Source organism: Diabrotica undecimpunctata, chromosome 3 (genome assembly GCF_040954645.1).
Source record: "Diabrotica undecimpunctata isolate CICGRU chromosome 3, icDiaUnde3, whole genome shotgun sequence".
Classification (NCBI taxonomy): domain Eukaryota; kingdom Metazoa; phylum Arthropoda; class Insecta; order Coleoptera; family Chrysomelidae; genus Diabrotica; species Diabrotica undecimpunctata.
In genome coordinates this window covers 51,821,580-51,965,758 of record NC_092805.1, presented here as the reverse complement: position 1 = coordinate 51,965,758, position 144,179 = coordinate 51,821,580, and the positions used below count along the sequence as shown (strand labels likewise).

At 32.8% G+C, this 144,179-nt stretch overlaps 3 protein-coding genes across 3 annotated transcripts; 2 read left to right on the top strand and 1 right to left on the bottom strand.

The window, feature by feature from the left end:
- Window positions 1-26,567: 26,567 nt before the first annotated feature.
- On the top strand, window positions 26,568-26,921 carry LOC140435785 (uncharacterized). The gene has a single exon (XM_072524502.1). The coding sequence runs from the start codon at window positions 26,568-26,570 to the stop codon at window positions 26,919-26,921; it is 354 nt and encodes a 117-aa protein (XP_072380603.1).
- An 8,097-nt stretch (window positions 26,922-35,018) lies between these two features.
- On the top strand, window positions 35,019-135,673 carry LOC140436797 (proton-coupled amino acid transporter-like protein pathetic). Its single transcript, XM_072525889.1, has 9 exons — window positions 35,019-35,345; window positions 75,585-75,651; window positions 88,420-88,521; window positions 102,604-102,754; window positions 113,938-114,059; window positions 119,936-120,020; window positions 121,647-121,926; window positions 122,056-122,242; window positions 128,340-135,673. Exons 2-9 carry the CDS (start codon window positions 75,593-75,595, stop codon window positions 128,740-128,742), a joined length of 1,389 nt encoding a protein of 462 aa, XP_072381990.1. The 5' UTR covers window positions 35,019-35,345; window positions 75,585-75,592; the 3' UTR covers window positions 128,743-135,673.
- LOC140435784 (activity-regulated cytoskeleton associated protein 1-like) lies at window positions 132,976-133,440 on the bottom strand. Its single transcript, XM_072524501.1, has one exon. It carries the CDS (start codon window positions 133,438-133,440, stop codon window positions 132,976-132,978), a length of 465 nt encoding a protein of 154 aa, XP_072380602.1.
- Window positions 135,674-144,179: the final 8,506 nt, after the last annotated feature.

Below are 144,179 nucleotides of genomic sequence, written 5' to 3'. Positions count from 1 at the left end.
CATCTTTTTCGTTACCTTCAATGCCAACGTGGGATAGTATCTATATAAATCTGATTCGTCTAGAGTTTTCTTGAGCGTGCGTAAGTTTGAATTTTGTAAGAGGGTCTTTGGGATAAATCTGTTTAAGGGTTTAAAGGGCGCATAATTAGTGACTTAGAATAACTAAATTAGGAATGTCGGTATAATTTAAATACTGAGCAATCAGTGTCCCAGTATCTATTTGATAATGTTAAGTCTCTTACTACACGTTAACACTAACTGCCTAATGTGTTTTTTCTAAGTTTTGTTTTTGTTTTGTTTTATCAAACAACATATCGAAGAATTTTAAAAGAATAACACATAATTTTAAGGATAGCGATGTGTTAAAGAATTTAAAACTGGAATTGTTTGAAGGGTTCTTTTTAGAGAACACCTTTACAAAAAGAATTGAAAATCTATATAGCGAGACCACTTTTCAAGTTATTGTAAAAAAATGTTGAAGTTAAAATAATATACTTACATTTAACTATTATACAGTGTGTCCGTAAAGTATGGAATAAATTCGATATTTCCTAAATGAAAAGCCTTTTTAAAAAAATCTAAAGCACGTCGATTTTTAAATTTAATGTTCTACATTTTACAATAAAATTTCAATATACAAGGTGATACACATTACAGTGATGACGTCATCGGTTCTTTTTTTAAATGTAATACCCTGTATTTTAGAACACTTTTAGATCGATAAAAATGAGCTGATTTCAAAAAAGTATAATACTCGGGTCTAATGGATATAATTTGAAAGGTATGCGCTTAAAAAATAAATTATTTATTATCAATTGCAAAAAAGTACCCTACTTATTTTTAGTAACGTTCAATAACAATTAAGTAGTACAATAATTGTATTAATTCGTGAATATTCTGTATTATTGCTTAGAATTAATTTTAAGTAAAAATGAATTTGAGTGTAAAGCAAAGAATTGAAATACTCATGATGATTGGGTATGCAGACAAATCGTGAACTCAGATGGAAGTGTGTAATTTATTTAATGATAAATATCTAGAAATACCCATCACGCAGTCAACAGTAAGTAAGATTGAAAAGAAATTTCGAGAAACTGGTACGGTTGAAAATGCACGCAAATCAGGTCGTCCCTCTGTAAATTATGTTACAACATTAGATGTTCTACTTGCTGTTGAAGAAGATGCGCACACTTTTGTTCGTAAAGTTAGTAGTGATCTCGATGTTTGCAAAACAACGGTACACAAAGTACGTAAAAGTAAGTAAAGTAAGTAAAATGCACAGTTGTACAGAAATTAAACGAGGATGATCCAGATAAAAGAATACAATTTTGCGAAATAATGTTGGATAACAGTCACCGAAACCCTCTCTTGGTTTAAAATATTATTTTTTCTGATGAGACTACATTCAAATTAAATGACGAGGTCAACCATCAGAATTGTAGATACTGGGCAAAAGAAAACTCCAACTGGATGCGGGAACATCACACACAATACCCGCAAAAGGTAAATGTATGTGCTCTCATTGTAAGAAATAAAATCATTGGACCCTACTATTTCGAAGGTAATTTAAACGGGCCAGCATACCTTCAGTTTTTAAGTGGGTATCTCGTACCTACTTTAGTTAATTTATTCCCAGTACAATTAATCTTGGAGGTTTTGATAAAACTTTATGGTTTCAACAGGATGGTGCGCCTCCGCATTATGCTTTAGATGTTCGAAGGTACCTAAACGAAATTTTTCCGAACAGGTGGATTGGAAGACGTGGAATATTGAATGGCCAGCGAGGTCGCCAGACCTCAATCCTTTAAATTATTTTATGTGAGGTCATTTAAAGAATGTTGTTTATAAAACGAAACCTGCAAATATTGGAGACTTAAAAACAAGAATTCGTAAAGAAATAAACAATATTTCTCAAGAAAGCATAAACAATGTTCTACAAGAATTTGTACAACGTTTGGGTTACTGTCAAATCCAACAAGGGCCACAATTCGAACATTTAAGATTTATTCATGTATTAATTACTTGATTACTTTCAAGTTATTTATTATAATTTATTTATAATTGAATAATATTACAAATCAATAAAAATTAATTTTCTAAGCGCATATCTTTCAAATTATATCCGTTAGACTCTCAGTATTATACTTTTTTGGAATCAGCTCATTTTTATGATCTAAAAATGTCCTAAAATACTGAGTGTTACGTTTAAAAAAACAGCCGATGGCGTCATCACTGTAATGTGCATCACCTTGTGTAATGAAATTTTATTGTAAAATGTAGAACATTAAATTTAAAAATCGACGTGTTTTAGATTTTTTTAAACAGGCTTTTTATTTAGAAAATATCGAATTTATTCCATACTTTACGGACACACTGTATATTCTGTAAATATTAAAAATCAACGTGTTTTAGATTTTTTTTAAAAGGCTTTTCATTTAGGAAATATCAAATTACGGCCACACTGTATATTTTGTAAATAATAAATAAAAAAATGATTCAAAATGTTTTACTTTTGACGTTTCCGATCGTTAATAAATATGTTTATATCGACTAATTTTTCCAAGATGGAAGTCGAAATGTTAAAAATATTTCAAAATTCTTTATAAGAGGTATTTAATTAAAAATATTCTTTGGGGCTTCATCACAGAACGTTTTCGGACTAAAAAGTTGTAACGTTATAAACAGCACATCTTTATTAATTTATATTTAAATAATTATTTTATTTTAATTTGTTTATTTAACTTAAAAATTCCTTAACCTTCAGTTTCTTTTTTTACTATTTTTTCTTTAAAAAATAGTTGGCGCCCTCTCTCTTTTTGTCCGGTAGACTAAATATTCTGTTCTATTTTGACAGAAGAGCTAATACCATCATATACATATGTTCTATGGCATCTGTGCTATACTTCATTGTATTCACAGCTTTTGTCTCCAGTCCCCACTATTTCAGTCAATCAGCTTTTCTAACGTGGTGGGATATTTTTTTTGTGTGTGGTTGAAATTTATACAAGAAGGAAATATGAAATAAGCTTCATTTTATAGTCTGCAGAAATCTCTTTGGGGTGAGTACTTTCATTGTAACCTATATTTTATAATTCTGACAGTATTTTTAATATTCATAACTTCACTTCTTCCAAAGCCACGTTTTCGATTTTATGCATGTAGAAATCTTACAAAACTTAACTAACTTTAATAATAATTCTATTTCACTTTATCCTTGCCATCTGCTATTTGTTTAATTGTGATTTTGTAAAATAATTGGCAAGGAAGTTAACCCCCTTTGATGTCTCTCTAATACACCCTGTGTTATGTTCTAGTTTATGGGATAGTTTATTGAATAAAACTAATTTCTGCTTTTCTTTTCGGGACTAACCTCCTGAAAACATCGTCGACGATGGATTAACCACATACAAAACCAACCAACTAAAACTGCAGTTGTCTTCAAGACCACTCAAATGGCAAACACCTAAGACCTACCCACATAATCTGGAGGAAATAACATCCTATACAGAAGCAAGCAACCCATCGATGCCATAAGTATCATTTCATTTTATTGTAAAGCTATAGGCACGGTTTGCTTGTGCAAACTAAATATCATTATTTTGTTTTATGCTAAATAAATATGATTAGTTAATTCATTGTTTTATTTACCCAACGCCTATTTACAGGTTGAAGGATGCCATAGCGTTATACATTGGCGCCCATTCATGGTCTGAATTAGTTGTTTCCTTAAAGGAAACTTCTTTACCATATAACTATAAAAGAAATTTTTGGGAACAAATACGTTTCACAAAACAGTCTTTTAGACAACCGGTCTCTGCATATATTTCTTATATTGAGTATTTGATGCTCCGGTTTTCAAAATCAATTCCTGAATTTGAAGTTCCTGAGTGGATGAAATCATTAATGGTCTTCGTCCTAACTATGTCAAATCTCTTGTTTTCCAGGATGTGGAATCAGTTGCAGACCTTACAAAGTATTGTAAGAGATTTGAATCTGCTCTTACTATTTCGTCACGCAGCAGATTTTCTGTAGAGTCTCTTTCTTCGTCTGCTATATGTTGGAACTGCAACATGAATTTCAAGTGTGTAACCCCAGATTTTGATACTCATATCAAAACTCTGAACATGATAATTCAAACGTTTAAAAGATGCAAATCTCGCTGTTAATTTTAAGAAATGCCAGTTTTGCAGATCTTCACTGCAATTCCTTTTATTTGTAGTTGATGATCAAGGGTTAAAAACTGATCCTGGTAAGGTCCAGTCTATTTTGGAATACCCTGTACCCACAAATACAATCCAGATACGTCGGTTGATTAGCTTAATTGGTTATACCGTAAGTTCTTAAACAATTTTTCTACTATTTGCAGTCCCATTTCTGACTTGCTGAAAGGCAGAAAGAAATGTCAACCGATTACGTCGACTCCTAAAGCTGATGAAGCTTTTCATAAAATTAAACAGGTTCTAACAACAGCTCCTGTTCTTGCAAGTCCTGATTTTTCCAAGCTATCTTGCTTGTGATGCAAGTGACTCTGGTGTGGGTGGTGTTTTATTTCAAAAAGATGATGGATTAGAAAATGAAAATCCTATTGCTTACTTCAGCAAAACTTTAACAAGAACTCAGCGAAAGTAAACAACTACTGAGAAAAAATTGTTAGCAATTTTGTTATCAATTGAAAAAAAAATTTTGATGCTATATTGTAGGTAGTGATGATTTTGCTGTTATTACAGATCACTCCTCATCACAGTGGTTATATAGCATAAAGAATCCTTCTCCTAGAATTGCCAGGAGAAGTGAATAGGTCAATCTATTAATATCAACCTAATCCCAGTTTACGCAACCACAGCTGATAAATCTAAAACTAAAGCTTTAGACTTCTACAAAGATATAAATCAAAAATTTAAGATCACAAAGAAAAATGATATCAACATCAGAATGAGCAATTTTAACGCCAAAGTCGGTACGGGTAGATGTGAAGATGCGGTAGGTGATTTCGGACTGGTTATTAAAAATGAGTAAGGAGAGCTACTACTTGAATTTTGTGAAGAACTTGATTTGGTCATATCCAATACGTGGTATCAGCTCCCACCAAAAAAATTGTATACATGGCGAGCACCCGGGGACCGTCCAGGTCATAAGATATGCTTGATTACATATTGATAAACAAAAAATTCCGCAACACTATTCTTTGTCAAATCGTCACCACTTATCCCGAAAAGTATCTTGCACATTTAAATAAAAATAGACTTTTTACATTCCAATTCTAGAACTCAACAAGTTTTTTGGAAACGTTGGTCGGTGGATTACTTAAGTCGCCTTCAAAATCAGCCTAAAACGAGCTAAAAAAAATTCTTACCTCCAAGTAAATAATCTAGTCCAATGATGTGGCCGTTGGTGTGCATCACTGAAATATATCCTGGATGGGATGATGGGATGAAATATATTTTATAAAGGATGGTAGAGTCCGTGTGGTTAAGCTCCGTACGACTTTCGGAGAGTTTACCTATTCCATTTTAAAACTTTCCTTGTTACCAAATTAAATTGAACCTTAAAACATACAATATACTTCTTTTTAGTTCTGTTACATTTTTTTAAACTTTCCCTATTTTGTTCTTGTGTGTTTTACTTTTTCTGTTCCTTTTTCTGTGTGCTTTCACAGAAAGTGAATCAGTCCTTGCCCTCCGCAGATTCCAGGAGTTTCCTGACACGGGAAACTAGTAACTGCTTAGGGTCCCTTGTCTAGAGTCACGGATGAAGACCACAACGGTAGTCACGGCGGAGAAGAACATCTTCGGTACGGTGTGTATGGCGGAAGTGGCACCCCCGATTTTAGGGTTAGTATAAAATTAAATGTAGCGTCTGATCCAGAGTGGACAGCTACAAACAGCGTCTGACCCAGAATGGGCGGCTGATAACTAACTCACCAACCCGCCTGGCAAGCGTGGTGTTTTAACTGCCATTAACCCCCCCCCCACTTTTATCATGCGAATAATAAAACAAAAGGAAATGGTCCCCTGGTGGGTAAGAAAATTTCTGAATCCCTCAAAGGCCTGCGTCACGGTATCTGGGGGAGGCAATTCGCTTTTGATAGATAAAAACAAAAACCCACTAAGACGAGCACAATATAAATCAAAAAAATCCGTCAACCTGTCAATATACAATAGTAGATCAATGTCTACAGATGAAAAAGTACATGAACTGAAAGAAGAATTAACAAACATAAAATGGGATATCATAGGCCTATCAAAAACTTGACGAACAGAAGAAAACCGAATACAGCTAAAATCCGGTAATCTACTGTATTTTAAAGGAAATGAAAAGAATAGTAAATTTGGAGTAATAATTGGATAGATTAGATTAGTTGAAGCAGGGATGCTTTAACGCGGGGGAGAATGTTAGAACTTTATGAAATCATTTATTTTACATTGCTTTATCATGCACCTAAAAATTACATGTGAGATGCTTATGGTCTTCCATTGAAAAGACGTCGCAAAAATGACCATTATCGATAATAATATTGGTGCTGTTGGCACATTCCAGTTTAACACAATCTAGCATGAGGTAAAGTTCCATACCCCTAAAGGTGACTTCAAGGAGCTTCCTGAGTTTCCTATCTCTGTAGTCACCCACTACTCTTAGGGATGCCTCTCTGGTCCCTATAATCTCTGTCTTTCCTTCCTGACAGAATTGCCAGTAGTCTCTTGTCCCCGTTCATTTCCGTTTCCCCTTTTTTCACAGGGACCATGAAAATGGTCCCAAGAGGAGGGACGAATTATACTCTCCGGCGAGTCAATGCGCCCTTACCCACGCTTAGGCTTTAATTACAGCGGAGGTTCGCCAGTTATCCGAGGGCTCCGTTTGCATCTGTCTGACGCTACACCATTCACCAGTTAGGCACGGATCGCCTGATACCGTGTGGTTACGAATTTTTATCGAGGTTTACTCCTTTAAGCGGTGGTGTCGTTTTATGACACTGATACAGGGCAACGCCGCCCCCCGTTTTCGGACGCGGTATAGTGTAAAAGAAGACAGGACGATAGAAAAAGATTAAATATGTGATGGATTTGACCGTTAAGATTAAAGTCATTCCACCCAAGACAGGTTGAAGCAAAGTCAAATGTCAAGGACCCAAGTCATCAAAGGGCGATGAACTGAGAATAGGTGGATAGCCGGTAATGGGTCCGGGTGCGCAAAGTCCGGGCGCAGTTCCGCTCACCCTCCTTAGTATTCCCTCTCCTGCCTCGTCACGCTCAACCACATAAAAATTTGCGGCCTGCTGGCTAAGAGAACGACTGCCTACGCCTACTGCCTCTCTGTTTAATCGGCTTTGATGACATGAGGAGGTAGGAGATAGGAGGTAACTGTGAGGATATTCATCTAGAGATGTATTTTATATAAAACTAAACTCAATAATAAACCAAAAAAGCTCTAGAAATCGTTGAAAATAATTATCGTAGACATGATTGAAAACTATTGATTATAATAGACCATTCTCGAATTATAAACAACTTATATCACATGGTTAGAATGGGTATATTTAAAACCATTTTATCGATATTTTTGAAATGAAATGTTTTTAGTCAGTGCGCAGTTTCAACAAATACACTGGACGAAAAGCCTTTTCATCAATATCGATTAAAAAACTCATGAGTCATCCCAATACTAAGAAACTAAAATATAGAAACCCGAACATAAAGGCATGTATAAGGAAAAATAGCAAATACCAAAACAACTATAAAGTAAAAAAATAAACCAATGCATTGACACGTCGACTTTAAAGGTAGAGAAGGCGCACATTAGATTGTTATCTATTTACAGTAAGACCTTTGTTATTAGAAAAAGAAGGGGCGAACAGCATTTCGGATAATAAAATACAAATATTTTTATCATTTTTTGGGACCGTTTCACTTTAACTGTAAATTCAAAATCATTTACTACCATCCTAAAAAATTAAAACAATAACTTACTTGTACATGATTTTTTACAAACCAAGATATAAAGATTAAGCTCTAAAGCGTGATTTTAATTACTGAAATTTGTTAATAAAAAAGTAATAAAATATTCAAATAACATAAAACTAAGTTACGTTTAAAATTCAACGTTAAGTCGTTAAAAACATTATAAAGTTTGGTAATCCATTTTTCTTTACCTCTTTAAATCCCCGTTGATAATTATTGGCTTCACTGGATCACTGTCTTAAGATCTTGATATAATTAATATTGCTATTCATATCTTCTCATACCTATAACAGTCAGTTCTCGTATTTCTGAAGAACAAGATACTGGTACGTCACGAGTGAGAGGAGTAGGTAGATTAAGACACCAAGCTCGTACGGAACCATATCCCTCTTGATAATGGCTCCAAAATAAGTGCCGAAACGTCGAGTTATGAGGACACTAGAAGTAAAGGGGTATAAGTGAAATTTTTGTAACTATTGAGAAAACTGCATCACTGAACTGGAAATCTTTTATTCTATTTGGAGGTAAAGAGATTTAAGCGATAAGTCTAACAGGTGCTGCTTTCTAGCGGCAAAGTACTTAGCCTCCAAGCCAACTATGAGTAGGGCTTGTAGGAGAAGAAATACAAGTGCTGCGAATGTTCCAATAAGGGGACCACTTCTTCTTCTTCATGTGCCATCTCCTCTAAGAAGGTTGGCAACCATCATGGCAATTCGCACTTTCGATACCGCTGCTCTAAAGAGGTCAGCAGAAGTGCAGTTAAACCAAGCTCTCAAATTGTTTAACCAGGACATGCGTCTTCTTCCGCGACTCCTTCTATCCTGTATTCTTCCTTGCATTATTAATTGCAACAAGTTATAATGCTCGCCCCTCATGACATGTCCCAGATATTGCAGTTTTCTGACTCTAATTGTATTTAAAACCTCTTTATCTTTTCCCATTCTTCGCAACACCTCGACATTCGTGACTCTATCCACCCAACTTATTCTTAATATCCTTTTGTAGGCCCATAACTCGAAGGCTTCTAATCTGTACGAAACATCTTTCTTGATTGTTTAAGTTTCCAACCCATAAAATAATACAGAGAATACGTAGCATCTCAGAAGTCTTATCTTTAAAGAAATTGAAATATCCCTACTGCAGAGTACTTTTTTCAGTTTGTTGATGAAAGAATTTCTTGCCTGTCCTATTCTTGCCTTAATCTCTTCCAATGGAGCACTGCTTCAAGAAAAAGCAACACAGTTTTCGCAGTCGCTAGGTGGTGATGAGTGGGTGGATGAGCCGTTTTAAGGCCAGGTACGAAATTACGTTGGAAAAATTTGCGGTGAAGCGAAGAGTGTTTCCAAAGAAGTCACCGACAACTGATTGAAGTCATGGCCTACAATAAGACAAAATTATATTGTAATAATATTATCAATGCGACGAGCTTGGATTTTTTAAAACTTACTCCAGATAAGACCCTCAAAATGAACGTTGTATAGGTGGCAAGTTATCAAAAGAAAGGGTAACTGAACTCGCTTGTGCCAACATGTCCAGTTCCGAAAAAAAGAAATTAGTCGTCATTGGGAAACACCGAAAACCAAGATGTTTCAAAGGTGTGAATCAGCTTCCTGTCACATATAAATTTAATAAAAAATCGCGGATAACAGCTGAGATTTTTAGTGGAGAACTTTTGAAGTGGGACAGAGAGTTGGGACATCGAAAGATTCTTTTAATTTTTGACAGTTTTACACCCCATCCGAAAGTTAACGGTTTAAAAAACATTCAACTTTTTTTTTTTTCAAATTGCACATCTGTTTTAAACCGATGGTTCAGGGCATCATAAGGTCCCTTAAATTTCACTACAGAAAACTTTTAGTTAAGCGGATCCTGAATAATTTGGAAAACCGTAGTGAATCCCCTGTTACTTCATTAGATGCTATAAATTTCATCCACAAAGCATAGACACTAATAGATAAAAAAACATCAGAAATTGTTTCGGTCATGCACAGAGACTGAGGGAGAAAACAGTGAAATTATCGCGGAAGTAATAAATCCGCCGGCGGAGCGCGTTATCGTCAGTGACGAAAGTGATGAAGATGGAGAAGACAATCGCGGTGAATCTACGCAAGAAGGTCCTAATAGACAAGATGTGGAAAGTGCTTTAAACGTCGTAAGAATCTTTATCCAAAGACAAAACGCAAATGAAGAAGCATACAACTGTTTCACATCTTTAGAAAATATGATAGATATAATGATACTGGACAATTTAAAGCAGTCAAAAATGACAGACTTTTTCCAATTGCAGAAGCAATAGTTTATATTATCCTTGAAAATACGCTTTATACATTATGTAGTTGGAAAAAAGTTGGGAAAAGTGCAGATTTTTTATTTTAACGTATATCATTGACAATAAAAGTAAACAAATCTTTTTTGTTTTCATGTATTTCATTGACAATAAAAGTAACAATTTTTTTTAAAACGCTTTTCAAACAATATTTAGCATCTTAGATTGCTTTGAATAGCTTTACTATAGAAAGTTAATGTTTTAGAAAACTACATATTCATATATATATATATATATATATATATATATATATATATATATATATATATATATATATATATATATATATACACTCAAAAATGTTTTGCATATTATCTGTAACGCCACTGAACGTTTCTCATTTGAAATTTTTTGCACTGATTTTTTTTTGTCTACTAAAATAATGTACTTATTGCTTGTTTTTTGCCTTTATCAGTTTTCGAAAACCGATATTTGTAAAAATTGGTTCGCGTTTTATTCACTTTGTAGTGAACAATATGATTATACAAGTGATATCTGAGTTCAACAGAGTTAGAATCGTTACTTTGATTGAGGAAGGCCACACACAAGTCGACGTTTCTGTCCGGGTTGGAGTTAATCAGAGTGATGTGTCTCGGATTGTGAAAAAGTATCGAGAGACGAATTCTGTTAGCGATCGCCCAAAAAGCGGAAGACCCAGAATTACTACCAATGTCCAAGAACGCTTTTTAACGTTAACTGCCCGGAGAAACCCCTCTATAACTGCCTCAGCTATTAGAAGAGAACTCCAGCAAGCTCATAATATTGTAATTTGCGATCAGACTATTAGAAACAGGTTACATTCGGCGAATTTATTTACAAGAAGACCATTGTTTATACCAAAGCTTACGTTAGAGCAGAAAAGGACTCGACTGGAATGGGCCAATGAACATTTACAATGGCATAACAACAGATGGGGAAACGTGTTATTTTCTGATGAAACCAAAATTAGCCTTTTGTCGGATATGGCGGATAGTCGCCGAATTAGGATTTGGAGGAACCCAATTCGACAAGATAGACTTAACCAAGCTGTCCAAAGAGTCCCATATCAAGGTGGCTCCATAATGTTTTGGGGCGGCATCATGCTAAATAATAAAACTCCTTTAATTTCTATTGTTGATAACATGAATGAACAGATTTATATTGATACCATTCTTAGGCCTATTGTACGCTTGTGGCGAGGAGCTGTTGGTCCAGAATTTATTTTTATGGACGACAATGCGCCTCCCCATCGTACGAGACATGTGGCAGATTTTTTAGAGACAGAAGATATCGTCATATTACAATGGCCACCTTGCTCACCTGACCTCAATCCTAGTGAGCACGGATGGGATATGCTTAAAAGAAAAATTCAGTCCCGGCAGCCACCCCCAAGGACACTACAAGACCTTAGAATAGCAGCGATTGAAGAATGAGGCACCATGGACCAGAACTACATTAATACACTTATAGGAAGCATGGGACATCGCATTCAGTCTTGCATTGATGCAAGAGGTGGAAATACGGCATATTAAGTATTAGTTCCTATATCTGTACAAATTTAAAAAAATATATTTATAATACATATTATAAATAATAATAAAAAATTGTTAATCCTTTATTTATTTATTGTTTATTTTGTTTATTGTTTTTTTCAAAACATACAATTTTATATATATAATAAAGTATTTTGTTAAAAAAAAATAGATTTCACCAGATTTGGTGGATAATTTTAAAAATATTACATTATGCAAAACATTTTTGAATGTGTGTATATATATGTATCTATATATATATATATATATATATATATATATATATATATATATATATATATATATATATATATATATACATCCGATGTCTAATATAAAAACAGATCTATAGTTAATAACAAAAGAACAAATCAGGAATACTTACCTTCTCATGAAAAATCAGAAAAGAAATAAAACGAAAAATCAGATTGGCGCGAGTAGCAATTTATACTATTACTTATAATCTTCTTTTGGGAACGTTTATAAATAAAACATTTTTTTAAAAAATGATCCAAAAAGATCTATTTGGAGTAATTTTTAATTTGTTTTAGATGATAAAATTTTATTATACAAAACCTTGATTTGGAACGCATATTTGGAATGTCAAGTGTGCAAAATGACATTTATTGCTAATATTTCTTTAGACTCTGACCTAATAACCTCTTTTAAACCTGTATTGTTTTATATGGTAATATATATAATGTACCAGAGTGAGGCCAACAGATCAAACAATTACATAATAAATAAAATATATATTGAATAATCGCACAGGTATAAAGTGTAAATATATGGATATAATTCACTTTTAAACAAATTCTGTATTATTAGTCATAAAAAATTTACTTTATATTATCTCTTTTATTTACTCTAGTTTAACCATTGCCCCAACTTTTTATTTTTGTGTCTATTCCTGATATACCAATAAGAATTGGAATGCAATAAATGAAGGAATAAGAACGTTAGAACTTAAGAAAAACGACAGAGAGAAGTTGTTATTGTCAGCGTGTATGCACCTAACGATGACGCAGATGTAACAAGAAACCGCGAATTTTATGAAAAACTGACACAAGTCCTAACAAAAATAAAAAACAAAAAAAAAAAGCTCATTTTAGAATATCTTAAGAACCAGCCAACAAAGCCAACAAGAAGAGGTACTGGAAAATATGAAGAAGATACTAAAAATGATTGTGGTCAAAAATTGATAGTTTGTAAAATCTGAGACAAAAATTAGTGTTTCTTTATAGTGTTGAGTATTTCGTTATCTTTTTTCATTCTTCGTAGCGTTTCCGTATTTGTTATGGGTTGTGTCCAAGATATTTTCCACATTCTTTGATAACACCACATTTCAAAGTTAATGAGTTTTTTCTCTGTCGCCTCTGTAATTGTCCAGGCCTCAACTCCTTACAACAGGACAGAGAACACGTATTATCTCAATACTCTAGTTCTAATTTCGATGTTAAGTTTTCCATTGCATAATAAATATTGCTTTCATCTTATTAAAAGCACTTCTAGCTATTTCAATACGCTGTTTTATTTCCGTACTTCTATCCCATTCTTCAATTAGTTCGCAACCTAAGTACTGATATCTGTGCGCCCTGCCTAAAAGTTTTCCTTTAGCATAAACACTGTCTTCCTCAATCTTATTCTTGCTTAGTACCACGAGTTTTGTTTTATTTGTATTCAGTGCCATTCCTTACCTTTCACAGTATTGGGTAATGCGATCAACTAAGATCTGTAGTCCTTCTCTGCTGTCCGCAAGGAGTATTGTGTCATCTGCCTATCTAAGATTATTCAGAAGTGCTCCGTTAATAAATATGCCTTCATTTACGTCTTCTAATGCCTCTTTAAACAATTGTTCTAAATACATAATAAAAAAAAGGGGGAAAGCAGACATCCTTGTAATACTCCACGATTTATAGATATTTCTTTCGATTTTTGTGGGTCTATTCGTATTATGGCTTTCTGATATCGGTATAGATTGGCAATGATTCTCACGTCTTCGTCATCTAATTCTGTGTTCTGCAGTATTTTTGCCATTCTTCGGTGTTGTACTTTGTCGAAATGTTTTTCGAAGTCGACTAGACATATAAATACGTCGCAATTGACATCTCGACATCGTTCGATTAGTGTTTGTACAGTAAATAATGCTTCTCTGGTGCCAAAGCCTTTTCTGAATACCAAATGGTTTTCAGCTATTCTATCATCTAGCTTTTTATAGATACGTTTGTGTATCACTCGTAAGAACACTTTTAGAATATGGTTCATCAAGCTAATTGTCCTGTGCTCTTCACACTTCATTGCGTTTGATATGGGTATTGGAATAAATATTGATATTAACCAATCTTTCGGAATCTCTCCCGTATAATAAATGTCATTAAATAATTCTATTATTGTGCCCATATAATTTTTTGTTAATATTCTTAAGATTTCTGTAGGTATTTCATCTGGTCCCATGGCCTTCTCATTTTTTATACGTTTTAGCGCTTTCTCAATTTCGTCTTTGGTGATTGGTGGCTCATTTCTTCCTCTTGGTTCAATGACCTCAATTTTCTCGTCGTCTTCGAATAGCTCTTTTATGTATTCTTCCCATCTGTTTATTTTATCTGTACATTTCGTTATTATCTTGTTATTTTTATCCATGATATTTCCGATACCCTTCTTTTTGTATATGCCAGCTGTCTCTTCGATTTTCCGGTGTATGTTAAAACTGTCATGTTGTTTATCTAACCTTTCTATTTCTTTACACTTTTCTGATAGCCACAGCTCCTTAGCTTCTTTGATTTTCTGTTTGATTGTTTTATTAATTGTTTTGTACTGTGGTTCGTTTTTATTCTTGTGTGCCCTTCTTTCCGTCATCAGTTCTTTTATCTCTTGTGTGATCCATTTTTTATTTTTAGATGATGTGTCTTCTTGAAGTTTTTGTTTTGTGATATTTCTCAAGATCTCCTCTACTTTCCTCCATTTATCTGTTGTTGTCAATTGCTTTTGCCTTTCTTCTTCCTGAACTTCTTTGTGCACTTATTCTTTGATTTGTTGGTATATCTCAGTTTCTTTTAGTTTTCTCAGATTGATTCTCGGTGTTTTGGCAGTTGTTTTTAACTTTTTTAACTTGAATTTTATGTTTGCTGGAACTAGATTATGGTCACTTGTTATATCTGCTCCTGGGTACGCTTTAGCCGATATTATGGCATTTCGGAATCTTTGATTTATTATATGTAATCTATTTGGTTTCTTATTATAATTTCACCATCATCTCTAGGTGCTTTCCATGTATATATTTTTTGATTTGGGAGTTTAAACCACGTATTTTTGATAATGAGTTCGTTATCTTTGCAAAACTGAACTAGTCTTTCACCTCTTTCATTACGTGTTCCCAGTCCGTGTTCTCCTACTACTTCTCCATCTCTTCCTTTCCCTACCTTCAAGTTGAAGTCACCTAAAATCAAATTTACTTCTTCTTTTTTAGTTTCATTGTTTTGTTTAAGTCATTGTAGAAGTTGTTTACTTCTTGTTTAGATGTTTAGATGTTTATGTTGCACGGTATAGCGTTTAATTTCAATAGTGCCATTCTATCCATTATCGGTATGAACCCTGTGACTGATCTTTCGATTTCTTTGTTGATGAATACTCCATTGCGATTTTTTGTGTTGTTATCTACGGAATAGTAAAACACGTAGTTGTCTATGACACTTCTGCCGGTGTTAGGCCATGGGACTTCACTACATGCAAGGATATCTATCTTTAAGCGTCTCATTTCTTATGTTAGATTATGGGCTTTACCTTGTTGGTACAAACTCCGCACGTTCCAAGTGCCTATTTTTTTCGGTGTATTTAGTTGGATGGCTGGTATTCTAGATGCTTTCCTCAATACATCACTGGGATTTCGCTTGTTGACGACCTGAGAGGCCCTGTGATCTTTTGGGTTTGTTCCTCTCCTGTCGGATCTCGGCTTCCGATTTCCGTGATCAGTAATGTCTACTGGTTTTGTTACCATTGCGATCATTGCCATGATGATTTTTCTAGGGATATCCTTAAGGATCTTTAATATGGTAGTCATCCCGTGTCTTTCCACATCCTTATGCCGTTGGTTACCCTTTTGTAACTTCTCCGCCTTAGGGATCAATTTCTTAACCCCAGGACAAGAGAGTGCCCTGCCGCTTACTTACTCGTCCGCCCGAAGCCGTTGGTCAATAAGTGGATGATTGCTTATGCCGGCAATCGTTCGGTGGAATTTTTGCCATATCTGGCTACCCTCACTTAGTTTAGCCTACAGACCAATGCAGTTGCCCGGAGTGTGGCACGTGGAGCCATAAGTGAGAGTTAGTTGTCTTATGAGGACCAGTTATCAAGAACCATCTCCCGTCTATGACGCTCGATGTGGTCGTTCCGATAAAAGGTGCTACCTCTATGGCACAACTCTACACCCCGACTAGTAGTAGTTGAGTTTTATTGCATCACAAGTGCCACACGTATCGGTTTTCTGAAAGCATTTGCTAACAATTGTTTGATATTTGTTTGTTTTTTTTTTCAATATTTTTGTCTAAAAATGCCAAATGATGTTGATAAATTAATTGAGGATGTAGAAAAGAACATAAGGACATTGGAATACAGTGATAGAATTATCAAAAAAACAATGCTGGAAGGAAATTTGGGACATGTTTGCTTCTGAAGGCATCACGACATGAGTAAAATTAATAAAGTGCATGACTCATGAACTCAAAGAACAAATTATTAAAGTGCTTTTTATCTTTTTCTCCTTAAACAATTTTTTATTTCCATATCCTCCGAGTTTTCCTTCTTCTATTCCAATGATAGTACAGGAGGGTCAACATCAATACTTCTTCTCCTTCATCACTCATTTCAATAAATCACAATAATTTTGAAAGTAAAATCTTTCTATTTCTTTCTGAAATAACTAAAAACTTCCGTCTTGATTAAACAAACTGGTTAAACTAAGTGGAAAACAGCTTCGGTTTAATCGTTACGTGTGTCACTGGTCTAGAAAACCGCCTCGATAAACGCTTCGATCGTAAACGTAGTAGCGCCTACAGTCACCATATGGACCCAGCTGTAAAGGTATTGTTTAACACAATAAAATTATAATAAAACAGGCAACCAACATTACATTTACCGCATGTATACTTTATTTAGACTTGTTTGAACCTGCGTTGATGAATACTCTTCAGTGTTTTATTAGATTTCTCAAGCTAAGGAAGTTAGAAAATCGTGTTATAGTAAAAAGTGTTTGATAATGGACATCCGATTTATGTAAGTAAATTTTCAGTACCTTTTTTTGGGAATACTAGGATCAAATCAATTTTACTTATTTTAAAAGATCTTAAAATATAACGGTGCATATTTTTGTATCAAAATTACAAGGGGCAGTTAAAAATTCATGTAAATATTGCTGTACCCATATGGACCCACTAGGCGGTTATGTAGTCAAAACATATCTTTTATAATTTCAGTGGAATTACACTACAGGAAGCTTTAGATATCGCATATGAAGAAGATGATGTAACAGACATTTTTATTGAGCCGCCTGAATCAAATTTCCTTACGGATGAGGATTCAGGTGACGAAGACGAAGGTGGTGACCCGGATAACTTGAATCCTCGTCAACTTCGTGCAGGTGCTGAAGTTGTATTTGCAGATAGACCTAGAAGCAAGCTATGATAAGGATTTGCAGAACGTAAATAGTTCTTATGAAATAAAAACTAATACAAATCCCCGAATGGTAATTGATCTGCCAGAACCTACAACTTATATTGACGGAGACCTTCATTATACGCCGCGCAACTTTCCAAAAGGGGATTACAGTAAATATTCAGAGATGAGTTGTGTGCAACTGTTTGAATTATTTATTACTGATGAGTTGCTAGAAATGATAGTGTCTGAAACAACAAAATATGCTCTACTGATAAATCAACCAAACCCTAACGTGACAATTCCCGAATTGAAAGTATTTATGGCAATTCTCTTAGTAAGCGGATATAATAAGCTACCATCTAAAAGAAGCTACTGGGAGAGAAGCCCTGACATGCAAAATATTCTGGTGTCTGCTGCCATGAGACGTGACAGGTTTTTACAAATTTGTCGTTTACTTCATTTTGCAGACAATAATAATATAGATAAAAATGACAAAATGTACAAACTAAGATCACTTACAGATATGTTAAAAAAATCGTTCATAGAGCATTTTGTCCCAGAAGAAAATATAGTTTATGATGAATCGATGATACGCTACTTTGGGCATCATGGATGCAAACAGTTTATCAGAGGAAAGCCTGTAAGGTTTGGCTATAAGGTGTGGTGTATGAATACACCTAGCGGATATTTGATAAACTTTGAAGTTTATCAGGGAAAAAATCCTAGATCTAATGAAGAATATCAAAAATATTTCGGAAAAGCTGCAGCTCCCATGGTACAGATGATCGAAGAATTGGGTGACAAAGGATCTTTGAGATACAAGTTTTTGATTGATAATTTATTTACCAGTACAAACTTGTTAAGTACTCTAAAAGCTAATAGGCCATATCTTCTTTCGCAGTATAATAACAGCATGGGAGGAACTGATCTCATGGACAGTAATATATCTTGGTAAGAAATAAAGAGCAATATTTATATAAATGAAAATATATGGGTAATTTTTTTTTTCAGTTACCGAGCCGGCATACGTTCCAAAATATGGTACTGGCCAATATTTACGTACCTCATAGACGCAGCTCTTCAAAATGCTTGGACGATATGTAGGAAATCCGGGAAGAATATTAGTCTCTTAGAGTTTAGAAGAAGTATTTGTCAGGTAAAAGTATAAAACTCAGAAAATGTTTACGATTCATTCAATTTTTAGACCTACTTAACGACATATAAAGTCCCCGCTAAAAGAACTGGAAAAATAGGTAGAGCAGCAGGAAGTGATTTTCGAGTGTCTGACTGCGTCAGGTTTGACTGCAAGAATCATTGGATTATCTCTGTACCTGAGGGCAAAAGAAAGAGGTGTGCCATGCCAGTTTGCAGTTCAAAAGGGCGTACAATGTGTGAAAAATGCAACATTGGGCTTTGCATTTCATGTTTTAAACCATTTCATACAAATGGGACAAATTAATGAATTGTTTCAATATTTGATCTTGCCAAACGCCTAGTTTTCCAAAAAAAAAGATTTTTTTTTTATTTCGGCTTAAATTTAAACAAAAATAAGTTGTTTTTACGTAGTTTTAAATAAAATTATTGCATATAAAAAGAATTTTCTTTTCTCGGCACTAATGGTGAATGAAGTTAAGTTCTATAAGAGAAGCACTCACTCATAATTGTTTTTATATAGGTGCTGGTTTAGTTTTAATATGAAAATAAGTTATAGGTAAATTTATCAATTAATATAAATACTATGTGTGTATGCAATCAAATTACGGTACCTGTGATGTTGATGGATGCTTCTTCTTCTTCCTCAGTGCACTGATTCGGGAACAAAATCTTCTCACAATGTCACGTGGTCAGGGTACTAGTTACCCAAATACTGGAATGTTTAGCGCGACGATTTATACAGGACTATCTCTAAACTAAGATTGAAAAATATGCGTGTCGCCCGTAGCTTGCTCCCTTAAGACTAGGGGGGGCTGTACAGGTCCGTATTAATTTACGATGACAAGACACACACACGTTAAGTAAAGAATTAAAATATAAAAATAAAATAATAAAAATTATTAATAAAAACTGAGAATATGTGGAGGGACGTAACATTCCCACCCACCAAAATGCATATTTGCATTTTTAGTCAATATAAGGCAAAGGGCATAGCTTAACCAAAGGTCGCCTAAGTTCACCTTTCGCGGTTTGTACGATAGCTACGCGAGCAATATCATCTTGACCGAAAATTAAAGTTTTAATTCGACCCATTTGCCATTGTAAGGGAGGCTTGGTCTCATTACGTACTAGTACGAGTGTACCTATATTAGAATTACCCTCATTTTTATGCCACTTCGAGCGTTGATGAAGAGTATGTAAATATTCTCTGCTCCATCTTTGCCAAAAGTCTGCATGTAATCGTTGCAGCAATTGCCAACGACTTAGTCTATTTAAATTAACATCACTGTAATCCCGATCGGGAATGATCTTTAAAGGCTCTAGTGTAAGAAAATGACCAGGTGTTAACACTGAAAAATCATTTGGATCATTACTGACAGGACATAAGGGACGACTATTTAAGACAGCCTCTATTTGTATTAGTAATGTATTGAATTCTTCATAGGTTAAAACCTGTTCGCCTATGACTCTAGACACATGTGTTTTTACGCTTTTTATACCCGCTTCAAACAATCCACCAAAATGGGAAGCGGCCGGAGGATTTAAATGCCATGTAATGACGTCGTTTTTGTCAAAATGTGACTTAATGTCTTCTAAATAGGATTTTGCTCCTACAAAATTTGTTCCGCAATCAGAATAGACAACAGAGCAACGTCCTCGGCGTGCTATAAAACGTCTGAATGAGGCTAAAAATGCCTCGGTACTAAGTTCGGATACCAATTCTAAGTGCAAAGCCTTAGTGGCAAAGCATACAAATAGGCAAATATAGGCTTTCGTTCGTTTAGCATTTTTAAGCTTATTGGCTCGTATCAGAAAAGGACCGCCAAAGTCGACGCCAACGCAAGAAAATGGTTTGGCCTTGGATATCCGTAGGTCGGGAAGAGCCCCCATAGGTGGCTGATAATTTTGAGGTTTTAGTCTCCAACAGGAAAGACATTTTGAAAGAACACTACGAATAACACGTTTGGATGAAATTATCCAAAAGTTTTGTGACAAGGCGAAGTGCGTACCTTGAATGCCTGCATGTAGATGTACAATATGGATTTCCGAAATAAGTAATTTAATAAAATTACCTTTGGAAGGTAAAAGAAGAGGAAAGCGCTTGTCATACGCTAATTCTGACTGGCTAAGTCTTCCGCCCACTCTTAGGAGATCATGTGAATCAAAAAAGAGATTTAATTTTTTCAAATATTTGAATTTTATAGAATTACCTTTAACCTGTTCTATTTCCTCCTTCAAATATCTTTGTTGCACTAATCTAATTAGTTGATTAGTGGCGTTACTTTGTTCCTGAATAGAAAGCTTTCCAACTGTTCGTTGATTGACTGATTTTAGGTTACCAACAAATCTAAGAACATAGGAAAAGATACGTTTTAATTTTGAAAAGGAAGAAAATCGATTACAGAGATTATCGACAAATTCATCAGAGGGAAAAGACAAAAGACAACTTTTCTGTTTCAATTCTAAGTTATGTTCGATAGAATCGGTCAAAGAGAATGACCAGTTATCTTCAGTAGTGCGAAGAAACTCCGGACCCACCCACCAAGCAGGAGTATTTAAGAAATCCTCAGGGAAAAGTCCACGGGATCCGTGATCCGCACTATTTAATGAAGAAGGAATATATCGCCAGTGTTTTGAAGCTATCCTGTCTTGAATATAAGAAATTCTGTTACTGACGAAGGTTTTCCATTTATATGGCTGTGAATTAATCCAATGAAGAACAACAGTCGAATCTGACCATGCGTAAATTCTACTAAATTGTATAGTGAGAGTCTGCAGTATATAAGATAATAATTTACTAAGAATTACTGCTGCATTGAGCTCGAGACGAGGAATAGTTTGTACCCTGGTAGGAGATACCTTTGTTCGGGCTAAAAGAAAATAAGTTTTGATGACTCCTGTATCATAACACACACGAAGGTATGTAACAGCAGAAGATCCACGTAAAGAAGCGTCGCAAAAGCCATGAAGCTCACAGGAAATAATTGCATTTAAAGAAATATGACGAGGTATAGTAAACTTAGATAGTATAGGCAGTTCAATTTTAAATTATTCCCACCTTGAAATAATTTCCAAAGGTGGAGTTGCATCCCAATCTAAATTAAGTAGCCAAAGACGTTGAATAATAGTCTTCAGTATCAAAGTGACAGGATTAAGAATACCGTAAGGATCGAATATGCGAGCTATTTGGGATAAGAGATTTCGCTTTGTGCAGGAAGCTTGAAGAGGTAAAATTTTGTAAAAGAAATCATCAGATGATGGATTCCATCCAAGTCCTAATACCTTCAACGAAGACTGATCTAAGTCGAATGAAAAAGACTGTTGCAGAATATGATCCAAAGGAATATTAGCGAGAGAGAATAACTGAGGGGCATTACTTGCCCATTTTCGTAACTCAAATCCACCACGTTTCAATAAAGATATTAATTCTTTTATAGCAAGAACACTATTTTCTAAAGAATCCTTTCCTGTCACCACATCGTCTACGTAAGTATCTTTTAGGAGTATAGATGAGGCTACAGGTAAGTCCGGTTCGTCGAGTGCTAGCTGCTGTAGAGTACGAATTGCAAGATATGGTGAGCTAGACACACCGAAAGTAACCCGAGTAAGTTCGTATTTAGCAATAGATTCCTGTTCCGAAAAACGCCAAAGTATTCTTTGAAATCTTTGTTGCTCAGGAGCGATAAGAATCTGAGTAAACATGGATTTAATATCTGCAGTAAAGACATATTTATGAAACCTGAATTTAAGCAATAAATTTACAAGATCATTTTGTAATTTTGGACCTGAATATAACGTATCGTTTAAAGACGGAAAGTTAGGGGCGTGTGCGGAAGCATCAATCACAACGCGCAATTGAGTAGTACTGGACTCCTTGTAAATACAATGATGTGGTAGATAATAAGCATTATTTATTGCCGTACTTGGCTGAATAGGATTTAAATAATGATTATCTATGAAACTTTTGATAAAGCTTGAATATTGAATCTTAAGTGATTCATTTTTGGCAAATCTGCGCTCTCAAGAACTAAATCTTTGTAAGGCTAAACGTTTTGTGTCGCCAAAAGAAGGTATTTCGTTTTTGAAAGGCAGCTTTACTACAAATCTGCCCTCGGAATTTCTACAAGTGGTTTGAGTATACAGCTTCTCACAGAATGAGTCTTCCGGAGAATAAGATTTAACTTCTGGTACTTCCTCAATGGCCCAGAATTGTTTTAATGTCGCATTTAATTGCTCAGAATCATTAGCAGAAAATGACGTGAAAAAGGAATGAATATTTGTTATATTTGTAGGTGGGATATTTCCCATCAAAACATAACCGAAACTTGTTTCAAGAGTAAGGAAAGATATTTGCTCCTAATAGAACATCAACTTTACCTGGAATATTTGCCATTTTATCAGCCAACCTTAAATGTTGAAGATACGGCAAGTTGTCTAAAGAAATTGGAACAGTTGGCATATTTTGACAGATTTGAGGAAGAATTATTGCATCTATCTCGCAATGAAAGTTTATGTCATAAGACGAAGAAATATTCAATTTTACGCCTGATTTGGCTTGGGTGCACATTCTATCAAGACCTTGTATCGATAAAGCCGCATTGAATTTAGGGAGACTTAATTTGTCTGCACATTCTTTACTAATGAAGTTAGCTTGAGACGCACTGTCTATTAAGGCTCTAACTTCCAAGGCTTTACCAAAACGATCGAGAACATGGATTGTAGCCGTAGCTAGCAAGACATTATTTGTCAAAGTATTTGATAAGGCGGAAACAGAAGGCATAGGATCGTTAGATGAACTAGCAACCTCGTTGTGAGAAGAAGAAGAAGAAGAATCATTCGCATTGAGATTATCAAAGTGAAGAGAAGTATGATGTTTTTTATTACAATGTGTACATCTTTTGGATGAAGAGCATTTGATCGTAACATGAGTTTTAGACAAGCAGTTTATACAACATTTATTCTGTTTAGCAAAGTCAAAACGTTTTTGAGGTGATTCAGCAAGAAATTGATTGCATTTAAATAAAGCATGATCCGAATCACAAAATAGACACTTATTTTTGACAGAACTGGTCAAAAATGTAGAAGTTTGACGAGATGAATACCTTACGTTATTAGAAGTATCGGAATTAATAGATTTAACATTTTTGCTGACTTGTCTTTTATATGACTCCAATGAAGTGCAACGCTGCAATGCGAACTTATAAACTTCCTCATAGGAAGGTACATTTTTTGAAGCAAAGTGTAATTCGAAAGCCCTAACTGTTTCTACATCCAATTTGTCCATCAGTAAATTCATTAGAATAAAGTCCCATTGAGCGGGAGAAAAAAGTAATTTTTCTAAAGAGGCTAAGTTTTCATTGAAAATATCTAATAATTTTCTAAGTGAAACAGGATCATCAGTTTTAACCACACTGGCATTTTGAATATTTTTCCATAATGCTCTAGATAAGTCTCGTTTACCTTCATAGCGATCAATTAAGGTGTTGTAAGCAATTATATAATTAGAATCTTGGAGCTTAATGCTTTTAATTAAATTGTAAGGTACTCCCTTAAGTGATTGCAGAAGATAACTAAACTTTTCTATATTAGAAAGATCAGAATTATTATGTACAAGAGCATTATATAAGTCTATAAAAGTGGGGAAATCTGTAATCTCGCCCGCAAATATACTTAAATTTAGTTTAGGAAGATTTACGTTACGTTTTGATTTGATTTGTGGATCAGCGGACACATTTTGAGTTCCACTAGAAGTATTGTTTAATAAAGAATTATGTTTAAAATAAAGAGAAGCTATTTTATTAATACTATTGGCAAATTCAAACCTAATTATTTCTTCCGTATCCAAATTTGCGTCGTCCTCGACAGCAATTAAATTAATTAATTCAGTATGCTGATTATTGAAGCTAGTATTGATAGCTTCATAATCTTTTGCAGCAAAGAGAAACCCTGGAATTAATGAAGCATCAACCAACACTTCGTCTGCTAGCTTTTCCATTTGTTTAATCTTACAAATGTCAACGTTTCTCAATGCACGCAAACGAACAATTCTATTTGAACTTCTAGAAGACATTATTGTAGATATAGAAAAAGAAATTTATGTAACACAAAGAACCTTTAAAGAATGATCTCAATAAATTCAATATGTACTCGTATATGTAATATATGTAATACTTTTAAAGTTATGAAACTCAATAAGTATCAGTAAGAATAAATATTTATTATATATGAGTATGTATAATCGAGCAAACAAAAAAAAAACAACACTCCAAGTATTATTTAAACAAAATCAATATATATTTATTTAATTGTAACTAGAAATATACGCATAAAATATTTTTAAAACCAGTAGTGTTCAATTAATATTGCGTTTTTTTTTTTAATTTCCTAAGTTATATAAAATAAATATATAATCATATAAACCCCTTGTATTTAAAGAATTCTAAATTGTAGTATCTAGTAACAGAAATTGTGTTTTTGGAAACTTTCAACGGCTGTACTTCGATTTAACCATAAGTCAGGTAGAGACCCTGGTTGGGATTATCGCATCTGTTGCCAGATGTGTACCGCTGTGGAATTTTCAATGATTTTAAACGACCTTTGATAAGAAACTTTTGCCCAAATATTTAAAATTTTATATACTTTGATCACGTTTTTAATTGAATTAATTATTTAAACTAATTTTAATGCGGATAGAAGGACCAATGAATGAAGTTAAGTTCTATAAGAGAAGCACTCACTCATAATTGTTTTTATATAGGTGCTGGTTTAGTTTTAATATGAAAATAAGTTATAGGTAAATTTATCAATTAATATAAATACTATGTGTGTATGGAATCAAATTACGGTACCTGTGATGTTGATGGATGCTTCTTCTTCTTCCTCAGTGCACTGATTCGGGAACAAAATCTTCTCACAATGTCACGTGGTCAGGGTACTAGTTACCCAAATACTGGAGTGTTTAGCGCGACGATTTATACAGGACTATCTCTAAACTAAGATTGAAAAATATGCGTGTCGCCCGTAGCTTGCTCCCTTAAGACTAGGGGGGGGGGGCTGTACAGGTCCGTATTAATTTACGATGACAAGACACACACACGTTAAGTAAAGAATTAAAATATAAAAATAAAATAATAAAAATTATTAATAAAAACTGAGAATATGTGGAGGGACGTAACAAATGGGTTAAATATAAAACTAGCGTGACGCTTTCTTGGGGCTTAGTATGTATAATTCTGAGGTTTTAGATTAAAGCTTTTTCTTCTGTCTTTTTTCAGATATGATTGTATTTTTTTACAACTGTAATTTGTTAAGTTTTATAAATAGTCCTTATATGTTGATCTTGCTTGATTATATTGTACTATACCAAAATGACTTTGTTTTAAAAATGTTTCAAAAATTTTTCTCAGTATAGCATTATTATTCAGTACCGATCCACTGAATAAGTATAGAAAAAATTTGCTTGTCCTAAACGTACTTATTATGGTACTGTCTATAAAAAATTGATAAAAGTAATAAACTTTTTTAATGTAATATATAATTTGGTCGATAAAAATCAAAAATAGGCAAATTATTAATAAAAAGATTGTTGTTATTAAACTACTTAATCTTTTAATACTGTATTCACTTTTAAATTTAAAAAAATACTAAATATTATATCATGTACTTAATCAAAATTGTTTCTAATTTAACAGTTTTTTATAACTGTCATGTTGTTAATCACGAATATTAATTCTTTTTGATTATGTCATGTATTTAATTGTGAGTACAAGTACAAAATGTTACAGGCAATATTATTGAAAAAGGATTAGGGAAGTGAACTGGATAGAGACTAAGAAAAAGAGTAAAATACCGCATCGATTGACGTAAAATTTGGTATATATATAGAAAAATGAAGAACAAAAGTTAAATATTGCCGAAGTGTGCTTTTTCTTTGGAGATCAGGTCCTTGGTAGTAAAAACCTTGCTAAAACCATGGAAAGAAAGAATAGAGAAAGCAACTTAGAGGCTAGGGCGTTCCTCGTAAGCGACGCTCAGTTGCGGCCTCGCCTGACCCGTGCGAAAAGTGGGCTAGGGCTACCCCTTAGAAAACGGAAGGGGCCAAAGAAGTTACTCCTGAGAGTTGCAACTCTCAACGTCGGAAACATGTCAGGTAAAGGAAGAGAGCTCACCGATTTCATGCAGAGAAAGATTGGTGTACTTTGTCTGCAGGAAACTCGTTGGAAAGGTAAGAAGTCGAGAGATCTTGGAGATGGATGCACGTTAATATATAGTAGTTCGAACAGTCACGGCAGAAATGGAGTAGGTATTATTTTGAACAACGAATAGAAGGAATATCTTGTAAGAGTAACGAGAAGCAGTGATAGAGTAATGAGTGTCCAACTGAATAGAGGCAATACCAACGCGAACATCATATGTACCTACGCCTCACAGGTAGGGTGTGAAGAACAGGAAACGGAAGAATTTTGGAGAGCCCTTTTTTGCGAGATGCTCGAGATTCTTGTAGACGAAAAGTGTTTTATTGGAGGTGATTTGGATGGACATATTGGTACAGAAAGCGCGGAAATAGAAAGAGTTCATGAAGGTTTCAGGATAAGAATAAGAGATGATGAAGGAAATAGTGTGATCGACTTTAAACAATGATATCTCGGTCAGGGCAAAAATTGTATTCCCATATAGATTAAAGGACAGTGTCTCATCAAGCCAAGACGAACAACTTTTAGAAAGAATTGATCTTCCTCAATACAATCTGTCCAGTTTAATTCATGAGAGCACCCGCACACTATATAAGACTCGAATGGACTCCAAACTTGACGAAACACTAACAAATACCAAATGCATATATGAGAACATAATATCAAGTATTCATCAAACAGCACAGGAGGTCTTAGGAATCAAACAAAATAAAATTAGTAACAAGCTTTGGTGGAATGAAGACGTCGAAAATTCGGTAACAGAAAAGAAAAGATTATACCATAAGTGGTTGAATACAAAAGATGACGCAGACAAAGACCGATACAATGAAATGAAGAAGAAAACTAGAAAGATAATTATGACCTCCAAAAATGAGATATGGGATAGAAGGTGCAGAGAGATAGAATCTTATATTGGAGGACGACAATGCACTGAGGCGTGGAAGCTTATAAACTCTGTTAAGAAGCCGACTAACGAGAAAGTTATTCTAAATCCCATAAATCCCGAGGATTGGACACATTATTACAAACATCTATTAAATGAGAACAGAGACGAATTTAAAGAAGATATGAATTCATTAAGAATCGAAATTCTGGGAGAGCATATTACCATAGATATCAACATAGTTCAAAAGGCTATAGCAGGGATGAAGAATGGGAAAGCAAGTGGACCAGAGGGAGTAACTAGGGAATTAATAAAGCATGGCTCAGAGAAATTACATAGAATGATCACGGTGATATTTAACGAATATATTAATGGACATCCTCTGAGAAGAGAATATATAATACCCTGACAAGAAGTATCCTGACATATGGGTCCGAAAACTGGACAATAAACAGGAGAAATAGAGGTAGAATAAGAGCAGTAGAAATGGAGTTCCTGAGGAGAAGCTGTAGACTTACAAAAAGAGACAGAATTGAAAACGCAGAGATTAAGCGGAGAATGGGAGTGCAATCAGACATAATCGACTATATAGAGGAGAAGAGACTATCCTGGTACGGCCACGTCAGAAGAGCGGACAGAGGACGCTGGATAAACAAAATCACAGAATGGAGCCCGATTGGAAGAAGAAAGAGAGGAAGACCCCGAAGGTCATTCAGAGATGAAATCGACGAGGCTATGGAGAAAAGAACCCTGCGAGATGGAGACTGGAATGACAGGGAAAATTGGAGAAAACGGTTGAGTGAAGGAAGACAGTGAAAACTGTGGAAATCCTTAGTAGTAGTAGTATTAATGGACATCCAACACCAGATGAATGGAAAACATCATATATGACCCCAATATATAAAAAAGGTGACAGGAGAAATTGTAAAAACTATAGAGGGATATCGGTCACAAGTTCAATGAGTCGACTATACGGTCGAATACTACGGGACCTGATAGAGGAAGATTATCAATCGTCTGAAGACGAAGAACAAGGAGGATTTAGAGCAGGTCGTTCATGTACAGATAACATGTTCTGTCTTAAACAAATTATAGAAAAAGAAATTGTGACAAATAGAGAGTTACATATGACTTTTGTAGATCTTGAGAAGGCATATGACACAGTCCCGCTAAATAAACTATGGGAATACCTGGGCACATCAAACATACATCAAACATTGGTTAGTGCTCTCAAAGATCTATATTATGGTTCAAACTCCCAAATGAAATTCGGAAACCTCTTAGCTGAAAAATTTGCAGTTACTAAATGTCTCAGACAAGGATGTTGTATCTCTCCGACTCTATTTAAGATTTATATCTCTGCAGCTCTGAAACAATGGAAAAGGAAAGTCAAAGGAATGGGTATACAATTGAACGATCAGGATTACATATATACTTTACAGTTTGCAGATGATCAGGTGGTAATCTCAAATGACAAGGATGACATGGAATACATGCTTAGAAAACTAATTGAAGAATACCAGAAATGGGGATTAAATATCAATTTAGACAAGACAAAATACCTCTCAATTGGAGCTGAAGCAGAACAACTCGATATCGATGACAATCAAAAAATAAATCCATGCAACGAATATAAATACCTGGGCGTCATCTTCGACCGTAGTGGAAAAGACGAACGAGAAATAGAACATCGAATTGTACAAGCACGAAGAGCTATAGCATGTTTGAACGGAATTCTATGGAGTAAAGAAATATCAAAGAAAAGAAAATGGAACATCTATGAGACAATGGTTAAAACTAGCCTACTTTATGGAGCTGAGACATGGAGAATAACCGAAAAATATAAGAAAAAGGTCGAAGCCACGGAAATGGATGCTATCAGAAGATCGATGAGAATATCAAGAGCCGACAGAATACGGAATGAAGTGATAAAACAACAAATGGGTATAGAGGGCACTATAGTTGAGGATATTGAGAGAAAACAGCTCATATGGTATGGGCATGTGAGCCGAATGGGAGACGAAAGATTGCCTAAAAAAACGATGATGTGGCAACCCCCAGAGAAGAGGAAACGAGGAAGACCACCACAGAGCTGGACCCTGGGAGTTAGGAAAGCGATTAGCGCTCGAAATCTGGACGAAGACCTAACTCAAGACAGAATACAGTGGCGTTTGGGAGTCGGACAACGTCGTAAGACGTTATAAAAAACCGAATATATATATCTCGTATAATTTTTAGTCTATGGAACATCGAACCATTTTTTTGTTGTTCTCTTTTTATGTCCTAGTATTTTATCTGATACTCGTCTCAAAGTTTATATTATATTTTTCAAGTGAGAGTCTATGTTGTTATAATCCTCTGTCGGTGTTAGCGCTAGCTGTATAGTTTTTTGAAATTTCTGCTCCGTTTCATTATCCCTAGAACTTTGGTATTCCATAATGGTGGTGTATTATTGTGGATTTTTTAGGACGCTATTCTTGTTCTTATTTTCGTTTTTAGCCGAAAATGATCCGCGTCTCTTAGGCATCTGCCCCTATTAGGCTTATTACGTCTAAGCAGTTAAGTTAAGCAGTGCATGTAATGCACACAGTAATGCACTGATTAGTGATCAGTGTAGTAGTGTCTATGGGCTCGAGAGACTGTGACTTCGTAAGCCCTGAAGAAGACATCGAAAAAGGTGTCGAAAGCTCGGCGCAATGATAATCGACGCGGTTCAATACGCCACAAAGTTTAATGACAGAGAACATAAAAAATTACAAAAATTATTATTTCTACATGTAAAAAAATAAGAGAATGGAATTTATATTCATATATGGTTTTATTTGAGTTAGAAGTGAAAAGAACTTATTATTGACGTATGGTGAATTATGAAATTTAAAATATTAGGTAGAATTAAATGTAAAAATATGTATGAATACAAACTCTCTCGTCTCAAAATGCAGGGAAAAGCCGAGTGAGGTTTTTTTAACGATGGGGATTATAGAAAACAGAATTAATTGAAGAAATAAAATACAGAATCCAATCTGCAAAACGCTGTCTATTCGCAGTGGATAAGCTCATAAAATCAAAAAATCTTACAAGAAGTTCAAAGATCAAAATCTATAAATCCATGGTCAGACCTATAATAACATACAGATGCGAAACGTGGACCATGACCAAAGCAAACGAAGAAAAGCTCAGACGCTTTGAACAAAAAATACTTAGAAACATTTTCGGACCTCACCATGACATCACCACAAACCAGTATAAGATTAGAACCAATATGGAATTAAAAACACTCTACAATGACGCCGATATTGTCCAAAAAATTAAATCATAGCGACTAAGGAGGAGGAGGAGATTCCCACAGGCAAAAGACCACTCGGACGTCCCAGAATGCGATGGAAAGATAACATCTAAGCAGATCTCCGGAAAATGAACATTCCATTTGAACCTAGGTTGATGGAAGACCGAACAAATTGGAAAAAAGTTGTACAGTCAGCCAAGACCCACCCAGGGTTGTAGCGCTACGTGATGATGATTAACGGAATTAAGCTATTGTCTTTTGAATCGGGGGAAGTTTGAGAAAGTTAATTTATGCAAAGTCTTTTATCGAGGTATATCGAAAATTTGAAAATTATAAATTGGATAGATTTCTGAGAAATTGAGAATTCTACTAGTGTGTTTGAAATACTAAAATATGATTAGTTGGAAAGAGAGAATAGTAGGAGTAGTTGTATGTTTGATGGAATTTTGAAAGCGGAGAAAGTTCTATCTGTTTTTGTTAGTTGTGTTAATTAAAAAGTAATTTTTGTTTTCGAGAGTGTTTGAATAAGTGGTGGCTTTGGCGGTTCCATGTACGCTGATTGATAGCTGTGCAGTAGTTAATATTAACAGTATTTGTAAGTACCAATATATTTTACTTTATCTAATTTACTTACGTTGCACGTCATCCGCGTCATAGGCCGTGAGATCACATGATACCAACACGAAATATTTAGGCGGTAGGTGTGTTCTTTTTTAGAATCACTTTGCCGAGTACACTGGCATTACAGCCACTAGACATATTTTATTATATACGCGTAGAAATAATATTTAAAGATTTCTATTAATGTTAACTTAAAGAAATACACAATAATATGTTTCATTTAATTTGTATAAATGCATTATAAAGCGTTTTTATGAAGAATATTTGTTCGGAACACACTGTAACTGTAATCGAACGAAGGTGATATTTTGGCATAAATTGGTAACACTTATTTGACAGTTGTGGTGTTGACTAAGGTTAATAAGTAATGAAAAAGTATTGTTTTTGTTTAAGTATTCCATTTTACATCTTTATACGATGCATAGAAGCGGCTCAAATTGTTTTTAACAAGATTATTTTTTAACTCTTGTTTTGTTTCTATTTATTTACAATAAATATTAATTTCTTTTGTTGTATAATCCACTTTTGCAATAATTATGTAACCTTTTTGATTTAAAAAGGATTCAGGATTTTTTTATACTTTGGCAACAATGTCAACTTCGATCTCTGTCAATGATAATGACGTGCAATGGTAAGTAAATTAGATGGACTGTATAATTGCATCGGGAGAAGCTTAGGCTAGGAGAATTTAGTATCCAAAAGGAGATAGAAGATTTGGTTAGAACGTGAGATCGAGATTCCTTTTTGGGAGCAGATCCAAGGAGTGAGTCTAGCTAGACTAAAGGACTAGCTAACTAGTTGCCAGAGAGTATTGGAGTCAATTTTACGATTAAAAGAAATTGATATTTAATTGCTTTATTTAAATTTGAAAACAATACTACAGAGATATAAGGTTTTAAAACGGAACAGTAAATAATTAAATTTATAAAGTTTTTTTTTGTTTTGTAAAGTTTTGTAAAGTAGTACAAATAGGTCATTTAGTAAAGCGAATTTTGGTTGCGCAGTTTTTAATTGTCAGGATAGGAACGGAGCAATATTTATATTTGGTTTGTTTTATACGTGTGTACTTAACCGTATGTATGCTTTGCAAACTGGAATTGAGAAATTTGTACCATGTAGGTAACCTGCAAGAAATAAAATCGTTTTTTTTTTTGGCTTAGTATTCTAACAGGCTGTCTAAAATTTTCAAGACTGCGAATGTATTGGGACAAATCTTAAAAATTGATATTTTTCTAGACATTGAATCGTTTTTTCAAACTTCGCACCCACTTACATTGTGTTGACAATCTGGAACCCAGACAGAGGAACGACAAATTATGGAAAGTTCGACCAGTTTTTGAATCAATCCTGAAGAGATATAGAGAACTGCAGATAGAAACAAATCGTTGTATAGACGAACAAATCATGCCCTTCAAATGGAGATTGTCTATAAAGCAATACATCAAAAACAAACCCAATCCATGGGGAGTAAAACTGTATTTATTAGGTGGTGAAAGTGGATTTATTTACAATTTTTTTCTAATCTATTAAGGTAGTACCACAGAAATATAAACTTCTTATTTGAAATATGGATTTGAACCTAATAAGCATGTATTGTACTGTGACAATTTTTTTTCGAGCTATAACCTTTTACAAATTCTCAACCAAAAATCAATACTTGTTGCTGGTACTGCGAGGATTAATAAATTTTCTAAACCACCTCTAACTGATGTAAAATATTTTTCACAAAACGAGAGAGGATCAACTGAACAAATTATCTCTTGTGATGGAATTGTAGTAACCAGATGGTTAGATAACAAGCTAGTGATAATGGTATTCAACTTCGTTGGGGTTGGTACAGAAGATGTTGTAAAATGTTGGAATAAAAAACAAAATGTTTTATTGACGTAAATCGACCCGAAGTTATACAAAAGTATAATAAGTCCATGGGTGGCATAGATAAAACAGATGCTCTTATTGCGTTTTACAGAAAAAAAAATCTTTGCAGAAAGTGGACTGTTCGACTAATCTTTCATGCAGTTGACATGGCCCTAACAAACTCTTGGTTAGAGTATAAACGAGACATGCAGACTTTAGGAGTTCCACAAAAAGATATCATGGACCTTCTACACTTTAGGATGAAAGTTGGCGAAGCCCTCATAAAAGTCAACTCTTTTAATAACCGAAAACGGGGAAGACCTTCAAGCGATACATCTAGTCCAGTAGTAGATGAAAAACGACAAAACATTAGAATTAGACCTCTTATTGAGGTGCAATTTGATAATATTTGATATTTTCCAGGGTACCCACAGCTACCTTTACCTTTAAGACGCAAAAACCCTGGTTGTGCAGGAAAATCAAGATGGAAATGTCAGAAGTACAATGTCCATTTGTGCCTTCAAAAGGAAACAAATTACTTTTTTATGTTACATTTGCGCCAGTTTTTTAAATTTGTTAAGTACTTTTGGGTACAAATAAACCTATAATATTTTTTTAAAAATGATGTTTTTTTTAATTTCCAAAAAGTGTTATATGAACTGTTTTAAGTACATTTTTTCATGCAAATAGACTTTTTTGCAAATATTTCTTCGTTTGCTGAAAAAAAAGTGGTACTGAAAGTGTTAATAAAATTTTTCAATGTATTTTATCAATATATTTTAATTGTATCGACCATTTTGACATTTTGATATATTTTTTTAATGTCCAAAAAGTGTTACATAAGCTGTTTTAAGTACACTTTAGGCAAATAATATTTTTCAGTATGCTGAAAAAAAAAGTGGTACTGAAAGGGTTAATAAAATTTTTTAATGTAGTTTATCAATATATTTTAATTGTATCGACCATTTTGATATTTCTTTTATTTCCCTTTATTTCTGTTGTATGTTGAACGCTATTACGAGGTCAAGGAATTTCAAACAGTTACATAAACTGTTTTAAGTACACTTTAGGCAAATAATATTTTTCAGTTTGCTGAAAAAAACAATGGTACTGAAAGGGTTAATACATTTTTTAATGTATTTTATCAATATTTTTAATAGTATCGACCACTTTGACATTTCTTTTATTTCCGTTTATTTCTGTTGTATGTATTGAACACTATTACGAGGCAAAGATATTTCAGAACTCACAAAAGAACCCTGAGATTACATTTGAACGTCGGAGTTACAATTTGGCATCTGTAACTAAGATGATTGAGATATTTATTGAAAAAAAAAAATGATTAATTTATTTTTATTGTTTGCTTTGTCAATTTAATTGAAATTTATAAAATCAGTAACTGTGTTTAAATCTGAGTAAATTTCAACATCATAATATAAATATAAACAACTAGTATGTAAACAACTATAGAAAATCACAACTATTTTATCTCTCCGGTAAGCGCTAGACGTAAAAACCATCATTACACGATTGACAAATACGTAATTGCAAGAAAAATAATTATTTAAGAAAGTGTCTGATCCGAACCTTTATCAGTCTAATCGACTCCTTTGGTAGCGTAGTAAGCAGTTTAAGTACGCGGTGCAGCTTCGTTTTTGGTAGGTGGGAACACGGCGCCCAATTCAGATCTGACAGTCTTGCGAATTATCGTTAGCCCGCGAAATTACAATATTACTACTACACGGTGACTACACTACTTCTACTCAATCAGTTTCATTGTTTATACTGTGAACGATTGTTTATAAACCGACGCGGAAGCAAAAAGAAAGTGTAAAAAGTTGTTTTATGGGAAGTGTGAATATTTAGAAGTGGAAATTAGACATTTTTATACAAATTTTTTTTGTTATAAGGTGAGCTATTTTTATATATTTTTTACAAATTATACATATATATATATATATAATTATATCATTTATTTGGTAAGTTAACAAAAATTGTTTTTTCTTTTTAGTTCAACCTTGTATGTATTTTGTCTTTTTTAGCTCTTGATAATAATTGTAAACACAATTGAAAGCTCGAGATTAAAAAAATAGTTAACCAATAGCCCTATTATTGACTCCAACCCATCCAAAACAGTTATATATATATATATATATATATATATATATATATATATATATATATATATATATATATATATATATATATATAATATTTATATTCACACGTGCTAAACTATAATAATTGTAATATGTGCGGAATAGTTTTCATCAATTTGGAGTAATGTTTTCTTAATAATTGTAATAGATGTGTATAACAATATAAATATTTTATTACTATTATTGTAATTAATTATTATTATATATTATAACAATTATTCTTTTATTAATTCTAAATATTTGTTTTAAAAATATTAACCAAAATTTGCGTCTTTTTCATTTATCTCTGTCGTATGGCTTCATCTAGTTCGTTTTTTAGTATCTTTCAGTATCTTTTAGTTTCTCCTACGTTTCTCCGGCCGTTATCCATGTGTTGTCAGTGGTTCTTCTTGCATATCCATATTACTTCAATATTTTCCCTTTTGTATATATCTATTCGATTTTCTAGAAATGTTCTTTATTTTCTCATTCCTTTTGCAATTAATTATTGTTACTCGACATATTCGAACGCATTCCATCTTAGTTGCAGATATCCCACTGCTTTTGTTCTTTTATTTATTATTTAATTTTTTTGTCCCGTACATAATTCTTCGCTCGTATTTTTTGTTCTCTGTTTTTGTTTTCATGCCCAGGCGTCTCTCACAGCAGACGAAATTCAGTCTTTCAACAGTTGTCTTACTATTGTCCTTGTTTTTTCCAGTTTTTGTATAATATATTCTTCTATTGAAAATTTTTTCTTATTATAAATCCCTTCTTTCATCTTATGCTTCTGTTGTTGCTAGTTATTCCGTTTTCTTTTCAAATGCAAATTTTAATGCATTCTTCTTGTTGCTTCCTGTTTATCCAACTTATATTTTAAAGATATTATTCAATTGGTACTTAACCATATGTAAAAGTTCGGCAGTTTGTGTAAATATGTATTTTTCACTTGTATTCCCAATCATTCATTTATTCGTTATCGTCTTAAGTGTGTTAGTGTGTGTAAGTAAATTTTAAATGATATTGGAGATGTGTAATATTTCATTAATCATAAAATAGATTCTTTAATAATGCATAATACATATTTGCTGAATGTGTACATTCTATGTATTTGACACCGACCTATTTGCCTAAATAATTTTTAATTTTTCATACAAACGGTCGAAAGATATTTATCTAAAGCAATTTAATTTTCTAGTTTTCCATAGACATGTTAACACATTAGTAGAACATTTTGACTTTCATCAAAGGTAATTATTCAAATAATGAAACAAAAATGATTTTCTAATTGATTTAACTACCGTATTTTATCTATTGTGGTTCTAAACATGGTAATACTAATCATATGATGAGAAATTAGTTTCCCTGAAATGATAAAAAATTTTTGGGTTAAAGTTAATTAATATCGTTTATGGTACCACAACTATCTCTGCCAAAAAATTGTGAGTTTGATTCTCACTTCAATCGGAAAATCAAAATTTTTTTCGATGTCATCTCACGTTAGGCAATTGCAAACCAAATAAATAATACTTTTGTCTAATACAGCTCTTAGAACCTCTATTATATTATTTTCTACATTTTTAAAAAGCCCGACAGTCAATTGATCGAAAACTACTATCTCATTCATTTCTTATCGAACTATAAGTAAAATCCAATTAGATACGAAAATCAGCACGGGTTTAGGATTAGTAAATTATTATCTACAACTACTCCTATTTTTTCAGAATATTTTAATAATTATATCGAGTTCAAAGAATACCCTGATGTGGTGTCAGTAGGAAATTTGAGTTTACAAATCTTAAAATGTTCTTCTTCTCTTCTTCTTCTTTTTATATAGACATGACTCTGTCTGTTTTTCAATGTGCTTCCAATAAGTTGTCGTTCCATCGTTTTCGTGGTCTTCCTACTGATCGTCTTCCTATTGGGAAACCGTCTCTTGCCGTCTTTACTACTCTATTTGTTGTCATTCGGCTTATATGATCGTTCCATTCTACTCTTCTATTTCTTACCCAGTTTTTGATGTTCTCCACCTTGCATCTACGTATTATATCTGTACTTCTAGCTCTATCCCATAGTGTCTTGCCATGAATTTTTCTAAGTGTTTTCATCTCTTCTGTTTCTAACATCCTTTTTGTTCTCTCTGTGTTAGGTTTTGTTTCTGCCGCGTATGTTATTATTGGTCTGATAAATGTTTTGTAAATTCTGCCTTTCCTGTCTTTCCCGATATTTTTATATCTCCAAATTGTTTCATTTAGGCAGCTTGCGGCTCTGTTTGCTCTATTCACTTGATCTTCCACTTCAGTTTCGAGCTTTCTGTAGCTAGATAATGTGATGCCTAGATATTTAAACTCCATCACTTGTTCTATTATCTGACCTTTTAGCTCCAATTTACATCTTAGTAAATTTACTATTGTAACCATGCATTTTATCTTTATTGGGAAAACATGTTAGATTTTCTGGCTGTTATATTAAGTTGGTGCAGCATACGTTGTAAATCATCTTCACTTTGAGAGATTAGTATTGCGTCGTCTGCATAGCAGATTATTTTAGTTGTTTTTCTCCCATTTGGTATCCTTGTTTAGTTCTTACTTTTTTTATTATTTAATCCATTATCAGGTTGAACAATAGAGGACTCAGGGAATCTACTTGTCTTATCCCATTGTCAGCTTTAATAGGGTCGGTTAGTTCTTCTTCTACTTTTACTTTTATTGTGTTGTTTTGGTAAAAATTTTCGATAGTTTTGATTATTCCTAGAGTTATCTCTGTTGCGTACTTGCGGTTTGTTGTATTCTAATGATTTCTCTTGCACTTGCCTCATTATAAATATAGCGTTTGTGCATGATCTTCCCCACCTAAAACACTGTTCTTCTGCTAATGTTATAATTTCATTCAGTTTATCTGTTATCACTTTGGTTGTTAATTTTATTGTTGTGTTTAATAAATTAATTCCTCTGTAGTTTTCTGGGTCCGATTTATCTCCCTTTTTGAAGAGAGGTATTAGGATGCTTGATCTCCATTCTTGAGGAATTCTGTTTTGTTCCATTATTTTTTGGATTAGTTTTAATAGCTGTTTGGTCAGAGCTGGTCCTCCGTACTTTATTAGTTTGTTTTGTATTCTGTCCTCTCCTGGTGGTTCTCTAGTGTTGGTGGTTCATTATCGTCACCTTTAGCAAATAGGGATCGAAAGTAGTCGACCCTTATAGTATTCAGAAGTTTCCTGAATATGTTTCGTTTTTATTAGTTCGTTCATCTTATTTCTTTGTCCTCTGATCTTTCTCCATATTTCTTTTTGTGTTCCGTAGAAGTCGTGTTTCATCTGTTTTGAGAAACTCTGCCAGTGTTTCTTTTTTATTTGTCTAACTAAAGTATTCGTTTCATTTCTGATTCGTTTATAGTGGTTGTATGCCTGTTGTGTTTGTTGTGTTCTGTATTGTAAAAAAGCTTTCTTCTTTTCTTCACATTTTGTCTTCACTTCTTCTCTAAACCATGGTGTTTTCTTTTTTGATATGTTAGTGTTCGTTACTTTCCTCTCTCCAAGTGAATCTGTTGCTGCGTTAATTATGTTATTTTTGAATTTTTCACAGCTTTCCTCGATGTTATCTTCTTCTTCTTCTTCTAGTAGCACTACAACCCGGGGTGGGTTTTGACTGACTGCACAACTTGCTTCCATTTTGAACGGTCGTCCATAATAGTTGGGTTATTGGGTAGCCCCATTGTTCTTAGATCTAACCATATATTGTCTCTCCATCGCTTTCGTGGACGTCGTAAGGGCCTTCTTCCTGTGGGGGCTTCCTCTCATATTAACTTGGCAAGGCGGTTATAAGGAAGTCTATGGACATGATCTTAGACGTTGGGATTTAATCTCTTGGACTATATCGCTCGCTCTATACATTTGCTTGACCTCAGCATTTGTTCTCATTCGGTATTGGTTGCTATTAATGTCGTCTCGATATTATCGTTTTCTAATATTTCATTCCCAGCGATCTTCTCTGATATTCTTTTTCTGTATAAGTATTCCGTGGATTTCGTATTTAGTCCTTTGACTTTGATTGTTGTTTTTGTTGGCGCCGCTCTCTTGGGTGGGGAATATTTCAGGATCAATCTTATTTTACATAATACTAGGCTATGGTCGCTAACTACATCTGCTGAGTTGAGGCATCTTAGGTTGATTATTTTCGATGGATGTATATCTCTGTTGGTTATAACATAATCTATCATAGATCTTTGTCCACGGGTGTTATTAAATATATATTTGTGTTGGTCTTTGTGGTCAAAAAATGTGTTGTTCATTCTTAGTTCGTTATTCGTGCAGAAGTTGATCATCAGTTCTCCATTTTCGTTTTTAACATTCTCGTTATGTTTTTGTTTAATGCCGGGTATTACTTGATTGCCTATTCGAGCGTTAAAATCCTCCAATATCATCATCTTCCCTCTGACTTGATCTACTACTTGTTGTAATTGGTCATAAAACGCTTTCCTTGTTGTTTGAGACTTGTTATTTTCTGGGCCGTATACTCCGATGATGTTCAGGTCTTCCTTCTCCATTCTTATCTTTGCTGTATCTATCATAAAATCTTAATACACACAATGGAAAAGTATGAAAAGTATTTTGTAGATTGTAACTCATTTCTAATAAGCCAAAGACAATATGTTGAAATAGCATAGGCACGCGAGATTTAAAATTAAAGTACTGTGAGATCAACTAAGTTTTTATATAATATGTTATACTATTCTATAATCTGTAGGACCTATCTTATAGATTTCAAGGGTATAGGTATTATTTTTTTAATTTTTAAGTAATATTTGAGGTAATTTTAATTGTAAAATATAAATATTTATGATTATCATATACTTCTTCAATAAACTTCGTTAATAATTAATTTATTATAGATTTTATAAAAATAACAAATTATGCTATTCAATTATTCCTAAAAATAATAACGTAGTAAGTCTAAATCGTATTTAAAAACTATAATAACGTGGAGATTTAACATTTAACTGTAACAGTTTAAACATTAATCAAGTTGAGTTTTTTAAGGAGGTACATAATCCATAACTACATCAAAAATTATCCTCGTTTTCGAAGCATTTGTTTTTAGTCGGTTCATCTAAACTTATTTCTAAACTATGTGCTACATCTAAACTATCTACAACATCAAAATTGTCGCATTCGGCACATACATTGCTGCAATTAAGTCCAAGCTTTTTACACCCACAGGTAAATCTCTTGCATCCAGTTTTGCAAGAGCAGCTAATTTGTTTTAATAAGAACTCGGTACAAAAAGGTCTATTGATCGGATCGGTACTAACTGCGCTTTGCTCAATTTCCAACCCGAATCAATTGCGTTTAACTTTAGTTTTTCATTCATCTAATAGCGTGTTGACAAGAAATAAAACATGGTTTATTTGAATTTTTTTATTTCCATAACAATACATAAACCAATACTATATTTAGAAATAGAATAATTGTTTTTATCATAAAATCTATTATAAATAAATCATTTACGAAGTTTATTGAAGAATTATATACTAATCATAAACATTTATATTTTATAATAAACATTACGTCAAATATTTCTAAATAAATTAAAAAAACATGTTTAAATAAATTAGATAGTGTATTTAATAATTCATTTATTTAAATAATGCGTATTCGTAATGTACGCAAAAATTACAGGTACAAGTACAAAGTACAGTAATACAAATTAAAAAAAAAAACGTCAAAATTTATAAACAAGAACCAGCGGTACAGTTAACAGCTGCTTGTCCCTCCAGTTTCAGAGCCGGCAGATTTTAAAGATTACATTTTGAAGCTTGGAACGATTCCGTTGAAAGACAATATTTTTTAAATTTGGCACAACAGTTAGGGATAGAAAAATTTAAAAATGCCATTTTTAAGGTTTTTGTATGAGTTTGTTTTACTCTTAAATTTATTTCAAATGCTTCACATTTTGCTGAAAGACAAAAAAAGCGAAAATTAACCTTAATTTGTTAAAAAATAATTAAGTCTAAAAGATCGACTACAAGAAACATATAGGTTCTTGTTGTACATGTCCATACTATTCAAAACAGCTGTCGTTTTTCTGGATGGTTCAATGTTACAAACAGGGTACTATTTTTGCTTATTTTTCTGGACTAGTTGCTAAGTTCAGCCCAACAACTGGATGGAAAAATTTATTCTTCGGAAATATTTATTATTAACGATAATTATAGTAAACGTTCGTGTTTAGTAGGTTGTACTTCCGAAAAATCGAAAATAAAACAATCGCGTATTTCACTGTTTTCGTTTTTATAATCAGGTACAAATTCTGAATTTTCCGGAATCATGCTTGCGGTAGATGAAACCTGCAGTCTACCATTCTGAAATTTGGGAACACCGTTCTTCTAGCATTGTGGATGGCTATTTCAAAATCAGCTACAATAACTTTTGAGCTCAGATCAAAACCTAAAGTGTAACATTTATTTCGTAAAATTTGTAATACAATGATGAAAGATCAATTCTTCTTATTGATCAGTAAACAAAATACTAGTGGAAAGTAAAAACCATTTACTAGTAAATGCAATATACACAATTGCAAAAAATGGTCGGTACAGTAGCTGAATCTACTGTCTACATAATAGTTTGTTATTATAACACAAAATAATAACGCTTGTTAGACACGTAAATACGACAATTTCATTAAGATCGTCAGTAATGAACATAAAGGTTTCTTCGTTTATTGTCGAAGTAGTCGTTGTTTTTATAAAATCAATAACTTCTGCTTTATTTTTCGGAAAATGTGGTAAAATTTTTCTTCTGTTGTTGTACAGACTATTGCGAATACTTAATTGGGCAATATTTTCCTATACAGACATGTATTAGAAATCTTTTTACAAATGTAGTTGACTGCTTTGCATTTAATACTAGGCCTTACTATCTACATGTTTAGCTTTTTCAATTTTTTTTTTCTGATACTATTTTATTTCACTGCGCACCATTTAATTTTCTAAACCGGAGATTATATACATTAGCGTTAGAGAAGTGATCAGAATATCGCCAATATGTTTCACTACTTTTTAGTTCTTTGTGTTTTGTAAATTTCCCAGATTTTCTAGTCCTACTGGCTATCCACGTTCACTTAAACTTTCTACACTATTTTTTTCACAAGTACACAGATCATATTTTACAATGAACATTTACTTCTTAATGTCTTAAAATATTCCGACAAATTATGATCCCTTACTCGGGAAAAATTTAGTTATGGGTTTACAGTACCATAATAAGCAGAACTACTAATTGAAGGTAACATTATTTATTATTACTCACTGTACAACTTCGGTCTTTAGCCGATAAAATATTGGCACAACTAACTCACAAAACACAAAAGACAAATCAGAATAAATATAGAGATTTGAGACTTCTCTGAGGTGGGAGAGAACGCAAAGGGAGGAATCATCATAGTCTTGCCTATAATGATCTATTCTCAGTAGATTTTAGGAATGTAATGGACGCATGTAGAATATGTGAAAGTTTTAAATAAGTCAATTCAAACAAGAACTATGTATTGTTAACCGAATATGAAAAGCAATGTATATGGTACAAAATAAAAATAATATTTTAATTATCAATAAAGGATTTATATAAAAAAACAATATAAAAATAATAACCTTGAAGAGGTTTATCTAAAAATTTGGTCCCTATAGATCTTTTACAATAACTAAAAAAGACTGTGAAACAGTTTTATATTATTTAGAATCTTTACAAATAAAGTTTATATGATCTAGGAAAAAATCTAAATAGTAATTATATTATAAGAACAGATAAGAAACAAAATTATTAAATTGTCTCTCAAAAGACGAAAACAACACAATTTGGAGGTTATTTCACATAACACTCATTCTCTAGGTCAATATAAAAGGTTACTAACCTGAAGGTACCCCTTTTATTATTTTAAAAAGTTTATGGTACACGAAGGTACACGCAGAAGAGACATGTGGTTTTATATCTATGGCTATTAGTATTTATAATTTGTCAGATTTGAATAGTAATGTATAGAACCCGTTGTAATCTTCTACCATAAATACTGTACTGTAAGAGCCACCGCGAACTAGGCAGCCGACATACATGAGCAGCCAGTTATAGCAAAAAATGGAGGGCCATAATTGTTTGCCCTTTGCCTCGTAAATAACGCAAAATAAAGGAAAGACTGATAAATTCCCTCGCATATTATAATGGTCATTTCTTCCTATCCTCCTTGTTCCCTCTTCGATCACTGCATTCTTCAAATGATATATTCCAAATCGCCTTACGACTTTTAACTTCTCGAATTAATTTTTCTGTGTCAAAAGTTATTTTAAATACGTTAGGGATAGGTTTGATTGACTTGACAAGTGCGCGAAGAGTGAAGGCAGCCATATTCATTTCCCTTTAGAATCCCCACTAGCTTTGGCTGCGGACAGCCAACAGGCTGCCATACCGGTGCAATAGGAGCGTTGTAGTGGCTGCCACATCAAGGGATTCTTGGTTGCCTATTGCTCAGTCTCTCGTAAACCGTTGGGGTTTGATCGAGTGGCTACCGCACCCTGGATGCCTAGTGGAGGTAGCGGAGGTCCTAATGCATTTCCAACCCCAGTATATCTATTGTTTAAATATTTTTAGGGTGTGTATTGTGAATAAGCATTAAAAAAATAAATACTACTGTTTTTTTCTTGTAAGCTAGTCTTTATTGATCAAATTCTAAAAAAAACCTTTATTAACAAGAAGGTTTGCTTTTGTTTAACTATATTTACTTCCGCTCGTATAAGTTTTGCATCTCCTAGTAAAATTGGTTTTCAAAAATGAGGTAGTTATTTCGCTGTATAAACTTTTAAAAATTTAAATTTTAGTCCCTTTAATTATTTTTTTTATATCTACTGCAATTTGCAAGTCACTACTTCTATATCACACTCCAGGGGTTCAGTTTTATAGATACATTGTAAACTTATCTTTTATATAAAGCACATTTTTATTATAATCTTAGAATACATATTTGTATTCATATATCATTGAATTACGTAGGTTGCACTAGACAAGATGTTAACAATACTATTTTTAGTCATTTTGCAATTAGCACGCAACATTGTCAAACATTTTAATATTTGTTTTAAAATAGACTACACATTAATTATATTCTTGATAAAGTTAAAAGTTTTAGTTTTCTTTAAATTTTGTAAAAAACAAGGGTTATGATATTTTTGATTAGTTAAACCGATATTTTGAATAAAAATATTAGTCTATTTATTTTCAACAAATATGGACTAAACCTTAAAACAATACTTTTATGGATCATATAAGTAAATCACAATATCTATATATGACCTTAATTAATAAGGAGTCTGCTAGAAGTAATCAAGTTACAAAAATCTCGTAAATAACGGAAATCATTACCTACAATAGAAAATGTTACGACTGATCAACACAATCCCAATTTAGTTCAAAATTGGATATATTTAAGTTGGGATTACTGTACATGGTTTTGTTGAACACTGTTCCTAGATAATTTTTATTATTTAATTTGTATAAAGAAACTTAAACTTTCAGACCTGAAAGTATTCCACATAATTTTCCCGTTTATTATTAAAACTATCTATATATTATCCACGCGAGTTGGTTTGCTTGCAAGCTCGACTAAAATAAACATTTGAAATATGTACTTCGACCCTTCTAATCAACCTTTACTCCGTTTCACTATCTACAAATGTAGAATTTGTAGTCCATTTCACATTATTTTAGTGGTTGCCTTTTTCTTTATAATTTTTTAAGATGTTCTAAAAGCAGTGTGCTGATATAAAAATGTAATCCATGCAATGTAATAATGAGATACCGAAATTTTTGGTCTACCTTTATTCAGAAAACTTTTTCATGTAAGTACTTTAAAATGAAGCATTTTTTCTTTTAATATCAATTACGCTTTGCACTTTAAATATATTGACTTTAAAAAAATATAACCATCAAGGAAGAGTTAGTAGTTCAATCATAATTAATTTTGTATGCCACTATTTTTATTTTGGTTTGAAACAATATTTCATTGCGATTGTTACTGATGTCTGTCAAAATTAAGATGCCGGATCCATTACAGTGGGTATGTTCACCAGATCTTAGCAGCTTAATTTAAATGCAAAGCAGCTTTGCGGTGTAACCAGCGAACCAGCGACTTACAAGCAGCAGACAAAAACTGTCTAAACTCATTTTTCTCGACATATTATTTCATGTTTGACATTTCGAGAAAACGAATCTCAATATTCACATAAATAATATTCTCTATCTTATCCAATTTTTAGAACAAACGAATTTTTTAAATAAACATTCTTAAAAAAATTAAAACAATATTGCAATACACATATGCCCAACCAACCGCTGAGTTTATCCAGCGGAAATAAATTACGTTTAGAAAATTAAACAGCGGCTAACTTCCAGCGACTTGTCATCGAGGCGGCTGAACGCTAACTCTTAGTCAGCTGTCCAGCCGCTGAGGTCTTCTAAACGTACCCAATAATTTTAAGCGAATTCAAAAGGTTGAGGTATGTCCTGTTGCCATATAAGAAATTAATTTTTCAGTAAGACACATTTCTGGTTGTCTAGAACGCAGTCTGTCAACAGTGTTGCAATGTTGGTCCAGGTTGTATGAAAAAGGACAAGCAATTTTTCGGTACTTAAAGGTCGATTTGAAGATTGCTACTTTGTAAGACACAGTTTACATAAGACAGTCCCTTGGAAGATAATTAATTTAGAGTTTTACAACAAAGATTTTTTATAACATATCTACATCATATTTGTCTGTTCAAATTAATCGGTGTAACAGTAGATCCAATTGAAATAATTCACGAAACGCAAAAGAATTTCTTGTCAAAAAGCATACAGCCTTCGCACAAGTCGTGATCATATTGAAAATACTGATGAATCAAAAACATACAAAAGAGCAAGAATAGGAGTAAATGGTCCTAGTAAATACTCCAACAATATTTTAAACTAAATTATTAAAAACAAATTTTTGTGCTGAAATGTGCTTTAAAAAATTCTCAATTAGTTCAAAATCTTTGTTGTTCTAATAAGCAAGCTAGATTAAAGACTCAGAAGTTTACAACTTGCTAATTCAGCAATCTTTATTGATGCGACAATAGATCTATAGATTTATTTGTTATGATATTCTTTTTCTTCTTCTTAGCTTCCTCTTGTCCATTTTTAGACATAGGCCTCTCACAACTCCTTCCATTGATCTCTATCCTGAGCAGCATACTTCCGATTTGTTCCGGCTATTATTTTGATATCATCCACCCATCTCATCTCTGGTCTTCCTCTTGGTCGCCTACCATTGTAAGGTCTCCATTGTTGTATTGTGGCGTTTCAACGTTGGTCTATTTGTCTAGCAGTGTGACCTGCGAAGCTCCATTTGAGTTTGGCAGTTTTTGTTGTGATACCATAACTTTTGTTTTTGATCTTACCCAGTCGTTCCTCTTTTTATCTTATATTGCTCTTTCCATTGCCCTTTCCCCTTTCTATTGTGGCTAGTTTAACCATATTTGCCTTGATTAGGGTCCAGATTGACATCCATATATCATGATAGGAAAGATGCATTGGTTGAACACCTTTCACTTATTAGCTAATCCGTTGACTATTGGAATGTGCTCAGTGAGTTCATTTTGTATTCTGACAGTTGCTATTAAGACAACGCTTGTCCATTGTTGCTTTTATTAGTCGGATGTATTTTTGGGGGTGTTAAATCTGTACAATATTTGATATAACTTCGTCTTCTTCTTCTTCTTTCTGCTTGTTCATTGGCGGAATAATATCTCTATATAAGGTTGTCACTCAACAATATTTATAACCGTTATATATGACCAGTACATCATTTTAGGATTCAGAATCTATATTTTGTCATAAATGCTATGGCACGTCTATAGAGCCCTTGTTCTTTTAGTTTTAATATTGCCATATACGCATTCCACGTAAGTTCATGGACTCCGAGAACCAAACCTCTTCTGAGAATGGTAGTGTTTTTTTATTCATTGTTGAAAATCATATTCAAACTCTTATTATTTGTTCAAATTTAGCCCTGTCCATTGTCGGATGTTTGTTTGCCACGGTAGTCGTTTCTTTCCTAGTCCCCTCTTTCCTTCGATCTTTTCTTTCACTATTAGTCGATCTTATTGGTACTTATTATTTCTCAGTATGATGTTAGGTATGATGTTTTTCTAACTTTCACTATGTTGAAAAGTTCTCGTTTCTTGCCTATTCTGTGCAACACTTCCTCGTTTGAGGTATGCGATGTCCACAAAATCTTGAAGATTCTCCGGTAGATGCATATTTCAACGGCCTTTAATTTATTTATATAGTTAAGTTTAGAGTTTTATTTGAGAAACACATAAAATTCTTTTGAATTTTTCGAAAGACACTGGCCTTTTCTATTTTCGATCAGAATTTAGACTGCTATCGATACAACATCCCAGGTATTTGATCTTGTTGACCTGTTCTAAAATGTGCGCGTTTATTGTGAAATGATGAGGTTTATTGCACATTTTGGTTTTTTTAGTTTGACATCACTTTGGTTATCTTAATGTTTATTTACATACCAAATTGCTCACAGACCAAGTTGATCCTGTCGATGAGTCGTTGTGGACCCAAGTCGAAATCCGCCATCAACACTGTATTATCGGCGTATCTGATGCTGTTTATATTTACGCCATTCACCTTGACTCCGTTCTTGTAATCCTTCAGTGATCCTTATCAAGATCTCGAAAAAGACGATTCAAGGCATCTATGGTAGATTTACCTGTTTGTTATATTACTAGTTTTTCGTATTTACTAAAAGTCAGTATATTTATATATATTTAAAACATAACCCAATGTAGATAACTTTACAAATCACCAATTACTGTATTAAATTACAGATAGGTGTTTAATTTTGTATTAAAATATTTCAAGGAGATAAAAGTATATAACCTTTTAAAACACGCTTTTATATAATTCTACAGTAATTATTTACTTGGTGTATTTAATCCCTTATGTTTTTTATTTTAATTTACTTACGTAAATCGTTATAAAATTTTATTTTTGATAAAAAGGTCTTTGTAATTTTCCTCAGTGTTTGAATATTACTTGGAGTATCTATAAAGATTTATTATCTGCAATAAAAAAAATTGCATTAATATTTTTCAACTTATATTAAACATGTATTTAAAAATTAGTAAAGACATCAATGCATATTTAGTACAAAAAATCAAACAAGCTAAGGAAACGTGGAATAACATAGGAATAGATGACAAAGATATTCGTGTTACTAGAAATCTGTACTGGAATCAAACTGCTGTCGTTAAAATTGGAGATAATTACACCGACGAAATCTCCATACGACGAGGAATCAGACAAGGAAGCATTTTGTTCCCAACATTTCTCACTGTTTACTCTGACCAATTATTTAAAAAGGCACTTGAGAGATAACCATATGAAATATAAATTAACGTGGAACTACTTAATTACTAATGTAATTAAATACGCAGGCGATACAGTAATTTAGAAAATATTGAAAGTCTATAAATTCTGCTTGATAGTATGTATTAACGAAGTAGGAGAGGAAATGAGCATTAAAATAAACTCAAACAAAAACAAATTTTTAGTCTTTAGTCGTAACCCACATTCAGTCATGTCATGTCATGTCATAGTGGACAAACTAGATCCAGACATATAAATAAAATGCAGAATAGCAATGACTAAGACTACTTTTATGAAAATGAAGACTTGCAATAATCATTTCAGTTTAGAACTAAGACAAAGAATGGATAAGTAATATATTTGATCTCTACTTTTATATGGAGCAAAAGTGTGGACAATAAAAGTATCAAGAATGAACAGAATTAAAGCATTGGAAATAAGGATTCTGAAGATACCTTGAACATCAATAAAAACTAATAAGGAAATACTAAGGTTACAACTGATCCTTAAAGGTAAAATAGAAGGCCAAGGTTTCTTGGGTAAAGAACATTCGTGAAAAAACGATATCAGAATGCAGGACAATTATTACATGTGGCAAAAGATCGATAAGCCTTCGCAATAGTGATCGTTAACGTCGGGTAATTGGTATATCTTGGTGGATCTTAACAAAAGTAACCAGTAACAAAAGAACAGTCTAGAACTCATTAATGTATTGAATTACGCAAATATATTGCAAAGAAAGGATCAAGATCAAAAACTGCCATTTTGGTAATGTAATGAGAAAGAAAAAGAAAATAGGAGAGGACCGGGAAGAGGACGCATTTCCTAGCTTCAAAATTTACGAGTGGTATAACACGTCTACCACTGAACTATTCCGCGCTGCAATAAACAAAGTAAAGATAGCCGTGATGATCGCCAACATCCGGAACGGATAGGCACTCTAAGAAGAAGAATGAGAAATGATAAGTGCCACATTTTTGAGGTCAAATTGAGCCTGACTTAAAAGGATGAAGCGGGTTGGGTAGACGACGAATCTCGAGCCATAATAATCTCCAACATCCGATGACAATATGACAATACAATAAAAACCAATAAATCCATACATTTAAAATACTTTTGGTTTATATTAATAAAGCTGATTAGTCGAATATTCGACTGAACGCGCTGAATTCTACTTTCTACTTCTGGTGAATTCTGTTTCAGTAACTAGATTAGTTAATAATAGAACAGGTAACTTCCACAAAATATTTGAGAGCAAATATCAACAGTCAGTATAACCCAAATAAAGGAAACCCTATTAAGAATCGAACAAGCGAGGAAAACACTCATGAACATGACATTTTTTACAAGATCAGACCTTAGTCTAGAACTCAGAATTCGAACGATCAAATGTTACGTTTTCTCTGTTTTGCTGTATGGCTGTGACAGTTTGACAATGGACTCTGAAACAGAAAAAAGAATAGATTCGTTTAAACTGTATATTTGCAGACGGATGCTAAGAATTCCATGGGTACAATAAGTTACCAACAGTGAAGTACTTCGGCGCATGAGTAAACAAAAAGAATTACTCAACATAGTCAAAGAGAAGATCAGCATAAGCAATACTTGGGTCATATGTTGAGAGGTGAAAAATATGAATTACCCCAAATCATATTGGAACGTAAAGTACAGGGCAAAAGATCAGTTAGAAGACACCAGAACTCGTGGCTGAAAGACCTGAGGAGATGGTTTGACCGCTCATCCACAGAAATCTTTCGTGCAGCAGTTTCCAAAGCTGTAATTTCCATTTGGATCGCCAACCTTCGAAAGAAGATGGCGCAATCAGAACAAGAAGTACGAGTTTAAGTCTTGGTCTCTGCTGTGTTTCTATTTAATTGTTTTGCTATAGTAATCTGAGAACCTTAGTGTTTATGCAGTGTTTATGACTTTTTCCCTTAATTCTATTTCAGAATTTTCTTTTTCTTGATGTGCCTATCCGTGACGGATGTTATTGATCATCGTGGTAGTCTTTATCTTATCTTCAGTAACGTGAAAGAGCTGCACAGTGATTGTGTTGAACCAGGTTATGAGGTTATTTAACCACAATTGTCTTCTTCTTCTTCTTGGACTTCGCCTTCCAAATATTTTCCCGGCAGGATGGCTTGTAGGGGGAAATATCTGGATTCATTTCGCATAAAGTGTCAGAAATCCAAGGCTTTCGAGATTTGATGGTGTTCAGTAGCTCTCGGTCCTTCTTTATTATTCTGTCCACCTCTTCATTATCCGGTTTTTTATTTCAGGCATTTATAGTCGTAGTTCTATTTTATAATATATTTTTTTGTATAATATAAGAAATGGTTCCACGGACAGTCTCCACTAGATTAAGTTTTTGCTAAATTGGAATAATCGTTTTCATTTTCTAGCTGATACTCTCATCTGATACCATTTTTATTACCAAGGCTTTCGAGATTTGATGGTGTTCAGTAGCTCTCGGTCCTTCTTTATTAGTCTGTCCACCTCTTCATTATCCGGTTTTTTATTTCAGGCATTTATAATCGTAGTTCTATTTTATAATATATTTTTTTGTATAATATAAGAAATGGTTCCACGGACAGTCTCCACTAGCTTAAGTTTTTGTTAAATTGGAATAATCGTTTTCATTTTCTAGCTGATACTCTCATCTGATACCATTTTTATTACGTTTATATTTTAAACCTTCTTACAGCTATAACATAACTATTTTTAATATTAAACGTTTATTGCATATCTCTCGAAAAACTATATAACTTGTAAAATATCCTTTTTTGGACGAATCAATTTAATAAAAATAAACCTTTTTTAATCTTTTATAAGAAACTTCAAACTTTAAACAAAATTTTTAGCTAACAAAATTATAAGAAATTGTTTTCATTGAAAAAACAGGAATGTTGTACATAATAAATAACAATTTAATATTGTTTAAAAATAACATTCATTTTATATAATTATATTTTAAATTAATAAATAATAATAAATAGGTGGCTTAAAAAATGATTTGTACATCCCGTAGTTATTAGCTGCTTTATTTTAGATAATTTTGCAATGAAAATACGAGAAATGTTATTATTTTTACGATGTACCCAGTTTAAAAAATAGCAAATTTGGTCCAGTATAACTCGAGATATTTTTTGCCAAACGCTCTATTTTGAAGGTGTTGGATTTTTGGAAGAGCGCGGCTGCCACTTTAGTCGGGTACCCCCACTCCTTTTACGCTAGTCGCAACGCAAAGTACTTTTTGTGTACAATACTCCTGTTTAAACAATTTTTCAAATTTTGTTTGCTAAAAATTTTTACTTTTCTTATAAAGGATTGGTTAATTTCGGCCCTTAATGTTGTTAATTAACGTAACAGTGGTTTTAAAAAAGGATGGGCTATCTTGGCTCTTAAAAGTTCTAAATAAAACATTTTGTTTTTGGTTTAGAAGTTTTGGTGCAGTCGTTCTGAAGTTATGCGTGTACAAACATTTCGGCGTTTCATTTTACATATTAATATAGATATTTCCTTTAAAAAAGTGATAAATCTCTAAATGAGAATCTTTTTGTAATATCTAGCACACTTTGTAACACATTTCAACTGTCAAACCCGTGTATACAGTTGTCTCGAGTTAAAAAGCTAACTTAATTGGCAGATTTATTTCGCCTAAACATTATATTTATGTTTGTAAATCGGAAATTATTATCAAAAAGTGAAAAAAAACCAAATTTTTTCTCGGAAGATACTTAAAATGCAGCAAACATATTTGAGGCAAATTGCACATTAAATTAAATACATATTATTGCTAGTTTAATTACACGAAACAATATCATACGGTGTTTTTTCGTATATAGATTATTTAATTAAATTGTAATCTACAATGGAAAATTTATATTTTTATTATGATTTTTATCGTAGGATTTCTACTCTGACGCGGTTTTTTTCATAATACATATATTGATGTTTTGGAGAACTTTTAGAATTAATTAGTATACATTTTTTATTGAAGCTGATTTATTATTTCATTGATGGTATGATTGTATCTTGGAACACACTTTTAACGGTGTAGTTAATCATGTTTTTTGTTTATCGATTTTATGTTTAATTACAATCATTGCAAGTTATTTTGTTTATACCTCTTTGTTTATATCTCCAAAACTATATTTTTGTAAATTATACTGACAATAAAACGCTGAAAACTTTGTTTTCAAAATTTCCGCAAAATGTATTAAAACATCTTATCACTACAGCTGTTTCGGCAGAGTGCCTTTCTCAAGTGATCTATTTTTGGTACGTGTTTAAACTTTATAGTCTTTAAGGGAATAGGTTGATGAGGGAAGAACTGTTTTTTGTCTCAAGTTGGTCATTCAGAACTATGTCTGTGTTTTTTTATTTGTTAATTTCCATAGATTCTAATAAAGATAGCTTAAGGCCTTTATATTGGATGTGGATGTAGAATCTGCTTTTTTATTATTGAAAGCATTTTTAGGTTCTGCTATACGTTTTTTAAAAGTTCTACCAGTTTGACCTATGTAAGTTTTTGGGCAGTCGCCACATTTAAGTTTGTATAGACCACTGCTTTTATGCGTAAATGCTTTTTCTTTTGGCTCTTGTTGTTTTTAATATATGTGCCTAAGTTGTAAAATGTCTTCTCCTTCTCCTTTTTGTTATTAATTTTAGTTCAGGCGAGACAAGCTAATTTCTGGCACCTGCTTATAAGACCTCCGTATTTTTTTTTAATAATCTCCAATAACTTCTATGGCTTCAACGAAGACCAAAAGTTTTCTTATTGGTAGTTTTAGGATCTCTTCTGGTTCAATACTCAGTTGACCGCTAAATTCCTGCCTCATATCACATACAATGGCATAGGATATATATGGCAATCTTTTCTTTCATTTCGCATTTTCTGCATAATAATTTATTGACCTTACCTATTTTGTGTAGGTGTCTGAAGCGATACTGTGCAGTGACCATTTTGTTGACCATTTTAATTCCTCGCTTATTGAGGTTTATCAAAGTTTTTTTAATGTTCTTGATTATTTTCTTAGTCCGAATTTGCCGTTGAGTGATTCTTTCTAGTAATTTATTTCTTTTGACGATTCCCTATCAGCCTCTTGCAAACCTCGTTTCTTGCAACACATTTAGTAATGCCACATAATGGTTCTAAACCTACAAAGATTTCTCTCGAGTCTTGTTTTCCCAACAAATCTGCTCATCTATTCCCATGCTCTCCTTCGTAACCCATAAGCTCCCATATTAAAAATACTTTATTGTCTTTTTCCAGGTTTTTAACGAGACCTTTGCAATTCCTTACTAATTTTGATTTGATGAATTAGTTCTTTACGGCCAGAATAGGTGCTTGACTATCTGTATAAATGTTATTTTTTTTTGCTTTGGTGTCTCCATTCAGGATTTTATAAGCCAGGTTGAAGGCGAACGTCATGACTTAAAACCCTGAGAAGCTGGTTTAACAGATCATCTGCATCCCTTCGTCCCTCCGAGTCATCCCTCCGAGCTGCCGTCAATAAGATTAATATAGCCAATTTGATAGCCAACGCACGATAATCAAGCAGGGCGCAAGAAGAAGAAGAATACATATTTAGATGCCATGGGCAGTTTTATATCCACCAGTGAACTATATTAAGTCTTCAATAATGTTTGGGAGATTTTGTTCTCTAGAACAAACACTTATCTTTGAAATATGGTGTATTAATTGTAACAAGTGATTGAAGAGTAGCATCTGCGAATCGCAACGCAATGGACGTATACGTCCTTGTCAAACTAGAGGAGATGTTCACATTGCGATGTCTTGATTCAAAGTTGGGCTGACCCTCTGACCTCCCTTCTTAGGTGGTCCCTAGGTTAGTGGGACAAGTGCACCCCCCTAAATCAGCGCTATTGTAATGCGCTTTTGAAAGAGGATAATTTAACTAAATGGTCACATAAATTTGATATTTTGTAGCGTCTGTGATTTTGAACAATAAGGCAAGTGAATTTCTTTAAACTTAAAAACAGATTCCCATGTGTTAGCTAGTTTAACAATGAGAATTTAATAAATAGAAGAAAAATAGTATACTGTAATCTTTTAAAGTAAATAATTAGTTAGAATTAGAATATATCATTAAACAAACTAAATAAATAATAAGTTTTTCTTGGAAACTAGAGTTTTGAAGATGTTTGTATATAGTGTGTGTTAAAAAAGATTCCCACTTTCTGATTGAATATAGAATTCTGTAAATAGGATTTAGATAATTTTCCTAAACAATTGACCTTTGTATATAACAACAAATTCTACTGTATTAATCAGAAAGTAATTTCTCAACAATTGATTTTTGCGAAATCGGGAATGTATGTCGAGAATGTATACAAATATATCATTAATCTTGATCTACTTTTTTGTAAATACGATAAGGATATTAAATATTTTATTATAATTAAAATCTATATGATAATCATTTTTAAGATTTTTTTACATTTGAAATAATGTACCATAACGTTTTTTGTCTGGGTGAATTTAAGTAATCGTAGATAAAAATATTGTAAAGGACCTATAAAATATCACAACTATTGCTTATTATTCACATTCTGCATTTACTATGCTTTCTTTTATATTTATCTAATTTTTCATACATTAAAAAATGATCTCTAAATCTCTAATAATTATTATTATATAATAATTCGCATCTGTAGTGAACTTCTAACTACAATTTTTTTCTTTATTCTTGAACTGCGTTGGGGCCCGGTTTTTCCCATTTGTATTCTTAAGACAACTTTCGATCACGAGACAGGCCTGGTTGGTAATTCCGCTAAATTAAAAAAAACAATGCTGTTACTTCAACTTTTGGTGGTTTCAGTTCTGGGAAAAACCTCTGCAGGTAGGCAGAAATAACTGGGCATATTCATGGGAAAAATAACCAAATGAAGACCCAATTTTACAGTAGGGAAGACAGTTTATTTTGATTTTTATGAATGAACAATAAACTATTCAAAAAGTTTTAATACAGCGATGAATCTGACATTCAGTCTAATGTTGTCAAAAATTTTTGAGAATGGAAAACTATAATAATATAATTGAAGCAACAGAAACAATTATACATAAAATCAGTACACCAAAATAATATACACGTGATATAGAAATTCGATTACCTTTTATAAATTATTAGATTTTGAAAATATTTTGTACAATAATTATACAGAGTAGCAAAAGAAATAAACGATCAAAATTTCAATGGTTGGAAAAACTTACGGGGGTAAATCAATTAATAATGTGTTGATGCACCTCGCTGGGCAACACAGTCATGGCTGCGTCTGGGCTCGCTTTGGAATAGTCAATATATATTTTTTTTATAGTAGGGTTTTAACCCTTAATTATAAAAACGGAAAATATCCTTAAATTATAATTGAAATATTTCACTAATAATATTAAAAGAAATATGTTTAACATTTAATCCATTGACCTAATTTGAAAGTACGTATTGGTTGCCTAGACAGTGTCTTCGGTTCATAAACAATAACATTTAAGCTGACATTGAAAAGACAAAGTATTTAGATATTTATAGGTATAAATACGGTACATATCGATTCGAAGAGGGATATTAGAATATTGTTATGGTATTGTAAACAGACGTTAACTTAATATATAGAAATAAATACTTATAATAAATAATAATAAAATTTAAAATGTAAAGTTATGACAAATAGTTAATAAACCCTCTAACATCCCTTTAATTGCACCAAACTGACACTAAAATATTATATTGATGTTGTACTTAACTTAATGAACCATAGTCGAACCATACGAACCAGGTAGTAGCCAACCATATGAAGGGTTTTAAATCCATACTAAGAAATCCATTTCATTCAAATATTAAAAAACATCCTCGATACTGAAATAAAAAAATATCCTTGGAGAGGAATCTCAACCTCCAATCTCCAAACTTTAAAATTTACCGGTAGCAGGTAACATCCAAAAAAATAACATCAAGGCAACTTAAAAGGAATGTATGAAAAGCCTAGGCATTCCCCCTGGACCTAACTGCGTTTTTGACAAAAAAAACTAAACTGATTCTTCTTCTTTTCCTTCCTCTTTATAAGCAATTCGGCTTGTTCATTGGCGGATTAATACCTCTGAGGAAGGTTGTCACTCCATCTTTTGCGCGGTCGTCCGATACTTCTTCTGCCGATTCGTGACTTATCTCTTGCTTTTTTGACGACACGGGTCTTCTCCATTCTGCTTATGTGATTATACCATTCTTTTTTTGCTATTTTGTGTCCATTCATTTATACACTGTACGTTACATTTTCTTCTAATGTCACTTCTCTTTCGATCTCTCAGCGTATTTCCTGTATTTCTTCTCAGTACTCCCATCTCTGCAGTTTCCAGTAGCCTCTGCGTTGTGGCTGTGTCGCGTCGGGTCTTTTTTTTGAGGCATATGTCATTATTGGTCTCACGCTGGCTTTATAAATTCTTGGCTTCATCTCAGTGTTAATGTGTTTGTTTCGCCATATAGTGTTATTAAGGCATCCTGCCAGTCTATTTGCTTTTTGTACTTGATCTCTCACTTCTTTGTCCAAGTCTCCATAGATAGACAGTGTAATTCCCAGGTATTTTATTTCCATTACTTGTTCAATTTCAGGAAGAGAATATAGAACATGCAGGAAATGGGGCATACGACCAGATAGAAATAAGCCTGGCAGAAGTTAAGAGTTAGCAAACAAAAAGGCTAACGCAGTAGTTTAAAATTCTAAAATGAATCTGCGGCTTAGTCTAGAATATGCTGGTATCTGATCGGCCTATGGTGGAGCAGTACGGCAAGAGATAAGGGCTTGCGGCTAGGTGATACTCCTCCATAGATCCCTACCGGAAGGGCGTGGAACGCCTAAATACCGGGTATATATATATATATAGAAGTTAAGAGAGCAATCAAGACATTGAAGAACAAAAAAGCCAAAGGACCCGGAGGAATACCAAACGAACTAATTAAAAACGGATCGGAAAAGTTATTCCGCATGCTACATAGAATGTTCGAAAGAGGACTAAATGGAGAAGAAATACCTGCGGAATGGACACAAGCATACATCACATCCATACATAAGAAAGGAAACAGGAAAAAATGTGAAAACTATAGAGGAATTAGTATAATATCGTCGGTAGGTAGACTTTACGGGAAAATTATTAAAGAAAAACTAGAAACTGAAATAATAGGAAAAATTGGAGAAGACCAAGCAGGGTTCACAGTAGGAAAATCATGCCTAGATCATACGTACACATTAGAACAACTGATAGAGAAGAAAATGGCAAAAGGTAGACCGGTCCATCTGGCCTTTGTTGATCTAAAGAAAGCATATGACTCAATACCTAGAGTCAAATTATGGGAAGCAATGAATGATCTCGGAATCCGACAAACACTAATAAAAGCAGTTAAAGCACTTTACAAAGAAAACAAAGTAGCTATTAAATGTGGAAATAAAGCCTACAATCCATGTAAGACGACAAAAGGACTTCTACAAGGCTGGGCTACGTCCCCTACTCTGTTTAAAATATTCTTGGAAAAGACACTCAAACCATGGAGGAGAAAGTGCGAAGGAATGGGCATACCAGTAAGAGACGAATACCTATACACCTTAAGTTTTGCCGACGATCAAGTAGTCATCGCACAAGATGAAGAAGATCTCAGCTTTATGCTCAGAAAACTAGAAGAAGAATATAAAAACAACGGAATGGAAATAAACTTAGAGAAAACCGAATACCTAACAACAGAAAACAAGGATATGAGAAACCTAGAGATAGACGAGGGAAGACAAATAAATGGAACAGATAAATTCAAGTATTTAGGAACCATAATATCGAACCAGGGAACAACAGAAGAAGATATAAACAACAGACTGAGACAAACAAAAAACTGTATAAGACAACTAAACTCAGTGTTGTGGGATAAGAACATTACGATAAAGACAAAAAAGAGAATATATAACACCCTGACAAGAAGTATCCTGACGTATGGGTCCGAAAACTGGACAATAAACAAGAGAAATAGAGGTAGAATAAGAGCAGTAGAAATGGAGTTCCTGAGGATAAGCTGTAGACTTACAAAAAGAGACAGAATTGAAAACGCAGAGATTAAGCGGAGAATGGGAGTGCAATCAGACATAATCGACTATATAGAGGAGAAGAGACTATCCTGGTACGGCCACGTCAGAAGAGCGGACAGAGGACGCTGGATAAACAAAATCACAGAATGGAGCCCGATTGGAAGAAGAAAGAGAGGAAGACCCCGAAGGTCATTCAGAGATGAAATCGACGAGGCTATGGAGAAAAGAACCCTGCGAGATGGAGACTGGAATGACAGGGAAAATTGGAGAAAACGGTTGAGTGAAGGAAGACAGTGAAAACTGTGGAAATCCTTAGTAGTAGTTAGTAGTACTTGTTCAATACTGATGCCATCAATTTCTATTTTATATCTGGTAGGTTCTTTGCTGACTACTATTGTTTTAGTTTTCTGAGATGAGAATGTCGTTACAAAACTCATTATTACCACAAAAAGAATATAAAAACATTACTTACCAATGCCTTGTTGGTTCAAACACAACTGGATTCGAAAATTAGAATATTTGTCAATTTATATCGACGTGGACGTGGCTACTGCTTACATAAAAATAGAATTTTTATTTAAAAGTAAATTCGAAATAATTTTAAGAAACAAAATTATGAAATTAAATTTGACGACAAATAAAGCATGTTACATTAATTGTAAGATAAATTAACAAAAAAACTTGTAGAGACGATTTCCACGCTGGTTCCATAATATTCATGTTCAGCAACCCCAAAAACCACCGAGTAATGATTTTTGACTGATTATAAATGAAAATACAATAAAACTCCATGAGACGACGCGCGACGTCCGCAATGGGCTCCCGGTAGCTCGAGAATCATCGCTTTCATAATATTCGTGTTCATCGACCTCTAAAACCCCCGAGTAATACCATTTGACCGATTTCGTATGAAAATAACATAAAACTTTAGAAGACGAGGTCCACCCTGGGCACCAGGTAGCTCGAGGACCATTGTAGTTACCATATTCGTATTCAGCGAGCTCGAAACCCCTCGAGTAACAAAATTAAACTCATTTTTCTTGATATTTTTAGAGTTGCAAATTTTTCAATTTCTATGTACTTTGGAAATGCATTTTCCTTATGCACAAAATAAAATTTTTAATTTGTCACCATGAACTTTCTTCACAAACTTTGCTGATACTTTCCTAAATCGAATGCAAAAAGTTGCACAGCGTTTCATGTTGCTACGTAAAATAAGTAGATTTGGAGCTTCCTTTCCTCGCCTAATTATAATTATTATATATCGCAGTGGACTACCTACCATAGTAATGGCTTCACGATATTCCGCCATTATGCAAAAAGTTGTCAGGTGTATTTTGCTCAAATCTTCTCTTAGTACTTCTCTTTCATCTTTGGTCTTCCTTGTTTGTTTTATTTGTGTGATTCTAGTCCCTTCATTTCTCACGTGAAGCCAGAGTTTGGATAGTTATTCTTGGTGATCACTGGTCTCGTATGTCGAAAACAGCGGATAAAACCTTTTATGAGTAAAATCAACATAAGTTGAGCCATGCTTAGATTTCACTCATCCTTGCTCATGTTACAGTATTAATGACCACGACCCTATACCCTAAGGGGATATTTCTTCGTAAAAAATCAACAACCTTAATTATTAATAGCTTAATAACTTAAATAAAACAAATCATTGAGATTTTATAGAAAATGTGAAAAATATCTGAACATAAACATCATAAACGTAAACATCAATAATTTACCTGAACGAGCTGCAAAGACTCGATGCTAAAACTAAGATCTATATATTTATAAACCAATTGTACAATCATTACATTAAATAAGTAATTTTACTGATACATATACAATTATCTGAAAAAAATAATTTATAAATTGTCAAATATTTGAAAAATTTCCATTTTATCTCTACATGATGTAATACAAAATTCACAGCAATTTAACTAAACAATTGTTGGTTAGGATGAATAGAATTAAGTTTTAGAATATGTAAAATAACAATTTGATTACTGTTTTAACCGTGATGAATATATGAAGGATATATTTAATTATATTGCAAGCTAATTATATTGGGCAAGTACATTCTCGGCCGCAAATGTCGTCAGTAGCTAGTAAATTTTATAGAAAATCGTCAAACATACAGTGCGGATCACTGAAAACATTCCACTCTAATGCCAGTATTTGACAATATTCATCAGATTTTGTGAAATTGCTGTAACATGTCTATTTTTATTTTAAAGGACCTATATTTTAACAATAGGGGCATCTGCCATTTTTCAATTGAAAAGTGGAAATTAGAACGGGTCAAAGTGACATTTTTTCAAAATTAAATTATTGATGTAGAAATGTTCTAAGGTCACCTCTTGTCGGCCTGAGAAAGGTTCTAAGTGTCAGCATTAAAATTAGAGTTTCAAGAGCTTTTACTAGATGTCAGAAGCGGTATGTACGACACCATTTTCTTTAGAAAGGTCGTAAATCCAACGGTTCAGATGTGTGCTTTTGTTGTGTGATGATAGTTGAAACTTTTGGCTCAATTTTGAATAGCTAAAAACAGGGAAGATTTTGCAATTGTAGTAGCCAACCTCCATTGAGGAGAAGGCGTTGACTGTAGTGTATTAAAATGAAAGAAAATCAGAAAAAAGAAAACCTAAAGGGTTTGGTTCCTTTGTCAGTGAGCAGAAACGCTTAAAATTAGTTGGAGCTTCATAAAAACATACGTTCCAAATACGACAGAGCAGCTTCGGCTTGCTGCACAGGATGAATAGAATGCAATTTCCCAAGGATAAGTCCAAAATTTACTTGAAAGCATGCTGAGAAAGATGAAAGCAGGAATAAGAGCTAGAGGGGGGAATACTCGTTACTGATCATGCACTTATTTCAGTTTAAACCAGTTGTTTAAGCAATTTAAATTATCATTTAAGTTTAGAGTAAAATAACCTTATTTATCTAATATTAAACATTTATTTTTTTCACAATTTTTTCCGCATAAGAACTTAAAATTGTTCATTAAACATTGTTAAAATAAACTTTATTTTACAATAAACGACTTGCTTGACCAGAAGTTATTTTGAGAAAACAAAAATTTGAAAATTCCAAAATATTCGATATTTTTGTCCATGAGTGAAATAATAATTTTCTGTTAACAAAAATAAACGGTACATGTACTTTATTGATAATAATGATATAAATATTTATCACATTTTAATATTAAATCCTTGATCGTGAATTTGTATTAGGGGAAAAATATTAATTACATGATAGATTTATTATCAATAGAAATAGTAAATAAAACGTACTGATATCAAGTGGTTTGGTTTTCTCGTGACGCACTCAATAGACCACTTATGAATATTATTTATAAAAATTATAATACATATTTGTAAGTACATGTCTAATTCATATATTTACTAAAACAAAAAAATTAGAAGTAACTTCACTAAGGCACTTAATAGTAATTTTTAAGACTTCTTAGCGCTGCAGTTATTCAAAATTATTTTAATATGTCATATGGCAAGTAATACCTGGTATCAAAGCTTATTCCGTGTTATTTTCCGCGACACATACACACTTCTCAGCCCAATAACTTAAAATATTCATTTCAATTATTACAAACGTATAGACCATTCAAAAAATATAGCACTCTAAATTGGACATAAAGTAGATAAATATAAAAGAGAAATGAAAAATAAAAACAACGGAAATCGTCCCGCAAATTTTATATATTGTATATTTCTATTGCACTTTGACAAAATTATTTTAACTGAAACTAATCACTGGCCTAATACGTCAACTGGATAATGAATAACACAATGATTTAAGTGTGGTTTTTCTTTATCAGACTTATGTACGCTGGTTAAATTTAATCAAAATAGTGATATAACACATTTTCATTGATGAAATTAATCAATACCTTGCTTCATACCGAATTTTTGATCTGAATATTTTACATCTTACTTTCAGTAAGTGGCTTTATTATTTTCTTGTATAAGGTGTTGTAGGGATGGGAAAAACCTACCGGTTTTAACCGAAAACCGGTTTTTTTACTTCGCAATAACCGGTTTTATCGGTTGTTTTTGTCTCCCGGTTATAACCGGTTTTTTATTTTTAAAGTAAAAACCGGTTATTAGGTTTTAACGGTGATTAGGATTAGATTAGGTATTATTTTGGATCCCAATCATAAATTATTATTCTCAAGTAATTATTCCAAACAAAACCATAATTCAAATTTTATTTTATAAATACAGAAGCAAACTGAAAGTGCAAACTTGTAACCTATTGGATAAAAAAAAACCGAAAACCGGTTTTTGGAAAAACCGGTTTTTTTTTGGCCGGTTATAACCGCCAGGTTAAACTGTAAGCAAAAAAAATCGGTATAACCGGTGTTTTGTCAAAAACTCCCATCCCTGAGGTGTTGTACTGTTGCCGATCATATATATATATATATATATATATATATATATATATATATATATATATATATATATATATATATCACGTCTATCGATTTTTCGTAAAGTTTCTTCACCCCGTTCTTTTCATTTTCAGAAGGTGCATATATTTTTATTAAAACTCAGTCACGTCCTTTTAGCTTCGGATTAACTAGCCTTTTATTTATTTGATCGCATTTCTTTATATTTCTTAATATTTTTTCTTTATTGGTATACTTACACCTGGTTCTGCTTTTCTATCTTTTCCTACTCCACTGAAGAAATGAACAGAATCTTAAATACCTGTTGCGTTTCCCTTTGCGTTTCTTTTTTGTATCCATATGAAATGTTATATTTAATTTAAACCTCATAATTTTTTTCAACATCTCATCGACCTTAGTCCGAATATCTTGCACGTCCCACATTCCAAAACTCATTAACTGTTTCCATAAGCTGGGTCGTTTTCCTTTAGAGTTGTTCTAGCATTTTTTTCAATCATTTTTTTCGATATCATGGGGATAAGTCCCATTGCCACAACCTTCAATTATGGTGAATAGAAAAGTTTTCTATAGGAGCCTTACATCCTTAGCCGAATGGCTAAGTGACATCTTCATATAATATGTGGTTGGTATAATTTCCATATACGTATATCTTCATTAAGCTCTCAAGTCTTTTAACTCTCTTGATTTCTGAAAATTATTGATTTCTACTTCGTTAAGTTTATTCATTTAAATTATTACATGTTTTGATGTCTTCTTTTCGTTATCTGTTAATGAGCAACTATTTGCTCCTTCTGCATTAAGGGTGGAACATGCAGTTTAAGTTAAACCAAAATATTTTATTTGTTTATTGTTTCTAAATTACTAGACTGTAATTTGTGTAAATTTACGTATTTGATATTTTCTCTCTATATAAGTTTTACATACTGATTAAAATGATTCGGCCTATAGCAATGTTTTTGATCGTACGATAAAAATGTACGTGCTTCCTCAAGGCAAAACAAATAATTAAGGAAGTAGCAATTGTAGATATAATGTATGTCCTAAATGGATTACGTGACAATAAAGTTATTTTAATGGGAAAACCTTTACTTAAAAATAAGTCACAATTTTTAAGTGTTGATACTACATATCCAACCAAACACTAATATGCAACAAAACTCTCTCATTTTCCTATTTCATATCCTGTTTTTTCTCCAAGAAATAAGTATATGTTCATACAATTAAACTTTAAACCACTTAAAATTTAATATCTTCTGTTTACTCCATTATCACCTTATTTTAATCGCAGTCAGTCATTTGTATGTCTGGTATCAATTTAACAGTAAAATTTAATATCTTCTGTTTACTCCATTATCACCTTATTTTAATCGCAGTCAGTCATTTGTATGTCTGGTATCAATTTAACAGTAACAAGCGAAGTAACTTATTACATCGGCATCGATAATGGACCAAATTTTTTATAATAATTATTATTTTAAATATATATATATATATATATATATATATATATATATATATATATATATATATATATATATATATATATATATATATAATATATATATATATATATAATATATATATATATATATATAATATATATAATATATATTGATGTTTTTGTCTTCCTGTCTGGTCTAAATGCTGCCTGTTTTTCTTCCAGTTTTGTTTCAACATACTGCCTTAGTCTTTTTTCTAATATCAATGTATATAGTTTACAGCTAACTTGGCTAGGTATATCACTATGTAGTTTAAGTATCTTCTTTTCTATGCATTGGTTCGATTAAATTATTTTCCCATTCCTTGGGTATCTTTTGATTTTTCCAAGATTCTTTGGATATTGTCCACAGCCATTCCTTTCCCTTTCTTTCTAGATACTACATTATTTCTGTTACTATTTCGTCCTCCCCATATGCTTTTCCCATATTGATTGTACTTGTTACTTCGTCGATTTTCTCTCTTGTCTCTAGTAAGCTTTTCACTACTTCGTCGTCCTCTAAATATTCTTCCGTCTATTCCCTTTCAAATATCTCTGTATAGGTAATGTTGTTCCAATAATGTTGTTTCTAAGTTTCTAATATTTTTATTTTTTCCATTTTTAGGTGACTTTTTTGCCTTTTATTGGTAGGATTTTTTTTTGTAGGATGTCAAAGTCATTCCTAGTTTTGATAAAGAAGTGTTCGTGATAAGGAGTTAAATAACTCGAAACACGTGTAGAACAATGGTGGAATTCGAATTGAAATGAAATGCAGTGTAGTATGTGGCCATTATAATTAAAATAACAGCCTGGTACGCTAGCAGCGGCATCTATACGAAGTAACAAGAAGTCGAGAGTTCTTTGATAGCAAATTATATATATATATATATATATATATATATATATATATATATATATATATATATATGAATTATTATTTTTCCTTATCGCTCTTCTGTTCTTTTGCATTTATAACCTTAACTGGTTCTAGTAACTGGTTATTTTCTAAGTTACATTAAAAGAAAACAGGGTGAAACACCATCAAATAAACAAATATATTTTATACACATAATATTTAAATGATCAAATATCTCATCATTTCGCTACCGCTGTAAATAGATTTTCGGGAGCGGAAGAAGTTGGCATTAGTACTCAACGTACCTAGAGGTGAAAACTAACGGCCGGAATTTATCCACAATAACTCATGTCTAGATAAATTTATCTGTAGATTCACGTTTTACTCTAGATATATTAAGTATTTGAGTTACTGTACCTGTGCTCCTCCCCTCGCTATTAGTTTGCGCCTTTGAGTACGTTGAGTAATTAATTTATCGTGACCAACGGCATTAACTTAAATTTTTATCGAGTTCAACTTCTCAGTCAGAAAGAATGACCAAACCATCAATGTACAGTAGCTATCCTATTTTATTTTTGCTATCAATGGAGATATCTTTTGATCCTTGACTAATAAAAAATTGCTCTATATCCGCAATAAATAAACTAAATAATAGTAGACTCAAAGGTCCTCTCTGTAAGACTCCTGTTGGGATATCAAATGGTCTTGTGCAGTCGTTTTTAGTTTTAATGTATATTCTAGCGTTGTCATAAATGTTTTTCAAAATAGCCATTAATTTAGATAGATAATGGAGTCAAAAGCAAATTTATAATCTACAAATGCAGCGTATACTTTGCGTTTTTTCAGTCGTAGTTGCATTTGTGCAGCAGAAGTGAGGGTGAATACATTATGAACGCAACCCCTTGATCCGCTGAACCCTGACTGACACTCTGGAAGGAAACATTATTTTCTTTAACCCAATCTCAAGTCTACTTAACAAAATATTATTAAATATTTTCTCAACACATTTAAGTAGGGCAATACCTCTATAGTTTGCTGAATCGTCTCTGTTACTCTTTTTTAATATGATGGTAAAAATGATATTACTCAAGTTATGCGGAGTATCAAGAAAAAAAAGTGTCAAATGTATTAGTCAAAAATATAACTTTGAACTCTACCCAGAGTATACTGTACCAAGTATCGATACATTTATAGGAACTGGACGAATGCGCTAGATGGGTCTTATGGAACGTATGCAGAAAAAAGACTAACTATTGAGACACCAAAACAATAGGACTAAAAGCGAGAACTGGAATCAGATTCATGGAGCAAGTGGAACAAGACCTGAACAATAATTTAATTAATTTTCAAAAACAAAGCGCTTGAGAGTTTAGAATGAAGAAACATACCTATTAGTTCAGGCTAAAATCCATAAAGCGAGCCAATGATGATGATATTTATGATGATGATGATATTTAATATGTTATTAATGATCACCTCTCACATGATGTAAATTGAAACAAAAAATAAAAAACATACAACAAAAATAAGAAAACTTCTTCTGAAAATAAAATTTTTTTGGGAAAAATAAATTTTATACTAGTTTAGACTATTTTAAAAAAAATTCGGAAGTCCACGAGTCGTCCAATAGATTAAACGATCTTGAACAAGTAGAAAAAAATGTTAAAAGATAATTGTCATCTCCATTATTAACTTAGGTTGGTAAATAACACCATTTTGTGCTTGAAATGAATGTCAAAACTATTTTACCTTGTACATTATCGGTAACATCCATTGTTATAGTTATTAAACTACCATACAAACATTTTTTGGTATTTAGAAATAATTATATTTAATGCTCTCTTGTCAAATTAAATAAATCAGCTATTCATTATTTTAATTTTAAACATTATATTTTAATTTTTTGTGGCCTCAATACCTAATTGCTTGGAGAAAGAATTAGACCGCAAAAATCTCTTTGGTTTGCAATTATCTGCTATTCAGGCCCATAAAAATCGAACCGAATGCCCTACCAAAAATCGTATGATCTTGCATCATCCAACTTATATTAAACAGATACTCATTTCGAACAATTTTTTACAGATAAAAACAGGCTATTTGTATTTATGAGTACCGAAATTATACTCTTCTTTCACATTAACAATTAGGTACCAAATGGTAAACAGTGGCGGACAGATAATATTAGTTTTTACGTAATTTTTATTTGGCTGTAGGTCTTGTATAACTATATATGTAGTGCAATGCGACATTTTGTTTAATTTTATTGTCGCCTTTCTAGCGAATTCTTAGTTATAATACATCTACTTACAGATAGTGATATTAGTGTTGTTTTGGAACTATCGAGTATGGCGGGAAAAATGAAACGTCCCTTTATCAAAGAAAAAGTGGATATAATTAACGAAAGTTAAAAAAGTGGCATAAGTTCTAGGAAGTTGGCCGAAAATTTTAAAGTAGGCAAAACTCAAGTGACCATATTGTTACAAAATCAAGATGAAGTAAGAAAATTGTTTTAAAATTGTGGTAACGCTGACCAAAAAAGAAAATTTCCTAAAACCGAGGGATTTGCTGGGGATCAAGCTGTTTCCCATGGGTTTTGTAAGGCTCGAAACATGAACTTGCCAATATCTGGACCTACAATTCCAGCCAAAGCCCTTGAAGTTTTGCAATGCCTAGGACTGACCGACTTTAAGGCATCAAATGGTTGGTTAGAAATATTTCGAATATATAAATATAAATATAAATATATATATATATATATATATATATATATATATTTATATATATATATATATATATATATATATATATAAATATATATATATAAATATATATATATATATATATATATATATATATATATATATATATATATATATATCCAATAGGTGAATTGCAGAGGTTTGATCGGTCAATTATTGGGAAATGAAAAACGTTTCTATTTTTTTTTATTTTTTTTTTTGTGTATTAAAGTATCCTTAGTTCTAAAACAATTTGTAGGTTTTTATGATGTTATGAAAACTCTACGATAACTTAACATTAAAACTTAACAAACTAAACGAGAAAAAAAAAACAGAAAACACAAGAAAAACAATATCAGAGCACTATTGTTCATTTATTAAATTTTTGATGATTTTTTTAAATTGACCGATGGATTCTTTGGGATGTTTTGTTAAAGCTCTTTCAAGGGTCAAACCACACTAGTGGTAAAAAGAATTTAGAGTCAAGAATATCTGATGCAATAGCTCGTATCTGTTAGGGCACATTGGAGTTTGGAGTTATATAATCTTCTCTTCATGTGTGTAATGTATAAGCTTTGGGCTAATTGTTTTACGATTTTTTTCCGAGGGATATAATTTAAATGTCTATAATACTGTGATGAGTATTAGCGCGAATGGCACCTTTAAACCAGGCAGAACTGTCATAATATTCTCTTTGAGAGCTTTAGTTCTTTTTGGAGGAATTTTCGACCATTTTGTTTTGTTTTTTTCATATAAGTAATTTGTTTGCTTCATCTGATGGATCACAGTCGATATGACTGACCGAATCATAATCACTTAAAATTTCATGGTCGCTATCGCTTTGATCGGTGTTATCGGTCATTTGGATGATATTGGCTTCTGCTTCTATCTCCTCAGCCCCCACTTAAACATTTGTTGAAGACCACGCTGACGTTGACGCAACATATTCCGGATCGTCAACCCAAAAATCCTCACTTTGAAATGAGGCATCAATATCTTCGACCGTACGACGACGAACAAAATAAGAGGTTTATTTCGAACAATTTTAAACTGAAATGAAGAAAATACATATTATATTACTTAAAAAACGACAAAAAACAATTTCAAATAAAATAAATTAGGATAGACTAAATTAAACTGATATAAAATAATATTTACGTAAAATACAATAATTATGTAAAAATTACGTAATTCCTATAAGTGGCTCTAATACACCCAGCGACGTCTATAAAACTCGCTAGTTCCAAATAAAATTTATGCACTGTTCACTATCGTATTTCAGACTAAATAAGCTGAAAATAGCCGGAGTCCCAGCCAAAAATTACTTAAGTTGGGGAGAGTGCGTGGTTGTCGAGAGCTCTCTGGGTCTGGCAGTCCCAGAATTACACTTCTTTTGTATTTTTTTTATTATCCCTGTCCATATATTTAGCTCAATTTACCCTTATAACTTAAAATACATTATAATCAAACCTATATTTAAAATTGTTTAATTTTTTATGCAAATACCCCGTAACAAGTTCCACCACTGATGTCTTTTATACATTAGCTGTATTTTGGCATGAAAGAATTCGGTAATTGTTGGCAGTTCTTCAGCATCGTCACAAGTGCAATTCATCCAGCCCAGACAAGGTCATAAAATACATTCACTAACCTGTCGGACCAGGCTAAAACATTTGAATATATTTATTTACAGTTGTTGTTATTTAAAAACAAAAACAAATTAACGGTTACAATAAGATAAAAAATTTAAGCTAGCAATAATAATGGAAATATTAGAGGAATACAAAAAACAAGTAGAACAAAAATCAGAAAAGATTAAAATCATGAATTTGAAACTATAAAATATAAAGATTTAAGCAAAGTCTAGTTCTTTTATAGGCGATAATTTGAAGATTGCGCTCATTATTCCACATTCTAATCACAAACGGACTACAACAAAATAATAACAGTTCAGTACACCCTAGGCTAACTTGGTATAAGTAATACTCATCAGTAGAGAGGCAAATACGCAAAAGAAGTGAAAATATGAGCATAAATATGCACTAATTCACCCAAAAATATGCATTTCTTTTAGAAAATATGCATTTTTTTAGTAAATATGCATATTGCCAATGGAAACATATATTTAATAATCGTATATCAATTAATGTTTATTTTATTAATTACAAAATTTTGTCATTTTAATGTACTAATTAATTATAATGAAGTAGTAAAAAAGTAAAATACTATTCCTTAGAATTATGGAAACTATAAATGACCAGATATTTTTCAAAATTTTTCAATAAAAGCTTATGGCTTTTATCTGTGTACAAATATGTATTTGTAAATTGAGAAACTTCTTCAACATCAACGGATGTAATAGAAGCATATTTTAAATTCACAAAAATATTTGGTTCTAAATATATTTCTTCGTAAAATTATCAACACGAACGTCAGCTACCTCAGTAAGTTTCTGAAAACCATTGTTTTTTGAATTATTATTTAAAATTTTTGAAATATATTTTTTCCAGTGTCACCTTTAACATTTCGACAAGCTGATCTAATTTCTTTTATTAAGGCTATGTTTTCTACCAAGGACAACTTGGATGATTCTAATTGAGTAATAGTTTTTCGAAGCAAACTAAAATTTGATTTAATGAATTACAGTTGCTGCTAAAGAACATTGTTTTTAAAAATTTGCTTAGCATCTAGCAGATATTGAGGAGTTTCATCCGTTAAAGCGTCAATTTTATTATATTTTTTAAATCTACGAAACAGTCTGAATAGAAAAACGCGGATTCTAACCATGTTCCACATCGTGTTAGAACGGGTTCTGGTGGAAGTGGAATATTTAGAAGCATTTATTTATAAATTTGAATTCTTCTAGGAGATTTGAGGAATAACTTTTCTATGCTTGATATCAGGGAGTTTACAAAAGAAACCATTTTTTTTAATTTCTTCCACAACTCTGTTCATTCCACATGCTAAACAAGTAACGTGTATTTAGTTGGTATAAAATATTTTTAAATTTTATCCTGCGTTGACCATGTATGGTGCAGCATCGGATAAGAAAAGCAATAATTTGTGGCTAGGAACAGCTTCAGGAAGAAAAAAAATTGATATTTCTTCTTGTTCAAAACGTGATACGTGGTATTGGTATTATATTAAAATTTAATTATATTATTCCCGTTTTATTAACGTTAATTTATGCAATCATTAAAATATTGTAAATAGAATATCAAATATAGAAAAGTATTGAATATTTAATACTTACAATTTTGCCAGAAACTGAACAATAAATTTTGTCCATATCCATAGATAGTTCTTTATAAGGTATAATTTAAGTAGCGAAGCTAGTTATTTTCAGCATTTTAAAATCAAAATAGTTAACAAATTATATAGCAATTTCGACTGACGATGCTAAGTGCTCAATTTCACTTTTGAGAAAAAAATTATTTGCAAAAGGACAATTATATTCATACCCCACGCAATCAATGTTTGAAACACACTTTTATTATGGGATTATAATCGGTTTCCTGCTACAACACTCCCAAGATTATTAGGTAGTATCTATAGGTATAGTTTGTTTCACGAAAAATGGTTGAGTGCTTAATGGTTACCTGAGTTGATCCTATTGTGTATACAAGAGTCTCTCAATAAACTACCGAAGTACACAGGGTCGCACTTCAGAAAGTTTGTTATTTAATATATTTCATTGGTAGCTGTGTAATACACGATTATAAAAATTTATTAAATTATTTCATTATATTATTTCAGTATTTTCAGGTTGTTCAAGTGAATATACTTGATAATTGAACAATTTTTAACATGAAGAAAGTAGTTTTTTTGTTCTACGTGAATAATTGTAGTATATGTATCTAAATTAGATCTAGCTCAGCCCATCTAGCTTAGATGGGCTGGACATGTGTCAAGAGCAAATGAAAATTACCCATCCACACGAACTCTATTATCGGTCCCAGTGGGAAATAGGAGTAGAGGCAGACCACGACTGAGATGGAGGAACGGTGTGGACGAGGACGCAAGGAAAATCGGCGCGGCAAATTGGCAACGGTTGGCGATGAACAGAAACGACTGGCGAAATAGACTGGGGAAGGTCAAGGCTCAACTAGAGCTGTAGCACCACTGATGATGATGATGTATCTAAATTCAGAAAGGTTCTTTCCTTCACACTTTTTACAGGCTTAGGACTGTCAGCAAAAAACTGGCGTGTTTAAAAGTTTTTGCTCTTCCTAATCGGATATCGTTAAAAATTTACAGTAATAATAGTTCTATTTACAGTATATACATACAAATGAATACATAATATACAAAAAATAGATGAATTAAAAAAAATATATAGAAAAATATATACAAGTTAATATTTACAAAAAAAAATACCCAAAATAACCAAAATATATTTATGAATTCCTAAATACCTAATTCTGTTTCGCTGTCGCTATCCTCTTCAAGATTAATAACAATTGGTTTAATTATGTGATTCAAAGTAACATGTGAATTGTCTACGTTCATTACATGGCTGAATTTTTCCAACTTTCTGGGGAGACATCATCAACACATTTCCTTATTAATTCGACTACACTACCACTTAAAGTCGGAGAAACATTTTGTGGCCTAACATTTGACGTTAGTTGGTGCCACATATGCTCTATGGGATTAAATAAACAATAGTATGGCGGAAGCCGTAACACTGTATGTCCCATGTCCTTGGCCAATGCGTCACAAACATATACTTTTTTAATAGAAAATAATTTTAACACTTCTAACAGTTCATTTTTCAAATAACTTTCTTCAAAATATATATATCGTTTTCTAACAGGTAGTTTTGAATTTCAATTTTCGTGTTATTTGAACTTGGAGACTTATGTAATTGACGACTGTGGTAACTTGCATTGTCCATTACTATCACACTATTTTGAGGATGGTTAGGTATAAGACAATTCTTAAACCATTGCTCAAAAAGCTCTGCCGTTGTATCCTCATGGTAGTCCACGCAGGAGTCTTTAATGTTCTTTGCAGAAAGCCATAAGGCATTTGGGACATAACCATTTTCTGATCATGCATGTTAAATTGTTATTGTTTTCCTTTTGTTTGATGGAGCTTTTGTTTGACACCTGTTGGAAGAATCGAACCATCCTTTGGATAGTATTTCATGAGTGTCAAACCATGTCTCGTCCAGATAAATTATTGGTCGATCTTCTGACGATACCTTCTTATGGAAGTTATATATTCAGTATGCCACTTTTGTAAACGATGGTACTTCATAAGCACTTGCCTTTTGTCAATTGTACGATATCTGAAGCCCATTTTAGACAAAATCCTCCAAAGACTAATGCGGCTATAGTTTATTTGTGTATCATCATTAGTAAGCCGTTGTTTTTAAAGCATCTAATATAGGTATCCGTTGCTCTTCGTACATTGTGTAAATTTTTCGTCTTATTAAGGTCTTATCACTTTCGTCAATACATTTGGTAGAACCGGCATCCTTACGTTTCCTTCTTGACTTAATGGAATTTGATGTAATTCTTTTCACTGTGGTTAGAGGTATTTCCGTTAAATCAGATATTTCACTGGCAGCAGTATTAACAGTAAGTCCTCTTGTAAGTAAAGAACTATATATTGTTTTTACGATTTCTCTAGCGTCAGCAGATAAATGCTTTTTCTTTGCTGGAACACTGGAAGAAGCACCATCAATGTTTTTCCACGGACGCCACATAATGCTGTTTTATAGGTATAAATAGGTATAACACTGGTAACACTTGTAACACTTTTAACTAAATGAAACAAAATGTATATTTAAAAGTTTCTCATCGGTTTTATATACTTTTAAAAATTATACAGAATAGAAAGAACCTGCATAATTATTGCAGGAAATACTTAACGATCAACAATTTATTGTGGTCATTAAAAGATCAACCATTGATAATATTTACATTTTAACAGTGAGTTAAATACTTTAAATACAAACTTTATGAAATAATATGTATTCTAATCGTTTTTATAATTTTATACGATTTTTTAATCGTTTTTATATTACCAGGAATTTATTATACAAACAAGATAACGACACTCCACAGTAGCTTCAATTTTACCTGAATACTTACCTGCTCAACTAATGTTGACTAAGCTGGGGTACTTGCGGTCGGGTTTTATTGCAATCATTAAGCACTTAACCATTTTTCGTGAAATAAACTATACTATCGGTAATATTGAAGACTGAAATATTAAAAAAACAACATTAGAATTTCCAGTTACTTAGTCATACCACTATCTACGGTTAAATGAATATTATTTAAAATCCGTAATTCGAAATAAACTGACGTTTATGCATGTTGATCCATTTTTTTTATAAATATGCAAAATCTAGATTTTGCATAAATTATGCAAAATATGCCATATATGCATTTTGTATATTTGATTAAGTGTACTCATCTCATATAGATTTTAGGGTGGCTTTTTCGAATTCTATAAAGCAAATAATTAAAAAAAAATGTGGTTATATGCATTGAGGCGTAATTAAACAAGATCTTTGTACTTCATTTTATTTATATTTCGAATTAAGTAAAATTAGTAAGGATCCTATGTCCTAATCGTAGGATAGCGATACAAGACGAAGAAGTCCTAATGTGTAACATCTTGGTTAAACGTATTTAAGTTTGACTCTGTATATATTACACAATTAACGACAAAGTATAAACATCAACCTTTTTCCAAATTTCCCTCCCTTTTCGTTTTGTCTTTTAGTATATATTTTGACATTTTGACTCGATTATTTTAGTGTTAGCTTAATTTTTTCCTTTGTTTTTGTAATCAACTATAGTATGTTTTTTGTGAAATCAATATCTACCTTCAACGGAGTGGCCTTTAGTTATGTGTATTATGTCAAAAGTTGGATTAATATGTTATGATGATGTTTAAAAATATTACCTTTTTAACGCAACATTAATATAAATTAAAATAAAAGATTTTTTGTTAACAATTGTTTTTTTTTTCTAGACCTCAAGATGGAGAAGGGGAAGGATAATTTTCCTTCAACATTTACTGTGGCTACGTTTAGTTCTACGTAAGTATTGTTATTATAAATAAAAAATGTAAATATTATTTATTCTCAAATAACAGTTTGAAGATTTATTTTATATTCAATGTCTTCAATATCTCTTCATAGTCGGGACCTATACAAAAATAGCTTTTTAAGTTGATTGAAGTCAATCGAAACCAATATTTTTGTAGAAATGTTGTTCCTAGCCGTAATATGACTTTGATACAAGTACAAAAGTGGAAAATTCGGGAAAAAAATCCAGAACCAAAAATCGACATTATAAATTGTTTAACCTAATTGGAATACAAATATGAACTAGAGTCTTGAGATGATACGTATTTGCTGCCTTTTTATATGGAGTTGAAGCCTGAATAATTAAACGTAGAAAACGGAATTATTAAGGAAAATAAACAAAGAAAAAAATACTGGACACTATGAAGGAAAGAAAAATGAGCTACTTTGGTTACAAACTAAGAAATGAAAATGTGAGTTGATACGATTGGTTATACAAGAAAACGTAAAAGGAAAAAAGAGGATCGGTGATACAACGCACTTCCTGGTTAAAAAATTTAAAACAGTGAAGTGGAAAAACAACAGTAAAACTCTTCAGCATTACTGCAGACAGAGTAAAATAGTATGATGATCGTCAATGTCCTTAAAGGAGGAGGTAGGTATACGAAGAAGAAGAAAATTGTTTAACCCACTATCATGAATTATCCACTTTTCCCATAAGTGACTTCTTAAACCTTATTTTTGGGTATATCACGAATGTGATTATGTAAATATATTTCAAAGATAAAGAGATAGGTAAGTCGGTAGGTAGGAAACATACCAGAATACAGTACCGCATTACACTACATGATTGAGGTCACAGGACAACCAATCAATACAAACAAGGAATAGACCAAAAAAAAATATCCTTATAAAAAATAGCCGCACTCCAGGACCGGAAGGAATAGCCACAGAAGTACTAAAAATTGTACTGACAAATTAGCAAAAATAATAACAATATTATTTAACAGATATTTAAATGAAGAACCGGTACCACAGACATGGAAAGAAGGATAGATAACATATATACATAAGAACTGTAGTAAACAAGAGCCAAATAACTATAGAGGTAATACCCTAACTAGCACACTAAGTCGACTGTATGGAATAATATTAAAAGACCTCATATTTGAAGAGTACGCTCCATACCAATCTGATGAACAAAGTGGCTTTAGACCAGGTAGATCCACAATAGACATTTCTGTATAACCCAAGTAATAGAAAAAAAGGCTATCAAGAGCCCAAGGGTTGCATTTACTTATGGTAGATCTAACAAAGTTATATGACACGGTACCCATTAATAAAATATAGGAAGTAATAGAAAAGATCAGCATAAATGTATCTATCATACAGGCGCTGAAAGAACTAAATAGAAACTAGACATACAAAATTAAAATTAGAGATAGAATAACAGGAGGTTTCCTTGTCACTAAAGGACTACGACAAGGATGCTCTGTATCACTATAACAGCTAGGTAGTACGACACGGGCACGTAAGACGAATGGAGGAAAGAATAATCCTCAAAAAAGTGTTAGAATGGACCCAGATGGATAAAGGACATATTATATATATACAGTAGGCTCCCTCTATAACGAGAACTGAAATGACAGACTAATTACCTCGTTATAAGCCGATCTCGTTATATCAGACAATCATAATACTGTGCATCCATATGAATCTGTAGTTTTCTAAACCATTAACTTCCTATAGTGAAGCCATTCGGAGCAATATAAGATGTTAATAAATATTGTTTGAATGGCGTTTTTGAAAAAAAGTTATTTACTTTTTTGTTTAAAATAAAAAGCTGTACTTATATTTTTTTCCAACTACATAATGTATAAATCGTATTTTCAAGGATAACATAAACTATTGCTTCTGCAATTTTAAGAACTCTGTTATTTTTAACTGCTTTAAATGGCCCAGTATCATTCTATCATATATTTTCTAAAGATGTGAAACAGTTGTATTTATTCATTGTAAAGAAGTTTATTGCGGGCTGCAGTTAAGTTTATTGAGGGGCTGTTTGAAAAGGTATTTATTTATAGCCACGACCGGACTAAAAACGTAAAAAACACGTTTTTGGATCTTATTTTCTCTCGTTATAACCAAATTTGTTTCGCTATAGACGGTTATAGTTCAATAGAAATTTCACGGGACATCTAATGTATCTCGTTATAAGCGAAACCTCGTAATAACCGTGTTCGTTATAGAGGGAGTATACTATATATATATATATATATATATATATATATATATATATATATATATATATATATATATATATATATATATATATATAAGTTAAGTGGATTAAATACCAAATAAAAGTTACAATCACTAAATATATTTATTGATTAAGTATAATTTAAGTATAAGTCGAGAAAAATATTATATACAACTAGCTAAATTGGTAGTCCAAAAACAATGAAAATTTTGTTGCAAGCTTCACTGTCTCTTCAACAATTAATTTTTTTTATAACGTTATTGCTTTTAAATTGTTCGTTAATAATATTTAAAAGGTGCCAATGCAACTAGTCTAGAACAAATTCAAACGGGAATTTTTTTTAATTAAAGTCGAGACATGTGCCGAGAAATTAGTGTAACAACCATTTAATAGATATATAAAAACGACAACTAATTTCTGATATGAACTGCGTACTAGACTACTAACATTGATGAAACCAGTCTGCGAACTTTTCCATCTTTGGTTTACAATTTTCTTTTAGAAAAACATCCGGTAAAAAATCATAGAAATAACTCAAATAATTGAGATGCAAAAGTATTCACTTGAAGAGTAGGTTAATAAACGGATTTTAAACTATTTAGGTGCAGTGTTACATTATGTTTTGTTTTATACGATATCGTTTGATTTGTATTTCTAAGTTGCTCTGAGCAAAGATATGTTATTAAAATTCGGATTTCAGATCGTAATTTCCTCTTAATATTATATAAAATTCAAACGTCAAATACATATTTTCTATTAGGAAATAGGACATTCCCGATAAGTAGAAACCGGAATATATGCAACAGAAAACAGAGCAAATATGCGCAAAAATTTTAAAGAATATTCGTATTAAATACAAATATGCAGAATTATCGTCTTGTTCATAACTTTTTATTTAAAAACCAATTTATATGATAATAATAATAACCCAAAATACATTTCTGCTAGTATTTAAATTTTTTTATATATGTAGATTAAAACTACAATAATATTGCAATACAAACTTGACATTAATTAATTTTAATATATGCAAAATAACAATATTTTAAGAAATACAGCAACCATACATATTTATAGTAGATGGCAATTTCACAAACTAGTGTTATGGTTATTTAAACAATTAACAAAATTTGCAATTAAAATATTATGGTGTCTATCTGTGTATAAATGTTTATAAATCGAAAAACTTATTTTAACATCAACAGAAGTCATTGGTGCATTTTTATACTTGTTTATGTTGGAAGGCAGTAGTTCAAGATCTAGTACAGGATCACATTGGTGAATCATTGTCAATTGCCTATTGAATCGGGCTCTTTAAGTTGTTTTACACTTTTTAAGGTGAAAAGGTGTCTTTGCATGCTGATCAATTAAAAATTTTTATCAGAAGAAATTTGAAACAAAAAGCCAAAGCTGATTCACATGTTTTTTTTACCGAAACATGCGTTGACAATACCTTGCACTTGTCTTAAAATGAAAATAGTTTACTTACAATTTTAGAGCAAGCTGGACAAAACACTTTTTTTATCCATCTTTAATTCAGGATATGGCTGAATCCAAGGACTTAGTTGGGGCATTGCGAAATAAACAAATTAATGAAATCACGGGTTACGTAATAAAATTACACTATAAATGCAGTTTTAAAACGCGTTTCAATACACATGTTTACATTGTTTGACCAAAAATCAATAATGAAACTAATTTAAATTTTGGAGATTCATACAGATACTTATTCCTAAAAGCTTCACCCACCCTTCCGCCCCTACTCCCAAAATGATTCAAGGAAACAGGTTTTATTACTCTGGGAATTTGCATGAAAAATTTCGACAAAAGGTAGACACATTCAGAAAATATAGTAATTATACATTTTTTTTAAAAATATGCAGATATATGCAACTTCTTGTAAAAATATTAAATTTATGCAAAATATGCTAGATATGTAACAAATGCTTTTTGCGTATTTTCCACTCTCTACTTATAAGACTGGTAAGGGCTAAAATGCGTAAAGTTGTTTGCAAAGTAGAAATAAGGGTTAAATAATTACAAGCATTTGAAATGCATGTCGAACTGGGCAGAAAGATGCGCTGGCGTGCCTTCTTTAGAACATAGTCCTAGAAAAGACGCTTAGAGGTGCCGGCATAGGCAACAGAGGAAATGTTAAAGTTAAAGTTAATAAATTCTTCCAAATTATAGCCTATGCAGATGATCTAGACCTAATTGCTCGTACAACAGGCAGAATAAAAGAAATATACATCGCTTTCTTAAATACCTTAAAAAATATGGGCCTACAAACAAATAAAAAAAAATGATGACTCATTACGCAACAACAGAGCTATAAACATCGGTTTCTTAATTTACTGTTAAAAAGTTATAGCTTTGAAGTGGTGGAAAAATTCCCGTACTTAGACTCCCTTATTACCGATAAAGACTCCATAATGTAAGAAATCAAGCAGAGAATAACTGTGGCAAACAAGTGTCATTTGGGGCTGCGTAAACACATGAAAAGTAGAAACTTATGCCAGAAAACAAAAATGTCAATATACAAATCTCTTATCCTGCCAGTTCTTATGTCCACTAACATCGTCTTCAATAGCCAGGCCATGTATTTAGGATTGAAGAAAACAGGCTTCCAAAAAACTGTTGAATGCAAGAATGCAGGGAAAGACCTATTGGAAAACCGAAAAAGCGATTGGAAGATGATGTAAATAAGGATGCCAGAAATCTCCTTAGCAGTCTGGCTATAAACCGTAACGGATGGAGAGGTTTGCTGAGAGAGCTGAGAGGTTGAATTGGGCTGTAGATATGTAGGATGGATGTATTAAACAAAGTCAACAGAGATGCTTTTCTGAGAGAATTAACAAATAACGAAAAGATACTGCAGAAAATCAAACAAGTGCTGCAATTATTGACTACAAGAAAAATTGAATCGTTATTTACCCCGGTAACTGAGAGTAGACGTAACATCACGAATATTAATAAAAAAAATGACGTTTCAGGTATTGTATATTACTAAGCAAACTTTTTAATGACAAATTTAAACGAGTAATGGAAAAAGATTTTCAGGTGGTCTATTTATTTAATTACTACAATCACGACAATGACAATAATTACTCAGACTGAATATTTATAGACAACAACAATAATGATTTGTACACTTAAAATTTGTGAAACGATAACTATTTGTAAAATGAAAAAAATATAGATGGTTACATTTCAATTCAATTCGAGTCTCTCATCATTCTCCTACGCGTGTTTCAAGGTTTACGTTTCATCAGGAAAGACTTTGTTAGAGGACTGAATTGAACCGACGCTTACCATTCAGGGGGCAATAAATGCTAGTTATGAAATGTTATTGATAATTTTGCTGACTACGACATTAAGATACGATATTTAATCTGATGACGTCACTTTAGTCTATCTGACAGTCGGACATATAAATAATTTTGTCACATTTGGAGATTACAGTAGTATCATTTAGAACTGAAAATGCTACAAACTCCGCAGTTATCTGACTTACGTCCATTAAATTATAAAAATATATCCTATAATATATACCTACATCAGATTCCACCTACAGTTGACACAGTATAAATCCTGATGCAAGTCATTATCTACGTCAGAGATTGTAGTTTGTAAAATACAAAAAAATTCCTGAATTCATTTTAAATCAAATATATCACAAAATTATTGCAGTAGTGGATTATACAACAAAATAAATTATTATTCAATTAAATAAATAAAAAAATGAGAAATAGAAAATAAGAATTAAATGATAATCTTACGTTAAAACAATTTGAGCCGCTGGTGTAGTATAAAGAAGTAAAATAGAATAAAAATAACACTTTTTTCATTATTTATTTACTTTAAAATGTTTTGTTGCAACTAGATTTTCAAATGTTAATCAATCGTTTTTCTTCAGCTTTATTTAAGTTTTAGTTTTCTGATCGATACATTACAATTGTACACATAACGGTTGTATAAGATTTGTGAACAATGCAAAAAAAAGTACGGTGCTTAAAAGTTACACACTAGTACATGCTTTTATCTTTCTTATACTTTTTTCATCCATCTTATGACTTTTTTAGAAAACTTTGTTTCATCTTTAAATTAAACCTATAAAAAATGAAGATTAATTTAAATACTCAAAGAGCCATAGATGCTTTACTTACTAATCACATATGCTACTGGAATCACTCTCGCCGTTTATATTAATTATAATAGGTAGAATTTTCTATTTATCTAGTATATGCTCTCGGTCATACAACTTTTTAATTACCTAAATTTTGGATTAATAATAAACATAAAACCTTGGATTAATGGGGAATTAATATATCTGATCAAGTATAAAAGAAAGTTGTGGAACAAATATAGACGTACAAATCGCATAGAGGATTTACTAATTCATCGAGATTTTGCCAATGATTTAAAGAAATCTCTACATGAAGCTCGTGTTGCCTACGAAGAGAGTATAGCCATTAGTAATAACTGTAAAAAATTGTACAAGTATATTAGATCCTCGTTGACAACAAAAGTTTCTATACCTTTACCGGAAAATTATAATGGGGATATATCCCAAAGTAACTATGAGAATGCCGAAGTCTTCGCCAGTACTTTCTCTAAGGTTTTCTCTGTCGAACCCACTAATCATCAGTTGCCTAATATTACTTCGTCAAGAGTTTCTTTTTCCCTTGAAAATATAATCATTACTCATGAAAAAGTTAAAAACATCATCTTCAAAGCTTAAGAAATAATTCGTCTCCTGGTCTCGACTTAATATCTTCTTTATTTTTAAAGAAATGTTCTGATGCTTTAGCTTCAGAACATTTCTTTAAAGCTACTACTACTATACTATACCATATAATGTTATACCACTATATGTTATTATATCCTTATCATTCACCACACATATTTTGCCTCCTATATGGAAAACCGCATCTGTAACACTGATTTTTAAATAAAAAAGGGAACAAATTGAATTATATTAACTATCGTCCTATCAGCTTAACACCTATAATATCTAAGATAATGGAATCTATTATTGTCGAGACAATTTCTGATTTTCTGCAAAATGAACTGGTCATACCAGAACAGCAGCATGGTTTTATCAAAGGACGTTCTACAATGACAAATCTTTTCTGGTGTGTCAATTTTTGTGTTAGAGTTTGGGACTCTTTCTCAGTTGAGAGAACGGTTTTAAGTGGGGTACCGCAAGGATCAGTTTTGGGCCCACTTTTATTCATAGCATACTTAAGTGATCTACAATTTCACATTAAATGCAGCAAAGCTTTCTATGCAGATGACACGAAGCTATTTTCCGATCCCTCCGTAAATTTCCAGTTACTACAAGATGACCTTGATTACATATGCGGAATGGTGCTCTACTTGGATGATGCCTCTTAATGTGGACAAATGTGTAGTTCTTCAAATGGGTAAAAATAAGCCGTGTCTTCCTTACTCTATTAATGGGCGCGTGTTAAAAACAGTGAAATCACATAATGATCTAGGTGTTATAATTAATAACAATCTAAGTTGGTCGGAACATATTTTGCATATTTCTAAAAAAGCTTACAGTAGATTATATCTACTAAATAAAACGTTTGCGAAAGTGTCATTTATGAGTTCAGTTCATCTGTATAAACTGTACATTCGTCCAGTTCTGGAATATTGCGGAACTGTTTGGTGTCCGGTATTAGTGCGCTATCGTAATATTCTCGAAAACGTACAGCGGCAGTGCACTAGAATGTCTTTTGGTCGCTCAAGACCTACGAATACAGAAAGACTGAATATGGCCAATCTCAATATATTTGAACAACGTCGACTTCGAGGCGATTTAATTATTACGTTTCGTATAGTAAAATACAACTTTGGAAATGTGGGGGATATGTTTATACTAGACAATGACAATCGTCTTCGTGGCCACAAACTTAAGTTTAAAAAGGAAACTTTTTTAACAGCAACTAGACAATTTTTTCTCTGTAATCGAGTTTTCTCGATATGGGATAGCTTTCCGGCTGATATCATAGATGCTCCGTCTGTCAATATTTTCAAAATTAAACTGGATGACCATTTGCTCCATAGTTGAACATTTAATTTGTACTAAACACTTGCTATTACCTATGTTTTTTTTATATTTATTTAGTTAGTTAGTGCTTAATATGTAACTATTGTAATGTAACCATTTAATTGCACACTATATAACATTGTATTCACATGGGCATATGGGTTTTGCGACCCCGGCTCAAATTTATTGTAAAATAAATAAATAAAAAATATTTAAAGTATCAAATTCTTTATAGCCTCCTCTACCAATATATCGGTTATAACAGTTTTTGGCAATTCCCCATATTAATTCTTTAGCATTGACAATAGAGTGGTATGGTAGCAGACATAATACTTCATGGTCATATTGTTTTGCTTAATTCTTTACAATGCATGTTAGAGGGGCTTGTTTCTAAAAATAAATATTAATAACATGAACTAAACTCTCATTACTAGTCATGACTACTCTAAGTCCACTAAAGCGATTTAAAGGAAAATATAGCCTCTGCTTCCTCAATGAAGCCATTTTCATTACCAGCATGAAGAATACTGTATCTACAAAAAAAAAATTATTTCAACACCTTTACGTTTTCAATATAATTAAATATATTACCGTTTTCTATCAGTTTCAATAGATGTTACACTTCTTTTATTCTCATCTTGCCAAACTTTCATCTATAAAAACAAACTTGTAGAGTTCTTTATGTTTATATTTTAATATAATCTCAAAAATTCTGCTCTTTTCATGGCAATATGAGACTGTTCCATCAGTCCTCGCCTTGGATCATCTTTTAGCCATTTAAAACCAATGTCTTTCAATACAATAATGGGTGATATACGATAGCCACTAAATAATTCTTTTTCCTTCAATTGAATCCATAACGAAGTCAAAGTCACATGTTTTTCTGAAAAGAACTAAATTTGATTTAATGTTCAACAAATCTGTTTAACTTAATACACTTTATGATATCTAACCAAAAGTATACTTACTTTATTCATACATTATGTAGATTATATTACGAATTTCACTTGTAGTTATTATTTTAGTATTGGTAGCTTTCTTAGGTCTATTATAGTATGCTTTTTTGGGTGATGATGTCAGAGGTGTATTAACTTTTACGGTCTGAGAGATAGAACTCACAGTTGAAATATGTAAATGTAAAGCTGCAGCTACACGCTAAAACAAAAATGTATACTTTAAGAATCTACATAAACATATAAAAAATACATTATATACTTTCCTAACAGCAGTCAAGGGTAGAATGAAGGCGTTAATATCACGTTCCTGTTCAAAATAAGAAATCAAAGAGGGTACCATCTCTTTACGACTATTTTACTTCTTATGTGGCATTTTGGAATTAGATCACACTAATTTTGTTCTAAAAAGAACAGAGTTTAATTAATAATAAATAATATAAACAAATCTGAAGTGTCAACACCGCAACCGTCAAATAAGTGTTACCAATTTAAGTGTCACCTTCGTTCGATCACAATTAAAGTGTGATCCGGACAATTGTGCTTTATAAAAATGCTTTATAATCCACTTTTAACATTATTTTTTACATCAAAATCTTCAAATATTATTTCTACGCACATATAATACAATATGTCTAGTGACTGCAATTCAGTGCACTTGGCTAAAAGATTATAGGAAGGAACAGACCTACGACTTAAATATTTTGTGTTGGTATCATGTGACGTCACTTACTATGACGCGGTTGGTGTCCATCGAGTTTTTTACTGTACCAATTGTTAACTTAAATCCTTATTCATGTAACTGTAAATAATTCATTAGAATAAGGAGTTTAAATCAACAAAACTGTACAAAGTAACACTTGTTCTTCGATTTAAAAGACAGTATATATACTCTGTAAAGTAGGTACATTATCTTTCTAACACACCTGTACATACAGTAAAATAACTATTCCTAATATGAAAGTCATTGCTATCTTTCAATTAAACAGGTTCAATGTGGACTTGTTCCTTAACGAGAACAAAATATGACAAAGTATTTTACAGTAACAACAGAAAAATGCACTTTAAATGGTATAATGTATCTCTTATAAAAGTAATTTTATATCTTTATGCAGCATGCAGACAAATGACGCAACAGTCGTTCGCCTGACAAGTAGTTGCGAATAAAAAGAATCGCTTCCTTAATTATTAGCTCAAGAAAACGTTACCTAACCAGTAAAATGAATGGGAAAAAGGATTGTCAATTGATATATTGTTATAAGATGACTCATACAGATATTTATCTTAATTGCAGAAGCGCGGTTTGTTGTTATTTTGAATAAATAAAGGTGGTTGGCCATGAATCTAGCACGAAGATTAGAATAGTTGCAAAAAAGACTGTTAATTGCTCGGGTGGGTCGTTGTCTTCCAAGAATGAAGACTTCCTGTAACATTAAATAACAGTTTTATAAATATGTAAAAAAAATTATAATACCAATTTATCATTCTTTCAGTTTAAGTATATTTAGCATTTTTTTAATATATATATATATATATATATATATATATATATATATATATATATGAATTCAATAAACCTAGAAATAAAATAAAATGACTGGAAAGATGGTACTGTGCACCAATTTTCTTGGATTTGGCCTAGACCATTGTTAAGAGTTAGTAAGTATAATTGACTATTATACAAAATTTCAAAATAAAAGATATTGATTTTATTACAAGAAAATATAATTAATAGCAATATAATTACTGACAACAATCTCTCAAAGGATCTTAAAAACAAATTAAAATTATATAACATCATTATACCAATGTGGATATATGGAATATAAGAACGAAAGAAAATGTAACATGTCAACAATCAGTCCAAAATAATAAATGAAGCGTTCGGCTAAACCCAGGTTCTATTTCGCCCTCATTGTCCGACTCAAATATTTACCAAAGGCAACTTAGTTGTTATAACTTTGTTATTCATAATGTGGGAAGTAACAGAGCCACAATGCATTTATGATACGACTGCATTGCAGAAAGTGTTTTAACAGAAATAGCGTCCTGTATGATTAAATGCATAACAATAAATTAATAATTGTTTTTAAGAGAGTAGCTTAATTCTTTGATTCAATTGATGTGTATGAAAAAATATTATCTGGAGAGTATTGAATATACACTGCTATTTTGGAAAATGTTGTTATTTTACTGATATTAATCAAAAACTTCTCTCATCAGGTTACAGTTTTTACGCTGTAATCGAGACTTTGCCATGATTGAGAAGGCAAAGAAAGCAGCATAGGTGTATTAACCCTCCGACCGTAAGTATTTTATTGACAACGTTAACTGAAGCTTTTGAAATAATATAAATGTACCAAAGGGATTTTAAGGACCTATATTAAACATCACCTGGCAAAAAACAGAAGTTATTCTAAATGGCGATTAACAAAGTTCCGTTGTATGAAGTATAATCTTGATATAAATAAAGCCTAAAGACTCACAAGACAGAAATTATGTAATCAGGTTTGCAATATGCAATTAAACAACTGAAAAACAAGAAAGGAGTTATGTGTATTCATGAATTATAAGTATGAAAAAGAAACTACATTCTAATTTCAAATACTAGCTCAAAAATGCTTTAACCAGTAAAACCAGTAAGGAACATGTTTTGCAAATTTCGAAAAAAAGTTTTGCTCGACATCCTCATGGAGCTCTAATGGAAATATTGAACAACATATGCTTAAACAACAATAAAAATAATACAAGAATTAAAGAAAGTCTCTACTGACAGAAAAACTAATATAAGAATAGAATGTACATTGTGAAGATTCTGCAATAGTTTCAGCTTAATAGGAGTACAACAAGATTGAGGCCTTTCGATTCATCATCATCATCATTCTAGCTTAACAACTCTACGTGGATCCTAGCCTTTTCATGTTTATCATCGATGTTATTAAGGAACCATGTTCTGGGTCTTCCTCTTCTTCTCTGACCAATGAGTCTATCAAGGAGCATTTTTCTAGCTGTGCCATTTTGTTCCATTTAAGCCTTTCGAATAGTATATACATATACATATATATGTTCGGAAAGATTTCCGAGGTTAGTTCAGTTAAACCTGAAGCTAAAATATACTAGCATAAAAATTAATATTAAATTCACCAGGTTTCCGGGTTGAACCGCTTATTATTGCGCTGAGCCTTATCTGATGCATTCTCTCTGATGTCTTCGTCAGGACTTCCTCCGGGGTCTCCTGAGACTGTAGTAGTGTCTGGGGCTTAGGAGACTGAGACCCCAAAGGTAGCCCTGAAGAAGATATTAGAGGATACCGACATCCTGGATACCGTTGGGCCCAGTAATAATCGACGAGGTTCAATCCGGAAGCCTGGTGAATTTATCAGTAAATATAAAGTAAATAGTACATTAAAAACGATTATTATTTACAATTTTACTTCGTTTACTTTTTTTTGTTTGTGCGGTTGAGATGTAAATAACCTTAGTAAATCCTTGTATTTTTTTTACAGAGCAACTTTAAATAAGAATGAACCTGTAAAGGTTCCCATTGACTCGGAACTAATTAAGGAATATAATCAGTATGAACACAGAGAACTTGAACATCCCAATACGTAAGTAGAAAAATTTTTCTTCTCAATTTTCTTATGATCTTATTAAAACCAAAAAAAATGGGTATGTCAGTTGTCAAAATAAATATAACCTTTAGTGTTATTTATGTTTAAGTAATATTAAGTAACATATTATATTTACATAATTAAATAACCTGCAACATGCTAAAAGCATATTCTGTTCAACAATTGAAGTGGATATTAGAAAAATATTTGTTATGTGTGTCAACGTTCGAAATTAATAAAAGTAAAATATGTTTGGCAGTTAAAAGAAGCAAAAATAGTAATTTACGTAATAAGTTCCGAAAGTGATATTTTACGAGACGGATAGGAAGTGGGAAGTAGGAAGGAATACAATACAATATTTTTTCTGCAGCCGTTCTGTATGTTAAAAAGAATATATGGATAAACTTTACTTATGAATTTTTATTAAACACTTTAAAGTTACTTACGTGAATTCAACATTTGAAAAATCTACTTATGGATATTAATAACACAATTATAACAATTATTTACATTGATATTGTGAGGAATATTAACAGAAGTGACAGTATTGAAATTAGTGTTAGACGTGTCAGTACTTTTACTATTTTTTGAGATAATAACTTGGTTGCGGCCATTTTCAATCTTTGAAGCTATGTGAATTTTATTTCTTAAAGAATTTGCTACGTATCCCTCTGCTACATTAGTTGATTTCCATCCTCAGTGTATTTTCAAGTTGGTTATAGTTAGGGTGACCATAATTTTTCAACAAAAAAAAAACTTATAATTTTTAAGCAAATACACTGCTAATGACTAAGAAATTTTTCTGGTCAAAATTTTACGAATCTTTAATCAAACAATAAGAAAACGATTTTTTTAAAATCAAACAGGTACATAGGTAAATTATGTAGGTATATATAAATTATGTATTATATATAAATTATGTATATATAAAAAATGACTAATAAATAAAAATTTGTAAAACTAGCGAATGGATTAATTTAGTATCCGCAGTCATATGAACCCAAACAAACAACAGATATATAAATTTTAAAAGCTAATTTTCTTTCGACGTTCCTCCCTGAACATTTTGATTATAATAGTGGCACCCGTTGTACTTTTTGGAACCATGAATTTCCTTCAGAAGTTGTGGTTTACTCTATAAGAACTGACACATTTCATTGCACGAAACTTTGAAGTTTGTGAAGACTTGCATGTTGGCTCCAGAGTAGATATTTTCAACTGCGATTTGTTGGGACTCCAATAGTTATTGATATTTGATAACAACCGCTCAAGCGACGCACTGGTCCCAGGCAGACAAAAAAACAAACTCGAGCCATCGATCTTCAGTAGAAATATTTTTCAAATTCCAGTTTGCGATTTTGTCTTTTGTAACGTAGGTTCGTATTAGACCAACTTCATCCAGCTCGTCCTGATTCAATATCGGACCCATGTAGCCCTTGAAAGCTTCACACGACGACAAAATTTCAGCCCAAGAAACTTGTTTTTTCAAGTTAACCCATCCAAATAGCTTTAGTTCACTTAAATTTTTACTCCAGTTTTTCAAATATGTTACACAATTTGAATAGAACTTCTTGACCTGCATGATGACGATATCCCGATAGTTTACACTAAGGTCAAGGTTTTCCATATTTTTAAGTTTTGAAAGTGACTCTCTTACTTTAAGCGGTAAAAATAACTCATTTAAGTTATTTTGAAGCTTATTTATGAGTAAGAATAACTTCAAAGCGGCTTCTGTTGCGCATATTTTGTCACCTTCTACATCTAAAAAAAGTTTGTGGAAGAGAGACTCTATGTTATGCTCAAACCCCATCCATGCCTCATTGATTGGGTTTTGAAAAAACGGTTTTAGAACTGTTGGACAATTATCAATCGATAAAAAATATGCTTTAAGAACAAAATCGCAAAACTGTTTTAGTTTCTTCACTCTGACTGTAAAAATATAGAAATACTTGAAAATCTTGACTGCAATAACCTTGATGTCTATTGGTCAAACATCCGTTGCTTTTTGTAAACAGTTGTTAAAAATGTGTGCCACACAACCAATTCGAATCAAGGGTTTGCCACGAGAAGCATTTAATATGCTGAATAGATTGTTGTATCCTTTTGCTTGCAATTCGGCGTTAAAATAGCATTTTTTTTTCAAGGCGGTAACATGATGAAATTGTTTACTTTTCCGGAAAAAACTACCGGAATTTAATTTAAAAGATAAACAGACTAATTTACAGCGGGCACAGAAGTTACGCGAGTGACTCATGTGCCGATCCGTTGCTGATAGAATAGTAGTGCTAAAGATCGGCGATTCTGATTCTTCCGCAAAAGATCGATTCTTAAATCGTTCGAATCATTATATTTTGTTTGGACAAAAAGTAGGACTTGTGTAATTAAAAAAAGAGTACATTTAGGTGTACTTCATCAATCGTAAAGTACAATAGGACAGCGTTTGAAAAAAAAAGTACTGTCCTACTAAAAAAAGTACATAATGGTCACCCTAGTTATAGTACCACCACTATCAGCCAATAAAGTGGCTGAGCTCCTTCGTCGACAGTGCCCGGTGTATTCTTTGGGATGCGGTAATTTAAGAAATTCAGCAACAGTGCAGGCGATTTTTCCAAAAGTGTGAATACCAATAGGTTGTATAGTACACCTTCCACTTTTGTAATATACAAATAATCTACGATCCGGTGTGTTTGCTTGACGTAAGGACAAATATTTTCTGTATAAAGAAATGTTTTCTCCAATAACCACAAAGGTTCTTTCCATGTTCGTTAGAATTGGGAATTTTAATCAGTAACATGGTTATCTTATCTTCTATATCATCTAAATTCATTTCGCAAAGCTCCTCACGACGACAAGCGCCTGCCAAACATCTTCATTTATAGTTTGTACATTTTTATCATTGCTCCATTTTTGAAATGAATCGTAGACCAATTCATACCTCTTTCTTGACTTTACCGGCAATAATTCATAAATATTGTCTAGCAGTTTTCCTAATCTCATCTGGAATCATTTCAGCTTCACTTTCACTGCTGATTTCCATTTCTTGGAATTGAAAACGAAAAACTGAACGAAAACGTTCTTCAAGATTAATAAAAATTAGTTTAATTATGTGATTCAAGGTAACATATGAATTTTCTACGTTCATTACATGGCGAATTGAAATTTTCCAACTTTCTGGGGAGATATCATCAACACATTTCCTTATTAATTCAACTACACTACCACTTAAAGTCGGAGAAACATTTTGTGACCTATCATTTGACTTTAGTTGGTGCCACATATGCTCTATGTGATTAAATAAACAATAGTAGGGCGGGAGCCGTAACACTGTATGTCCCATGTCCTCGGCCAATGCGTCACAAACATATACTTTTTTTATTAGAAAATGATTTTAACACTTCTAAAAGTTCATGTTTTAAATAACTTTCTTCAAAACATATATCGTTTTCTAACAGGTAGTTTTGAATTTCAATTTTCGTGTTATTTGCACTTGGAGACTTATGTAATTGACGACTGTGGTAACTTGCATTGTCCATTACTATCACACTATTTTGAGGAAGGTTAGGTATAAGACAATTCTTAAACCATTGCTCAAAAAGCTCTGCCATTGTATCCTCATGGTAGTCCACGCAGGGGTCTTTAATATTCCTTGCAGAAAGCCATAAGGCATTTGGGACCCAACCATTTTCTGATCCTGCATGTAAAATTGTTATTCTTTTCCCTTTGTTTGATGAAGCTTTTGTTTGACACCTGTTGGAAGAATCGACCATCCTTTGGATGGTGTTTTATGAGTGTCAAACCATGTCTCGTCCAGATAAATTATTGGTCGATCTTCTGTACGGTACTTTCTTATGGAAGTTATATATTCAGTACGCCACTTTTGTAAATGATGGGACTCCATAAGCACTTGCCTTTTGTCAATTGTACAATATTTGAAGCCCATTTTAGACAAAATTCTCCAAAGACTAATGCGGCTACAGTTTATTTGTGTATCGTCATTAGTAAGCCGTTGTTTTAAAGCATCTAATGTAGGTATCCGTTGAACTTCGTACATTGTGTAAATTTTTCGTCTTATTATGTCTTTATGACTTTCGTCAATACATTTGGTAGAACCGGCATCCTTACGCTTCCTTCTTGACTTAATGGGATTTGATGTAATTCTTTTAACTGTGGTTAGAGGTATTTTCGTTAAATCAGATATTTCACTGGCAGCAGTATTAGCAGTAAGTCCTCTTGTAAGTAAAGAACTATATATTATTTTTACGATTTCTCTAGCGTCAGCAGATAAATGCTTTTTCTTTGCTGGAACACTGGAAGAAGCACCATCAATGTTTTTCCACGGACGCCACATAATGCTGTTTTATAGGTATAAATAGGTATAACACTGGTAACACTTTCAACTAAATGAAACAAAATGTATATTTAAAAATTTTTCATCGGTTTTATATACTTTTACAAATTATACAGAATAGAGGCAACTTGTATAATTATTCCAGGAAATACTTAACGATCAACAAATTTATTGTCGTCATTAAAAGATCAACCATTGATAGTGAAACTCACTGTTAAAATGTTTACAACTTTATGAAATAAAATGTATTCGAATCGTTTTTGTAATTTTATACGATTTTTTAATCATTTTTATATTACTAGGAATTTATTATATAAACAAAATCACGACACTCCACAGTAGCTTCAATTTTACCTGAATACTTACCTGCTCAACTAATGTTGACTAGGCTGGGGTACTTGCGGTCGGGTTTTATTGCAATCATTAAGCATTCAACCATTTTTCGTAAAATAAACTATACCCAAAATCGTCCCAAAAGTGAAAAAAATTAGTCCCGAAAGTAGTTACTTTTGGTACGAGTTGTGTAAAATGGTACTTGATTTAAAAAATGATACCAAAAGTGTTATTTTCGGAACGGCTGCAGAAAAAATACTTTTTAATAAAATAAATAATATAAAATATTTGAAAAATTCAAGAAAAGTCATAATAACAAAATTGTTTTATTACCACGTTTATAAACAATTTAATACATTGTATGTCCGTCTTTCGCTCTTCTTAATGCTGTCTGTTACTCTGTGTGGAATATCATTATTAAATTATAAATAAAATTTTGGCGTGTTGTTTCCCAAATTGTTCGCAATTCATTAGCTAATTGTTGTATAGTTTGTAGTGGTTATAGGAGTCGATTTACGTTGGTACTTTTATGCTCAAACTTATTCGGTGCAATACATGTACAGGGAACACGGTGGCCCCTCCATTCTAGTAATTCCATGATAAACTATCCATTCGTAAAAACAGTGTTAACATTTCCTTATAATTAAATATATCTTAATTTAGATGAAATGCAGACCGTAAATCCGCTTATTAATCAAGTATATATGTTTTACATAATCTTGACTATTTTAATATGAGATTATTTTTATCTATTTAATTACAAAATTTGAGGTAACCCTAAATACAAATAGAGATAAAATTATTTCAAGTTTATTTATATTGATTGTTTCAAAGATAAGGATATAACAAAAAGATCTTAGAAATCAATCAAAGTATGACAAATAAGTATGTTGTAATATTCAGGAATGTTATTAATTATTTAAAAAATCGAATGTGATTTTTATACACGGTTGCGGAAAGTCTGGCAACAAGGCTTTATCTTTAAAACGAATTAACGTAAAATGATAAAATTTTGGAATACTAAGGGCCGATTGTTCGAACCCTAATCAAAGCTTAATTGTAATTAAATATTTAATTAAAATCAAATGCGTCACATTTTAAGGTTATGTTGACTGATATATTTTATTCAATTTTATTATTTTACATTTTAATTTAAAGTAAACCATAATTAAACTCTTTCTGATGTTAATTTCATGTTTTTATTTACAAATCAATAATAATAATAAGCAATTTTTAATAATTTTGACAGCTGCTGTGACGTATTTTGCATGTTTTACAAGATAATTTAAGTTTGTATAACGTCATTGTTTCTAGTATCTCCGCCATCTTAATTTTTTTTTAAATAGCAACATAGGTTGGGTGATACGTCACAGAAAAACTTATTTCATCCACTTTTCAAAAATGATAGTATCTTGACGCAATAATAAATAATTAACCAAATAATTGAATAAACTTTGATAAAAATATTAAACATGTACTTTTATACAGATGGTATTTTACAACTCATAACGCTAGTATACAATTGAACTAAATTACAATTTTTTTTAAACAAAGTGCTGAAGTGGTCCATTTGTTGATTGATAATGATAAAATCTATCGTGAAAGCTGCGAATAGAATTGTTAATCATTTCTACAGTAATTAACTGGATTTCACGACGTATGCTATATTTAGGTTAGTTGGTATGTTAATATAAACGCCGTTTTTCAAGTAACCCCACAGAAAAAAAAATCAAGTGGTGTCAAATCGGGCAATCTTTCCGTTTATTCTATCATACCTATTCGATCAATCCATCTCTTAGGTAAAATTGTATTTAAATATTGCCTAACGTCTATTTGATAATGTGGAGGTACACCATCTTGTTGAAAATATACATTCATATTTGGAAACAAACGGTTGATTTCAGGTATAATTTGATTTTGGAGAAGGTCGAGATATTTAACTCCGGTCAGTGTACCTTCAATAAAAAAAGGACCACTTAAATGTTTTTTTACCAAACCAGCGAAGACATTATTTTTTTCTGGATATTGTGTATGAATCTCTTTCATCCAGTGGAATTACAATCTGACCAGTATCGAGAATTATGCCTGTTCACATAAACATTTAAACAGAATGTGGCTTCATCGCAACAAAGTCTAAAAAAATGTGTTGCGTCTTTATTTTCTCTGTTATCGTTTCACGGTAAATTCTAATCGGCGATCAAAATCATCTTCAGATAATTCTTGATGGGTCTGAACTTTGTGTGGATGGAATTTATGTGCATGTAAAATGGACTGTACAGACTTTCTACTAATATCATGATTTTTTGCCAGTTTACTTGTAGACACTTTATGATTCTCCTGAATGTTTAATAGGATATCCAAAGTTTTATCGTCATTAGTTGCTGTTTTCGGTCTACCAGACCTTGGACGATCCTTTACACTACCAGTTTCATCAAATGTCTTTATTATTCTGGACACTGTTTATCTACTTATAGTAGGGAGCTCAGGATTTAAATCGGTCAAAAGATTACTTGCTTCTTCATACGTTCGTTTCCGATCACCAAATCCAACTAATATGAGTACTTGAATTCTTTCTTTTTCTAATTTCGCCATTATCATTTTACTTTATCAGTTCGTATATAGGCAAATAATAATGGTTTTGTTTACTATCTCAATGCCTACTAATATTATTTTTGTTTTTTAAAGAGCTACCGTGAAATTCATGTCATATGTGCGTCAATTAGAGATAACATATTGTTACCACAATTTCACTGTAATTCAGTTTAATTGAATATTTTTAACGAAGTTTTTTTAGTTATTTGGTTAATTATTTGTTATTGCGTCAAGCTACTATCATTTTTAAAACGTGGATAAATTGAATATTTTTAAAAAAGTTTCTTCGATTATTTGGTTAATTATTTACTATTGTGCCAAGTTACCATGATTAAAAAAAAGATGAAATAAGCTTTTCTTTGACATATCACCTAAATTGCTATTTAAAAAAATTCAAGATGGCTGCGATACTGGAAAAGATGACGTCATATAAACTTCAGTTCTCTTGTAAAATATGCAGAATTTAATGCCAACCAGCATTCTGTGTCCAAATTTGAACATAATTCTACCCTAATTTCTTCCAGTTCCAGTACTGACAGTCTTGAGCTTCTTGCAGCCAATTCTCAGCGATTCTTTTAACGTTCTCTGTCTATCGTGTATATGGTCTACCTCTGCTTCTTCTGCCTGCTCGTGGTCTCCACACTGTAATTTTTTTGATCCACCGCCCGTCATTCATTCTGGCCACATCGTCCGCCTAGTTACACTTCAGCCATGTTATGCGCTCTATGACATCTATGACGCCTGTCCTACATATTTCTTTATTTCTAACTCTGTTTCTGGGAGTCAGTACAAGTAAAAAGCGTTCTATTCTTCTTTGTGCTACTCTAAGTTCGGTTGCTGAAATTCGAATATTACGTTCTTATTAAAAGATATGCAGTACTTACTTTAACATAGTATAACTGATTATTTTAAAATACACTGCTTGACACTAAAGTATTATACTTACTCTCACAATTTCTCCTTGACTCTTCTTAACACTTTTCTCCATTTTTTAAATCTTCATCCTTGTCTCCTCAGTCCTCAATCATTATTTTATACAGGTTTTTTGGAATACTTTTACTTTATCTGTTTTTAGTCTTTCCGTGCTTTTCTTTTTGATTGTTTTCCTGTAATATCATTTTTGGCCATTTTGTTGTTCCAATCCATTACATTTCTTAGCCATCTTATTTTCTGCAATCTATTATTGACGGTATTTTTGCTTAATTGTACAGCCTAACTGTTTCTTACTTCTTTTTCTTATTTGTGTGTTAAATCCTCCGTAAATTGATCGTAGAATTCTCCTCTTCCAGCTTTTTGATTTTTTTTTTCTTCGGCCATTTATAATGCCCATATGTCAGATCCGTAAATAACCGTCGACATGATTTCTGTTATGACGGGTAGCTCTTTTAGATATCAGACTCAATGAAACACAAGTTTAATCTAAATAAAAATATAATAAAATAAATAACAAAAATAAAATTAACTTCTATATTATAATATTTACAATAAAAATAAAAAGATGAATCCTTGTAAATAAATATTAAAAAATAAATATTAGCGATACTTGAAAAGATAACGCAAAGGACGATCTTCGGTCAGTACCCAAAAACCAGGGGATGAATAATCATTACTTAATCTAAGTTGGAAGTGGCCGGTCGATCTTTACTCGACGTAGACGTGGAACAAAAGCAATCGATTACTACTCGATGCAGACGAGGAATGGAAGCGATCGATCAATACTTGATCGTAGCCGGGAAACGGTAAGAACGGTGGCCTCTGATTAATACTCAGAGACCCGGGTAGGAGCTCTCACCAGATCAATACTCCTGATCGAAAGGTAAATGACAAGAACGTCCAACATCGGGTCAATCACACTTCTCCCAACATATCCGACGAAAAAACCACAGCTTTGATCCACAAACAGATTTCACAATCCTTCATACTTGTAATAAAGGCTCCTTACTAAATAACCTGGAACATTTAGAAATATTAAAATCCCTAAAAAATCACACATCAGATACATTAAATGTACAGTTAGAACTAGAATACACACCAGTATACTCAGTATTAATATAAAATTTAATATAAATAATATTACCTGATCTCACTCCATTCCTGGTTTCCACACTAAAACCCATATACTTATAGAATTGATTCCCCAAAATCAACTTTCATATGAGGTTTCCATGTAGTATCCATTATCTTCATGCATTTTTGGAATTAACTTCAATATCATGGTCAAACAATACTTTATTCCAGAATCCCATATACATTCAAATACATTTGATATACTTCTTGGATTATTTAAATTTTCTACATAAAGTTTAAAATATGGTCCCCCATGGAGTTTTTGTTCACAGAATTTCAGTAACATATTACTAGAAACTACATTTTCCTAAAACTATATTAAATATCAGTATTGAACTGGTATGGTACCTCAACTTATTTAACCCAAAATTATTATTACATCCCATCTGGTTTCGAAATACACTCATTTTACAAAATATTTCAAATTCAACACGTGGTTTGATTGTTCCCAACACAACATTGTAAAGTCGTTCAGACTAGCAGTATTAATTAAATGGATTTTTGTTATTCTTAATAATATGCAAATCAACATTTTCAAATAGAAATATTATATTTTTACTATAAACTGCTATAAATTTGAAATTGTTAAAGTGTTTCAGAAATTATTATACAAACTCACCATTGTTCATGTCGGTGTGATGATATTTCTGCTCATGGTACAGAAAAATTGAAATAAGAATAATTTTGCTTTACACCGGTTTAAATAGAGAACTTTTTACCTGTTGGTATAACCAATTTCCGGTCCCAACTGTCAGATATTAAAATTACCAACTAACTATTGAATGCTTAATAATTCAGTCAATTTTCTTTAATTTATCAATAATTTTATCATCAATAGTTTATTTGCTTATTATTTAAGTTCCATATTAACATATCAGAACTGGAATAAATATTTGAAAATATTTATACACACCATGACAGATAACTCACACCAACAATTATTTCAAAGAAAGTTTGTAATTTTGTTATACATTTTGATTACAAATGTACATATTTAATTTAATTACCAAATAATCACTTAAGTTTGTTCTGTAACTTTGACTAAGCTGAGTTAGTTATCATAGAAGATGTATTACAATCATTTATATTGTTACATTGAAATCTAATTATTTAAAGTTTGTTAAAGTGTGCCAATATTAACACATCAAATAACTTTGATATCTAAAATTAAAATTTTTTAGACATTTATTAATATCAGCTTATTTCATAAAACTAGATAACTTAACTTACAGCTTAACTTACAGCATTTAAAATAGAAGAAGAACTGTCACACTTTAACTTACATTTGTCAAGTTTACCTCTAAAATCTGATATATAACATAAAAACCTCATTTTCTCCAAGTATGAGATGTAGTTCTTTTAAAATCCTCCCCTTTTTAAATTTAATGTCTGTTTCGTCCCCCCGTTTTTTTAAGTGTTTTCTGTGTGTTTTCTGTGTGTCTTAAAGTGTCTCAATTTTAATTTTTAACTTTATATATTGGACTTTACAACCATTTGCCACATATTGCAACATAAATTTATCAAAGAAATTTGATAATTACAAGCTGATATAATTGCACACCCACACAATTTGTACATCTATTCTTATTCATTGTCTCACAACTGTCACCTTCCAAAACAAAAATAAAAATCTCCATAAATAACACACATTTCATAAATATATTTCCAGAATAAATATAAATAACTTTAAAGAACTTAATGGTATAGAACATTACTTTCATCAAACAAACAATTACATTTACCTATCTCTACTTCATTGGATAAAATACGTCTCCTCATGAACTGCCCCGTTTACTGTTAAACAATTACAATAGTTGACTTGAGTTCTCCAATCAACAATACAAGATAGTTTGAACCATGTTCTTTCAACCATCAATTAATAGAGTACCGGCATGTAAGTAATGTTTTATTTATTTGTTTATTTATTAATTCATTACAGTTTAATAGACTATTTTACTAATTTGTGGGTCTAACCTTGTCTGCTTAAACATTTTATTCATTTTGAAAAACCACAGACATGTAATATTGGCATAATTACTGTAATTTATATAATTTATATCACCTATCTTTTTTTATCTTTATTAGACAACACCCTAATATGGGTTTATTATTTTCAGCATTTATTTAACTTTGTATCGTGACCTGAAGATGCTTTGCATATTGTAGAAAGCGAAACCGGTCGTCTGATTAGTTAAATTAAATTGATTGTGAGTAAGTCTAATTTATTATTTCTTTTACCTTTTGAAATGGACTCACACAAGCAACACATTCATGACTCCTGATCGAATTCGGTGGTTGGTTCTCGTTATCAAAGGCGATTTATATCTTTACAGAGATGGTAAGCTGGCGGAAAACGCTGAAGGTGTCATCATTACAGGGTCGTGTATATTCTCTCTTTTGTTTTTTTTTTAACATTTTGATTTTATGAGGTCTTTTAGTACATCATGCTTTGATTTTCTTTTGTAATTTTGGTTTCTATTTTTTATCTTAATGTTCATATTCCTTTACTTTTACAGTAGATATGTAAATTTCTAAGTTCTGTCAATATATACGGTCATTCTTCATCTTCTTGTACCGTAATAATATATACTCTTTATCTTCTTGATCATCACAGATTTTCACGAATTTGGTCTTCTTTTAATTTATTTTTTGTCCAAAATGTTTTGCTTCTTTTATTAATTTTTCGTCATTGTTCTCAGTCTTTTTTTATTTTTGCCAGTACTGTTATTATTTTCGCGACAACTAAACTTTGATGTTTAGCCTGAACTAATCGCCTGAACGAAGTCTAAAATATGGATGTAAATAGGTGGATAGTAAGCCCAGGTTTTGCTTGAGGCACATGATCGCGAAAAAATCTGGAGAAGACAACGTGAACGATTTTCCGAATGCAATATTGCCGACAGTATTACCTATCGAGGAGGCTCAGCTATAGTTTGGGCTGGTGTAAGTTCCTACATCCGTATTGACTTAGTTCTTAGATGAAGGTTCTATTATAGTAGCAAGGTATACAACAACCATTTTAGATAAGCATGTGGTTACCTTTTGCACCATTCATAGGGCCTTATTTTCTTTTTATGGACGATAACGCGCATCTCCACCGTGCGAGAATTGTTAGTCAATACTACAAGACGTCGGGATTGTTTTTATGAATTAGCCAACTTTCTTCTTGACCTAAATTGAATCGAACATCTATGGTACATACGAAGTTCGGCTGCCGCTCCCAAACAGCTTGCCTGAGCTTAGTGCGGCTCTTCAGACAATATAGGACGAATTGGACCAACTTCATGTTCAAAATTTAATTACGACAATGTCATGATGTATGCAGGCTGTTATTAGGGCTAGAGAAGGAAATACTAGGTATTAATAGCAAATGACATTATTTTCTTATAACTGTTTTTATCAACAAAGCTACTTTTCATTTTTTTTTCACTTTTGGAATAATGCAATGTTTTTACAAATATATAATTTTTTTGCTTAAATTGTGTTTCTTCCTTATATCTAATGTTCCTCCTTAAATATATGTCCCATCTAGAAGTACCATACCTTACCTGATCCTTGTTAACTTTCAAAGTTTTTGAATACACCTTTGAAGTCTACATCACTTCTTATTTTGTCTAAGATCATTTTAACTAAGCTTATCAGCTTGAGGAATTTTAGTTATTTTCTTTATACCACGTGTTGTATAAAAGTGGTATAAATATAACAATCAACGGTATATATAAGCATAAAGCTGTGGTTAGTATATCTAATATAAGTTTAGAAATGGTTATGAAATCACACTATAAGTCACATTACTGTTAACTTGGTACCCCCATGTTTTGTTAAGTACTTACTTGATTTTATCGATACCTTATTCTAACAATGATAGAGACACAATCTCTGTAGATGAGAGACAATACGAAATAAACCTTCATAAAAATTAACCGTTGTTTAACTATTTTATTCATTTATTATGAGCTCTTTCTAACGATGCTCTTAATTATTATTAATAATTATACAATAAATTTATAAACCAAGTAAATATATTTTTACAAACTTTATAACAAAATTTTAATCTCCACAAGGAAACTAAATGTCTGTAGCTGGATATATCACAAAAATGTATTTAAATATTCTTTTATAAAAGTTATAACATTAAAAACCCTATCGGGCTACATCACAGAACGTTTTCGGAAAAAATATTTCATCATCAGTGGTATCCTAAAAGTATAACCATGGATGTACATGTTTGAAGCCACTAAATATATGGGTAAAAGCCCTTTAAATGTTGTTAAATTAACTTTTAGTTACATTTTTAACTTTATAAACTATGATGTTTAAGTTACAACAGGAATAGATAACATGGCAACGTAAGACTCCACTGGAGGTTGCTAGTCCTGAGATAAAGTGTCTACGAGGACTTGTTGGTAGCAACTCATATATTTAGTGACTTCAAACATGTACATCCATGGTTCTACTTTTAGGATAGCACTGAAGATGGAATATTAATTCCGAAAACGTTCTGTGGTGTAGCCCAATAGAGTTTTTAATATTATATCTTTTATAAAGGAATTTTTAAATAAAAATTTTAAACATAAAAACGTAATTGTTTATTGTTATTTCGAAATATATTGTATTTATAAAAAGCTTTAATCTTACATTTATACCCTGTTTTTTGAGAATGGAAGATTTATTTTATGTGTATTTTCTAACCTACAAAATTTGATAACAAACTTTTAAATCCATTTTTTTTCCTTCAGGTTTAGTGGAGCCTTTATCCATCTGGTCAAAAGCTCTCTTGGAACTGGAATTTTGGCTATGCCAAGAGCTTTTAAAGCTGCTGGATTAGCGGTAGGATTTTTTGGAACACTTTTCGTTGGTTTACTATGTACTCATACAGTACACATTTTGGTAAGTGTGGAATAAGTTCTTATTCTATTTTTACATCGAGTCAAAAACAGAACAAAATATTCAATATTTTTCAAAAATCTATAGAATGACACCAAACACGACTCAGCGGCAACTTTAAAATCTTAAATATAGGAACCCCCATTGTTTATTGTATATTTTAATTTTTATACAAAAATAAGTAACTTTTATTCGAGATATTTTTTCGAATTAGCAATAGATGGCGCTATAATTGGAAAAAAGATTTATCCTGATACTCCAGGAAAATTATAAAAACGGTCTAATATGTCGAAAAATACACTTCCAAATGAAAAGCGTTTAATATTTTTCAAAAATCTATCGAATGACACTAACCATAATCCTCCCACAATCCCCTGGGGTGGAGTTGATGGCAATTTTGAAGACTTAAATAGGAACCACAATTTTATATTGAAGATACGGATTATGCAAAAAATCGTAAAAAACTGTCTTCAGTACCATAAAAATTAGTTCAGACTTCTGATCTGTATTTGTTTTTCTGTGATTACAGCGGCATATATCACGAATCGAAAAAAAAATTTAAATAAAACTTGATAACTTTTTTACGTAGAATCCTAATCTGTAATGGCAAATGTGGTTTTCCATTTAAGATTTCAAAGTTGCTTCACTCAGGATCGGGATGGGGGGTCATGTTTGGTGCCAGTGAATAGATTTTAAAAAAAATAGATTTAAAACGTTGGTTTTTTATTTGGAAGTGTATTACTCGAGATATTAGACCGTTTTCATAATATTCGAAGGGTATTAACATAATTATTTTTTATTTTAATTATAACGCCATCTATCAACAATTCGAAAAAATGTGTCGAATAGAAGTTACTTATTTTTGCATAAGAAATCCAAATCTACAATAAAAATTGGAGTTTCCCATTTAAGATTTCAAAGTTATCTACAACCCGTCACAGCGTTTGGGGTGAAGGGTCGTATTTGATATCATTCAATAGATTTTTGAAAAATATTGAAGACGTGTTTTTAAATTGTTCGATCTGATGTAAATTTCGCGAAATATTCGACCATCCCGCTTATTTTAGCACACCCGGTATATTTCGAATTAGATTTTGATAACCTTTCAAATGAAGTGTCACGTGACCCATTGGTATGTAAAAAAAATGAGGATGTGGCTGTCTTGGTTATTAATGCTTTAATACCGAATTTGATGTTTCTTTAAAATAACCGAGTTTACAGCGAGTGGTAAGACTGTATCCTCTGTCAGATATTTCATGTTTAATTTACTTATGAAAAAATAGTATGCAAATGCTTAAAAAATGGAATACTATGTCTATTAGAGTATACAGAGCTGTAAAAGGTTGTATAGCTTATTTATATTTAGTATAATTTCAAATGTAAATGTTAATACTTCCTGCAATTATAGCCTTACTGAAATATTTATCTTAGAAACAAATACGGTCAACATGTTCTTCATGATCATGACTTTAAAACTCAAATATTTAAATTTTTGCACGGACAAGTTAATTTTATTCCTACCAAGAATCTATAAAAACAAGAATTTGGGTATTCCCCAGGTTGTTTACAAAAATGCAGGTAAATGTAAATTTAGTAATTTTATAATTAGAAAGCATCTTATTTTATATGGAATATCCGTCATGACTTAATTCCGTATACAAAGCGGTGGTTTTCCATATAAGCGGACACCATTAATAAACTGACATAAAAATCTGAACAACCATTATAAATTATTACAGGGTAGCAAAATGAACAAACCATCAAAATTTCAATAGGGTCTATACAACCTAGAGGCGTATTGTTCTGAAGCTATTTTCTTGTGGCATCTTAAAGCAATTACTATTTTAATTGGGAATAAGCCACAATTTAAGTTTAAAATAAGTTCCACTTCGAAAATCATTCTCATAATACAACACACTAATAAATTAAACAAATTTTGTTTTTTGTTAGCTAGTGAAAAATTTTTCTAATAATTTAATTTTATCTTACTCATTCACATTGACAATTCAGAGATATACATTTTAAAGTAGACGACTTTAACATGATATTGTCAATATTACTGAGTTGCGTTCATAATAATAGTTCAATATCGTTCATAACCTACAGGAGTAAATCAACAATATGACGATGCACCACGGTAGGTAACACACTCTTGAATGTACTTGGGCTCGCTTTTAATTCGGTGATCAATATCCTCCTGGTCTGTCTCGTCCTATTCCCTAACCCGCAGTGCTCACAAAATTTAAGTAGGATGCTCTAAATTAAGAAGTCTCCAACCCGTTATGTAACACACATGTTCAATTGGGGATAAATCACGGGATCTCGGGAATCCAGGGCAAAATATTAACTCCAACTTTACTTATCCTGCTGAAAAATTGGCTGGTAGATAGGGTATGACATGATGTTACAGAATTATTTTACGTATCGCTAAGCTTCCATGTTCCCTCTGCCGAGTTGACGTTATAGCATACATCATAGGTGACCTTAAACCATAAACTATGGCTCTTCACATCATAATCCCAACTTGCATTTGAATGAGGTTAAGTTAATACCGACAATGCAAAGTCACTTAAATTAATGAATAGAGGATTACCCTCAAAATGTTTTATTTGACCCACTTTCAAATAGAATTAATCCATATTTTCGACTCATATTGGAATATTGTTCTGAAGCTATTTTCTTCTGGAATAACCAAAATTTAAGTTTAAAATAAGTTTATTTTTATGCTTCGATTTCTACGTTAAAATTTAAACTTAAATTGTGGTTAATTCACAATAAAAATAGTAATTATATTAGAATATCCTAGTATTGTTAAAGTTTCCTACATTCGTTATCGATCTGTTGGATCGTTCATAGGTCTTGAGGATTATAAATTCGGAGATTATAAATAAACAAAACAATTTTGTTATTAGGCATTTTCAGAATAATAAATAACCAACATGCGGTAATCTAAACAATTCACCTTCTATCCTCAATTCAAATGGCGGCAAAGGCTGCAAAAATTTGACGATTGAATGACAATTTGAAAGTACTACTTTTATCAGTTTGATTTTTTTGATTTTTAGAGGATTTGATCAAATTTAGTGTCCACTCCCATTTCTTAAATAAAAGGGACGAGGATCTAGTCTTGCGGTTGATTTAGAAAAGCCTTTTCATTGGCGTCAGCTGTTCATAATATTGTATTTTTAATCAAATAAGGCCTCATTTGGATAATTCGCGTATAGTAATACGTATGTTGTGAATTTATTAAAAGGTTCAATATTTATAGCACTTACGGATTTAATTTATTTCTTTATTTATATTAACTTATCTGACAATAATTTATTATATTCGTACGTAACAAATTCGCGAGCGCGGCTCTTGAGAATTAACTGGCCCTCCATATAAAAATGTTGTATTTATATACGAAATCCTGATATACTAGAACAGCATCGAAAGATCGCATTGTCTTGCATCGAAAGATCGAGAAGCTTAGCCGGCTCATTCACCATAATTTTGGTTCTAGACTTCCACCGAAATTTCTACAATAAAACAGAATAATTAGTCATAAAAGTTAGGCCAGTATATTTATCGTAACATTGCCCCCCTCTTAAAAGATGGTTCCTCCTGGAACCTTGTCGGGACTGGAACCGGAACTGTATGCTGGTATCGGCAACTGGACCCTCTTTTACAACTTCCAGTTGTATAAAAATGACAAGGGACGGTTTTCTCTCCGCACCAGTAACTATGCGGATTGCAACAGACTAACACCTGGACTTCGGTGTCTTTAAAGATCTCCTCCACCATATTTCGGATAACCCTCCAATCTAATTGGCGGCACTCCAACTTTGGCATGGCTAACTTTTGCACGTCGGACTCTAGTACGTGCCCTCTCAATTGAAGTAAGGCTTCCCATACATCTCGGTAGGTAGGTTGGTCACGGGCAGTGTCTTTTGTTACCAGGTAGAAAAGGTAACGTGATGCATCTTGGAGTTTCAAGGTTTTACCGGGAGCTGGCACTTGGCATTGAAGTTCTGCAACTCGACCAAACTTCCTTCGAAAGACGGATGCCAACCCTGGTGCGTCTTTGATACTGGCCGGGATGGTAAGGGCCAGCGAGTAGTCATCGGGGAGCGCGAGTAGATCTTGCTTTTCTTCAGTGGTAACACCATGTCTCGCTTTACCGGTACCTCCATAGGCACCCATGAATTCCTCAAACGTGAGGTCAGACACATCTTGGACTTGGTTTACTTCCACTTCTTCATCTACGTCGTGGTCACCTTCGAAAGATGCCAACCGGTTATGGTGTACTATCATCGGCTTTCCCCTCGGAATCTTGCTTATTCGGTAGATGACATCGTTGATCTTCTCCATGATGAGGTATGGACCTTCCCAAAACTGCTGCAATTTGGGAGAACAACCTTTTCGCTTCTTGGGATTATACAGCCATACTTTGTCGTTCTTCTTAAAGCAACCCTTTTCGGCTTGTGTATCGTACCGTTTCTTCATTCGGTCGCTAGCGATCTGAAGATGGGAACGGACCAACTCATGTACATCGTCCATTCTTCTTCGTAATTCGATCACATAATCTTCACCTGCTACATCTTCTCCAGGTCGACACCCAAATTCTAGATCACAAGGTAGTCGCATTTCGCGTCCGAATAGGACTCTGGCTGGTGTCTGGCCCGTTGATTCGTTAACAGCAGATCTGTAGGCCATTGTGAAGAACGGAAGGTATTGGTCCCAGTCTCGCTGATGATCGGACACCATCTTTGTCAAATACTTGCCAACTGTCCTATTCATTCGTTCTACCATACCATCCGATTGCGGATGATACGCGGTAGTTCTTGTTTTCTTCATGCCTAGTCTATCACATATTCCTTGGAATAGATCACTTTCGAAGTTCCTGCCTTGGTCACTATGGATATCCAAAGGCACTCCAAATCGGCTGATATATTCTTGGATCAACTTATCTGCAACGGTGGCGGCCTTCTGGTCTGGAAGTGCGTAAATCTCGACCCACTTAGTGAAGTAATCCATTACTACCAACATGTACTTGCCCCCATTTTCACTTTCTGGAAATGGCCCTGCAATGTCCAAAGCTATTCTTTCAAACGGGCTTCCAACATTATATTGTCTCATAGGAGCTCTCCTTTTCCGGTGAGGCCCGTTACTCGTAGCACAAATAGTACATTTCTTACACCAGTCTTTTACGTCGTCGGAACTGTTCATCCAATAAAACCGTTCCCGAATTCGCTGAAGGGTTTTCCTTACACCAAAATGCCCTCCCGATGGACTGTCGTGTAACTGACGAAGTACTTCGGCTATTCTGCTCTTTGGAATCACCAACTGTCTTCTTTTCTCTGAACCGTCATCATTTTCCAGGACTCGTTTGAGCAAGCCATCTTCGATGATAAATGAGTCCCACTGAGCCCAATACGTCTTAACTACTGAGCATAGGTTTGATATTTCCTGCCAAGGTGGTCGACGGTTTTCCTCTTTCCATTTTCGGATTTTCTGTATAACTGGATCTCTCTCTTGTTCTTCCCTTATCTTAGTAGGCGTCCAGTCGTCGTTGACAATCGTCGTTCTTAGCACTGCTGCTTCCTTGGATTCCGTTTTGTTGCAGTGGGGACACTCTGCTGGGCATGGCCGTCTGGAAAGAGAATCAGCGTTTCTGTGGCTAACTCCGGCTCGGTGCTCAATCTTAAAATCGTATTCTTGGAGTCGTTCGATCCACCTGGCTATCTGACCCTCTGGATTCTTAAACTGCATCAACCACTTAAGGGCGGCATGGTCGGTTCGGATTAAAAACTTCCTTCCATAGAGGTATTGATAGAAGTGCTCTACTGATTTCACTACTGCCAGAAGTTCTCTTCTCGTGACGCAATAATTCCGCTCAGGTTTTGAAAGAACTTTACTAAAATATCCGAGGACTCGTTCCTGTCCTCCTTGAATCTGAGACAGCACTCCTCCAATTCCCACATTACTTGCATCTGTATCTAAGATGAACTCTCCTTCTGGCAGTGGATACCCTAAAATTGGTGCTGTTATTAAATGCTTTTTCAAGGTCTCAAAGGCATTTTGGCAGTCTATATCCCAGCGGTATTCTCTTGCTTCCTCTGTAAGTCGCGTTAATGGCTTAGCGATATCTGCAAACTTCTTAATAAACCTCCGGTAGTAAGTACATAATCCAAGAAAACTTCTCACTTGATGTTTGTCAGTTGGTTTTGGCCATTCCTTAATGGAATCGATTTTTCCCTTATCCACGGCCACTCCTTCTTTACTGACTATATGACCCAGATAATTGACTTTACCTTGAAATAGCTGGCACTTCTTGGGGTTTAGCATCAATTGGGCAGCTTTAAGTCGATTAAAAACGTTTTCTAAATTCCTCAAATGATCTTCGAATGTCTCCCCCAAGACGATTATGTCATCTAAATAAACCAGGCATGTTTTCCAAGATAACCCTCTCAACACATTTTCCATAAGCCTCTCAAATGTCACAGGAGCATTACAAAGTCCAAATGGCATAACGTTGAATTGCCACAATCCAGATCCTGTGGTGAAGGCTGTCTTTTCTTTATCTACTGGGTCCATTTCTACCTGCCAGTATCCAGACTTCAAATCCAAAGTGGAAAACAATTTACTTCCAGCCAATGTGTCCAATGTGTCATCGATCCGAGGCAGAGGATAACTATCTTTCTTGGTAACGTTGTTCAGCAAACGGTAATCCACACAGAACCTCGTCGTTCCGTCTTTCTTCTTAACCAGGACCACCGGAGAGACCCATGGGCTCGTAGAAGGTTCTATCACCCCGTCTTTCTTCATTTCCTGAACAATCGTTTCAGCTTCCTCTCTTTTCGCCTGTGGTAATCGTCGAGCTGTTTGACGAATTGGCTTAGCATTACCAGTATCAATTTTATGCTTAACAACGGTAGTTCTTCCCGTCTTTCCTCCTTTCGGTACGAAAATATCACGATACTGCCGAAGAAATTCCCTTAATTTCCTTTTCTCCATCTGGTTTAGAGACTGTCCTGCAACTGCAACCATTTGGTCGAATTTGTCGTTGGAATTATCAGATGTTGTCGCCTGACGAATTATGGATGTCACAGGTACACAAGTTCCTACTTTTGTCTCTTTCTTTATGGTCACTGGGTAGTCGTTGACATTGATAAGTCTCACAGGAATTTCTTTAGCCGAAGTCACCAATTCCTTTCCAATTATGATTCCACGGCCAACCTCATCGTCGTGGTTCCAAGGCTCCATCATAACAGGTCTCCCTTCGTCTACAATTCCCTGTAGTCGCGCTACTATGATCGTTTCGCTTCTCGCAGGCACGACTGTATCTTCTGTAATGGCTGCTTGCACAGTGTTGTCATTATGTGGATGGAGAAATACTTCCTCGTTGCCAACTTTGATGACCTTATTCTTAAAATCCAATTGGAATCCATGCATATTCATTACGTCCATTCCTAATATAACATCCTCTTCGATGTCAGCAACTATAACAGTATGGACAAACTTTTCTGCTCCAATCCCCAATTGTACCTGGATTTCTCCATGAATGTTGGCATTTTCACCTGTAGCGGTCCGAAGTCGCAACCTCGTTGGTAACAGTTTCTTTCGGCTGTTTATAACTGTCGGGCGTATAATGGTTCTGGTCGCTCCGGTATCCACCAACAACGTATGCTTTTTACCATTTATGTCTCCATCTACATATACACTATCTTCACGACATTTCAAAGAAGCTATTAGTATAAGAGGGTCTTTGGAAGAGTTCCGGGTCGAAGCTGCCCCCCTAAGGTTGACTCGTTCTGGTTTTCCTGATGGTGAGTTTCTTGATTTTATGGTCTTCTTTTTCTTGCATGTCATGCTTTTCATCAAATTAAAGAGCTGGTCAAGTTTATCTTCATCTCCTTCCTCTTTTACAGTCCTAACTTTACTGTAACCGCCAGAGGCCTGCGTAGCTGACTCGTATTCGAGGGCGGCGGATAAAACATCAACCAGCGTCTTGTGACGAGCTAATCGTAGTGTTCTCTGCATTTCATGATCACGAAGACCATCAATAAACGTTTGAACGGCCAATTTTTCCATCATGTCTTCGGGAGCTGTTGGATAAGCATATCGTACTAATCTGGCAATATCTACCTCATATTCTTGAAGAGCCTCATCTTTCTTCTGTCTACGATTTTTAAGCTGCGACTGATATACATGTTCCAAATGTTCGTGGCCATATCGCATATTTAACCTCTTCTTCAGTTGTTCGAAATCATCGGTCTCCTCTACGGCTATGGTCTGAAGCACATCTAAGGCATCTCCTCGAAGAGCGATAGTCAGGTTTACCGCCTTTTCTTTTTCAGACCATCCATTTGCTCTTGCGGCTGATTCGAACTGTTTCATGTAGTTGTTCCATGATGATTTTCCGTCGAAAGTTGGGACTTTAACATGAATAGAACCTCCACTTCCTTCAAATTTCGGCCGTGTCTCCAACTTACATTTCGTCTCGTCTTCTTTTATCTCCACTGTAATCGGATTGTTACTTCTCTCTGCTGTCCCTGTTTCCTCCATCTTCCTTTCCATCTCTTTCCATATCTTTTCTTCGAAGGCCAACATATCGGCAGCAACTTGGTTTTTTAACGAAGACACTCTATCGTCAAGAGCAGATATCTCTGAAGTGACTTTAGAGATGTTAGCAGAAACTTTGCTTTCCAGAGAAGAAATCTCGTTAGAAACTTTGCTTTCTAAAGAAGCGATGTCGCCGGATACTTTGTTCTCCAATGATGCGATGTCGCCGGAAACTTTGGCTACATCACCAGAAACTTTGGCTACATCAGAAGAAACTTTCGAAATCGACGAGAGGACAGCATCATGCTTGTCTTCAAATATATAAGTTTCTGGATCTAGTCCTTCTTCTAGCAAAGCGTTCTTTAGTCGTTGGACTAACTTAGCTTTTTTTCCGGTAGAAGCTAATTCTCTGTCTTCGAGATGTCTTCTTAAATTCGTCACTGTGAGCTCATAAATCGTAGCCATTTTCACAATTTATTTTACGTATTCACTTGTATTATTATTATAAGTCTAATTTATGTTCGATCCCACTTCTGACACCATTTGTTGTGAATTTATTAAAAGGTTCAATATTTATAGCACTTACGGATTTAATTTATTTCTTTATTTATATTAACTTATCTGACAATAATTTATTATATTCGTACGTAACAAATTCGCGAGCGCGGCTCTTGAGAATTAACTGGCCCTCCATATAAAAATGTTGTATTTATATACGAAATCCTGATATACTAGAACAGCATCGAAAGATCGCATTGTCTTGCATCGAAAGATCGAGAAGCTTAGCCGGCTCATTCACCATAATTTTGGTTCTAGACTTCCACCGAAATTTCTACAATAAAACAGAATAATTAGTCATAAAAGTTAGGCCAGTATATTTATCGTAACACGTACTTCTTCTTCTTCTTCTTCTAATGGCGCTACAACCCTTTGTGAGTCTTGGCCTGCTTAACAATGTTCTTCCATTCTGCCCTGTCGGATACTTTCCTTCGCCACTGCCTGATGTTCATGGTTTTAAGATCACTCTCTACGTCGTCTATCCATCTTTTACGGGGTCTTACTCTTGTTCTGTTTCCTTGGGGCTTCCATCTCTGGACTACTTTTACAGCTCGATTATCTGGCATTCTTTCTAGGTGACCAAACCAGTTTAGTCTTTGTGATTTTACAAATATATAACTTAAATATATTATTTTAAACACTGTAAAATTTAATGTCTTTCAAATATTTCAGCACTTGGTTGTACTGGCAGCTTAGTAGATCCTTCATGTTGGTAAAGAGGTTATTTTTTTCTTCTTTCTTGGGTGTATATTTTGCATTCTAACAGAATATGTTTCACAGTGATTTGGATCTTGCAGTTGTGGCAGAAAGGGGTGGCTTCTTTATTTATTAACTGAATATGGGTTGGTATAGTATGTTCTAATCGTAGTCGAGTTATTATCACTTGTTCACAACGTTTGAGTGGGAGTGGTAAGGTGGTGCCGACAGTTTCTATAACATCTTTTAATTTGTTGGATGTGGAATTCCAGTTACTCTGCTATAAGTTGGTAATATGTTTTTTAATGGAGGTTTTATGGTCGTTTCTTGTTAGCATGTGTGACACAGGGATGCTTTCATCTAGTGCAGCTTTATTCGCAAGTTGGTCCACTGCGTTTCCCTTGATTCCCTCATGTGATGGAACCCATAAAAAAGTTATTTCTACGTTTTTTGTTGATAGTAGTATGAGTTCATTTTTTATTAGCATTATAATTTCATTTGATGGATACAATTGCTGTAAAGCTTTTAGTGTACTTAATGAGTCAGATATTATAATAGAATGAGGTGCGGATTCTCTTCTGCAAACTTTCAGTGCCTCTAAAATAGCCAGTGCTTCTCCAGTAAATATGCTACAACTCAGAAGGAGATGTATTTTAAAATGGTCTGCTCCATGTATGTAACCCGCTGCTAGTCCTGTTTGAGTTTTTGATGCATCAGTATGTAGATATGTTCAGAGTTTGGGTAGAGAGATATTATTTCATGGTATGATTGATGTATTACTTTTGGGTTAGTGGATGTTTTGGGATAGCGAGTAAGTGATGTATTTACAATTGGTGGACTAGTTTTGGGTTGGATTTATGATGGTACTAATCTGCTCACAGTCGTAACCACTGAATTTGATTCTTTCATAAAAAGGGAGTGTATCCATAGGTTTAATTTTGTAATTACTGATACATTTAGGTTTTAAGATATTTGAATGCATGGGATTTTGATGATTTGATGGTATACGAGTTGCATAATTTAGTGACAATTATTGCCTTCGTGTAAAGGTAATTCGTTAGCTAAAACTTGAAGGCTATTGGTTGGGCTAGTTCTAAATGCGCGCAGAGCAATTCTTAGTGACGTTGTTTGAATTGAGTTTAGTTTTTTTAATGTATTTTTTTCGACAGTACCATAACATATTGAGCCGTAGTCTAATTTGCTACGTATAAGTGGTTGGTATAAGTTTAATAGGGTTCTTGTAAAAGGTATTTTGTTTTTGAGTAAAGTGCATTTTGTATGAAATATAACGGGAATATCCTCTGTATATAAATCTAAAACTCTTGCAAGTAATTACTTTATATCAGACCTAAGGCTACATACTTGACCATAAAATTATTTTGTAGGTATCAGCGTCACAAAAAATGTGTGTAAAAACTAAAACGCCGAGTATGGGATATGCAGAAACTGCTGAAGCGGTCTTTCAAAATGGTCCTAGAAAATTGCGGAAATTTTCTGGTGTTGCTAGGTGAGTAAAGTTTTTATATACATAGTAAATACTGATACATATTAAAAAAAGAGATATATTATGACAGACTTACAGTTGAGTCCATGGTTCTTTATCCGTGCGTCATTATTTAAAGTAAACGAAATAAATCGGAAATTTACTCCACGCAATAGCAACTGCCAGAAGGTGGCTACTGCTCCGATTACGGATTATATTATAAAATTGGACGTTATCAAATAAATAGAAAGTAAAATGATTTGCTTTAAAATTTTGGTTTTTTGGTTATCAGTCGTTGTCGTTTTTAAACGTTTCGTTTCCCGGGATTGTTTTCTTTTCTTTTTCGTTTATTGTATACTGGTTTTCTCGTCAAGTGCAGCTGCTACCCTCTAAAACAAAGTTAAAATATTATCAATATTTTGTTATGTAATAAAGTTGACAACTAAATAATAATAATATTTTATATATACATATATATATATATATATATATATATATATATATATATATATATATATATATATATATATATATATATATATATATATATATATGATATATATGATAAGTGGCTTCAAAGAATTCTTTAAGCGGTTACATTTGAGGAAAGGATTGGCAATAGGAAAATAAATTAAACCAAATAATTTTGTGATGCTAAACTATTTAATTATTTATTAAAAAAGAATCAAAAAATTATTAAAGTTAGACAATTTTACAATTAATCAAAATCATATATCATATGCGCTAATCCGTATAATTAAAATTACAAATTCATTAAAATTCCTATACAAATTATTAATAATTGTTTGGACTTGTATTCAAATAAAAGATCTCGTCCCTGTGTTTTCTTTTTTAAATTAAATCAAAACAAAGAATATTCTGTCAAGAAATATTACTTCTTTAAATTTTTTTATCTGAATAAAAATATTATATTTATTTTGAAATGAAATCACTGAATAAAATATTAAAAAAAAAACAAATTAAATATGATCTAGTTGTGATCGTGGTTGAAAGTATTTGTTGATTATATGGTAAACTAACCTTTTATTTCCAAGAATTGTCTACTGGCTCCTTTTCTTCTTACGACTGTGATCTGCCCAACTTTTGCTCGTACTCTCAGTTGCTCTACAAACGCCTGCTATCTCCTCTGCTTGTTAACGTCCCTCGCATGCACTATCACCGCATCAGTCTCTCCAAAAACTTCTGGACCAAACTCCTATCTCACAGGAACCCAATTTCTCCCTAGTCGAAACGATTTTCACTTAATCGACTAGTACTAAATATACCATACACCTGTTTGGTTATTACAATCCTTGTGGCTCGTTCCACAGACACCAAACACCTTTCACAAATGATTGTTTGATAAGAACTCTGCTAACTTTCACTGCAGGATATGGAACCAAAACAACTTGCTTCTTTCGACATTTAAATCACAGTAATCTTTTCCCGGGCACAACCTGACTTCCTTCACTTCAATCCCTCCTTCTCCTTTTCACCAATCAGACACATACCATCCCTTTCGATCAATCAAATTCTGTGACTTGTCAAACACGAGCTTAATGCTATTATGGTATCACATTACCTTGGTATTTCCAAATTTTGCATAAATAAGATCTTTTCTTTGTTTCCAAGTTTCTAGAGTCAATACAGCTAATACTACTTCGGTTATTGTATACTTATCCTTGACCACAAAACTTTCTATTTCTTTGTCCATTTTTTTTTGTAAACAAAAGATTTAAACCTTATATTCTAAAATTGCTATCTTTGGACTACTTACATTAATTGTTTATGAGAATTCCTCTATTGTTTTCATATATTAACGTACAAATATCTATTCTCCTATCTGCCTACTTTCTACTAAATTAGAATATCCATTACTCATTCAAATATTTGAATCTTACAAATCTAATATTTCTATTTACCGACTGTGAAACGACTTTACCGGTCGGTAAATTTAATTTTTTGTTAGATTTTAATAAATTTAAACCATAACAATATATATATATATATATATATATATATATATATATATATATATATATATATATATGTGTGTGTGTGTGTGTACTTGTCATCAATAAAGCTTTATAATAGTGCACATTTGAAAATTGTACTTTTTGTACCTCGTTGGCTTCGAGGTCCCAACGATCCCCCATTCCTTTTTTCTAATTCAAAGTACTCGATTAAATTTAAAACGAGTTCTTGTGCTTGTGCGGTAAGAGTTTTTCCAGGCATAATCTATAAAAATTCAATAAAATATGTTCTTTTTGTCGTTTCTTTCACTTTTGCGGAAACTTAAACAAAACCATTCCTTAACTGTGTAATTGAGGTTAACTTTGTATGTAAATTATTGGCAAAAAATACACTTACCATAAAATTTCAAACTTAAATATAAAATTAGAAGTGAAAACAACTGTTTGTATAATTTAAATAACTTCTAAATGCAAAACAACAGAAAAAAAATCCAACAAACTAAAAGCCACAAGTAAACAAACCAGAAACATCACAAATTGTACTTAAAATCTGAAAATGTCCCCCAGCGTACCTTGTGCCGCCGATGTACTGAGGCTAGAGCGTTCATAAAAAAAACATGTGTCTTTACTTAATAACATACGGTAGCTATTTTGTCTTTAGTTTCATGCGCGTTAAAGCGGCTTCCCACGATCGGTGATGTTGCGGACGGACGCGGACCAGCTCGCACCTACGCACCGTGGGAAATGTCTCGTCCGTGGTAGCACAGGCACGTCTGTGCTGGTGCATCGCGCGTCGTATCCATCGAGAGCGACGCGATCCGAGTGCGTCCTTGTTTTAACAGATAAGGTCAAGTCAGAAGTTGTTCATTCGCTGACACGAGTAGATGTCTGTAGTGTTGTCAAAGTTATTTTGCACTTTTTTGCTAAAAAATGGAATGGACAAACAAAGTTATTTTTGATTTTTTTAAATTTGTATCAAAATGAAACAAGTTTATGGAATTCTACGGCGCCAGGACGTAAGAACCGGAACGATATATTCGATGCATGGAACCGAATAAAAAATCAATTGAAGAATAGTGCTATTTCGATTAAAAACTTAAAAAAGAAGAGAGAAAATTTAATGTCTCCATACAGAAGGCTGTCACGGACCGTAGGAAGAGCTCTGTCTGCGGAACGTTGCCGTCCGTACTCATCGGCTGTGCGTGATGATTTGTAGAATCGCCGATCGTGGGAAGCCGCTATAAGACAATAATGCTAGATAAAAAGTATGTGTTTTATCTCGCCAGGTATTAATGACACACGGGTAAATAACCATGGACTCAACTATATATCCCTTAATTTTCTTTTAAATTGTGAACATTGTTAGTAAATATATTATTTATTAACGGTTTATACTTTTAAATAACTCGTGAATATTAAACGTTTTCGAGTATAGGATGATTTGTATATTAAAACATAATGCAAACATAGATTTAATCCGTACTAAGATAAATAATTATTGTTTTATTATCTATACATTTTCTGTTGGAAGTTGTTATTTTTCCTGCTGGGATTATAACGATAAGCAAACAACCAGATTATTACAAGTGTTGTACATCCTATCATATCATTTTATCAGTTCAGGGAAAATAATGATCTTATCCCTATTGTATACCGTGATTTCGAAATAATAAGTATTTCGATTATTAGTTGTCATTGATTATAAAAATCGATAATTTTATCAATTAAGTTATATCTTCATAATATAAGCAGTCTCAAAATATGTTATATTTGAACTGCTAAAATAATTTATATGTATTTATGGAGATGTTTCACTTTAAGTTCTTTCCAAGTTTCGCGCATAACACTCTCCGTATATCCGTATTTCGGATGCGTTATTCGCTCTTCATTTGGTTCTTGTTCTTTCTCATTTTCTTCAGTCTGCGAATATTCGCCACTTTCCTCCATATTTCATTGTCTCATCTGATTAAGGATCCTGCTCCTATCTATATTAGGGTAGCTATGCGTTTCTCTACTCCTCGAACTCTCTAGTTATCGTGGATCCATGTGTTTTCCTGATTCGCAGTCTTATTCATAAAATATACATTTCCGTCTTAATTTAGGCTAGTTTTAGTTCATCTGCAATCGCAGTTTTGTCATTGAGAGTCAGCGCATATACCATAGAAAATTTAACTTTATGCGTGCTAGTCCAGGATATCTTTTTCTTCTCCTTCTTCTTTTTATGTAGATAAGACTTTGTCTGTTTTTCAATGTATCTTTGATCTGTCTTCTGATCGTCATCTTATTGGGAAACCGTCTCTTGTCGTCTTTACTACTCTATTTGTTGTCATTCGGTTTATATGATCGTTCTCCAAATCATGGGGTTTTCTTTTTTGATATGTTAGTGTTCGTTACTTTCCTCTCTCCAAGTGATTCTGTTGCTGCATTAATTATGTTATTTTTAAATTGTTCCCAGCTTTCCTCGATGTTATCGTTTTCTAATATTTCATTTCCAGCGATCTTCTGTGATATTCTTTTTCTGTATAGGTATTGTTGGCGCTAAGTTGGCGCCGCTCTCTTGGGTGTGAAGTATTGCAGGATGATTCTTACCTTACATAATACTAGGCTATGTCGCTACCTACATCTGCTGAGTTGAGGCATCTTACGTCGATTATTTTCGATGGATATATATCTCTGTTGGTTCTAATCTATCATAGATCTTTGTCCACGGGTGTTATTAAATGTATATTTGTGTTGGTCTTTGTGGTCAAAAAATGTGTTGCTTATTCTAAGTTCATTATTCGTGCAGAAGTTTAGCATCAGTTCTCCATTTTTGTTTTTAAAATCCTCGTTGTGTTTTTGCTTAATTCTGGGTATTACTTGATAGCCTATTCGAGCGTTAAAATCCCGTAATATTATCATCTTCCGTCTGACTTGATCTACTACTTATTATAATTGGTCATAAAAAGTTACCCTTGTTGTTTGAGGCTTGTTATTTTCTGAGCTATATACTCCGATGGTATTCATGTCTTCCTTCTCCATTCTTATCTTTGCTGTTATAGTCCAGGAATGACGGTAAAAATAGTAGAAAATTTTTAAATTATTTTTATATGCATCGATTTGCTTGAATTTTTGACAGTAGTTAAAAAATAACTCAAGATCAAAATCTACCCTATAGAAATATGTGCTTTTTTTCGTTTTTTCGAAAAGTCTCTATTTTTGGAGTTATTGAAAGTTCACAAATTACACATCCAAAAAAGCTTGTTTTTAAAGGGTATTTCGAATATCTGCAAAAATTTAGATTTTATTGGAGAAACTGTTTGGATATAAAATGATAATGATATAAAATAAATATTTTCTTGCTTTAAATATCGTTCCGACGATATGAATTCAATATTTGTAAATATTAGACTAGAAGACACTTTTTAATAGTATCGCGTATAATTCTTCACCAGACCTTGGTGTATGCTTGCGCCCCATCTAAAAATTTTCTTGAGCATTACTTTTTCCTTTTAGATAAATTTTTCTTTTAACGCTCTTTCGATCTAATTTGTTATCCGATATACCTGATACACAGTGAAGTGTTCATTTTGAAATCTAAATTGATGATTGATTGAAAAAGATTAGGAAATATTCGAAACGAAGTTCAAAATTTAACTTTTAAAAAAGCGGAAAAATACAAAACAAATTAAGAAAAAAAACCATTTCATTTGGCAAAATGTCGAAAATTAGTCTTTAGTGTTTTATTTAGAAAATTGCATTACGTTCTTCATTATTCTTATATAAATCAGAAGCTTGTTTAGTACCTCTTATTTCTCTGCGGTTTTATATTTTTTTAATATTCACGTGGTGTCGTAGTTGAGATGAATTATTAATCAAAAATAAACACAAAATAATGAATTCCCAAAATTAACTGCTCTTATAATTAATGGTTTGTGCTATTTTCAGGAATTTTTCGGATATTGCTCTCGCTTTAACTTATGCTGCAGGAACAGCGGTGTATATCGTATTTATATCAGAATCTCTTCAAAAGGTAAGTGATTGTAAATAGAAAGATTTACCTACTATATATGTTTTTGAAATTTATTTAATGAAATTAAATTTAAAATTTTTTAATTTTGAAATTTAATGATTTTAACTGATTGCTCTTTTCAAACCTTACTGGCATTATATTACTGGTTTATAACAAAAATGTATAACTATGTAGGTTCTGAAACTATTCTCTTGTGACATTTCTTTATTTTTTACTTTATTTAATATAAACTATAAATGCTTTTAATTAAAATTATGGTTCAGTCCCATTAAATATCGTAGATAATACCACTAGTGTGTTCTTCTTCTTAATATTTCGTTTACTCTTGTATTTAACTTTTCTCTCATTGTCAACTTATTTATTTGTAAGTACATGTGAGAATAACATTATATTTGTGTTTTGTACTGCATTTTACAAATTTTTAATGTCATTATGTAATAACGTATGTCCTACAAGTTTCTGAACAAAATTCATTGGCTTGAATATTAACAAAAATAAAATAATTTAAAGTTGGCTTTGGAAACAAAAGTTTGTTTAATTTGTTTATTGTCAGAATGTTCCAGAATGAAAATATTTCAAGCAGAATCATTTATAGAACAATAGCGGAGTGCGAGCAGGGAATAACATGTCTGAATCTCCCAAAAAGTCGAAGATCACGTGCATTTATTGCACAGAGAAATTGGTGAGAAGAACAAAAAATCAGATTGGAATGTCAACGAGAAGACTTTCTCGTCAATACATAATCTTCTAAGAGTAAGATATCGTTGAAATTGAGCAGGAATGGTCTTAAATACCGGAAGAATACTGTCTAGCGCAACTCCTTCCTATTCCAAGATAGTGTCATCAATTGAGGCGGGTACACTTTACCAATAAAAAAATTATTTTAAATGACGAAAAGCATTTCACTTTTAGTAATTCTGAAATACAGGAAAACGATGGATTTTATACGGACCACGTAGAATAAGAATAAAATCCTTGTCTGGTACGCAATTTCTAACCGGGGGGTATCCCGACCTTTTGTACGAAGAGTGAGGGATGAAGCTTTGAATAGTCAGAGCTATATTAATAACTGCCTTTCCAAATTACTTCAGTTTGTCCACGAACATCATGCTAATGACGATATCATCTATTGGACACACCTAGCACTATGCCATTTCTCAAGAAATATGCAAAACTGGCTTCGACAACACTACATAAGTTTTTTTCCTAAAAACGATAATCCTCCCAACTTTCACAGGCTCGTCCAGTAGATTTTTGAACTTTACTGTCAATGAAGGTTTCTTATGGCGGCTAAGATGATGAACAACTAAAACGGTGAATTTACGAAAAACTGAGAGAAATTGATCTGAATACCGTCCAGGACCTCATGAAAGACATTCGAATAAATTTGTGTCTGGTAAAGCAGAATGGGCCACTTTACATAATTCAATAGTAAAGTTTAGTTAAATATTAAGTTACAATTTTATGATAATAATTAGTGTTTAAATAAGTTTGATCATTAAAAAAATCCAATAAATATTTTGTGTCAAAACTTTTAGGACATACCTTAGTAATTATTAAATTAGTATGTTTAAGTTCTTTTTTTTATTTTTCATTTTCATCTAATTGTTCCTTTAATTTTTTTAGCTAGTAAAAGTATACTACGAACCAGCCGGTGAAGACGTTTGGAGTCTTTATTTTAAACTTATGATTCTTGGACCTCTAATTCTCTTCTGCCAAGTAAGAGAATTGAAGCACCTGGTGCCATTCTCTTTTATTGCTAACATCACTATGTGTGTCGCATTTGCAATTACTTTGTATTATACTTTCGTAAAAATTCCGAAAGTGAGCATCAAAGAAAGAAATTTAGTAACCACCTGGTCCGGATTGCCTTCGTTCTTCAGTACTGTTATATTTGCCATGGAAGGTAATACTTATAGAATTAACAAATAGTTTTAATAATATTATTACCTAATATAATTATTACCTAATTATATTAATAATATTACCTAACGAATGATTCAATTTAATATAATTTTAATTTTATTTCTTTTAGGTATCGGTACTATTATGCCGGTTGAAAATTCCATGATTACTTCCCAGTTTTTGGGATGTCCTGGTGTTTTAAATATGGGTATGGCAATTATAGTTACATTTTTTGCCAGCTTGGGATGTTTTGGTTATTATGCATTTGGTGATGAAACGGCGGCTACCATTACGCAAAATTTGCCCAATGAAGAACTGTAAGTACCATTACATATATACACTGCCCCGCAAAATTAATCGGACACGTTAATTTGAAAGTTCTCTCCTTTTAGTTTTGTTAAATTGCCCTGTAAAATAATGAAATATAATTATCAAAATATAGGTTGCCTTTATTAATTTTTTTTCAAGCGAAGCTGCTATACTGGCGTTGTATTACTTTTTTCTCTATAGTAAAATGCTGAGGCGAATTTGATTATTGTCAACTAAATGTAAATCTGGTTTATTATTTTCACTAGATTCTATGTTAGATTCAAAAATTGTTGAAAGAGAATCGCTTATTCTAAAGGATGATACTTGCGAAATTATATTAGAATTGGAAATAAGATGAAATTTGCCTACAGGTTCAAGATGATGCTTGGATACATTCCTTTTTGATACAAGTTTCTTTTCTTCTTTAAGTTTCTTTCCAGCGTTCTTCATATATATATATATATATATATATATATATATATATATATATATATATATATATATATATATATATATACAAACAACACAGTTTATTAGGGTTGCAGTCAGAAAATTGGCCGGGATGTTAATGAAACACTCTTATGACTTTTCGTCTAGCTTTCGGAATCGTTTTGTTCCTTTTTCAAGACACTATAATTAGAAAAAAGTGTAAATATTTATTAAATATCACAAATCTTCAGTGCAACTTACTAGTCGTTGAGATTATTTACAAAAGCATAGACACTCAACATTAATAACAACACACATAAAATATAAAATAGTGGACAAAATACATTTAAAATTCTTTAAAATTTAGGTACAAGTTTATAGTTTAAAAGTATATAAAACGGTTACTAAAACAAGGTTTACGATACCACTCCGTCCTTAGCATGCCATCATTGCCACGATGGATTAGCATGTCTAAAAAAGGAATCATATTATCAGCCTCTCTCTCTCAACCGTAAACTTTAGGTGTTCACATTGGGCGTTAAAGGTGTTTAACACATCAGTTACTTTGTTTTCAGGGACCTTTGATAATATGATTTGAGATTTGATAATATGATTCCTTTTTTAGACATGCTAATCCATCTTGGCAATGATGGCATGCTAAGGACGGAGTGGTATCGTAAACCTTGTTTTAGTAACCGTTTTATAAACTTTTATTCTCAACATCCATCCAAGATGAAAACAAATTTGGTTTTGGCCCTGAAAACTAGGGTTATCAACTTGTCACACATCGAGTTCAGAGACAAGGGATTAAAAAAGCTGAGATCTATATTACAAGAGAACTCCTATCCTATAGGGCTGTTAAATAAACTCATTTTCGGTTCTCCGTTTCCTTCGCATTTTTCTGACAACCAAAATTTTCATAACAATGAGGTCCGACAATTGACATTGACACAGAACACATCAGTGATACCATCCAAAATAACTTATGGTTGCCTACCTTACATTCCAGTTTTGACACCGAAGCTAATGAACATCTTCAAAAATGTTCGTGATTTAAAAATTACAACCAAAAATGTGAAAACGATATCGAAGTTGTACACAAAAACAAAAGATTCTTTCACAATACAGGAGTCATCGAATATTGTTTATTCTATACCGTGTAATAATTGCAACAAAATATATATAGGAGAATCATCTCGTAATTTTCACAGTAGGGTGATCTCACATCGTAGCGATATAAAAACCAAAAAAATAAATGCATGTGCATTGACAGAACATGCATTACCGTTGAAACATGAATTTAATTTCGAGGATTCCTGTATTTTGGCAAAGGAAAAGAACCATTCAAAACGTGTTTTCTTGGAAATGTGTTCCATAAAATCAAGTATATCTTGCATCAATAAAAAGTCAGACATAGATAAACTGAGCAACATTTATTGTTACTTACTGGAAAAACATCCAAAATAAAATTAATATCTACCTGTACCCGTACCCACACAAATTACAGTTATATGCATAACATGTTGCATACCATTAAGACAGGTTTAAAAATTAAAATCACCTAAGATGGGCCTCTAGTATTTCTGAAAAAGAAACATGATATTAAATACACCTAATTACTTTTTAATCATAGGATTTTTTCTTTTTGTTCTCTATGTGCCAGAGTTAAAACACACTAGTAAAAGATGACAACAAAATTTTTACTACTTGTACCTAAATTTTAAAGAATTTTAAATGTATTTTGTCCACTATTTTATATTTTATGTGTGTTGTTATTAATGTTGAGTGTCTATGCTTTTGTAAATAATCTCAACGACTAGTAAGTTGCACTGAAGATTTGTGATATTTTATAAATATTTACAGTTTTTTCTAATTATAGTGTCTTGAAAATATGTCATAAGAGTGTTTCATTAACATCCCGGCCAATTTTCTGACTGCAACCCTAATAAACTGTGTTGTTTGTTTATATTGACAGTCACTAATATCCAGTAATTCTTATATCTATATATATATATATATATATATATATATATATATATATATATATATATATATATATATTTCTGTGTCAATTTGCCTGGAATCCGTTGGTTAAACAGCTGCAGTTTTCCCTGGATTTTGGTTCGGTAGCGGGTAAACGTTTGAAAACGACGAGGAAAACGAAGGTTCTTTTTAAAAATGCCCTTTTAAAGGTACAACTAACAGAGTAACAGCACTAATTAAATTACAACTGAGTTTAAAATATATGTGTCGAAACTGCTGATCGGCTGGACTGATGAACTTTAATACCGCTGACAATCGGGGTTAATATATCGTAATTGGCGCAAGCTGTTGCTCTGCATAATAATGGGCATTCCATTCGTTATATCGAGGAAATGCTTGGCGTTCCGCTAAGGACAATATACGATACTTCTCAAAGACTTCGATAAACTGGTTCCTTTTCAAGAAGACCTGAACAGCGAAGACCAAGGGCAACAAACGCATTGAAAAATCAGTTTCTTAAACCTCAAGTGCTTCGAGAGCGAATAGTTACTGCTAGAGCTTTGACTAGTGAGACTGGCAGATATTCATGGTACAACATAATTTCACCTGATGCAGTATACATCAGATTAAGCAAACAAAATTTATGTTAATTACCTGCTAGAGGCCCTGCTACATATTGAGCTTATCAAGGACAACGCTTGGAATTCTCTAGTGCTTATGCAGATCGGAATATGAAAGATTGGAGAAACGTTTTCATTTTACGAAATATTCACCTAATGGTCACAAAAGAGTGTGAAAAATGCCTGGAGAACGCTATATCCGATGTAGCTTCTCTCCTATAGTACAGTTTGGTGGTGGAGGGATAATGATCAGTATCGGCATTAATTTGGAACCACATACAGGAATGTTCCATTCATTCTAATATTTAATTGTCTGATTGCCTTTTACAAGGCAATATTAAAGAGGAGATACGCCAGTGCCTCCGTCTGTCTTGGACCATCATTAATGTCAAGGAACGTTTCCTCCTTCAATTCTAACTCATGAGCTTATATTTTGCATTGTTAGTTGGGTCAACTTAACTAACTTAGGTGGGATACCAAAGTCTATCATTGCATTATATAATGCAGTTATTTTCACACTGTGATAGGCTGCTTTGAAGTCGACGAAGAGATGGAGTGTATCTATGTAATATTAATTTATCTTCAATTGTAGTCAAAAGCTGGTCTTCGATGTCTACAACTATGCCTGTATTGCGTTATTTTCTGGTGTTATGTACGTCTTTGCCTTTTTTGTGCATATGGACATCGTCATGTCTGAGTTCTAGTGTTGTTAGCGTAGTTGTTAAATATCTTATAAAATATCTTAAATATCCTAAAAAATAAAAATATCTTACTCCAGAATAAAAAATTTTGTAAATTTTTATTTGTTGTTAAATTAATCAATATTTTGGAACTTGTTTTTTATTTTATAGCTTATTAAGCATACAGTAATAAAAATATTAAAAATTAAGTTTTTCTTATACTTTTTAATTGTACTTAAAATAAACTTACTGTTCGGTTAATTTTGTGGAGCAGTGTATTTTAAAAAATAGACGATCTCTACATTTTTATTTTTGCATCTTAAAATCATTGAGATAATTTAAACAAGATAAAATATTAGTTTTAAGAACTGATTGTGAAACTATTTGTTTGTAGAGTTTTTATATTGTGTACCTACTTATTTAATGGAAATAAACCACAAATTTAATTGTAAATAAGTTATATTTGACGCTTAAGTTGTATTTTAAGAATAATTGTCCAGGTTAAAATCAAAACTTCAACTACGACATATTTCTAACTAAAATTGTAGTTTATTTCCTATAAATATAGCACATAATTGGTTTTACGATTTCCACTTGAGTTCCACTACGAAATGAAAACTAGTTTTTCTTTTTTGTTGAGGACAAATTTTGTTTAAAATATTGCAGTAGTATTTCCACAGGATATTGATACTCTAGTGATAAACCATTAGCCCCTACTCCTACCTCTTCATATGTTTGTATAATAACAGAGGGCACCTCTTGTAATGTTGTTTTCTGTAATTTCTTTTTTTTTGTTAACTCACACTCGTTTATAATAATATTTACCGAGATTTCAAAATTTTGTGTTGAAGCCATAATGTAACAGGACATCTTCATAAATTTGTATTGTTTCAATACTTAAGTAGGTATCATAATGTCCAGTTGCGTCACCGGATTCTAGATATTGAGATTGTGTTAGCTTAACAAAACCTTCTAGCGTGATCCTCCTTATTTGTATATGTAGAAGGGTTTCTAGCATTTACATCATAACCCTGGATGAGTCTATGCCTCTCTAGCTATGTCGTTTCATTCAGATCTTTCTTGTCCCCTTCTCCTCGATTATCTTACTTATACATATGTCTTCCGTGTCACCCGACTATCTCGTTCTGGGTCTTCCTTTCTTTAGTTTTCCTGTCGGCTTCCATTACAGCATTTTGTTTGTTGCTTAATATCTTCCTGTTGCTTAACATGTTCCAGTCATGATAGCCTCCGACTTCTTACAAATCATGCAATATCGTGCTCTTTATTCAATTCATTAATCACGTAGTTTTTTCTAATTCTCCAAATTCCGTACTCTTGCACCGGACCATATACTTTTCTGATTATCTTTGTCTCGAATATCTTGAGTTGTCCTTCATCTTTTTTTGTCATTACCTAGGCAGAAAACCAAGGTGATGATCATCGATAGAATCAGAAACCAAGCAGAGATAAGGATATGACAGGTTACGAAGTGGTTGGCAATTTAATTACTTAGGTTCCGTTATTACTAACAGTGGAGGATGCGAAGATGAGATCAGTCGACGCGTCACAATGGCCAGATCGGCAACAACCAAACTCACAAAAATTTGGAAGAACACTGACATCACAAAAAACACAAAATTACGCCTTGCTCGAGCATTGATATTTCCTATCGCCACCTATGCTTCAGAAACTTGGACAATAAAAAAAGCCGATTCAAAGCATATAATGGCATTTGAAATGTGGGTTTACCGTAAAATCTTGTGCATACCATGGACCGCCCTTCGCACAAATAACTTAATTCTAGCAGAACTTAACATAAAAACTAGACTCATCACAATTATCAACCAAAATATACTGAGATATTTTGGACATATAACTAAAAGAAGAGAAGGCATGGAGCGAATGATAGTTGAAGGTAACGTAGCAGGTAAAAGATCCAGAGGAAGATCTCCAGTACGATGACCGGACCAGATAAAGGACATGACTGGTTACTCATTCTCCGAAGCAAAACAACACGCACAAGAGAGAGATAATTGGACAGAAATAGTCAAATAAATTACATGACGCCACCACATCCTTACGAAGGAGAAAAGGTAGAGGAGTAGGAGAAGGTTTCACATTCATCGGTTACTATGGGTCTAATTATTGTTCTGTAAAGAGTCATATTGGTTCCTTTTTCTAATAATTTTGATTGTATCAGTGGGATATGTTGTCAAAACTGGCGAAGAAAGTAGTTTTGGTCCTACAATGAATATGGTGTTGTGCGAAGGGCTACCAATACTACCTTGTAAAACTCAATTGTCGCTAATACAATGACTAATGTGTTAAGTAATATCAGGACTTAAAATGTATCTATACTTGATAATTATAATGTATTAATTATTTTTTTGCAGACTGGCTCAAATAGTTCAAGCAGCAATCTCATCGGCGGTATTCTTCACTTTTATGTTGCAGTTCTATGTGCCAACCGAAACCATATGGAAAAAAGTTAAACCCTACGTTTCAGAAAAAAGACACAACATCGGTCAAATTATCACTAGAACAGTACTTGTGGTATTCATCTTTGCAATAGCAGCTGCAGCTGGGCATCACCTCGACGCTCTTATAGACTTAGCTGGTGCTATCTTCTTATCAACATTAGGGTTTCTGATTCCCGCTGTGTTAGATACTATAGTTAACTGGGACGACTTAGGGAAGTTCAATTACATTTTAATAAAAAACATTCTAATTTGTACATTCTCAATATTCGGTCTAGTGTCCGGTACCATATCTGCACTCCATGAGTTCACCCAATGATTATTTAATTAATTGTGTACATAGTAATTCGTTAAATAGTTTAGATAGTAAAATTTTATACATTTTTAAGAAACTCTTGACAAAACGATAAGATTATTGTTGTTTTGACTTTAATTGTAACTTATTTCGGTTTATTTACTTTGTTACGTACGTGTAAACACTCAGAATATATCATAAATACGAATCTAATTTCAGTAATGAATAGTTTAGCATGAACTTAGTTATTATCAGGGATTTTAGAGTTGTAACAATAAAACACTGAAAACTTTGTTTTCAAAACTTCCACAAATTTTTATTTTAAATTCTTATCACTACAGCTGTTTCGGCTGATTGCCTTTTTCAAGTGAGAAAGGCAATCACATTGCCGTCACTTGAGAAAGGCAATGAGCCGAAACAGCTGTAGTGATAAGAATTTAAAATAAAAATTTGTGGAAGTTTTGAAAACAAAGTTTTCAGTGTTTTATTGTTACATAAAATGAATTTCCATCAAGTAACGGTCGAATCCATCAACGATTTTAGAGTTTTTTACAAGAAAATTATAAACAGGTATAAATACGTATGCTTTTATTGAAGGTTATACCATTTTATTTTACGTACTTCTGTATATCAGATAATAAACACTTCTTGGATCACACAAGCACTTACTTGACATATGATAGATGCAGAGGGTTATTTTATCCCTCATACTCTAGGCGAGCGGTTTACCCCTCAACAGACGCTTAGAAACAGAATATACCGACTAAAATTATTTTTGCATTTCTAATGCACCAAACCTTTTTTATTCGATTCTATATATTTTTCCAAGATGAAATATATTTTTTTTTTAATTTTTACAAGTGGGCCGGCAATTGTTAATTAACAAATAACTTATACAAAAAAGCAATTTCACCTAATTGCTTCGAAATCAATTGTTTTAGGTGTATCTCATCAAAATAAACACCTTTTCTCTCTTGATAAGTTTTCGAAAAATGCTTCCTTTTCGAGTTATTTGCATTTTTTTGTTGAAAAAATGCCTTAATTAGTGATTTTTGGGATTTTTTTTTCTAAAAAACTACTAAATTAATTGCAATTCTACAAATAGCTTTATAATCTTTAAACCGTCGAGTACAAGTTAGAATATTTTGACAAGAATAAATGGTTTCTATCTTGCTAAAAACGTGGACCCAAATATTTCGAATATGCCTTTCAAGCAGTCTACCGCTAAGTGTGTACGGCGGTTGCGGCGATACAGGCGTGCGGCGCGTAGAAATATTTGTTTAAATTTAAAAAATTAATTCAATACAAATATTACGTACAATTTATTAAAAAAATATATATTTCTAATTATTGTTATATAGACATATTATAATTAAAACAATTAAAATTAATTTTTTACAATGCTATAATAATGTAATTTTTCTACGTGGTGACTATATTATTGAATGTTTTATTACAGTGAAATACATTAAGCAATATATAATTAATTTTCATTGAAAAATATAATAAAAAATAAAATTAAAATATAATATTAATTATACATCGTTTTCATTGTCAATAATTTGAAAATTTTCGTCAACAGCAACTGGATTTCCATCTAATAAGCTGATTTCATTTTCTTCAATAGAGTCGTCTTTAACATTTTTACAATTCTCTGGTATACATGCACATACTGCGCAGCATTCTAAATTATAGGAAATACAATTACAATTTTTCGTAGAACATTTTCCGGTACATGAGCAGAAATACTTTTGTAACATATCTAAACTAGTTTCGCCTTCAAAATAATTAAAATCGAAACAATTATTTTCCATTGGCCAACCATGGGTTAATGGATCAAGAGATGAAATAATATTGTTTTATGCTTGAATCCATTCATTTATTTGCCAGTTTGCTCTTAAGTAATGTTGTAATAATGCTGGTTTCGAAGGTGATAATTTTTCATTAGATGCATTTTTTTTAGCGCCTACTTTTACACACCTCAACCGCTGTACACGCTTAGCGGAATACTCTCGAAAGGCATATTCGAAATATTTGGGTCCACGTTTTTAGCAAGATAGAAACCATTTATTCTTGTCAAAATATTCTAACTTGTACTCGACGGTTTAAAGATTATAAAGCTATTTGTAAAATTGCGATTAATTTAGTAGTTTTTTAGAAAAAAAATCCCAAAAATCACTAATTAAGGCATTTTTTCAACAAAAAAATGTAAATAACTCGAAAAGGAAGCATTTTTCAAAAAATTATTAGGAGAGAAAAAGTGTTTATTTTGATGAGATACACCTAAAAAAAATTATTCCGAAACAATTCGGTGAAATTGCTTGTTTGTATAAGTTATTTGTTAATAACAATTGCCGGCCCACTTGTAAAAATTAAAAAAAAAAATACATTTCATCTTGGAAAAATATATAGAATCGAATAAAAAAGGTTTGGTGCATTAGAAATGCAAAAAGAATTTTAGTCGGTTGATGCTCTGCTTATAGGGGTAAACCGCTCGCCTACTCCAAACGCGTTACGGTAGGGATTATGGTTTGTTACAGTCTCCCCCTGGCATCAAACTCGTTAGAAGAAGGGCCAGCAGAAAATGCAGGTTTCTTCCTGGGGCGTCCTCGTCTTCGTATTGGCACTACAGGCGTGGGAGCTTTAACATCTTTGAGGTTAGCGTGTGTAAAGCGGATACGTGGAACACAACAAGATGTGCACTCCACAAACCTCGTAACTCACAGTAGATACCATAGAGTTTATCCCTCTTCGGGTAGAATTTAGTTGCCTGACCTTTCGGCCTGTTACTTGAAGCAGTTGTTTTGGCCCATACTAAATCTCCTTGGAATGGACTGGGTTTCTTTAAACGTCGATCAGCTTGTTTATATTTCACTTTTTCTCGCAATCAAATTCGCACTTTTTCTGATTTAAGTTAGTAAGACCACAGCAAAGACGATCAATGGTGAGTCTTTGAAAAGTCATTGGGGCCATTTAAAAGTCCAGAACAGTGTCACAAACGCAGTTTTATTATGATCAGCTTGCGCCGCATTAACTTGATTATACCCCGATCGTAAGTCTATGGTAGAGATATAAAAAGCTCGCTTAGAGGCGTATAATAAATCGTTCAAAAGTCGCTAGTAGTCACAGCGTTTAAACGTTGATAGTATACGGCAAATTCTCGTACCACCATCTTTTTTCGGCACTATTACAACCGACGTGGCCCATGCATTTTCACATTCTTCGATTATGCCTTCCTCCAGGAGTGTATCTAACTCGGTTTTGAGCACTTTCCTCTTTACCAGTGACATTAAATATGGTGGCAGTGTGATTGGTGCATTATTTCTAGTATTAATGCGATGCTCAGCGTAGGCTGTAGGCTCTCCCCCCCCCCCCATTCTGAAGGTGTTTTTCCTATTTTCTAAAAAGTCATGAAGTCGAACTCGTTCATATTTAGCAAAATTTTTGTTTAATTTTGCTTTAATTGCAAAATACCATTCCTTATTGTGCAAATCTAAAACTATTTGTGCAATGGTCAAAAAATCGAGTTTTTTAATGTTATTTAGGAAAACCTATTAACATCTATAAGCTCTAACTTCTACATCAACTACCGTTGTCATTCGTTTCTAGCTACACGATCACACGATCTACTCATTTTACAGAAATTTGTTCTGACTTAAAAGTTTGACCTCTATTTTCCAAAAGGTTGTATAAAGTTATACTAGCTACACTTTGTTTAGCACCTGTATCGATTAAAGCTTGACCTTAATGACCTAATATGTTGATACGTAAGACCGGTCTAGGTTGAGGTGAAGTAAATGTATCTACGGAAGAGAAATCTACAGAGGATGCTTTCTTCTGACTACAAACTGGACAGTTTGTTTTGATGAAACCTGATTTACCACAACTGAAACAAGTTAAAGGGTTGTTTAAGCTATTGTGTGGTAATTTCGAAGTAGTTGCTCCGACGGTAGCACTAACCATACTCAAAGAATCTGAAATTATCTTAGAAGTCATAGGTGCAGCTCGATCTTTAGACTGTTGAGCAAGTAATTTACGATAATCTTCCTCATAATAACCATGAACATGACAATAAATATACTGCGACCATTTTTGATACGATTCACGATTATGGAAGGCTTTCTCCTCCTTAAAACTGGGTTGGTCAAAGACATTTTAAATTTCCGTGCTTCTGTAAGCAAATCATTAAAGTTGCAGCTGATTCTCGAGAAATGTTTTTTTAATACTTTTTTGCAATTATCCGTACACCATCTCTAATTAAACCGATTCCGTAAGAATACCTGGTTTTATTTGAGCAATTATGGCTTTACATTTACAAACGAAAACGTCAACTGTTCTTTTTCTATCTTGTTCCTCAGCAAACAGTTCGCGATGAACACGGTATGCTGTTTTTTTCGGACCAAACCTAATTCTTAAAAGCATAACAAGTTCATCCCATGTAAAAATATTAGCTTTAACGTCTTGATGCCATTTGCCTTTACCATCACAAAGTATTGTGATTCCTCGAAACGCGTTTTCGTCTGACACTAATGCGCAATCTTTATAAATGTCTACGACACTAATGAAAGCATTTACATCGGTGCCCTTTTTACCACTAAAACGTGAAGGGCATTTCGAAAGATTACCACTTTGCAACGACGGCGAAACAGGAGCATTTTGTACCAACAGTCTCGACAAAAGTTCTTGGAATTGTTCGTTAGTTAACAATACGTTTTGACTCATCATGTATCTACTATTTATGTCCACGAATGTATTTCTTCAGAATATGACTTAAAATTATTTATCGAAATCAAATGTTTGTCAGGGTCTCTATTTTGCATGAAACGTAAGTTATATAAATGGTTTTGCTTACAGTAAAATTGGAAAGTACTTGCCAAATGAAAAATTTTAATAAAATACCTCCAAGACCTTACTTTTTACAGACACTGTATTAAATATATCCTTAGAACAAATTGACATTAAATCACTTCCGCGTTTTCAACAAAACCGAACAGTTTAACAAGTGTAGTCTAGTAGTTAATACCGAAGCTATTAAGAGTATGTAGTTCAGTAATGAGATCGAAGCTACTTTGTTTAAATAAAATACAGCACAAACAGTCCAAATATAATTTCCGAAACACTTTGTTTTTAGTAACCGATATGTCAAGTAGGTAAATATCGAAGCATAAGTGTCCGAATATAACTATATAGAATTACCCGAATCAAATTAATTCAACTTTTTGTCCAGTAACTAAACACGAAGCGGAAAAATTAAATTTTGCCGTTAATTAACCACTAAAATACACTAAAACTTTGATTTATACATATATAATTTCCTGTCACAAGTTGGGGGATAAATTTTGTCTAGGCCCCACGTTGGGCGCCAAACTTTAACATGAATTTAGTTATTCTCAGGAATTTTAGGGTTTTTTTACAAGAAAATTATAAACATGGATTAATACGTTTGCCTTTATTAAAGGTTATAACACGACTCTTTCTTAAAACTAACTAACTAATACTGTTTTGTATTTTATCTAAGTCTGGGAGCACATAACCACATTAACCCACTTGACATCTGCTAGATGCACATAACTATTTCATTGTCATATGTTTGGTTGCCTACATCGTAAGTATGAATACTTTAAAAAATCAGTTCATACATTCTACCAGCAAACAGCCTTTCACTGCAATATATTTTTTTGGTAAAATAACATCAAGAAAATTGATGCCTGTTATAAATTGTCTTCATGTACTAAATAGTTCCCAAGTTTGCACCAATTTATATGTCATTAGTTACTTTTTTGTATCTTTATTAAATTTTTAAAATAATAATCTCAATAAAATGTTAGAAAGTAAGTTTAAGACTGCTGCTTTTGAAATTTTAAAGTTAAGGATAGGATATAGACAAACAAATGTTAAAAAAATTCGGTAAGATCCAAAAAGGTAAACTAATTACCATCATTACACAATATATTATTTCTTGATATAATCGGAAGTGTTTATCTACGTAAAATTATATTTTTATTGTCAATTGTTTTTTTGTGTTCTATCATCGATTTATAATATTTTATCTATTTCTTTTTTTGGTACAAAACTTGAGATTTTTCAGAAATATACATCAAATGAAGAATTCCAAACTTTGTAAACGCATACTAGAGCACAGGAAAACACTTTTCATATGCACTACGCGTTCTAGAAGGCAACTTCATTTACTTTTGACACAATTCCAAATACTCATCTTGACACGAATAATTCACACAATATATTCACAACCTTTAAACGACAATAATTATGTTAAAACAATCCCTTTTAAAAAGATGGCTTGTCACTGAAAGTTGTGACATACAAATTGTCAAATAAATAAATTTTATGGAAACTAATTTATGTTTCACATTCACACAATTTGATTATTTATTCAATTCTTTTGTGATTCAAGAATAATATTTTTGATCTTTACTAGGTTTAAATATTGCTTAGTGATCGTTAAAACAGTGATTAGTAAAAGAAAAGTAAAGTATTTCATTTTGTATTATAGTTTCATTATATTGAAACTACACACAACACATCACCTATTATTTTATTATAATTATTTAAACCGACAATTGTAACTTCAAAATTTGTAAAACCTTTTTATACATTTTAGTATTGATTTAATATTTTTATTTATTTCTATTTTATTTAAGGTTGTGCCTTATATCTTATTTTTAATGTGATGCCATCAATCAGTATTATTGATTGTCTTATTTGTATGTATTTATTTTTAGACCGGTGTAATATATCATTAATTTAAAATATTCATTAAAACATAAAGTTATGTCTTTATTGGTTTAAAATAATTAAAAATCAAAATTATTTAAAAAAAAAATTTAAAATTTAGATTGTGATTTTTAAACTAATAAATACATACGTCTATATATATTTTGTATACCGTGCATACCAGCTATTTAATTTAAATTCTATTATAGTTTCTAAAGCTTTAGGTTTCTGTACATATTGTGAATTATTTATGTAATATATATTTATATTTTTTACTAATTTTCTCTTTATTTTTTATTATTCCTTTCACAAATTGCATGCTTCTTCTTCACGTGCCATATCAGAGTTATCTGACGTTGGCGATCACCATTGAGTTGACTTCAAAGCAAGGACAAAATAAATGAAACCAAAATTCGTGATGCCCTCGATGCCCAGTTAGAAAAGAAACCCTCAAACCACTTAGAGAAAAAAGAAAACCTCGGATGAAAGTAGAAATTCTTGAGCTTATGAAAGAATGAAGAAAACGTAAAGCAAAAGACCTGAAAAAAATCAAAGAATTGAGAGTTTCTAGAAATAGCACAAGAACGAATATCCTTAAAAATGATAAAGGGGATTTGGGTCACAGATTTGAGCTCTTTAATCTAATGTATAAGACTGACAATGGTTACAATCTACCTTTGTAACAATTGTCAAAAAGTCAAGTGCAACAACTTGCTCCACTGACAGAACAATAGCTTTAATGAGTCTTCTTCTTCTACTTCTTGGATATCTTTCGATCTGTTTAATTCTGAAGCTGCCTCTGGTTAATTTCCTGGGAGGTAGATTGCCAACTATCCCTCCATCTTTTAGGTGGTCTTCCGGGAGGTCTTGAACCGGGCGGGTTGTGTTCTAGGGCAATTTTTGGGAGTCTATTCTCATCCATTCATCTTACATGATTGTACCACATCCTCTTACGCTGACTTCCCATCTTACAATATCTTGAATTTTGCACTGCTCTCTGACGTTTGTATTTCTCACCCAGTCTCTTCTTGTTTTGCCCACCATTGTTCTTAGGGTTTTCATTTCGGCAACCCTTAGCATCTGTTTCGTTTTGTTGGTATCTTCGCGCACTTATACGCCATATGTCAGGATCGGTTGTATGCAATTTTACTATCTGTGCGCATATACGGATTTGACCAGACTATCTTCCGCAGACATCCCGACAATGCGGATGCTTTGTTAATCTGACTCCTTAGGTCCTGTACTGGGTCGTGTATGCTTGATATGATCTATGCCCAGATATCTGAATTGCATGACCTGTTCTATGGGGTTGTTCTCAACCACTAACTTACATCTGAGCGGATCTTTTGCTATTGTCATACATTTAGTTTTGTTGGTAGAAATGATCATATTTAGTTGGGGGCTTATTTGAAAGAACTGAAAGAGCTGTCTCTGAAGATCATCTTCTGATTAGGCAATAATTGCTGCATCATCTGCGTAACACACCATACCAATTCTTTTGTTGCCCATTCTGTATCCGAGATTGGGAGAGTTACTTTGTTTATAATTTTGCCCATAAGTAGGTTAAACAAGAAGGAGCTTAAACTGTCGCCTTGTCTAATTTCTCCTGGTGTTGGAATATTTTCAGTGAATTGGTCTCCTACTCTAACTTTGGTTACATTATTGTTATTATTTAGGTTATGGACTATCTTTGTTATGTTGGTCGGTGTTTTATTTTCTATTAATATATTTAGAATGTCTCCCAGTGAACCCTGTCAAACGCCTTCGTCAGATCAATGAAGCAAATATACGCTGGCATGTCGAACTCTATAGCTTTTTCTTTTATTTGTTTTATTATGAATACTGCATCTGTTATAGACCACTTTCTTGTAAAACCTTGTTGTTCTTCAGAATTAGTGATTTGCCTTAAGAATTTGTCCTTAAGAATAGTCGTGAAAAGTTTCATTGTTGTATTTAAGAGGGTTATTCCTCTGTAGTTTTTGGGTAAGTTTTTTGTCCTTTTTTAAATATGGGGATTGTGATGCTCTTATGCCATTCCTCTGGTGTTTCTGTGTCGTTTAAGATTTTGTTAAATAGTTGTGACAGTTTACTTGCAAGTTCAGGGCCTCCATATATTAAGAGTTCATTGGGTATACCATCTGTTCCAGGTGATTTTCTGTTTTTTAGCTTCTTGATCTTTGCTTCTACCTCTTTGTCATTGATTGTAGTACTTATATCTGCTTCGTATTCGTTTATATTCAGCGTTTCTTCAGCATCATATAGCTCCTTAAAATGCTGTTGCCATGTCTCTATAGGTACTCCCTTGGTCTACACGAACTCGTTAACTGGTTTTTTCCTGTTCCGAAGCATTTTCCATACTTTCTTTTGGGCACCATGTAGGTCGTAGTCCAATGTTTCGCTGGTGAATTTAGTCCAATGTTCTCTTTCGATTGATTTTATTCTTGCGTTTACTTCGTTTCTTACTTGGACATATTCTGCAAGAGCTTCTTCCGATTGTGTGCTTTTATATCTCAGGTAGCATTTGCGTTTTAATTCAGAGAGTTTTTTTACCACTTGACAAAACCACCGTTTGGTGTGGTTTATCGCCCTCGTGTTAATTTTCCGCTTTCCAATTGCTTCTTCTGCTGCTTGGTTGATGCATTCCTGGTTTTTTTCCAAGTATCTTCTACTCCCCATTCTGGTTGTAACTCGATCTCTTTTAGTTTACTGGTAATTCTGTTCTCATAAAGAAGTTTTGTACTCTCTGTTGCTAGCGACTCTATAATGTGTTTTTCGATGAGCATTGGGGGTTTTCTGTTTCGTTGCGGACTTTCTAGTAGCATCTTGCATAAATCAAGGTTGTGATCGGTCCCCAGGTTAGCAGATGTTAGGGCTCTGACATCAAGTACTTGTGACGGTGTTATCACTCGATTAGTGATTATCAAATCTATCATTGATCGCTGGCCTCGATTATTGTTAAAAGTGTATTTATGTTGGTCTTTATGAGGAAAGTATGTGTTGTTGATTCTCATTTCATTTCTAGCGCAAAAGTCTATTAGTGCTTCGCCGTTTTTATTAATTATTACTTCGTTGTACTTTTGTTTTATACCTCGTATGACATCGTTTCCAATCCGTGCATTAAGATCCCCGAATATAATAATTTTGTGTTTAGCATTTATGTTACCTATGGTGTTATGTAGTTGCTGATAGAAATTTTCAGTTTCTGCTGTGGGCTTAGATATGTCTATGGCATATGTGCTTATCAGGTGTGTTGTGATGTTACAGATTTTTATAGAGATTCTTAATAACCTATCGTTGATGTATTCGATATCTTCAATGCTTTGAGTGTATTTATCGTGCAGCAAAATTCCGACTCCTGAATGTGCTATTTATTGTTTAGCTTTTCCGCTATATATATATATATATATATATATATATATATATATATATATATATATATATATATATATGAGTGTAAACTCTCCGTATTTTAATGTTCCTTGGCCTTTTTTCTTTGTTTCGGACATTACGCAGAGGTCAATAGTGTGTTTCTTCATTTCTATTATGATCTCCTGGTCTCTTCCGTTCCACGACGTTATGATCCAGCACGCGATTCTTGTGATAGGGTGTTTAGGTTTTCGTTTACCAATTCGTTTTTGCATTGTCATAGAGCGTGTTGTCATGTGATAGTTCCGTCCCTTATCCGAGGCTGTATCATCAGTTCTGTGAGCCAGTATGGATTCTTTACCCCAGGTAGGTGGCTAACCTCACCTTAGGGACCCTCCTCCTTTATCCGGGCTTGGGACCGGCAGTGCCATCCGATGAGCTACTCAATCCATCCATCAGACAACTCAGGCGGAGCTTTTAATGAGTCACATACTTAAAACATTGTTGAAAATAATACAAGCGGAATTGTTAAAACTCTTGAACTAGAACTAAAAATTATATATAATCTATATTAAAATCAAACTGATAAGGTAAGAGTTGACAACCAGAACACCCGAGATATCAAAATACTGCGAGGAGTCCCGCCAGGGTTGCGTGCTGTCCCCGCTACTCTTAAAAGTCTACAGTAAAACGGTTTTTAAAGAAGCACTCTCAGATTCAATAGAGGATATATCTTTCAGTGGAAAAATTTTGAATAACAATAATTTGCAGAACGTAATGCAAGCCATTAATGTATGCTGTCATGAATACGAGTTGAAAATAAATGTTAAGAAAGTAAGTCCATGATTATGACTAAATCAGCAGATGCAAACATCCAACAGGTTATTGAAGATATTGTAAATGAGAGCGTGAATACCTACAAATACTTGAGAACATAGATAACATCAAATTTAGACCAAATCAATGAAATCAAGACACGTATTAAAATAGCATATACATAATTCATTAAACTTAAAAAGTTTCTATGTTGTTGGGATATAAGGCTAGAGCAGCGCCTAAGAATAGTTGGGTGTTACGTGTTCTCTATAATACTTTATGGCTTGTAAGCGTAGACACTAAAACAAGTGCATATAAATAAGTACCTTCGCCTGAAATGACTGTTGGGTGGATCGAGTAGCTTAGTATTCATTATTTCGGCCCCCAGCCAGGATTAAGGAGAAGGATTAAGCGCAGGCCAACAACCTGCGCTTGTAAAAAAACCTGTTGAAAACTGCAAATGTGCCTCGGAATCAAACTCATACATATGAAAAACGACAATCACAATGGACAAAGACTTTGAATGTTGAAACGTGTAACGTTCTAAATTGGTACCGGACAGGAGGATCCATACATGCAGTAAAACAGTTAGAAAAAGTAGGAATGGACAGTACAGTAATCAAAAAACTATGGTGGAAGGGCACTGGAAACATAAGAATAGACAAGGCAATCATTTTCTGCAGTGTAAACTAGATAGGAAAACACGAATTCGGCACAGGTTTCGTGGTTCAAAAATAATACTTAAAAGTATTTTACGCCCATCAGTGAGACACTGTGTTATATTAAACTGAAAGGAAAATGGCACAATATCTTAATTATATCCGCACATGTTCCGACAAAAGATAAAGAGGAAACAATCAAAGAGGACTTCTATAAACAACTCGAAGGAGCGCTGGAGAGAATTCCAAAACAAGATATGCAAATAATATGTGAAGACTTTAACGCAAAAATTGGCAAAGAACCTAACCTAAGACCGAAAATAGGACAACACAGCCTCTGCGGTATCTCAAAGATAATAGACAAAGGCTCGTAGAGATAGCATCGGCTAACAATATGCTTGTAAAGTTACTATGTAAAGCAACATAAAAATATTCATAAACAGACTTGGGTCTTTAATGACAACTTCACACGGAACCAAATTAACCGCGTAATTGTCGATGCTAGACATGGAAGTAATACTGTGGGTGTAAAATTCTTAAGCGGAGTAGATGGAGATTACCTAGTGAAAGCAAAACTAAGATTCAGAATATCATCACAGAAACTTAAAACGAACCAAGCTTTGGGACAGCGGAACATCGAGAAAATGCAAAAAGGAGAAATTCGAGAAGATTACGTACAGGAAATGAAACAACATCTAAATGTAGTAGAAAAGAGCAATGATGTCGACAGGTTGTGGCAACCTTTAAAAAAATCAATTGTAGAGACAGCAAAACTAATAATAGGAGAAAGTAGGACGACAATAAGAAAATGATAAAGAATGCCAAGAAAAACTACAAGACAAATAGAAAAGGCGAAACATTATGCTTTAACAAGAAACAAAAACAAAGAAGTAAAGAAAACTATACGACATTAAGTACGGAGGAAAAATTTTACATAGACAATTACACAAACAAATAACACTTACATGGAATGAAGAGAAAATACCAACAAAATGGTATGAAAGTTTAATAATTCCCATCCATAACTTCTTCTTCCTTCTTGTATGTAGGCTTTAACGCCTGTTTCTTCTTCAGTATTAGCCTCCTAGATTGTTTAAATTGTCGCACCATTTTTTTCTTGGTCTGTCAATACTTCTTTGTCCATTTGGTGACTTATCTTGTGCTATTCGTACTATCCTATCCTTTGCCATTCTACTAATATGTTCGTTCCCCTTCTGTTTCTATTGCATGCTTTTTTGATGTTTTCGCTTCTCTTCCTATCCAACAGACTTTTCCCGGATATTCGTCGGAGTATTTTCATCTCTGTCGTTTCTAGTAGTCGTCTCGTTTTAGATGTGTCAGGTCTTGTCTCCGCCGTGTATGTTAATATAGGTCTAATTGCTGCTTTATAGGTTCTTGTTTTTGTGTCCTGACTTAGGTGTTTGTTCTTCCAGATCGTGTGATTAAGAGATCCTGCCGCTTTACTTGCTTTTAATATTTGTTGTCGTACTTCTTCTTAACTATACTTCTTACTTATAACTTCTATCCATAACAAGGGAGACAAAAGCAAGTGCTCTAATAACAGAAGCCCCTTTTATCTCTAATAATAGAGGATATAATTATCTCCCTACTTAATATGGCGTACAAAATCTTATCGAACATCCTATTAAGTAGGTCGTTTGTAGAGAATTTCATAGAGGAATACCAAGCTGGATTTAGAAAAAATAAATCGATCATAGATCAGATTTTTTACTCTAAGGCAGCTAGCTGCTTGAAAAAGGATGGGAATTCAATAGAACCATCCATAATCTTCTCATAAATTTCCGACAAGTATACTTCTTTCTTTCTTTCTCCCCTTCCTTTTACCCTAATGAGGGTGTCGGATTTTAATTTCCATTTACCCACCTCTTCCATTCTTTCCTGTTTCCTGCCATTATTTTCAATTCCTCGAGTGATTTTTGTTTAAGTTTTCCCGCCTCTACTACTTGCTGTATCCATTTTTTTCTTGGTCTGCCTCTTTTTCTTTTTCCGATGTTTTTTGCTTCATAAATTTTTCTTGTTATTCTATTGGATTGCATCCTCATCAGATGCCCATACCAGTTCATTTGTCTCTTTGCTATTTTGTTCATTATCGGTTCCTGGTTGGCCATTCTCCTAATAGTCTCGTTGCTTAATCTATCCCATTTTGTCTTTCCAACTATCTTTCTTAGATGTCTCATCTCCATTGCGTTTATCCTGCTCTTATGTTTTTCCAGAATTGTCCAGTTTTCACTTGCATAGAGCACAGTCGGTATCACTATTGTGTTATATATTTTTATTCTTGTTTCTCGTGCAAGTTCTCTTTTTCCCATTATTGGGGCTAACGCATAATATAACTTGTTTGATTTCTTTGCTCTATTTGTTATTTCCCAGTCTATTTTTCCATCATTAGTTATTATACTTCCCAGGTATTCGTAAGTTGTTACTATTTCCAATTCTGAGTTTTTACATTTTATCTTTATTTGATTATCTTCCTTATCTCCTTTGCCGCTGATTATCATTATCTTACTTTTTTCCTCGTTTATCTCCATTTTAAGTTCTTCTATTTGTTCTACCCATATATCCATTCTTCTTCTTCTTCACGTGCCATCTCCGCGATGGAGGTTGGCAATCATCATGGCTATTCTGATCTTAGATGCTGCTGCTCTGAATAGTTGTATCGATGTGCATCCGTACCATTCCCTCAAGTTACGCAACCATGAGATTCTTCTTCTTCCTACACTTCTCTTGCCCTGGATTTTCCCTTGTATAATCAATTGAAGTAGGTTGTATCTCTCATTACGCATAACATGCCCCAGGTATTGCAGCTTTCGTGTCTTGATGGTTTCCAATACTTCCATTCTTTTGTTGATTCTTCTCATGACTTCGTTGTTTGTTACATGCTCGGTCCATGATATCTTCAGGATTCTTCTATACACCCACATTTCAAATGCTTCCAACTTTTTAGCAGTCGACGCGTTAAGTGTCCATGCTTCTATCCCATAAAGCAGAGTCAAGAAAATATAGCACCTTGCCAGCCTAACTCTCAAGTCCAATTTTAGTTCTCTTGCACAAAGTACCTTTCTCATTTTATTGAAGTTTGTACGTGCTTTCTCTATTCGAACTTTGATTTCTTTGGAGTAATCGTTTGTGTGATTAATTATTGTGCCAAGATAGTGGTAGTTTTCAACTTGTTCTAAAGCACTACCGTTAATTGTCAGGCTTTCACCATTATTTTGGGTTTTTGATATCCTCATAAATTTGGTTTTCCTGGTGTTTATTGATAATCCATATTCCTCTCCATACTCAACTATCTTGTTCATTAGCTTTTGGAGGTCTCGGAGGTTGTCTGTTATTATGATAGTATCGTCCGCATATCTAATGTTGTTAATTGGTGTTCCATTGACCTTGATTCCTGCTGTTTCTCCCTCAAGAGCTCTTTTCATAATTTCTTCAGAGTATGCATTGAATAGTAGTGGTGACAATACACACCCCTGTCGCACTCCTCTTTTAACTTCAAACTCTTCTGATTTGTGTTCATTAATGCGTACGTGTGCCTGCTGTTTATAATATAGATTTGTTATAATTCGAAGGTCATTGTGTTGTATTTGTTTTGCTTTGAGGGATTCTGCATATATCCATTAGTTTCTGCATTTTATTCTCAGAATCTGCTATTAGTACTATGTCGTCTGCATACATTAAGGACTCTATTGTTACCGGTTGTAATCTACGGTAACCTATTATTGTCTGTAGTTGATTAGTTCTGACTCTAGTGTTTCTTATCAATTCGTTCATTACTATTATGAATAGCAAAGGGCTGAGACTATCTCCTTGTTTAATACCTCTCTTCCAATTAAATGCTTCCGATCTTTCCCCTGTTATTTGTAC

What these genes read in the sequence shown, in the direction of transcription:
- LOC140436797 (XM_072525889.1), top strand. Translation starts at nt 75,593, where the DNA reads ATGGAGAAGGGGAAGGATAATTTTCCTTCAACATTTACTGTGGCTACG. An exon ending in CTCATACAGTACACATTTTG is followed by an intron (nt 102,755 to 113,937) that starts GTAAGTGTGGAA and finishes ATTATTTTGTAG; the next exon opens with GTATCAGCGTCACAAAAAAT. An exon ending in TGTTATATTTGCCATGGAAG is followed by an intron (nt 121,927 to 122,055) that starts GTAATACTTATA and finishes TATTTCTTTTAG; the next exon opens with GTATCGGTACTATTATGCCG.
- LOC140435784 (XM_072524501.1), bottom strand. Translation starts at nt 133,440, where the DNA reads ATGAGTCAAAACGTATTGTTAACTAACGAACAATTCCAAGAACTTTTG.
- LOC140435785 (XM_072524502.1), top strand. Translation starts at nt 26,568, where the DNA reads ATGGAAAGAAAGAATAGAGAAAGCAACTTAGAGGCTAGGGCGTTCCTC.